The sequence below is a fragment of the Nicotiana attenuata genome, chromosome 8 (assembly GCF_001879085.1).
Source record: "Nicotiana attenuata strain UT chromosome 8, NIATTr2, whole genome shotgun sequence".
Taxonomy (NCBI): Eukaryota; Viridiplantae; Streptophyta; class Magnoliopsida; order Solanales; family Solanaceae; genus Nicotiana; species Nicotiana attenuata.
Window position 1 is genome coordinate 15,101,815 of NC_031996.1, and position 144,179 is coordinate 15,245,993.

Here is a 144,179-nt window from a genome sequence, read left to right on the forward strand (position 1 = left end):
AACTGTTTATGACATGCTGAGTAATCTAGACTGAGACTCATGGGCATCAAACCCAAGTCTATATTGATTATTCAGTGATTTCACAACGTTTAGAATGAAAGTCATTAATGAGTTACGAAGCTAGAGAATAGAAGTTCTACATATTCGTGGAACTAAGACATAATTACTTTCTGAGGAAACTAGTAATAGTCATAATGAATGGGACGTAGGGAGAATCATAGACATTCCCAAACGTAAAGAGAGTTAGCCTCACATACCTCAATTTCGCCCCTTAGTGATACGACAATGATCCACGACACTAAGCACCTTCGATCTACAATAGCAATATCCAATGGAACCAATATTAGTAACAAATTCCATAACTTAAGTCATTTAGGCATATTATCAAACACCTTGTAGGCATAAATTTCTACATCTCATCACCATATAATTAGTTCATCCAACTACCACCATTCATCTACAATTTATCCCACCATCATGATTAACCAATTTATAACCTTCAACATCACATATATGACCATCCACCCACACCCAACCAACAAAATTCCATCTATTAATCATCTTTCAATCTATACAATAGTTATGTAATTAAATAGGAAACTTATGCCTTCCAATCACCATACCAAGAGTTCCAATACTTAATCATACTCATATTCCCTTAATAAATTCATACATGTAAGTCTAAGGGTGTAGGATTACCTTTTTTAGAAGAAATCTTGCAAAACCCTCCTTTGAGTTCTTCAAGAAATCTCTTGAAGATCTAAGTATTTTATGTGTAGATTTCATCAATATTAGTGTAGAAATTATGGAATTTCACACCAAGATAATGGGGATTGCTTACCTTCAAGATGGGAGGGGTTGGAGGTCTTGTGAGAGTGGAGGAAAACCCTAAAAGTCGTCCAAAAGAAATGGGGGAAGATGGACCCCGAAATTGTGTTTATAGGCCCAAATTTCGGATGCGGCCTCGGATACTTCGCATCCCCACTTCACTCCTCTCAGGAGCTCGGATGCTGACCTAGATTCTATGGCAGCACTTCAGTGCCAGCCCCTCTTTTCGGACGTGGCCTTGGATGCTTCGCATCCGCACATTCCTCTGCCAGCCTTTGGTAATTTGATCATAAATTCTTGTAGGAATGTCCAAATGAGGAATGGTTTGAAGAGTTAGAAACTAGACTTGAAGATCATTCATTTGATAGGTTGTGCATCACATAAAACCTTATATATCTGTAGGTATGATCGTCCAAAGTATGATCTTGTGGGTACTCATTTGAAATTTTAGTCTATCATGTAATTTTCCAACTTGGCATAGAGTTAGGTCTCTCCTTGGAAACCAAATAACTTATGCCGCATACACTTACTATCATAACCAATTGATAACCATATTATTAATACTTATTTAATCCATCCACAACTGATTCAAATTTATGGGGTGTTACATAAGGAACATGTTGCGTGTTACGATTTTCTCTTGGATTGGGTCACAAATTCTAGACAGCATGGACGATTCATAAGTTTAGAATAATGATAGAATAATTTGGAACCACCTGAGAAGGGTGCGCACTCCAGACGCTGCACTATGCTTTGATTAGCGGATGCTTGACTAGTATTACGGTAATTGCCTGATTGATCGAAATTTGCTATACTGCACAAAGGAATTATGGAAGTATTTATCATGGGATGATCGTGTCTGAGGAAGGTGTCAATCATTTGGGTAGTGTAGTTGGGATTTATGGATATTCTGGCATTCTAGGGATCAGAAGACTACGAAGTTTCTCAGAGGCTACTTATTCCATGGTTGCAGACGGTAAAGGTATGCTAAGAGGTTGGCGACTGATGATATGTGCTATAGATATGCTATTGTGGGCTTTTTGGAGGCTATCCACCTACTTCGAAAGGATCAGAATTGATTTGGAGGCCGCTGGTAGGCCTAATGAGAATGTATATTCTACACTGGGACAGACTCGTTTACTCAGCATAGTTATTGTAGTGGGTGGTGTCGTCAGTTAGAGTTGACCTTATTCGTGTTCTGATGTGTTTTATGTGATACTCTTCTATGCCACGACGGGTTGTGAGACTGTTGACTATTTACGTACGGTACGGTTATGTTTGGGCTTTGTAGCGAAATTCGAGCGAGATTGCTCTTGGTGTGTTGAATGGTTGATTGTGCCTTGGTTATGGTATTCTTGTTTCTGGTATGTCGTGATATCCATATCTGCATGGTTATCACACACTTCGTATGTTTATTGTTGATATTCTTATGGTTGTTGATTGTGATTATCATGGCTCGACGTATTCCAGGTGGATCAGTGTCAGATTGGGTCATGCATCGCAGCGGCGTTATGTTATGATATGATCCTTTTGTCACGACCCCAAAACCTAAACCCTCGTGATGGCACCTATCGTGATACTAGGCAAGCTGACATTCTTAAAATAATTTCAACATTTGATAGAAATGAGTTAAAACAATTAAATTAACTAAAGTTTACATAACCACGGGGTAAACCCAAAACATAAGTGCGGAATACTAGCCCGACATCGGGGTGTCGCTAAGTCATGAGCAACTAACAACCAGTCTAGAAATAGAGTCTACGACAGTCTGTGCCAAATGCCAATACAAGAGAGAAAAGATAATAAGAAGGGAGAGACAAGGACTGGGAACGCCGGCAGCTACCTCATAAATTTCCGGTACTCGACCAAGCACGAGCTCAACAACCTCCGTAACCGGACACACCTAGATTTGCACATTAAGTGCAGGGTGTAGCGTGACTACAACCAACTCAATAAGTAATAGAAAAAAATAAAGGACTGCGAAGCAGTGACGAGCTATACAATTAAAGTTCATTTCAATAATTTCAATAAAGAATAGACATGCTTTCAAATCCGGCAATTTAAGTCAAAACACTTCTATACAATTTCAAGTTCAAGTAAACCGGATATAAAATCTTCCAAAAATTTCACCACAATGGAAAATATCAACTAAGTGCAACAACTCATGAAAGCAAGTACAGCCTCTTAGGGCAACAGTCACTCAACTTATCTCAACAGCTCCATCACTCGGCTTTCAGCCCTGAGTACTCACACTCAATAGCTACCTGCGCTCACCAGGGGTGTGCAGACTCCGGAGGGGCTCCTACACCCCAAGTGCTATGATCCGCACGGCACGTGCTGCACGGACAACTCACGTGCTATAATATCATTTCAAGATCTGCACGGACTACTCACGTACTAAAATATCGAATCAGGATTCGCACGGACAACTCCCTTCCTATAATATCAATACCTCACTCTCAGGCCCTCGGCCTCACTCAGTCATCAACCTCCATAGTCTCTCGGGCTCTCAGTAATCATATAAATCAGCCCAAATAGAGATAACAACATGTGTCAACAAGTAACAAGAAGAGATGGAGGTATGATAAGCAATTAAAGTCATGACTCAGTACAAGACAAGAAATAGTAGCTAAATGAACTAGTGGCCTTGGCCTTGAGGTCTATTGTTCCTTCACTCGCCCTGATAACTTTGATTTCCACTTGAAGACCCTGCTTGTCGCTGTTCAACCACCTTTTGTCGATCTTCCCACAGAAAATATCTCTGATCCGTTCACCAAGCACCTTCCACCTTGTTGCATTGTTCATGAATTGATATGTACCAAACCTTTGTATTTCACAAGGATCCCCAAGCATGTTGATTGTTGTTAGCTCAATGCGCTTGTTGTTTTTTCCTGACTTATGACATTTTGATGTGTTAGCCAGACCCCGTTTTGTGCAATTGGAAAGCTGGTGGCAAATTTTGAAGTCATTTCTTACTTGTTCTGACCAGACATACTCAAGAAGAGGAAGTAAACAAAACAAAACGAACAGAGTAGAGGACAATGGGAAGAGATGATTCCTAACAAGAAAACTACAAAGTAGAAACCTATAGGATGTGGGTACCGACTCTAATGACCTTGCCATGCACCTGTGGCCTATCCTGTTAGGCAAATCTGATGTTCAGCCCCTATTATACCCCCAAACTATGAAACTGGGCTTCGATGCTCCGCTTATCCAATTTGAATCACAATCCTTATTCGACTTGTAGTGCCCGAAGGGTTTTCACCATCAAGCCTCTCTCATTTTGGTCTTTTCTCTCACCTCACCATCGCCTTATGGTGCCCGTGAAGGTTTTCACCAATAAGACTCTCTCATTTTTGATTTCTCTCAGCTTTCGTCGCCTTGGGATACCCGTGAGGGTTATCATCAACAAGACACTCTCATTCTTCATTTCCTTCGTTTGGACCGGAGTGTTGCCCCTGATATGATTCACCTCTACTCGCTTGACTTGGCATCTCTCGAAGACTGATCAGAAGGTCTTCCTTTGGACCGTAATGTGGGCTTTTGGATAGGGTTAGAAAGAATGGGTATCAAAGGCTCAAAACAATTCAACATGGGTTCAAAATTACAACTTTCGGAATCAGATTTCCCACAATAGCCACAACTTCTGCCCCAGTTTCTTCCTTGGGGACTTTGGACTTTTATTTCGGTGTGACTGAACCTCAGAGAGAGGCTGCCTATGTACCCTTTCGGGATCAAGTCAAACGTAGTTCAGGAGACTACTTTTGTTGTTGCTCCTTTTCTTTTTCTTTTCTCTTTTTGTTTTTTTTCCTTTCTTTTCCCTTCTGTTGTTTTGTTGTTTTGTTGTTTTCTTTTTTTTTCTCTTTTTCTTTTTCTTCTCTTTTTTTTCTCTCTTTTCTCTTTTTTCTTTTCCTTCTCTTTTCATTCTTTTCTTTCTCCTTTCTCTTGTTCCTTTACTTATCCTTTGCGCTTGCGTTTCTGAACTTCGCTACTGATTCCAAAAGAGGGGTATGAAAGAAAATAAATAAGGCTCAAAGGGGTAACAAAGGATAAAGTGTTTAGATAGCAGAACAAAATTTCTTCGTCATTTCAATCTTCAAAACATGCCAAGTACAAACAACACAATTAAACAAACCAAGGAAAACATTTGTAACGTCTTGATTGTATCAGACTTGATAACCATATCCGCACATTTGCCTCCTACATCTGTTGAATACAAAGCACCATTGGACAACACTCTCACTTTCCTTACCATGAACGGCCCCTGACAATTGGGCAAACTTGCCTTTGGCTTCAACCTGATGCGGCGTGATGCATTTCAATAGGGTTTCTCTATGTTCTATCTACCCCAGTTTCACATGTTTCGAGCTTCAAATGATCTCAAAATGTCCAAATTTGTTCTTATTTCCCTCAAGTGTCCCTATCATCTTCAAAATTGTTTCAATGCTTCATGACTAAACTAACTTTCGAGCTCAGGCTGAGAATTATGCATGCATGTCATGTCACTAGAACCAGCAGGAAAAGAACTGTGGAAAGAAAAGAGAACTAAGCTAAAGAAAATGACTAGAAATAACAGAAAACAGGAAATTGTATTAGACAGACGGTGAAACGGTTCGAACAACAAGACAAGCAAACTAGACTGGGGTTACAACCGTGGAACAAACCTAGACAGCACTAAACGAGCTACTACGACTAAACAAACCAAGCAAAATGAAAGGATAGAAGAGTTTGAGTCACAAGACAATATCCGGATTACAACCCTGAAATAACCCGGACAACAGAAATGACAACAAAATAAACCACCAAAATTCCACTCTGGCTGACCAAGAAATGGAGCGTCTTCCCAATTACCAAGCACGGCATCTTAGCCACTGAGTTTCGCATCAATACTGCCAAGACCATTATCAACTTTAATCAACAAGTTCCCAAGAGGATTCGCATGCTCCCTGTCACTGTCATTGACCACAACTACCCCTTCTTGAATCATTCTTTTTATTTCCCTTTTCAAAGAGCGACAATCTTCAATGCTATGCCCCCGGACTTTAGAATGGTACATGCATCGAACAGCATGATCAAAGCCTTTCGCATATGGGTCTGAAAAATTGCTTTTAGGCACCTGTATCAACCAACTCAGCTCTGTTGTTGTCTGCCATTGCCTTTTGACTTTATGTTGTAGAGAAGAGTTACTACTTCAAAAACCACAAACCAACCACCCTTCTGGTATGAGTATAACAAAATGAAGCCATCACGTTAGCGTTAGGGCCTTTAACATAAGAGAATCTCACTTTACGTGCAATGCACCTAGCCACAGTTATCGGTTCTAAAATGACTTCGAGGGTACAAAGGTCATTTGGCATCATCCTAATTTGTTCATTTCAACCTCTCTTTTCTTTGCTTTTCTAGCACTTGCTTGCTCATTTTTCCTTCCTCTTTTCCTTCTAATTATCACTTTTTCTTTTCCCCTCATTTCTCACATCACATGATTTCACCTCTTTTTCTTTTCCTTTTGTTTTTTTGATTTTCCTTTTTTCCTTTTTCTTTTAATAATAAAAAAAATGATCCGATCGAACCCTACGTAGGTTGCCCGCCTGAATCAGATCATTGCGTAGTTCTGGAAAAACGGGAATAAAGTAAACAAACCGACATTCTCTCTTTTTTTTCTTTTCCTCTTTTTTTTCTTCTTTTTGCCTTAATGACTACTCTGATGAGAAAAGAGAAATGAAAGAAGCAAATCCTCTTTTTTTTTTTATCTTCTAGACTTACTGTTCTATGACCTATTCTAAACTCAAGCTTAACGAGCATATATTTTTTTTCTCTTTTTGAAACAAACACTCTATGGAAAATTATTAAGGAAAAATCCTACAAGAAGAAAATATTTTTTGATTCTTTTTTCTGAAATGAAGTATGAACAATAAACTAAAGAAAAGCATTTCTAATTTTCATTTGATATTCTGACGCAAGATTTCGAAACAAGCAATGAAAAAGATAATACAAAATGCTTCTTTTTTTTTTTTTATTTTGATTGCCTAAAGCAGGAATTCTAATGATAAACAAAAGATAAAGTATTTTTATTTTCTATGTACAATATCCTAAAGTTCTAATGAAAATAAAAAGAATTTTTTTTTTTCACTAATTTTCCAAAGAAACACCTCAAAAGAAAATCTTTTTGGATTTTGAAATTAACACCTTAAGGAAAGCTTTTAAAGAAGTACTAAAAGAAAATTCTCTTTTTTTTTTTTTTGAATTTTGGTCCTAATATACTAAAGGAAACATAAAAATAATTCATTTTAAGTCCTAGATATTAATTACCTAAAGGAGAAACAACCTCAATTTTAAGAAAACTTATAACGGAAATATAAAATGCAACATCTTTTTTTTTTTTTTTTTGGATTTTTGTGTTACACCATGCCTTTACAAAATAACAAAAAACTTGACATTATTGTACAAAACTAGAAAGTAAAAGACGACATAAAAAAAAATATACTCAAAATAACTTAAAATAAAAATAAATCTCCTTAAGCAACTCCTGAATGCAGCGGTCCTGGGGTATCTGTCCTGCTCAAACTCCGGTTAGTAAATTCACGCATGTATGAGAAAACTTAAACCAATATTATGTGAGACAACAACATTCTCTATTAGACACATGCAAGACATAGTTGCGATTATTTTTGCAAAATGACTTATTTAGCCAAAAGGTGGCTAGAAGTGTAAAATTTGGCTAAGACTCCGCAAAGCCAAGAACCTAAGATTTACTAGGAAGACCGGACCCTATGTGGGTTGCCTACGTATCACGCCCCGAAGGACGAGAATCAGGTATGCGTAGTTTGGGCAGATTGGATACGGGCGAAAAATTAAACAAAACAACTAACTTAGAGAAAACATATTTTTGTCTTTTCCTTGCAAATGATGAAACATGCAAACTCTTTTTTGGATTTTCTTTTTCCTCTCTTTTTTTTGATTTTTTGATTTTTTGAAAAATGATAAAAGTGCAAAATCTTTTTGAAATTTCCAAGCTCTCTCTTTTCTTAAATAAAAAAGGTAACAAAAACACAACTAGGCTCCACTTGCTTTATTTCCACATTTCATCCTCCTTTTTTTTCCCTTTTTTTTTTCTTTCCCTCTTTTTTTCCATTTTTCAATTTTTTCTTTTTTTTCATTTACCCTCAACTATCATTGGTCCGCCAAATGACCATTTTCCCCTTGAATAAATGCAACATGTAGCACATAGGATGCATCAAGATGGTCTATTATTTTGGGTATACCTGTCCTAGACGGACCCAACCCATGTGTTGAGTTCCCTAAGTCAAAATGCACATGATGCAGATAAGCGCTCCTACTAGGGATCCGGCATGAAGTCAAGTTATTCTAGGTTCAAATCCTGGGTATGGGTTCTAGACTGTGTACCCGAGCGGACAACTCGAGTCGAGAAGGGGGCTACGTACCGGGGACCCGCGAGATCGTCCGGCTTAGTAACTTGTCCGGCCTCTTTCTTATTTCAAGGAATAACACTAACAGAATAGGGAGTCTCAACCAGTAAGCACATCCGCGGAGGTGAGAAGAGAAGGGTTTCGGCATAGTTTATATACAGTTCAGATAATATCAAAGCGGTAAAGCATTTAGCACATAAGGCATGGAAACATGTAGGAAAATCAGATAAAGTCAAACATAACAATAATTCTAAGCTCGAATTCTTAAACCCTGAACCGAAGTTCTGGGTTTGTATCCCCAGCAAAGTCGCCAGAGCTGTCACACCTCCTTTTTTTCTACTACACCCTCGGAAGGGGTATAATAAAAGGAGTTTTTCCAATTAAAGGACAATCGAAACGGGATTATTGTTTAAATATTCAGAGTCGCCACTTGGGAGATTTATAGTGTCCCAAGTCACCGGTTGAATCCCGAATCGAGGAAACGATTGACTCTGTTTAACAGTCCGCGAACCAGAAATCCAAGTAAGGAATTCTGTTAACCCGGGAGAAGGTGTTAGGCATTCCCGAGTTTCGTGGTTCTAGCACGGTCGCTCAACTGTTATATTCGGCTCGATTATCTGATTTTAAACAATTATGGATCTATGTGCAAATTTTGACTTTTTAAACGCTTTTATTTAATTAATTAAAGGAAAATTGCAACGCTGTTAAAACACGTCTTGAACCACGTCACATAAATGCACCCGCGGTCTTCGACATATTTTAACATTGTTGAGATTTGGATTTTGGTCACATAAATGTGCACCCGAGTTTAGGCAAGTAGATTATTAAAATACGCGCCAAAAGTAACTATGCGTAATTAACTTTGCGAGGGCCATGGAAATTTGCTAAATGGCACGCCTCGAATTCTAGGGGTAAACAATTAAGTGAGGGCCACGCGTTTGAGGTTTTATTTGGCGCGACGCACCTCGATTTCTAAAGGATTAAGAATGTTTTAAAGATTTCAAGCAGTACTACTTTTCGATAAGGAACCACTTTAAGAAGATCAATCCATTTATAAGCCATGAAAGTCATTGGAAAACTTATGAGCATCACAAGGGAATTCTCACAAGACAAATCCTAGTGACAAAGAAACACAATATTCCTAATCTGTTTAAATCCATAGCCAACTGGGATTTCACAAAATGCACATATATCCCTTTGAATCTCAACTAAGCTAAAAATTCTTCCGAAAAAAAAAATTCCATCACCACAACTTATCCCCTTTTTAACATACTAGCATGAGAAGGATCTCAAATTTAATACCCATATACTCTAGAATGAGAACAAAAATCCGAAGAGACCCATTAATATAGTCAGACCATAAATGGTAATAGAATTCCAAGTTTAATCAATCAAATAAAAAATTAACAAATTTAAACAAGACTAATGAGATATAACAAGTAACAGAAGGCATCGTTACAATCACAATGAAGCTAATAGCAAAAATAAAAAAATAAAACTCATATGTTCATAAATCAGATCTTAACAGAGAAGTAGAGTGCGAAATGAACCTTCGCAATTCTGTTTCGAAGCTTGAGTAACAGACAATGACTCGAACAAAACGCGACGCAACTGGAACCTTGCCGGCAACTCGAACGGAACTAACAACCAACGAACAAAACTCCAGCTGATGAAAGATGGCGACGAGGTTTAGGATGATGGGGTCTCGTGGTGTAGGTGAACATGAGGCTCAACGACGAGGTTCAGGGATCGCGCCGCTGATGACGGGGAAAGGCTGCTGTGTGTGTGTGGCCGCCGGTGGAGTGGTAGCGACGGAGATCCTAGATTCTAAAGTCCTCTTATGGCTGCTTAGATGTAAGGAAGATGAAGCTGGGGTTTCGTTTTTGCTCTCTACCGCTGTCTCTCTATATCCTAGGGTTAGCTACTTGTATCCATGAAGAAGATGATAGGGTTCCTCTTGGTGATGAATAATGAAGAAGATGAAGCAACGTATATGGGGTCTCCTGTATTGCGGCTGCTGCCCCCTCTTTTCCTAGGGGTCTAGGTCTCTCCTATTTTCAGCTCTTTTGGGATTAATTTATATGAAGAGTCTAGGTTTAGGTGTATTTTTGTATTTTGCCAATTAGTCCCTAGGTCTTTTTCGTTAAGTCCTTAGAGTCTTTTTTATTTTTATTTTTATCTCAAAGAAGAGTCTAGAAGGGTCCCTAGACTACACAATGACTCTTTTTTTTTTTTTTTGTATTTTTAAAAATAAGATAGAAATACTAGACAATGCCAAAGCTAATCCTATTTAATTGAACTAGACATGAAACTATATTTTTTTTTTTATTTTCGAAATTATATAAAGATAAAAATAAGGTACTATTTATGTGTTGTTTTTTTGAATTTATGAAAAATACATAAACTAAAATATTTTTTTGTAATTTTCATTTTTCTTGTACTAAAATAAAGTAAAAGCGTCAAAATTAATTGAAATAGCGCTATTAGGCCTAAATTAAATATTTACATGCTAAAATATGAAAAATCTTGGGGAGGGTCAAAAATTACATGTCTACACCCGTATCATGCCATACTTGCAAATGCTTACGTTCTTGCTTGCTACTGAGATCACTTAGGACATGCTAGAAATTGTAAATAAATATAAACGGATGTACGCACTTACTTGAGAACTTGTATGAATTTATTTGACTATAAATGAGCAATGTGTGCTGACTTGATAATAAATTGCTATTTGTGGATCGGGCCGATCGCCTCGGTAGAAAATAGATGCATCTATGGTTCGCGCCATTCGACCCTCTGGCAGTGCATGGTTTATCATTATGTCGGACCGGGCCGTACGACATCGGCATAATGTGCGCATGTTATTTATGTGGAATTCATCCATGATTTACTCTGTTTAAATGCTTTGAAATGTAACCTATTACATGAAATGACTGCAATTGATATATTGTTAAGAAATAATATCTTGTTTCTCCTTGTTCTGGGACTGTCATTATATTCATGCTATCCCTGCTTAGCGTAACCTTTAAATGTTATTATTGTTGACCTTAGTAAGTGTCAAGTCGACCCCCCGTCACTACTTCTTCGAGGTTAGACTGGATACTTGCTGGGTACATATTGTTTATGTACTCATACTACGCTTCTGTACTTAACTGTACAGGAACTGAGGCAGGTGCATCTAGTTACCCGTCCGGCGCGCATTCCTGATTCCTGATCGAGATCTCACGATGAGCTGCTCCGTCTGAGCCGTTCAGCAGACGGGTTAGTCGTATTTTTGTACATTCTACTAGTTGCCCTAGTACTAGTGACACTTGTTCTGGGCACACACTGTGTAGACTATTATTTTGGGTTGTATTTCTATTATTATGAATTTGTTATCGCTTGTTTTAAACTTAAGACATGGTAAATGACGGGGTTGGTTGGTAAAATAAATGAAAACTCACTAGTTGATTAGAGTTGGCTTGCCTAACGACGGTGTTGGGCGCCATCACGACCTATGATGGAATTTGGGTCGTGAAAACATGGTATCGGAGTTCTAGGTTCACGTAGGTCTCACAAGTCATGGGCAAACCTAATAGAGTCTTGTGGATCGGTACGGAGACATCTGTACTTATCTTCGAGAGGCTATAGGGTGTTAGGAAACTACTCTTTATTCATCTTTTATTGTGCAGTTGATGGTATACTAAATTTCCTTCTTCTATTCTCTCACAGATGGTGAGGACGCGCACGGCAGATGTTCTAGACCCGGGAGGAGCTGCTCCCCTCGTTGCTAGAGGCCGAGGCAGAGGCCGGGGAGGGCACTAGCCCGAGTTCGGGGACGAGGGCATCCCAGAGCTGCCCCAGTTGCACCACCGGCGGATCCTGCGGGGGATCCTATCATTGAGGAGCAGGGCGAGGTTCCCGCACCTGAGCCTACCCCGGCGGTCTTTATGACAACACCGGGTTTCCAGGAGGTCATGGGCCGTATGTTGTGGTTCATGGATTCCATGACTCTGGCTGGTTTATTTCCAGCAGACCCAGCCTGATGTTCTAAACGTCAATACCACACAAGAGGGGGGGTGATTTGTGTGGTACCCAATTTTCGCTCTAGAAGAACCTGGTTCTTCTAGGTGTTCTAACTATTGCAGTTTGCGGAATAATAAATGCATAAACTAAAGAACACAGAGATTTTTACGTGGAAAACACCTGGCTCAAAAGGTGAAAAAACCACGACCTACTCAGTAGGATTTTCCCAAACTTCCACTAAAATCACTGAGCCAAAACAGCATTTACAAAAACTCTTTGTAAACCTAAGGATTAACTCTAATCCCAGTGTGGCACACAGCCTCAACTGTTGCGACACTTTCAAGTTAACTCTAACTTGAATACTCAATGCACCTAATACAATTGCTTCTTCTAAATAAGCTGAAAGGTACAAACAGAAATTCCTACTACAATTGAACTAGAATAAGAATAAACACAATGGAACTGGTTCTTCTCTCTCGTTCAAGTAGCTTCAGGAGTGCACACTTATATCTCACATATATTGCTTTCAAAACAGACTTGCTCTTTTGCTCTCAATTATGTTTTACTTCGGCGTATGTGCAATGCCTGTAAAAGAGAACAAACTCGATTATTTATTGAGTTAGTAATTAGAGTTTGATTGAGACTCTATTGCTTATCCTTAGACGATTTCGAGTCCTTGACCAATACAAACTCCAACCCTTATCCTAGATTAGGATTGTGTTCTCTCCTCATAAGGAGACTGTTCTCCTTATCCCAACTGCAATCTTTTCGATTTAGTTCAGAAGATATTGTTGCTTGATCTCTACGGTATATCTTCCTCACGGGCATCGCATATGCAATGGTTGATAAACACTGTGTTTCACCAGATGGACCAGGTCCATTACTGAGTTCATTTGTCAATCTTCAAAACTTCAACTGAACTTGGGCCAACAAATTCCCCCTTTTTGATGATGGCAAACTCTGTGCTTTTACTAATCAGAGAACCTGCGGAACTCAGCTGAAATATCAACACTTAAAATTTTAACTTATCATTAAGGGCCAGATTTAATTAGGTCATAAACATCACTGTTCAGATAATAGAGTTTAAGCACAATATCTTCCCCCTTTTGGCATCATCGAAAAGTTGCATAAATAATGTGAATCCCAGAATATTAATTAGTACTCATGGCCACTGGGGCAACTGCAAGTGAAAGCATGCTTTAATTAATCAAAAATCATCTTGACAAAAAATAACTATAAAGATCAGAATTAACATAAAGCAAGAGAAATGCACATTGTCATTGATAAGCAGTGCTTCTACATAACAGTCCACAAAAAGAAAGAACAAAAAATACCAGCCATGAGCAAAAATAAAAGAAAGTCTGAATCTGGGTCACTGGGGGGTTTTCTAGACTGGTTTAGAACAGGACAAGGAAACCTAAGTCTTTGAGGAGCTAGAGGACTGGGTTTGTAGCAGATTAAGCATGGTTTGGAGCATTCCTTCACTCTTTTCTTTTTCCTTTGCAAGTTCAGCTCTTAACCATTCCTCTCTTCTTCCAGTTCAACAACTCGAGCTTGAAGCCTTGCAATCTCGACATCCTTTGTCCCTACCTCCTAAACCAAAGCTCTGACCTTGCTATTTACTGGAGTCTTCACTGATGAACCAGGTTTAACAGGGCCTACACTGAGGATATAATCACAGGCCTGAAGAGTCTTGATGCCAAAATGCTCTTTGCTGGAAGCCATCTCCCATTTCTTCAAGAGAACGTTCAGCTTGTCCAGCAAAGCTGTCAGAATAAACCCATAAGGATGGCATGAGCCTTTGAACCATTGAGAACCCTGTCTAGCAGCTTAACAATGAAAGCATGCCAGTTGATCTGCTTTCCTTCCACCAAGCACTGCATGAGGACCAGGTCCATGTAGTTTGCTGTGTGCCTCCTTTCCTGTCTAGGTAGCAGGCATTTGTTTACAAATTCAAAGAGCACTTTATGCTCTGGCCTCATCTCACTCTTTTGAACAGCCCTTGCTTTAGGAACCTCCTCAGCATCTGTAGTGTCACAGAAGTTCCTAGTGATTAGAAGTTCAGTAGGCAGACCATCTAGGTAAGGCCACTTTTGCCTTGTGTAATCATCATAGCTCTCACTTGGAATGTTCAGGATTCTACCCAACTTAGGTGCATCAAATTTCACCTTCACCCCCTTCACTATACTGGTTACCAGCCCATTCTGCACAGTCCCATTAGCCATGAATTCAACAAGTTCTTTTCTGGCCAATCTTCCATCCATCTGAAGGACCATGTCCTTCCATCCTTGTGCCTCCAGTGAAGTCAACAATCTTACCATGCCTGGCTCCTCCAGGTCTTTGAGCAATCTACCTTTCAGAATTTTTCGTTTGTCAAAATTGATAAACCTATCTTGTTCCTGTTCTGACTCTTCTTCTCCTTCTTCTTCACTCCACTCTTCATCCTCTTCTTCCTCAACTTGCACTTGTTTTCCCTTTGCAGCTGACCTGGTTCTTTTAGCTAGAGAGGATTCAGCAGGTACAGACTTAGAGGGCTTCTTTGCAGAAGACCTGGTTTTCTTTGATTTGGCAGTGGGAACTTCTACAGTCGTACTTCTCTCTTGATGAACCAATTCCATCTCTTCCTCTTCCTCTTCCTCTTCCTCTTCCTCTTCTACAGCAGCCTCAGAACTTTCAACCATTTTTGCTTTTCCCTTTTCTTTCTTCTTTTTCTTACTCTCCTCTAGTGCCTTTTGCAGTTCTGCTTCACTTTGCCTCACCCTACTTCTTGTGGCTCTACCCCTAGGTGCAGCAGACTTAGGTGATGAGACTTTGCTCTTCTTAGTTGGTTTAGACGCAACAGGGGTCCTTTGTGAGGAGGCCTTGCGTTTCTTTGGATCATAACTGGCTTCAAATTTCTTTAGCATATCTGCCAAAGTCTCCTCCACAGATGAACCAGGTTCATCTGGTTGTTCACTCAAATTTATCAGACCCTCAGCAGCTTCACCTGACCCATTTCCCCCTGACTTCATGCCTCCTCTTCTCCACTACCACATATAGCTAAAACTTTCCCTTTCTTTTCTTTCTTATTTTACTAGATTCAGCCCCTTCAACATTTTTAGCAGTCCCTACCAGAACAAACCTATTATCCTCCCTTTCTAATACATCAGAAAATAATAAGCAAGTGTTTACCTCTCCTGGGGTTTCTTGACTCTTGTCAGTGTCAAAAGACCCAGGTTCTTCTCCTTCACTGGCAGAGATAAATTTCTCAGATTCAGAGCTTGAGTCGCTTTCCTTGGTTGTAACTTCCTTCCTTTGACTAGCCTGTAGTTTTTCGTTCAAGACTTTCCTCAAAGAACCAGATGCAACTGTTTTTCTAGCTAACATTTTCTGGACTAGGAGGAGTTGAAAATGAGGTGTTGGGGGAGACTGGTGGGGGAGTTCCGGGGTTGTCTTGGGGATTAGTCAAGGCGGAGAATTTCTGGGGATTTTTGGGGATTTTTTGGAGAAGAAGGCAGATGATCAGAAATTTTAGAATTAGAGTGACGGTTATGAGTGATTTGGTGGGTTTTAAAAGAGAGGTCATGATTAGGGCAGTAATGGCAGCCTTTTCAGAGGTCAAGTAGGAGTCTAATCAAGTTAGAGTTCCGGTCTCCTAAGTGATTAATGAAAATCGCTAGATTTTAGGGAAGAGACCCGTTATACTTAGACTCCTAGTTTAATGAAACTGGTTCAATTGCTCAACGGATAAAATTTTCTGGACGTTTGGTGTAACAAGGACTTCTGCTCATGATTGATAATTTCATCTTTCTAATTGTGCTAAGTATAGAAACATACCTGAACTTTCTCATGAGCATATATTGATGAACCAGGTTCTTCAAGTAGAACTTCTCTTGATTATGCCTCAAATGCCAGAATAGAAAACTTTGTAAGAGATCAGTGAGTCATATAAATACATGTCACATGAGTATGCTAATTAAAGTATGAGACTGAGTAAGAATTAGTCTAGATATTTACATGAATTAAGAACTCCTAACCAAAAACTTTTTTTATTTTTTTTTATTTTTTTTTCATTGTGCATTCTGGACTGGACCTTTTAGGTGATCTTAGTCATCCCTAATTCCAACCTGTTCCTTTCAAAGCTTTCTCTACTTAATTCCTTAGTGAAGATGTCAGCTATTTGCTTATCAGTAGCACAAAATTCTATGGAGATTAACCTTTTCTCATAGTTATCTCTTAAGAAGTGGTGCCTAACATCTATGTGCTTAGTCCTTTTATGATGAACAAGATTCTTTGTCATACTTATAGCACTAGTGTTATCACAGAATATTGGTATGCACCCCACTTCAATTCCAAAATCTACCAGTTGTTGCTTAATCCATAGCAATTGAGCACAACATGAAGCAGCAGCAACATATTCAGCTTCAGCAGTAGAGAGAGCTACTGAATTCTGCTTTTTGGTAGCCCATGATACAAGACAAGAACCCAGGAAGTGTGCCATACCTGAAGTGCTCTTCCTATCCACTNGTTTCTCCCTCCTTCATAGTAAAATTCTCATATTGAGAATATAGCAGTGTTCCTCTTGACCTCTTCACTTGAGGTGTTCCTTCATGGGCCACTTGTAAGGTGTCCTAAATTTCCTTGGCAGTGGTACAACTTTGGATCCTGCTGTACTCATCTGGACCAAGTCCACATACTAGCCACTTCTTGGCCATAGCATTCTTTTCCCACTTCTTTAAGTCTTCAGCAGTGCAATCAGCTCTTGTTTTTGGAACATCCAATCCTTCAACAGTTTTCTTTGTTGTGGCTAGAGGACCATCAGTGATGATGTCCCAAAGCTCATAGTCTTCTTCCATGATGTGGTCTCTCATTCTATTCTTCCACCAGGAGTAGTAGAGACCATTGAAAAGTGGAGGCCTAGCAGTGGATTGCCCTTCCCAGTTTCCAGGTGGTGCACTCATGTTGATCTTTCCTAAGGTGTTAACCTCTTCAAGGATAACCCGCTCTGATACCAATTGAAGTTCTAAACGTCAATACCACACAAGAGGGGGGGTGATTTGTGTGCTACCCAATTTTCGCTCTAGAAGAACCTGGTTCTTCTAGGTGTTCTAACTATTGCAGTTTGCGGAATAATAAATGCATAAACTAAAGAACACAGAGGTTTTTACGTGGAAAACACCTGGCTCAAAAGGTGAAAAAACCACGACCTACTACTCAGTAGGATTTTCCCAAACTTCCACTAAAATCATTGAGCCAAAACAGCATTTACAAAAACTCTTTGTAAACCTAAGGATTAACTCTAATCCTAGTGTGACACACAGCCTCAACTGTTGCGACACTTTCAAGTTAACTCTAACTTGAATACTCAAAGTACCTAATACAATTGCTTCTTCTAAATAAGCTGAAAGGTACAAACAGAAATTCCTACTACAATTGAACTAGAATAAGAATAAACACAATAGAACTGGTTCTTCTCTCTCGCTCAAGTAGCTTCAGGAGTGCACACTTATATCTCACATATATTGCTTTCAAAATAGACTTGCTCTTTTTCTCTCAATTATGTTTTACTTCTGCGTATGTACAATGCCTGTAAAAGAGAACAAACTCAGTTATTTATTGAGTTAGTAATTAGAGTTTGATTGAGACTCTATTGCTTATCCTTAGACAATTTTGAGTCCTTGACCAATACAAACTCCAACCCTTATCCTAGATTAGGATTGTGTTCTCTCCTCATAAGGAGACTGTTCTCCTTATCCCAACTGCAATCTTTTTGATTTAGTTCAGAAGATATTGTTGCTTGATCTCTACGGTATATCTTCCTCACGTGCATCTCATATGCAATGGTTAATAAACACTGTGTTTCACCAGATGGACCAGGTCCATTACTGAGTTCATTTGTCAATCTTCAAAACTTCAACTGAACTTGGGCCAACACAGCCACATCTCAGGCAGGAGGGGGAGCACAGACCTCTACTGCTCAGGCTCTTGGTTATCCAGCTGCAGTGTATTAGACCCCGGGTGCACTACCACTACCCACGGTTGGGGCTCAGCCAATTGCCGCAGTGGTACCGGCTGCGGATGGCGATCCGCAGAAGTTATTAGACAGATGGACTAGGCTACACCCTCCTATCTTCGGAGGTGAGCGTCATCAGGATGCCCGAGATTTCATTGATAGGTGCAGGGACAGACTGCACAACATGAGGATATTGGAGTCTCATGGGGTGGAATTCACTACACTCCAGCTGGAGGGCAGGCCCCGTAGATGGTGGCAGGCTTATGTTCTTGGCAGGCCAGCGGGTTCTCCTCCCATTACTTGGAGTCAGTTCACACAGCTTTTCCTAGATAGGTATATTCCACCCTCTGAGAGGGAAGAGCTGCGGTATCAGTTTGAGCAGCTTGAGCAGGGTCAGGTGTCGGTGACCGACTATGAGGCGAGGTTTTCTGAATTGTCCCGCCATGCACTGATGATACTTTCTACTAATGCAGAGAGGGAACGGAGGTTTGTTGCAGGGTTGCATTCTGGTATTAGAAAACCAACATGACCCGAGAGGTGGAGATGGGGACTTCTTATCAGCTGGTAGTGGAGATTTCTCGGAGGATTGAGGGCTATCGTCTAAGAGGTAGAGAGCAGATGCAGCAGGACAAAAGGGCTTGATTCTCTAGAGAGTTTAGAGGTGCCCCGGCTAAGGGCAGAGGTCAGTTTGGGAGGGGTCAGCCCAGCAGGCCCCCATATTCAGCACCACCACCTCCTCAGGGTGCTCCGGCGCGCCCCTATTTCAGTGCCATACTAGAGAGTTCTTACCGCTCGCCAGCTATCCAGGGTTCTTCCAGTGGGTATTCAGGTCCCCAGGGTTCTTCTGGCTCCTACTTTAGTGCTATACCGGAGAGTTCATATCGCCCACCAGCTATTCAGGCTTCTTCCAGTGGGTCTACAGGCCATCAGAATCATACATCAGGGCAGCAGGTCAGCATACCGAGGGGTTGTTTCGAGTGCGAAGACCTGGGTCATATGAGGAGATACTGCCCCAGACTTCGGGGCAAGGCAGTGCAGTAGGGTCAGCATCCCATGATTACAACACCGGTTGTCCAGCCGGCCAGAGGCGGAGGGCAGACTGGTAGGGTCCATCCTAGAGGTGGAGGCCAGGCAAGGAGAGGTCAGCCAGCTACTGCTCAGTCAGGTAGAGGCCAGCCAGCCGGTGCTCCAACCAGATTCTATGTTTTTCCGTCCAGACTAGATGCATTAGCCTCAGATGACGTTATCATAGGTATTATTTCCGTCTGCGGTAGGGATGCTTTAGTGCTATTTGATCCAGGGTCTACCTATTCATATTTATCGTCTCTGTTTGCTCATTTTCTAGATATTCCTCGTGAGTCCTTGAGTACTCCTGTTCATGTGTCCACTCTTGTTGGCGATTCTGTAGTTGTAGATCGGATCTACCAGTCCTATGTGGTCATATTTTGTGGTTTTGAGACTAGAGCAGATCTCTTATTTCTTGATATGACCAACTTTGAGGTCACCCTAGGCATGGACTGGTTATCCCCATTTGACGCCGTCCTAGATTGCCATGCCAAGACTGTTACTTTAGCGATGCCAGAGTTGCCGAGGTTGGAGTGGAAGGGTTGCTCAGTTAGTACATCTAGTCGGTTTATTTCTTTTCTGAAGGCTCGGCATATGGTCGAGAAAGGTTGTTTGGCTTATCTAGCTTATGTTCGGGACATCACCACAGAGTCTCTGACGATTGATTCAGTTCCAGTGGTCCGGGAGTTCATCCGATGTGTTCCCTTCTGATCTTCCAGGCATGCCGCCAAATCGTGATATTGATTTCAGTATTGATTTGGCTCCAGGTACCCAGCCTATATCTATCCCACTGTACCGTATGGATCCGAAAAAGTTGAAGGAGTTGAAGGAGCAGCTGGAGGAGTTGTTAGCAAAGGTGTTTGTGAGACCGAGTGTGTCACCTTGGGGTGCACCAGTGTTGTTTGTGAAGAACAAGGATGGGACTATGCGGATGTGCATTGATTACCGCCAGTTGAACAAGGCTACCATCAAGAACAAGTACCCATTGTCGCGCATTGATGATTTGTTTGACCAGTTACAGGGTGCTAGGGTGTTCTCTAAGATCGACTTGAGATCAGGGTATCATCAGCTGAAGATTCGGGACTCAGATGTCCCGAAGACTGCTTTCCGTACTAGATATGGCCATTATGAGTTTTTGGTGATGTCTTTTGGCTTGACTAATGCCCCAGCGGTGTTTATGAACTTGATGAACAGGGTGTTCAGGCCTTATATTGATTCCTTTGTTATTGTCTTCACTGATGACATCTTGATATACTCACGTAGCCTGGGGGAGCACGAGCAGCATTTGAGAGTAGTGCTTCAGACTTTGCGAGAGTAGAAGCTATATGCTAAGTTCTCCAAGTGTGAGTATTGGCTAGAGTCAGTAGCATTCTTGGGGCATATTGTATCAGGAGAGGGTATTAAGGTGGATCCCAAAAAAGATTGAGGCAGTTGGAGAGTTGGCCACGTCCTACTTCAGTGACTAAGATCAGGAGTTTCCTGGCACGTAGCCTGGGGGAGCACGAGCAGCATTTGAGAGTAGTGCTTCAGACTTTGCGAGAGTAGAAGCTATATGCTAAGTTCTCCAAGTGTGAGTATTGGCTAGAGTCAGTAGCATTCTTGGGGCATATTGTATCAGGAGAGGGTATTAAGGTGGATCCCAAAAAAGATTGAGGCGGTTGGAGAGTTGGCCACGTCCTACTTCAGTGACTAAGATCAGGAGTTTCCTGGGGTTAGCAGGTTATTACCGCCGATTTGTGCAGGGATTTTCATCCATTGCATCACCTTTGACTAGATTGACCCAGAAGGGTGCTCTTTTTTGTTGGTCCGATGATTTGAGGCGAGCTTTTAGAAGCTCAAGACAGCCTTGACTACAGCACCGGTTCTAGTATTGCCTTCCGGTTCAGGGATGTATACGGTATATTGCGATGTTTCACGCGTTGGCTTGGATGTGTGTTGATGCAGAAGGGGCGAGTTATTGCATATGCTTCACGTCAGCTGAAGATTCATGAGAAGGATTACCCTGTGCACGACCTAGAGTTAGCAGCGATTGTTCATGTTCTTAAAATATGGAGGCATTATTTGTATGGGGCGTCATGTGAGGTTTATACTGATCATCGCAGCTTACAGCATTTGTTCAAGCAGAGGGATCTCAATTTGAGGCAGCGTAGATGGCTAGAGTTACTGAAGGATTATGACATCACCATTCTTTATCATCCGGGCAAGGCAAAGGTGGTCGCAAATGCCTTAAGCAGGAAGGCAAAGAGTATGGGTAGCTTGGCATACATTTCAGCGGAGGAGAGACCACTAGCTTTGGACGTTCAGTCCTTGGCTAACAGACTTGTGAGGTTGGACATTCCAGAGCCCAGTCGAGTCCTTGCGTGCGTTGTTGCTCAGTCTTCATTATTGGCCAGATCAAGGCGCGGCAGTTCGATGATCCGCATTTGGAAGTCCTCAGAGAGACGGTGCTACAGGGTAGTGCCAAGGAGGTTTCTATTGGCGAGGATGGTGTTCTGCGACTCCAGGGTCGCCTATGTGTTCCTAATGTCGATGGCTTGAGGGAGAGAATTCTAGAGGAGGCACACAGTTCACGGTATTCCATTCATCCAGGTGCTACGAAGATGTATCGTGACCTGAGGCAGTATTATTGGTGGCGGCGATGAAGAAAGACATAGTTGAGTATATGGCTAGGTGTTTGAATTGGCAGCAGGTTAAGTATAAGCACCAGAGGCCAGGTGGCCTACTTCAGCAGATGCCTATACCTGAGTGGAAGTGGGAGCGCATTACTATGGACTTTGTAGTTGGGTTGCCGCGGACATTGTGGAAGTTTGATGCCGTTTGGGTCATTGTCGACAGGTTGACCAAGTCGGCACACTTCATACCGGTAGTGACTACTTATACTTCAGAGAGGTTGGCTCAGATCTACATTCGGGAGATAGTTCGGTTGCATGGTGTGCCTGTTTCCATCATATCAGATAGAGGCCCTCAATTCACTTCTCATTGTTGGAGAGCCGTACAGAGTGAGTTGGCGACCCGTGTAGAGCTCAGCACAACATTCCACCCGCAGACTGACGGGCAGTCAGAGCGGACAGTTCAGATTTTGGAGGACATGCGTAGAGCATGTGTGATTGACTTTGGAGGGCAGTGGGATCAGTTCTTGCCTTAGGCCGAGTTTGCTTACAACAACAGTTATCAGTCCAGCATCGAGATGGCTCCATTTAAGGCTTTATATGGTCGGCGATGTCGTGTTTCTATCGGGTGGTTTGAGCCTGGTGAGGCTAAGTTGTATGGTACAGATTTGGTGAAAGATGCCTTGGAAAAGGTAAAGTTGATTCAGGAAAGACTTCGCACAGCTCAGTCCAGACAGAAGAGTTATACAGATCAGAAGGCGCCGGATGTATCATTCATGGTCGGCGAGAAGGTTCTCTTGAAAGTCTAGCCGATGAAGGGTATTATGAGATTCGAAAAGAAGGGCAAGTTGAGTCCCAGGTTTATAGGCCCATTTGAGGTGTTGAGGCGAGTTAAGGAGGTTGCCTACGAGCTTGCTTTACCCCCCCCCCCCAGCTTATCGGGAGTTCATCCAATTTTTCACGTATTTATGTTTTGGAGGTATCACGCCGACTTGTCTCATGTGTTAGACTTCAGTACTATTCAGCTAAACGAGAGCTTGGGTTATAAGGAGGAGCCAATTGCCACTGTTGATAGACATGATCGCCAGTTGAGATCCAAGAGGATTTCTGCGGTAAAGATCCAGGGGAGGGGCCAACCAGTCGAGGAGGCAACCTGGGAGTCTGAGGAGGACATGCGGAGCAGATATCCAAGCTTATTTAGCACTTCAGGTATGAATCTAAACCCGTTCGAGGACGAATATTTGTTTAAGAGGTGGAGAATGTAATGACCCGACTGGTCGTTTTGCTTCTAGGACCCTGTTTCCCTAAATAAGACTTCTCGTACTTGCTTTTACATATTTATGACTTGCGGGGATGGTTGGTTCGGGATTTGGAAGAGGTTGGGTTGAAATCGGAAAACTTGGTTCCTTAAGGTTGGCTTAAAAGGCCAAGTTTGACTTCGGTCAATGTTTTGAGTAAACGACCTCGGAATCGGGATTTGAAGGTTCCAACAGGTTTGTATGATGATTTCGGACTTGGGCGAATGTCCGAATTAGGTTTTGGATGACCCGGGAGCGTTTTGGTGCTTAATAGTGAAAGTTGATTCCTTAAGGATTTTGAAGTTCATTAAATTTGGTTTGGAGCGGGTTTTTATGACATCAAGGTTCGAACGAAATTCCGAGACCGAGAATAGTTCCGTATTGTCATTTAAGACTTGCACGCAAAATTTGGTGTCAATCCGAGTAGTATAAGTGTGTTTCGTTACATTGGATGTGAATTGAAGAACTTGAAGTTCATAAGTTTGATTCAATTGGTTTTAGGGGGTGATTCTTAGATTTAGCGTTGTTTTGGGCGTTCCTAGGTTCGAGAGAGTCCGTTTTATGATTTCAAACTTGTCAGTATGTTAGGCGGGGGCCCCCGCGTCAATCGGACGAGGAGTTAAGTTAGAAAAATTTAGAAGGAGTTGAAGCTCCAATTCTGTCATAACCGCACCAGCGGTTGGTCAGCCGCAGGTGCGAGACCGCAGAAGCGTCCCACCAATCGCAGATGCGGCCCAAGGGGAGGAGCCCAGGAACCGCAGATGCAGCTTCTCTTCCGCAGAAGCGGCCCCCATATCGCAGATGTGGCCCCAGCTGGCCCGGCCAAATTCCGCAGATGCGGACGTTCCCTCGCAGAAGCGAGACCGCAGATGCGGTCCCTTAATCGCAGGTGCGAAAATCGCAGAAGGCATTAGATACGGGAATGTGTCATTTTTGACACATTTCATTCATTCCTTGGGCGATTTGGGAGCATGCAAAGGGGGGATTTCGGCCTAGCATCTTGAGGCAAGTTATTCCTACTTAATGTGAGTTTAATACATATTTTACGGGTAGATTACACCATGTAAATTAGTGAAAATTGTGGGCTTAGAGTAAAACCTAGGGTTTTGATAAAAACAAGATTTAACCACAAAATTCATTAGGAAATGAAGTAAAAATCATATATTCTTGATCCTTAGGTTATGGGTAACAACTTCCCTCGAAACTTTCCGGAATCCGGGCACGTGGGCACGGAGATGAATTTTAGAAAACTTGTATTTAGGGTTTAGAAATTACTTTAATAGTTAGAATATGAACTCTTGAGCTTGTATTGACTAGTTCTTACCCCATTTGAATAGTTTTGGATCATTCCGCTCCGAATTGAGGATTTGAGCGCGTTCTTGAAATTGAAAGTAAGCTTTGGAGCAAGGTGAGTCTCCTTTCTAACCTCTTAAGAGGGAAATAATCCCCTAGATGAATTAAATAAATGTATGTGACTATCTGTGGGGGCTGCGTACGTACGTGGTGATGAGAGTCCGTGCGTAGCTACTATTATGCTAATTGTCCGTGTAGTTTAGGATCTGTATCATGCCATACTTGCAAATGGTTACGTTCTTGCTTGCTACTCATGAGATCACTTAGGACATGCTAGAAATTGTAAATAATTATAAACGGATGTACACACTTACTTGAGAACTTGTATGAATTTATTTGACTATAAATGAGCAATGTGTGCTGACTTGATAATAAATTGCTATTTGTGGATCGGGCCGATCACCTCGGTAGAAAATAGATGCATCTATGGTTCGCGCCATTCGACCCTCTGGCAGTGCACAATTTATCATTATGTCGGACCGGGCCGTACGACGTCGGCATAATGTGCGCATGTTATTTATGTGGAATTCATCCATGATTTACTCTGTTTAAATGCTTTGAAATGTAACCTATTACATGAAATGACTGCAATTGATATATTGTTAAGAAATAATATCTTGTTTTTCCTTGTTCTGAGACTGTCATTATATTCATGCTATCCCTGCTTAGCGTAACCTTTAAATTTTATTATTGTTGACCTTAGTAAGTGTCAAGTCGACCCCCCGTCACTACTTCTTCGAGGTTAGACTGGATACTTGCTGGGTACATGTTGTTTATGTACTGATACTACGCTTCTGTACTTAACTGTACAGGGTCTGAGGCGGGGGTCAACCTAGTTACCCGTCCGGTGCGCGTTCCTGATTCCTGATCGAGATCTCACGGTGAGATGCCCCTTCTGAGCCGTTCAGCAGCATACCGGAGTTCTCTTCATTTGTTCTTGTTATGTACTATCTATTCTGTTTCAGGCAGTAGGATAGTGGCATTTTTGTACATTCTACTAGTTGCCTTAGTACTTGTGACACTAGTTCTTGGCACACACTGTGTAGACTATTATTTTGGGTTGTATTTCTATTATTATGAATTTGTTAATTACCGCTTGTTTTAAACTTAAGACTTGGTAAATGACGGGGTTGGTTGGTAAAATAAATGAAAACTCACTAGTTGATTAGAATTGGCTTGCCTAACGACGGTGTTGGGCGCCGTCACAACCTATGATGGAATTTGGGTCGTGACACCAAATAAATCAAAAAAAAATTCAAGTTCTATACATGCTACCTGTTATACCCCATTTTAACCCGGTTAAACTAAGGTACAACATATAGGCAATTCTGAATTTGATTAAACTTAAAGAGTCGCCACCTAATTATTTCTAAGGTGAATTAGGACACCTAAATTGATTAAAGTAATTTAATAAAGTATAACTCTATTAATGGTCCATTTCACCTAAAGATTTTGGGTAAGGGTTCAATTAATCTAAAAGGAAGGTTTTTAAGGCACCCTTTAAGATCCATTTTAAAATGGTTAACCTAGCGGACTTAATATAATTAAGGCTAAGTGTAATGTATTGAGACATAAAATATTTTGAACATTTTTATGTATCTAAAAGTTACTAAGTAAGAAAGTATTTCTGAACTTCAAAGTATCAAGGGAACTGCCAAGATGTATTATATGTTTATTAACTAAACTGGTTGTAACAAGATGTTGTCGAGGAAGTCAACATAAAGTAGTCGAGGTTCATAATCTATTTCAAACAATTTCCGCTTCAAAAATTATTTCCAAATAAGTCATGACCAATGAGTTTTAGATTTAGCAAATTAAGGAAGTAGTCAATTAATGACTAAAAGTGTAGCTTTTAAACCTTCTCATATAAAACGTCCGCTACTGTCCCAAAATTAAGTATTTGTCCATTATTCTAACTTTGTAAAATGGTAAGAGTTGTTAGGCAAATAATTTTAGAGCTGGTATATCCAGGTGTTATGTACTATATGAGAAATAAGTACTTTTACGCATAGCAAAAACAACTTTAAACGAAATTTAGGTAAAATAAAAATAACACACATAATTGGAGGCAGACCTCATTCATTCGGTAAGAAAGCATGTTGTTAGTGTAAAGATCCAGATAAGAACTAGTAAACTAAAATTCAGATAAAATAACGAGTAGTCCCCGTCAACACTCCAAAAGGAATGATTTCTTTTTGGTTTTCGCTCTGAGTTTCAACATTAGAATGCAACATGTAATGCTGTCTCCATGTGGTGCCAAGGAGTCGTCAAGTCTTAAAGTGGGACTCTTTGGCTCCGGTGTATCATGCAAAACAAAAAAGAAGAAGAAGGCGTACAGGGTTAAAAAGGAATCTAATTCAAACAAACATGAGGAAAAATAGCTGAAGTAATAACATCATGTAATTTTTTAAATTACACTAGACTAGATAGTTCAACATGTCTTGTTAGCTAGAAAACGCAGAGGACCTAACAGATTCTTAGAAATTCATAATAAATTGAGAAAGGAAGGGATCATATTGTCATGTAATTTCTAATATTTTTAAACTACACCAACGAATACATATTACCAGGTTAACACTTTTGTATTTACAACCAAGCACAAGATTCCAATTAGTATACGTATAGTTAGAGGTAATCAAACAGAGGAACAGTTCTCTTAAAAAATTTAAAAGTTGGTGCACTCCTAGCATCTCTTGAATAAAGAACTAACAATGATATGAGTTAATAGTTATATTGCTCATATCTCAATAGAATACATAGCCTCCCTTATTGATCAAAAGTTATGTATTTGTGAAAGTAATTCTTTAAACAAAGTTCTGACTTAAAGTTCCAACTTGAAAAAAAGTTATAAAGACTTTGGATGAAATGGTTTCCGAACTATTCATTTCAAATTTGAATAAACTCGATCATTACCTAAAGAGTCTACCTTAAGGTTCGACAAATTTTATTAGAGCTTTCAATGTATTTCTTTAACTGTAAGAGTAACCTCATGACTACATGAGCATAAAGTAAAAGGTCTTCTAAAACAATGATTTCTATGACATTCTTTAGCACAGATAGGAGAAAAAGTGCATCAACAAGTCATAAAAAAATCAGCCTCTCGTGTTATTTCGCAACACGAATCAGTGAACAAGCAAATGATTAGAAAGTTAAGAATTTGTTTAAGGTCTTTAGAGTGTCGAGCGGCAGAACTCGTTCGTGTGTGTAGTGTTGAATGATTAGAAAGTTAAGAATTTGTTTAAGGTCTTTCTCCTACTGTCCAACCTCTCCCCTTGGCTGAGAGTAAAAGATAATATTTATAGAGGAAGGTTAGGGTTCCTCCAGAGGTGGTTTTAAGCGGGATCTTTAGAATTGAGATTTTGAATGGAATTAGAGTGCCGTTTGAAATCAAACGGTAAGAAAATCTTCAAGGACGATTCTATAGCAGATTTGGGCAGAAGAGAAGAAAGAGAGGGAGTAGAGAGAGGTCTTCTTGAGCCGAAAATAGCAAAGAAAAGAAAGAGAGGCAGAACCTGTATTTTACCTCATACATTTGCAGCTTTGATTTCAAAATCTTGGTCAAAATTATCAGCTTTTGCATCAGAAATTGCATGAAATGGGACTGAATTTTGTCCCAAAAATAGAGAAGAGGACAAAGGTGCTCTGCCATGGAGGAAAGAGGAGAGTGAGATGCCAAAGAGTGGGAACTTTTACGTGTGCGCGCCTGTGCTACTTGGGCCAGGTCTTGAATTGAGTTGGCCTGATGGGTTTAGGTTTTTTTTTTTTTTGGGCTCAATGGAGTTAGGATATTAGGACAAGTTGGTGCATGTGAAACTTGTTTGAATGGACCATTAGGAGAAATAGCACGATTGTGCTTGTAATAGGCCTAAATTGATTGGGCTTTCATTGTTATAATTAATTCTTTTGAGCTTCTAATTAATTTTTTTAACCATAATATAATATAGTTAATTAGATAATAATAATAATAACAATAGTTATAATAATAATAATAATAGTAAAACTAGTACTAGTAACTAAAGTATTGGAAAATAAAGTATTTGATGTATTAATAACTTATCAGCTCAAAGAAATTAATTGGAAGAAAGGAGGGACAAAATTGGATGTCAACAACTGCCCCTCTTTGACCGTAGACGATGTAAGAGTTTTCGAGCAAAGAAATTGACATAGTAGCCAATTTTGTTCTCACCATGAGGTACAGTTTTATTGAACTGACATGGATGTTGGAAAGATACGTGTAGAAGGATGTTATGGAAAAATTATTATCGCACCCGGGTTTCGAGTTGCCTACATATATCGGGCTTCACGAGAATCAGGCCATATGTAGTTCGAGAGTTATATTAGGAAAGGATTCTTATGGATTTGGAAACAGGTCACGAGGATGTTTGAGAGTGAAAATGATACCTGTAGCCTCCTAAGTCTAAAATGTGGTTTACAACATATCAATAAGTCGGACGTTACTAGACACGATTTTGTGACACCCTATGATTGAATGAACTCACTGATTTTCAAAATCTGCCCCAGTGTTGAGTTATGATAACATTGGGTTATTGAAGAGTTGTGAGAAAGCGATTGATTGAGAATATATAGTGGTGGATACAATGAAAAATTTAGAATTATTTAGATCACCTACATATCATGTGTTTATAGGATGTAGGCGGAGTAAAGTGAGAGAGTATATCCTTGACCTTGCTTTTGAGTTTGATATTCCTCTCTAGCAAATTTGCCCCAGTTCACTGCTAAGAGATAGTTTTACGTTGCGTTGTGCATCTCCTGTTATTGTAGCCAGCATATTCCAATTGTATTTTCTGTCAAATCTAAAGTAAAGTAGTTAGCAATTAAAGTGGGATAAAGCAATAAACAAATAAATTGGGATAAAGTGATAAGCAAATAGAGTATAAAATGAAATAAGAGCGATGTCGTTTGGCTATATGAATGAAAGTGATGTCGTGACGAGTTGAAATTTACATCTCCAACTTCAAACAGGAATGTTGTTTTGCTCAAGAAATTATGTCTTGTAGAGTTTCGGGCAAAATATCACCTGAAAGTTCATAGTAAAATCATTAGTAAAGTTTGGAATAAGGTTATTGGTGCAAAATGATAATGAAGATGATTATCAGAATGAGGATGAGGCCACAAAGGCCGTAATGACGCCTCTGATTGTTAAACAGTGGCCTTGATATGATGTTTATAAACTCTTGTATGAAGTTGCTTGTCGAGTCTTAGATAAAGTTGATGGATATTGATGCTTGTAAATTCTTGAATAAATTAACCTATAAAGTTCAGGGTAAAGTCATTTGTAAAGTCTTAAAGTTATAAAATCATGATAAAGTAGAGGATAAAGTCAATGATAAAGTAGGAATGAAGCCATGTGGCTTATGATGATGGAGCAGTGTGGCTGAATGATGTCTCCGGTTGTGTTCGGGGACTTGATAATAAATGATGTTTGTAAAGTCTTGGATAAAGTTTCCTGTAAAGTTCAGGGTAAAGTTATTTGTAAAGTTGTAAAGTATTAAAGTCGTAGTAAAGTAGAGGGTAAAGTCAATGCTTAAAGTAGAAATAAAGTCGTGTGGCTTATGAAAAATGAGGTTGTATAGCCAAAGATATCTCCGGTTGTCTTCATGGACTTGATGAATGAGGCCTCCGTTTGTCTTTGGAGACTTGAGTATGCTTGTAAAATCTTGGGTAAAGTTGCCCGATATGTCTCATTGGAGGGTAGACGGCCCAATATGTCCTATTCGAGGGTGGACTAGCCCGGTATGTCCTATTTGAGGGCGGACGAACCCGATATGTCCTATTTGAGGGAGGACGAACCCAAATATCCTATTGAAGGCGTATAAGCCCAAGTGTCCTATTGAAGGCAGACAAGCCTAAAAGTCCTATTGAAGGTGGACGAGCCTAAATGTCCTATTGAAGGCGGACGAGCCTAAATGTCCTATTCGAGGGTGGACTAGCCCAGTATATCCTATTTGAAGGTGGATAAACCTGATACGTCCCATTTGAGGGAAGACGAACCCAAATATCCTATTGAAGGCAGATAAACCTAAATGTCCTATTGAACGCGGACGAGCCTAAATGTCCTATTTGAGGGCGGACAAACCCAAATGTCTTATTTGAAGGCAGACGAGCCTAAGTGTCCAATTGAAGGCGGACGAGCCTAAATGTCCTACTGAAGACGGACGAGCCTAACGATCCCTCCAATTGTAGTTGGTGGGTTTAGTGACAATAATGCCTCTAGTTGTTTTATAGAGACTTAATGATGAATGATGTTTGTAAAGTCATGGGTAAAGTTGCCTGTAAAATTAAGGATAATGTCATAAAGTCATAAATTATGATAAAGTAAGGTAAAGTCAATGATAAAGTATGAATAAAGCCGTTTGGCTTATGAAGATGAGGCTGTCCAGATGATATCTCTGGTTGTCTTCGAAGATTTGATGTTGAATAACGCCTCCATTTGTCTCTGGAGACTTGATGATTATTCCTGTACAGTTCAGGATAAATTCGCAAAGTTAAAAGTACATAATAAAGTAGGGGGTAAAGTCAATGATTTGGTATGAATGAGGTTTTTTGTCTTATTATGTCATGTTGATGCTTGTGAAGTCTTGAATAAATTTTCATGTAAAGATCACAGTAAAATCATTTAGTCATAAAGTTGATATAAAGTAAATGATAAAGTATAGAGTAAGGAAGGAAAATTGTTGTTTAGCTTATGATGTTGAGGCTTCGATGGACCATATGACGCATACAATAGATAAAGTGAATGATAAAGTAATGGGTAGAGTAGAGAGTAAAGTAAGAGAAAAATCATTTGGCTTGTTATGTGAGGCAGTGTCGGGCTAAATGACGCCTCCGATCTTGAATGATAGACTTAATATTTGTTCCTGCAAAATTCAGGCTAAAGTTATTAATTGAGTCATGAAGTTTGGATAAATATAAAGTGTGAAGTGAAGGTAAAGTGAGATATAAAGCCATTTGGCTTATGATGATTAGGCCAAGGGAGCCGAATGGTGCTTCTTGGTCAGTAGACTTGATTGCTAACTCCTGTAATATTTTAGCAAAATGTCACCTGCCAATAATAATGTAAAGATGTTAATAAAGATATCATGATAAAGTAAAAGGATTAAAGTCAAGAATAAAGGGAGAGATTAAGCCGTCTGGCTTATTAAGGCGAGGTCGTGGCGGGCTTAATGACGCTTTCGGTCATGATTAGTAGATTTGAAGTTTGATTCAACATCATCATCTCGTGACTTTTGTTGTTCCTGCATCCAAAGAAAAATTCTGTAGCTAACTAGCAAAATTTAGCTTTGAGCAATTTAGTTACAGATTACTAACGAAGTTCGTAGGTAATTTCTATATATGCAGATATTACCCTCGAAATGAGAAGTATAATTAGGGGTGTACAAAGAAAACCGATAAACCGCAGCAAACCGATAATCCGAGTCAAATCGAGAATAAAACTCGATTGTGGTTGGTTTGAGTTGGTTTGGTATTGGTAAACAAAACCCAACCATAATTGGTTTGGTTTGGTTTTTTGTATTTTATCTCTTTTAGCCTAATTTCTAACATAAATGGCAACTTACAAAAACCCGTTTGATTAAATAAAACAAGGGCCTCTTTAGATGTAATTAACCGTAAGAACAAACAAAAAGAAAAATAGGAAGAATTATGATTAACCTAATGTAATTAATTAATCCAAAATTATGCAATTGAACTGATAGATAAATCATGCAAACACATAACCAAAACAAAACCGATGCCTAATTCAATCAAATAAACCATTTCAACTGTCCAAACTAATCTAAGGTCGATTAACCCGATGTTATGTATTTAAACTAAATTACTGTAATTAGACCTCTTCATTATAATAAAACTGAAATTAAACCAAAAGTCCTAATTAGGACAAAACATCTGGAGAAGAATTGAAAAAGCAGAAGATTCATTTGGATGAAGATAGAAGAAGAAGAATAAAAGAAATAAGGGAGAGGAATTACCCACTAATATCAGACAAAGAAAATTCCGAGGAATGACGATCTTGACCAACTCTGATGTTCTTTGAAACAATCCGAACTCAACATCATTCGATTGTTCTCGTTGAGAACAATCGACCAATATATATTTTGGGCCGAATTATTCTTGGGAATCTTTGAAAAATCGAGCAAGGGGGATTAGGGTTTCTGGCCATCTCTAAGATCTGAAATAGGCGTTTGGGTGATTATTTGGGGAAATTGGTAAGGGATTTGGGGTTAGGAAGATGTGGGGGTTATAGGGTGAAGATTTCGGGTTGTTTGAAGTGTGGCCGTCGCCGGCAGGGTGTAGGAGATTTGGGGCGGCTATGGTTAGGATTAGAGAGGAGGGCGATGAGAGAATGGGAGTGTCTTGAGGGTTTGTGGGGGTGGGGGGGGAGGATTTTAGGACAGATATAAAGGAGTGGGGGGATCAGTTCCCAGCGGTTAGATTAGAGAGTTTGAACGGCTCAGATCAAATGTTAACAAAATAGGGTCATTTTGGTTTTGAAGGGGGTGGATCGGATTTAAAAGGGTCTGGTCTGGAATGGATGTGGGTTGGAGCGGATTTGGAGTAAATGGGCTACTGATAAACCCTTGGCCCAATTTTACTAAGACCAAACAAACTCTTCATTTCCTTTCTTTGTTTTTCTTGATTTAAATCCTAACAAAATTAATTAAAAACTTAAATTAAGTCCTAAATTAATCTAATTTATAGAATTAAACTTAATTATCTATTTTTACCATTTAAATAATTAATTAACTTAAAATTAATGAAAGAAAACTACTAATTTAACACTAAAAGCTAAAGATGTAAAATGACCATTATTTTTGTGATTTTTATTTAATAATACAATTAACTCGTGTAATTAAATCTTAAATGCAATTAAGATCTAAAATGCTATGCAATGAATATTTTAGACATTTTTTGGTATTTTTTATGATTTTAAAATATTAAATGCGCAGCTAAATGCAAGCAATTAATTAACAGGAAATTCTTAAAAATTTTATAAAAAAATAAAAAAAATAGAAAATATCTATTTTTATGGATTTTGTAGGAGTATTTCCTCTTTTCTTTATTAAATTTTATTGCTTTCAGTTCTCTTGATTTAAAAGACCAATAGTTGTTGGCAGAGGCGGATACAAGATTTTTAGATGATGAATGCACCTCGACGTATATATCGATGACATGAGAGGGGAAGTTATATGAATTGGATATTGACTTGCGATTAAGGGATGCCAAGCTAAGGTTTTAGATGAAGTTAGACGAGAGCGGGAAGATGAAACAATAACAAAAAAATTTCTGAAAAGACAATTTCATACGTCAAACATGTAAAGATTTTATTTTATCAAGTTATTTAAAAGTAAAATAAAGAACGAAAAGATAAAGAAAAGGAAACATCATATTTTATTGTAAAAGAAAACGAAAGAGGGAAACAAAAGGAAATTAAAGAATAGGAAAATAAAAATAGATGAGAAAATGAATCATCTAAAAAGAAAGACCAGAAATGTTATATCATTATTTAGTTAAACAGTACCTTCCAACAGATACTTTATTTGAATACTAAAGCATAACATAAAAGTTAAAATCATGAGCTCTCTTCTTCGCAATGCTTTCGGCGCACGTTAGTTAAACGTACGCCGCTTGTGTAGCCATGGCAAAAGGGAGAGGCAGAGGACGGGGTCGACCTCGTAAGTACCCATTAACAACTCTTGTAAGCTCGACGATAACTGGAAATCAGCCATTGATGGAGAAAGCAGCACCAGAAGCTACTCCACCATTATCAACTCAAAATGCGGATCCACTAAGGAAGGTGTTGCATGTGAATTTGGTTCTACTTCAAGCCATCCTAACATCTCTAAGAGACTAGATCTAACTTCACCAGTGTCAGTTAGTCCTGTAGCAGCTACTTTGACAGTACCAGCCAATGGAACAGTAAATATGCTCAAGCCAGCTCAAAATCAAGTAAATTCATCGGAGAAATCAGCAGAGGCAGAGGTGGTAAGAACAAGTGAAGCTGAAGCTGAACCTAAAGCTCCATGGGCAACTTTGTTCCAGAAGAATCGATTTGCTACAAATGGCATGTTATTTTCCTATATCCCACCGCAAATTGTAGATGGTCAGCTTATGGTTCAATTAGACAAATCAGAGGTAGAAGCGGAAGAGAACAAATGGAGGTGTGCATTGATTGCATATATTTTAGGAGATGGGCTAGGGTATTATGCGATGAAGAGATACATTAATTTACACTGGTCACATATTGCTGAGCCTGATCTGTTCTACCATGATGAAGGATATTACATAATTAGATTCCAAACTATTGAAGATGCTCGTGAAATACTATGTGCTGGCCCTTATTCAATAGCCAACAAGCCTATCATTTTAAAACCATGGACCCCTGACTTTGATTTCACTGAAGAATTTCCTACTGTTATTCCATTGTGGGTCAAATTTCCTAAGTTGCCTATGTCTTGTTGGGGAGTTGGCTCACTCAGTAGAATTGCTAGTGTGATTGGGAAGCCTATATTTGCTGATGAGTGCACCACTAAGCAGACGGGTATCCTTTGCTCGAATTCTTATTGAGGTTAATGTTACTACAGAGCTGTCAACTGAAGTTATGGTTATAGATCCAACTGGAAAGAAGTTTTTGCAAGCTGTTACCTATGACTAGAAACCTGCCTATTGTGACAAATGCTTAGTTGTGGGACACAAGTGTTCCAATCAAGCAAGACCTATGATGCAACAGCCAATCCAGCCTAAGAAAGTCAGGAGTAATAAGGTAATCACACAGGAATGGAGAACTAAAGGTCCTATACCTAATGCATCTGAGCCACTAAATACATCCTCTTCTGAGACTCAACAACAAGTTGTCACCAATCTGGAAGCTGAAGTTCATAGAAGAGCAATACAAACACCTAAACCTAAGGAGAGCAATACTCATCAAAACTTGGAGCCTGTAGCTGAGAAACAGGACGATAAAGGCAAGCAGTACAAAGTACTGAAATTAACCCCATCAACTTCCCTCCTTTGTCTCCCATCCCAGTGAGAAATAGGTTTGAGGCAGTACCTATAGGTAGATATGAAGTACATATTCCACCTGGTGATAGAGGTGGAAGTAGCAATAAATAGTAATGAATTGGTTGTTCTGGAATATAAGGGGTGTAAATAAAAGGTATAAACAGAAGGAGGTTAGGGAGTATATTAGGAGCAACAAAATAAAGTTAGTAGGTCTTGTAGAAACTAAAGTGAAGGAAGGGAATGCTCAAAGGATTTCAAAAGCTATTGTTCCTGGACGGAATATTTTGACAAATGATAAGGATGCTAGGAATGGAAGGATTTGGTTGTTATGGGATACTTATCATCTCTTTGTCACTCATATTAAAGATGATGCTCAAATGATACATTTTCAGGTGAAAAGTAGAAAGGGAGATATAGATTTCTTACTCACTGTAGTTTATGGTTATAATGGGATAGAACAAAGAAGAGCTCTATGGGGTAACCTACAACTACTATCAGTAAGTATAACAGTTCCATGGCTAATAGCAGGAGATTTTAATACAGTACTATATCTAAATGACAGACTATCATGTAACCCAGTAAACTATTCAGAGATTTAAGATTGTGCTACTTGCCTTCAACAAACAACATTGACAGAACTACCTTGGAAGGGTGACTATTATACATGGACAAATAAACAACCTGGTGTAGATAGAGCCAACAGTAGACTGGATAGAGTCTTTGGTAACTATGAATGGATGATGTCCTGGGGCCATGTGGAAACTAACTATGGTTTGCCTCAAATATCAGATTATGCTCCTATGTTGTTAACACTGTCATCTTCAACATGGACTGGTAGAGTACCCTTCAGTTTTTTCAACATATGGGCAGCACATGGAGACTTTTCTCAAATAGTGGCAAACATATGGAATTCTCACAATACTTGTGGAACTTTGAAATCAGTATGGACAAAGTTGAAAGTCTTGAAACCTGCTCTGAAACCTTTGAATTCTAGGGAATTCAGTGGCATCACTCAAAGAATTGAAAAGGCTAGACTAGAGTTGAAGACCATTCAAGAACAGATATCAATAACTTGTACTGATGCTTTGTTAGATATGGAGAAGGAAATACTACTCAATCTTGAGAAGTGGTCTTTAATTGAGGAGAGTGACCTACAACAAAAGGCTAGAACAAGATGGATACAGCTTGGAGATTCCAACTCAAAATACTTCACAGCAGTAATGAAGGATAGAACTCAAAGGAAGCAGAATACAGAAATCACAACATTACTAGGAGACAAGTTGACTGACCCAGCAACTATGGAAAAGGAGATCATAGATTTATATAAGAGTTTAATGGGATCAGTTGCCAATTCCTTACCTGCAATAAACAGATTATACATGAAGAATGGTCCTACATTATCTCATCAGCAAAGGATGGATTTGTGTGCAGAGGTAACTGACTAAGAGATTGTTGAGAGTCTTAAAGCTATTAGTGATGATAAAGCACCAGGTATTAATGGATTTAATGCAGTTTTCTTCAAAAAAAGCTTGGGGCATTATCAACAATCGGATTACAGAGGCTATAAAGGAGTTCTTCTCAACTGGAAAGATCTATAAGGCAATAAATTGTTCCACTATCACATTAGTTCCTAAAGTGACCAAACCTGCCATAGTCAAAGAGTATAGACCAATAGCCTGTTGTTCAGCTCTATACAAGATGATCTCTAAAATCTTGGCTTCTAGACTGCAGAAAGTCATGCCAACTATAATTTTTGAAGCTTAAGCTGGTTTCATCCCTGGTAGAAAGATTGCAGACAATGTAATTCTAGCTCATGAGCTAGTTAAATCCTATACTAGAGCTTAGATATCCCCTAGGTGTATGATAAAGATTGACCTTCAAAAAGCATATGATTCATTAGAATGGATCTTTTTACAACAAGTGATGGAGGAGATAGGTTTTCCTGACAGATTTATCAAATGGATAATGGAATGCGTCAAGACAGTAAACTACACTGTCCTTGTGAATGGAGAAACTACTGAGCATTTCAATGCTACTAAAGGTCTTCGACAAGGAGATCATATTTTTCTCTTTCTATTTGCAAATGTGATGGAGTACTTGAGTAGATCCCTCAATGAACTTAAGAAGGAGCCTACATTTCAATACCACCCCAGATGCAGGAAATTAGACATAACTCATATGAGTTTTTCTGATGATCTATTGCTGTTTGCCAAGGGTAACCTATCCTCAGTGACTACATTATACAAATACTTCTCTCAGTTCTCTGACGCATCAGGTTTGAACAAGGTACCTTGTCTTTCAAGTACCTAGGTATCCCCCTTTCTACTAAGAAAATAGCACTCATTCAATGGCAACCTTTGATTGAAAAGATCATAGCCAAGATCTCCTCATGGACTGCTAAAAAGCTATCCTATGATGGTCGTGTGCAGCTGGTGCAATCTGTTATATTTGGTATCCAAGCCTACTGGGCTCAACTATTCATCTTACCTGCTAAGGTTTTGAAAATGATTGGCATTCTGCAGAAGCTATATTTGGTCAGGAACAAACACAATAACTAAGAAGGCATTAGCGGCATAGGAGAAGATGTGTACTCCTAAATCAGCTGGTGGTCTAAACCTTATAAATCTCCCTCTGTGGAACAAAGCTGCAATTGCTAAAACATGCTGGGATTTAGCTCACAAATAGGACAAGTTATGGATACGGTAGATTAATGCCTATTACATCAAACAGCAACAACTCCAGCACATGCCAATCCCACAACAAGCTAGTTGGATGGTGAGAAGAATAATTGGATCAAGAGGTACCATGTTGCAGGCTCAGAATTCCAGTGATCATAATACTAGTAGTATCAGGCAAATATACTTACAGTTGCTAGGAGAATTACCAAGAGTAAGCTGGAAATGTCTAGTTTTTCAGAATTCTGCTAGACCAAAAGCAGTATTCACTATGTGGCTGCTATTGCACGGAAGGTTTCCTACTAAAGACAGACTAACTAACTGGGGATTAAATGTCACTCCTCACTGTGTTATGTGCCAGGGTCAGAGTGAAACAATGGAGCATCTGTTAGTGCAATGTTCATATGCAATAGTGCTACTGAAGAAAATTATGAAATGGGTTCAAGGAGGCCAAATGATTACATCTTGTTGGGACCAACACCTTCAGTGGATCATCAAGCAAGGTAAAGGAAAGTCCAACAAGGCTAGCATATTCAGAATGATCTATGCTGAAACCTCATATGCACTATGGATTGAAAGGAACACACGTACATTTCAGCAAAGATATCGTGACAGTGCTGTTTGGGAAAGAGAAATAGCATATATTTGCAATATTAGAGTAGCGGCTCGAGCTAAGAGTCATATACAACAATTTCTTATAGAGGAGTAGATCAGTAGTAATATGTAATTAGGTTTGTGTTAGTGTTTACTTCTTTTTGAGATAACCAGCTGAGTTTGGCTTGACTATAGAATTGTAAAGTATCATCTTTGGTGATTACAAATGAAAGTTAATTACCAAAAAAAAAAACATAAAAGTTTTATTTGGAAAACTGTTTAGAAAAATGGAAATCAAGTCAAAAGGTTTCAATCCCTTTACACATATGCATGTAACTCATTAGTTCCTTTAGCACCACAAACTTTGTTCTGTGCACCTCTCTTTGTTTTATTGGGTGTATACGGATAATATTGGTATAATCTATGAGAATTGTGTGTAACACAATACAGGTTTTTGGAGTGAGCATGAGTTCCTATGACCCCAAGCATAAACGTGGATCCGCCCCTATTTTAAATAGACATAACTAGCGAATAACAATAGATCTACTAAACCTCCATCGCTCCTCACCGCACACCCGTATATGTCTAAACACACACCGCCCCTATTGCCATCCCTAAATGGAACAGTTGGCATATGGCAAAATTTTGAATTGTAGAGAATAACCAAGAGAGAATTAGTGTTATCTGAAATTTGGGGCGTATAATAAAATAGGGAAAGGGATGTTAGTTTTGGTCCTACGCATTTGCTTATTAATTCAAAAATGAATGACTAGATTTCGGTTATGCAAGTGAGAAATTCAAGTTGAAAATGAGTCCCTTGTGAACAAGAAATAGAAAAAATATTTGCAGAGTTGGTTATTGGTATCTCAATAGGTATTTTGTTTCTTCAAGGAAATTATTTTGGATCAGTGTTAAGTATAAATATTTTAAGTTCAATATGTATAATGATTTCTTAATAAGCACACAAGGTGTAACATCCAATGATTCGAGGCACAAAAAGAAAATATCAAGATTCTTAAGCATGTAAAATTGACATGTAACAGACACTGAACAATAGGCTGTAAACATAGTTCAGTACCAACACCAAATTTAAACCGAAACATGTGCTCTAAACAGAACAAAGAAAACACTATAGAATGCAAATGGTGAAACTGTAGTAATAGAGATCATGTTTAAGCAGAGGCTTTGAGCTTCTTAGCGATGGTGGCAATGTGTTTCCCCTGATGAAAACCTTGTTCCAATTCAAGCTCTGTTGGCTGTCTTGAACCATCCCCAGCAAACGTTCCAGCACCATACGGACTTCCACCTTTGATTTTCTCCATCACGAACATGCCTCCTCCAAATGTATAGCCAATTGGAACGAAGATCATTCCGTGGTGAACAAGCTGCGTTATGGCTGTCAACCTGCAAACATACATCACATTTAATGAAATCTCGTTGAGGAGAGTTACAGTAATGTACTTGAATCGTGTTTTATTAATATGATTCAAATAGAATTTTTCTTAATATGATGTAACTACATTAATTCTTCAAATTTTCACGAGAGGAAAAGGGACTTACGCGGTAGTCTCTTGACCACCTCCTTGAGAACCAGTGCTATAGAAAATGCCAGCAGGTTTGCCAGCTAGTTGTTGAGTTTTCCAAAGACCACCAGTTGCATCAAGAAAAGCCTTAAATTGAGCGGGCATCATTCCAAATCTAGTTGGGAACCCAAATATAAAGCCATCTGCCTCAGCAAGTTCATCTGGTGTTATGACTGGTGCATCACCTTTCAGAGGTGCACTCATCTTTGCAAGCACATCTTCAGATAGAGTTTCTGGTACCTGTTTCATTCATATATTAACCGGCACATAAGATTATATATAGAGTAATATAGACAGATTTAAGTTATATGTACTGACAGTATAAATGATCTGCTAGTTACAAGTCAGTTTAATCTGATAGTATACAAATCTATGTATTGTTAGTGCACATAAAGAGTACAGAAAATAAGAGGCGGATCCAGGATTTAAACTCTATGGGTTCAACTTTTAAGGTTCTTACTACTGAACTCATTATATCTTTGCAGTTATGGGTTCATATCTATAATTTACTGTGATTTTAGTAATTTTTGCATATAAATTTGTACTAACGCATAAAAAATTATGGGTCCAATTGAACCCGGTGTTATACGGCTACATATGCCCATACAGAAAATGCTGTGACATGCATTCAGAAAAAAGGAAAAAATTCAAGTTATAAGTGATTTGTCATGCGATCAACCTGTTATTAACAGTGAACTTGATATACAGGCTATTACTCTATTTTTCAAGTTACCTTATAAGGCTTATTATGAAAAATGATCTGTTGTTATAGGTCAATTTAATCTGATTTATACAAAATCTATGTATTGTTAGTGCATATAACTTAAAACAATACAAAATGCTGTGACAGGCATTTAGTAATAATGGAAAAGTTTCCAAATCATGAGTGATTTGTCATTCATTAACAGACCTGCCATAGCTTAGCTTCAACACCTTCAACTGATGCAGCACCTTTCTTAATCTCTTGTGCCAGCTTCTCAACATGCCCATACATTGAATAGTACCTGCCAAAATTTAAATAAACATGTTCATTAGTTTTTAAATTCAAGATTAAAAATTAAATGAAGAAATAACCTCGACCAATTCAAGCATAATTTTTAGAAGTCTATTGTACAATCAGGCACCATAACTTTGACTTTAAATCCAGTAAAAATCAAAAACAAATTTGATAGAAGAAATGGATATGCAGAAAACAGAGAGAACAAAAAGTAACACACACACACACACATACATACACATACAAATAAATATATGAAGAAACTGAAACAGAAAAAGAGGAAAACATACACAATGTAGACTTTGGTTGCCATTGCAGAATCTGGTATTCTTTTGCGTTCTATGTATGCTTTATACAGAGAGGGGGATAGAGAATTGGAGAGTTGGCTAAGGCCGCTCTGCTTATATAGTGAGGATTCATGGAAATGTAGTTGACCATCTCATTCTTCTTTGTCAGAGACTAACCAAAAAAAAAAAAAACAATTATAAAAAAAATCTCTGATTCATGGAAAGAAAATAGAAATAAATTAAAGTGACTTCTCAGATTCGTCTAGATTTAATTAAGGATAATTACGTCACCTGAATGGCCATTTTTTTTAATTATTTATCCTAAATTGGTTGCTGATGTCATGCTGAAATCATCTTTAACGTAATAATTCTTTTTAAATTATTGGTGGAAAAAGAAAAAGAAGTGTAAGGGGGTAAATTATTAACAAAGTAAAATTGTATGTACAGCTGGTGTTGATGCATTTTGGATCTTCTTAAACTGGTAAAAAACTAAAAATAATAAGAATATGCTATAATGTTTTTCTCTTTCCAATTTAGTGAAGGTTCATTCCTATTTAAAGTTTCTGCTAATTTGTTAACGCAAAAAAGTAATTGTTATACTATATTAGGTTAACAAATAAGTTGTCATTTGGTTGGAAAATAAGTTGTTTTAGGATAATTATTCCGAGATTAGTTTCGGGATTGTTATTTCATCTTCCCATAGGGATAAAATAAATACTGCACTCCCAGAATAATTAATTATGGGATTAGTTATTCCGCGATTTTATCTCAATCAAATTTGGAATAAACTCATCTTAAATTTTATCTCGAGATTAATTATCTCTTATCCCTCGTATCAAACGAACCTTAGACTATATCACGAGGAATCAAATTGTAACATATATTTCTTACCTTATAGTGTCTTTTGCATATATTTCTCCTTTATGTGTGTACTAAATATAACTATAGATTGCAAAATTACTAAACTTACCTATTTTTTATTGCCCTTTTTTAACTTCAACATAAATAGTCTTTCTTCTCATACTTCAATCAAATCATGTTCATATGCCTAGGTAACAAGCTGTATTGGATATGAATTGCACTTAGACGAAAAAAAGTTGAAGTTTGTGAGTGAAACATATGAAATACTTCTAAAATTTGTTTTCTAAAAACTTCAAATCCTCTATATTAATTAAACTCACGGTCACGATTACTTTTTTCATTATATATTGATCCTTCCGAACCTGTTCCCAAGTCACTTTAGGATTCGATTTTCGATCCGTCCCTTGCTTCAAGGACTATCGCACTTTCAGTGGTACTGAGACTGTCTATAATATCTCGGGAGCTAATAAAACTATTTTAATAAAATTTAATTCTCTCAATTCCCGGGTGATTGCACCAAAAATTCTAGTTCCTCCAGGCTGTCGAGGACACGTCTGAAGATGAGGCGGGCACCCTCTAAGTTGACCACCCTTGCTCTTTGAGTGTTTGCTCGTCGTTTAGGCTCGTGAGTGAGATTTCTGCACATTACAGTCACCTTCGGGGTTCTTCGCACCGGGATAGTTGTAACGTTCACTTCACGATCTTCAAGGCTAGCTCTGCCCCTGTTGCTATGTTGGCTTTGAGAAGATTATGACACCACCCCTGTTGCCCCTGTTGAAAATTTACGAAGTTAGTGACTTTTGGCACATAATTATTTTGGACCTTTTTTTCTATTTCTTTTTCAGATATTCGAGGATTTGAAAGATACTATTATAGTATTTGAATTTAAATATTATTCTCATCATGTAAACAACTATGCAAATTAATCTGATAGTCATGGAGCGCTCAAACATAATTTTGCCTATGGATACTTAGGATTTAAATTGGTGGATGTCGAATACCATTTCACTCATTATATATATTTTTTTATGACACTAAGTATAGACTTAGTTTAAATATACGTCGTTTTTTCAAGTTATATACATGCTACCTCCGGTACATATTATATTCTTTTAAGATTATTTATACACTTCTTAAGAAAAACAATTAATAATCCTTAATAATAAGAGTATTTGTCTAAAATACCATTTATCTATCTCTTAAATGTCTCACTCAATTACAGTAGTGCACTAAAGGCAGCAGTGCAAAATTGAATTTGAAAAGAAAAAAAGAAGTAATGAATGCCTTTTTTTTTTGAAACGTAAATATATATATATATATATATATATATTATATATATATAATATATTATATATATATATATATATATATATATATATATATATATATATATATATATATGGGATAATGCATAAATCCTCCCCGACCTATGATCATATTAGCAACTACACACCTTTTCTTTTCGGGGGTCCTATTACCCCCCGAACAATTTTAAAGTAAAATAATAAGCTACAACCAGATGCATGCAAAGCGGTGAAATACACGCACCTAAAATGTGTATTTCTTACTTAAAAACTTTTTTTCATCGTTTTCTCCTTCTTCCTTATTTTCCTATTTGCAGACATTCATTACCATATCCGGCCAAAAGGCAAAAGCCTCGTCTAAGCTCCGCTATTAAACTTCTTAAAGCATTCTTTTTTTCTCATTCCTAATTTCTCAATCATTTTTCATTTCAATGGCTAGAACTTGTTAGACGCTATATGTCCCTTCCGATCTCTATTTTTATAATGACTTTCCGTATATGACGAGATTTTTATTCTCCGATGAACTGAGTTTTTGATGGGTTTTATATAATATTTTTTTGATATTGTCAGATTTGGCCGGAGAACGAAACTCCGACGAAGACCCTTGCTCCAGCGAAACTCCATTGTTGTTAACCGTTTTGACTGTTCGTTGATTCTTACTGAATCATGCTCGTTGCTCCCTCTAGTTATAGCTCAGTTTCTGTTATTAAACATATTTGCTTTTGATTTCTGGGTTGATTTTGCGTTGTATTGGATTTTCGCTCCGGCATTTCGCCGTTGAAACAATGTCCTCCTTGTTCGTGCGAGAAGAGGTTAAGAAGACGAAGGAGTTTAATTAATTAGATGTAATGTCCAATCAAAAGATGACACTTGTACCTGTTAATTAATTTTAAAATTATTTTTGTAACTTCCACTTGCACTTAAGAGAGTGTGCACACTTTCTATGCCATGTCAGCACTTAGGGTGGTGTTTATTACACTTTAAACAAGTTCAGGGAGGTAATAGGATCCCTGAAAAGAAAAGGTCTGTAGTTGGTAATATGGTCATAGGTAGGGAAGGATTTTATGCAGAATCCCAATATATATAATAGCTAATACACTACTAAAAATAGAAATTAGTGACAAACAAATTATGTAGCTAACTAGCAAAATTCATTGTTAATAGCAACAGATTAACAATAGATTATCATAAAATTCTGCTAGCTATGAGCATTAATTTAGCAACAGATTAGTAATGAATTTTGTAGTTAATTTCTATACATGCAAATATTACCCTTGAAATGAGAAGTACAACATTCATATCTAAACATTCTTTACTTTACATTTATCGAAATTAATATTGATGTAAAAAGCTGTAGGTGGCACGATTATTAAGACACTTCTTCTTCAGTTTTCATTTTTATCATGTAAAATAAACACAAGGGGTTGGTTAAGTTGGTTGGATGAGTGGTTTAAAGCATGGGAGATTTGGGATCGATTTCCCTCACCATCAACCTCCTTAGTCAGAGAGTGTGAACCCAAGTGTAATGATTGCGGGTTTCCCTATGATTTTCAAAAAAATAAAATAAATAAATAAACGCAAGGATGACGAAAATATTACTCATATCCTTTATCCAGGGGAATTGACAAAGAAGTAGAGGGATTAAAAAACTGGATGTATTTGAAATTAAAGAGCCATTTATTGTGGTTGGTGAGGCAGTGTGAATAGAATAAATGAATAACTAACAAAATTAATGAAAAAGTCTTAATTAATTATCCACGAAGAGGAGAGACGTAACACACATGCATGTATACAAATATGGCTGCTCCTCCACTGCTTTGAAGATGACTTCTCAAATCTAAGTTCCTCATGTTACAATATTTACGTACTTCATGCATCATCATGACGCCTATTTTGTGTACGTTATTTGTTTAATTAAAAAATAGCTTTTGTGGTCAAAGCAAATAAAAAAATAATTGAAATTTTAAATAATCAATTTTAATTCACTTTTTAAATATAAAAGAATAAAAAAATAAAACTGAGAGAATAAATAGAAAACTTATTGATGATTGTTGCTTTCTTCCAATAGGAAAGAACAAGATATTTCAATGGCAGAGAATAACAAAAATATTGACAACTCATAGTTTAATTTTATAGTTTTCTCGATGGGAATACAAGATATGGCAAGGGAATTTATATAATGGTACAATTTATAACCGCTTGCGCTATTAGTTCCTACCCGTTACTGGTATTTATTATATTAATTTCCCATTACGTGGGTGATTTGTAGCAGTTGAAGTAATAACATCTAATTGCGCAAAATCTGGGATTCGGCTGATTTATTTTCATAATCGTGACTATTAATAATCTTTCCATCTTTGTGGCTTCCAATGACTTTAATTATCAGCCCGTACCTATTTAGCTAACAGGCATGGTATCTTCATAAACGATCCCGTGAGAATTGCTCATATCTTTTTGCACGTCATTCTTCTTTATCGCTTCGACTTTCATGCCATCTATCATTATAATATTGGTCCACATGGCGAGTTTGTTTTTCACCAATGCATTATTCTCTCACCACAAGACAATCTAATTTTATAGGCTAACTTCACTAAATTTGACGACTTTTATTTAGTGCATATTTGCACTTTAAGTTGACTTAATTACACCCTGAATAAGACGTTATTCTCGTAGAAAATTGCACCGACTGTTCCTCTAAGGGACATGTTTTAAATATTATTTTTATTTTTTACTTTGTTATGATAATATGCTTCTTTTTCACCAAAAACAATATAGTTCTTATATTGGAAGCTTGAAATTCTTATTTGGAGTAAAAACTGAAATTTAATGATTGATTATTGTCAAAATTGATTGAATGTTGATAATTTGTGCTTAAATTTTAAGTTCAAATACTGATTTAGTGATTTGCTTTAACTTCTTTTTTTGTCCTTAGAAAATGTTGAAGAAGACAAAGTGAGTCTTCTTGATTTTGTGTTGTTTAACTAAGTTGATTGACAATCATCTGTGTTGGTATTTGGAGGGCTTGTTTAAATTTGAGATCATTTGAAACGGATACTGAGTGGTTTGATCAAAATGAAAATTGCAATTTCAAAGAACGCTTTATTGAACAATGCGGACGAATTATGCCAATTAAGTAGACTTTTATGAATAATCTAACAAAATCATGCCAAATGTTTAATGAAATCACTATTTCTTAAACATTCTATCGCGTTGTTTTTACAAGCTTTTCATGATGTTTTAACTCTTAGTTACTGTTAACGGGTGAATCATTATATACAGGGCCTGACAAATATCTATCTCTCTCTATATATATACTAGATGAGGAAACGCCTGTATACGGGCCCAACATTGTAATCTTAAAATTATTGTTTGTCGGTACTCAATTAATTTTTTGATAAATAAATCGATCATTGTTATATCCATTTAATAACTGATAGAGAATGATATTGGGGATCACAATTTACAATTAATTTATTTTAATAATTTACAAAAAATTAAACTATAAATTATAACCTGCTTAAGTTGCTCCAATTATTAACATAAAAAGACTATGTGCTATAATACTCATTTTAACATCAATGTCAAATATAAACATCAAATTGTAAAATTGATTGAATGGTATTATTCCCCCACTATATTTGAATTTTTAATTATAGGGTTTTAATTTTTTCTTAATTAAGGATATAAGAGAAATATTTTTATTTTTTTCTATAGTTTTATCATATGTTAATTTTTATAATGAAATAATATAAAATATTTTAAGACAATTTATAGATTGTTGAAAACTTATCATGGAAGAATGGAGTTCAAACCATATAAACACATCAATTAAGTACATAAGAGATAACCTCCTAGAATAGATGAACAAATATCATCACTTAAATTAACTTTTACTAAGGTTTAACAAACTATAGTTTTTAAAATTACTTTTGAATATAAAACTTTTACGTTTGAAACCGCCTTCAAATAGTGTGAATACATGAAAACCTTTAATTTTATTTTTTAAATTTTGTTAAAATAGTATGGGTAAATATGAAAATCTTGTAAATATTTATCTATATTTTTTTTTGTTGCTTTATTATTTAAAAATTAAATTTAATTTTTCCGTAAAAACTTTTAGTTGACTGAAACAAAAATTAATAATTTTATCAAATGAGAAAAAACATTCAAAATGAGTATTTGCATGGAGTAACTTTATGCAAAAGTAGTCTTATCGACACTACATTTAAACTTTTAAAGGAGTGTTGTGGTCAAGGGAATGTGGGGTCCACGTATATCAAGAAGGACACAATTTGCATTTAAGAAATACAAACAATATAATAATTTTTTTCGAAATGACATATATGCCCTTGGTTGACCATCTTTCCTTTTTTATATAATAGAAAAATATATAAAAGAGGTAATAGAAAAAATGACTTGGCGCCTCTTTTTGGCCAAGGATCTTTTTTATCTATCTCTTATTTCAATTATAAAAAGACTCATTTACTACCTAGGAATTAAAATGAACTAATAAGGAAAAGAAATAAGGTTTACAGATAAAATTTTCAGTTATGGAATACACAAGAAATGTAATTACTACCAACATTTTAACTTATTAATGGAGAAGAAAAGTCTTGCTATAAAAATTTTGTAACGGAAATCAAACGATAAGTACGAACTGTGTATATCAAAAACTTTACAACTATTAAGTTGTTATAAACAGAATTGTATTTATGGTGAATGCCTATATTTAGAGAGATTCTAGGGTTTATTACTTGATGGCTAAGTCACTCTCTTCCTATAAATAGAGGGTTCTATTCCATTGTAATTCATCCCAAAAATTCAATAAGAATTCTCTCTCTCTCTTTCTCTGTAATACTCCTCTTTTTCTTTTATTATTTTATAACACGTTATCAGCACGACACTCTAACCAATTGAGTAGAAGCTTTGGGATTGAGCATAATGATTGTTAATTATTCCATGAACTTCCTTCATGATTAAATTCTGGATTTAAGGTAAGTATTTTACCGTATTTTTCTCTTTTATTCTATACTTTGATTTTAAATACAAGCAAAGACAACAAAGTTTGATTATAACTCTAATGGAGTTTGTAAGAAATTATAACCACCTGAAGTGGTAAAAGTTTCTATGTCTTGCCATGATCAAATTCATGTATGATTATGGGCACAAAAAGTAGAAACACGTCCCATTGAATTTGCTCCATTCTCATTCCCTTAAGAGAATGTGATAGCAGTATCTGATAAGTCTGAAAGAAGACAAAATTATCACTATGAATGTATCAATGGATGTGGACGTGGCAATAGACGAAATTATAATCATCATCATTGTGATAATGAGAATAATAAGGATTCTCAAAATAATCCCCCACTTGTGAAAATATTTGTCATCGATTTGACATGAGATTTTGTAAAGCACATATAGATGATTATGGTCTATTCATGATGTGAATGTGACAACATCTGATTTAAGAATACATATTCATTTTTGGAAGAATATGAGCGTGCTAGTGATATATACCACACTCACCTTTAGAAGGAGGTTTGAGATGATATAAGAAAATAATATCATTATTATGGCATGAATGTCCATTGGTCACGTACCTATTGTACGCCAAAATATTTTGGCATTGTGATTACTAAAAGACAACGGTAATGCAAGAAACAGATCTTGCATATAATTTTGACCATAACCATAATGGTATAACTTTCTCTTTAAAAGAAATATTCACCATATGGGTGTTGATGAATATGTAGTACTACAAAATTAATTGAGAACTCTGCAAGAGCCAATTATACTATTTTGGAGAAACACAATTAATTACCAATAAGGTATTGTGTTGTAGTAAGTCTCAAAGAAACTTATTCAGTTTCCAAAGTATACGCGAAAGCGGTTGAGACTATAAATAAAGGAAAGATTTAATATCTTCTATTACTACATCTTGTAGCGGGGTAATATGTATGTGAAAAGCTACCCGCTTTATTCTCCAATTTGTACTACATAAACAAAAGAATACCACAATGAAGTGGATATTTATTGATATAAAAACCCTTATCATAATAAACTTGGAGTTTATTCATAATTGCACACATCATGGTGTAAACCTGAAGTTTATCAATATTGATAATTTATCCAGTTGGCATACTTGGTTTAGTCATGTTAATTCATGTATGATGTGCAAAAATAATAGAGAATTCACATGGGTAAATATTAAAGAACTAGAAAGTTCTTTACGAATTCTCTTATGTTGCCTGTTCTCATTAATTAATAGATCAACTAAAATTGGGATTGAATCCCATGAATGCTGGAAATATCAAAGGTGAATATGGGCCCATTCACCTGCCATGTATACCACATAAGATGCATCTATGAGATGGTTACATGTGCGATTATTATTAACCCGCAACATGGTGTTTGCGAGGTAACTTGCTCAATAATTTAATTTAGAGCATATTCCAGATTTTCTATTCAAGAAGTTCATCTTGATAAGTTGGTCTACATCACAGCTGGTTTAGCAAAATGATTTATTGAGTGCCTCCACTTAATAGCTAAACAATTGCTTATGAGAACAAAGTTTTATATATCAGTTTGATATACGTTATATACAAAAGTATATTAATTTCTCCCCTCACAAGTGGTTCATGGTCAGGAACCAAATAATTCCATCTTATTATTATTGATGTGCGGTGTATATTTTGATTATCACCATAACGCACAAAGATGGGTTCTCAAAGTTGAGAAAACAAGTTAGTTTTTCTAACATGAGGGGGAGACATGATAAACAGTTGAGAAAAGGTTACGTGGAATGAATTATCACTTGTACATCTAGATCCTCGAATAAGATAATATGAACTTGAAGTTCATAAAAGGATAATTCAGTTGCAATATATTGCAAAGCATGCCAGACGCATTTGCTGACCCAAAGAAAGTAACTATATTCTCATTGCAAATGCTCCTATTAAGTCCTAGAAGGACAAAGTCTATGGTACGCTTGAAGCGTATAGACAAGTCAGTTTCAAAAATTCAATAAGAATTCCCTCTCTCTCTTTCTCTGTAATACTCCTCTTTTTCTTTTATTATTTTATAAGATAAGTATTATTTTACCCCTTCAACTCCACATCAGTTATAATTTAATAATTTTAATTGTTATATACCCATAAATAACCACGTTCAAATCTTTTTCTTCACCATTGCCTCTTCTTTCATATCCACACCTCATAAATCCAAATCCTTAGAAGTTTTAAATTTTATTTGAAAAATATTAATGAATGCGTGATAGTGAAAGAAAAAGAGAAAAAGAAGTAGCCCATTTAAGAAAAGTCATCAGTCACGTGCTGGACATTTATGCACATGACAGAGTTAGGAAACATATTACAGCAACGTAATGGTTTGGCAAAAGATACCATTATTAATCCTTTTTAAATTTATGTTAAAGTTAAACTGATTAATGTAATCATACAAATGCTTGTATCTTCAAAGTTCAAAATATAGCTTTCTTTTATCATATGGAATTTCTACGCAGGATAAAAAGATTATAGATCATGCGTCTCAAATTCCTATGAATATTTGTCATGTTTATACTATATTTGGCACTTTTGTTACGTTGTTGTTCTTTACTTTAACATTACATTTATCTTTTGTTACATATGCATATATGATGTTTTCAGAGATGTGAAGTATACAAAAATCTCACGAATGCGTATTGAGTATTTAAAAAATGAGCAAGTACAATGGAGAAAGGTCTGCGGATATATTTGTGTATGTACAAGTTATATGGTATTGCATTTGCGGATTTTGAATTATATTGTTTCAAATAAATAGTTTTAAATGCCATTGATTTTTACATGTCACCGTTAACATATAACTTAAAAGGTGCAAATTTATTTGTTTTGCATTTTATTTTTCTTTTTTTATTTCGCATATCTTCTTTGTTTTTGAAATTCTTAAATAAACATATAAAATTATAAATGTAATCTTTTGATCGCATAATAGAGAAGATAAAATCATCAAAGAGCAACGTCTAATTCTTTAATTATATTTTAAAACTATTTAATCATATTTTAATTTTTATTAGCGACCGCGCGTAGCGCATGCAAATTAACTAGTTCAAAAATAAAATAGTCTTACTCCTTGTAACGTTTCGTCAGCCAAAATAATTTTTTCCATGCTTCTAAAAACATCTTAAGTAACAATTACGGTTAACAACAAAATATCGTTAGTTTAATGAGGTCGGAAGATCCGTAGCAAATAAGGGTGTGTTTGGTATAAAGATGTTTTCACGAAATTCCTACAAAATAAGTGATTTCTTATATATTTTCGGAGTTCAGCTGTAAGTAGAAAATATTATCCCGAGAGCATTTTTATATATAATCAAGAAAATACTATGGGAGACGGGATGAGTGGGGGCTGGGTGGTAGGGCTATAGGGAGTTCGTCATGGTTAGGGTTGGGATAGAGGGTCAGGATTAAGGTCGACAGTCGGGGTCATGGTCGTGAGTGTGGGGGGGGGGGGGGTTCAATGGTGGGGTCTTAGGTTGATGGTTGGGGCAGGGTTTGAGGGTCGAGGTTAGCGGTCGGAGAGTCGGGGTGAGGGGTCGAGGGACGTGGTTAGGTTCGGAGGTCATGGCCGGGGTCGAGATCGTGGTAATAGGTCATGGTCGGGTTTGGGATAGTGGGTCGAGATAGGGTTCGGGGTCGAGGTTCAAATGTCAGGATCGAGGTCGGCGTAAAGGTTAGTGATCAGGGTCGAGGTCAGGGGTTCGGTGTCGAGGTCGAGGGTATTGGGTTGAGTAGGGTAGGGGTGATAGGAGTTGATGGGCGAGGGTAGGACTGTGATGGCGACGGACTTGGGGGGAATGGGTAATGGGCCAGGTGTTAGGACCGAAAAAGTAGGTATCATGCGGAAGCTAGTAACACAAATCTTGAACGACGATAAATCAAACAACAAACGAGAAATATACCCAAAGAGACACAAACATATAACGTAGTTCGGTCAACATACCTACGTCCACAACGGAGATGAGCAATCCACTATAATAAAAAGAGAGTACAAAATATCGAGAGAACAACCTCACAAAGAGGCAAACACAAGTGACTCACTAACATTTGTCCCGTAAAGTTCATCCCCTAAACATGACTCTTAAACCCCATATGGCTATATTGTGGATGCTAATGAATGAGAGGGAAAGATCCTCAATTTATAGAAGTCCAAACCTTTTCCTACAAGAAAAAGGACTAGCCAACATGGAAGAATATAATTTCCTTCTACAAAAAGAAAAACCCAATTATGGTTAGAAAATCTGGACAAACACCTAACAATTCGGGGGATTTGCATCTATACCCGCTTTTTGTGTCACGTTTTAACTTGTGCCCGCTTTGCAAAAAAAATTGCAAGCGTACCCGCTTTTTCGCATAACTTCAGCATACGGGGCTGAAGTAGCAAAGACAATCGCGCAAAACTTCAGCATTCTAGTAGCCGGGCCTGAAGTTCAGCTCTAGAGCTGAAGTTTTTGGTTTGTAACTGTCGAACTTTAGCTCTAGAGCTTGAAGTTCTGTTGTAACTGGCGAAGTTTTTCTTTGTAAGCTTCAGCTCTAGAGCTGAAGTTTTTATTTTTTAACTACCGAACTTCAGCTCTAGAGCTGAAGTTTTTGTTTGTAAGCTTTAGCTCTAGAGCTGAAGTTTTTGTTTTTAACTATCGAACTTCAGCTCTAGAGCTGAAGTTTTTGTGTTGTAACTGGAAAACTTCAGCTCTAGAGCTGAAGTTTTTGTATTGTAACTGAGAAACTTCAGCTCTAGAGCTGAAGTTGTCTTAAAAGAGATCCTTTTTTTCCTTTTGAATGTATGCTTTCACTGCACCTATTGTATCCTCTGGTTCAACCATTAAAGAGAACTCATCCTGAAGTACCGGCAAGTTGAGGGAATGAGTACGTAAATTGGAAGTTAGAATCAATATCATCGTCTGTAGTGTTTATAGAGATTAAGCACATCGTCTGTAGTGTTTATAGAGCTGAAGTTTTCCAGTTACAACACAAAAACTTCAGCTCTAGAGCTGAAGTTTCCCAGTTACAACACAAAAACTTCAGCTCTGAAGTTTCCCAGTTACAACACAAATACTTCAGCTCTAGAGCTGAAGTTTCCAGTTACAACACAAAGACTTCAGCTCTAGAGCTGAAGTTCGCTAGTTACAAAACAAAAACTTCAGCTCTAGAGCTGAACTTCAGGCCCGACTACTAGAATGCTGAAGTTTTGCGTGATTGCCTTTGCTACTTCAGCCGCGTGTGCTGAAGTTATGCGAAAAAGTGGGTACGCTTGCAATTCTGCGGGCACAAGTTAAAATGTGACACAAAAAGCGGGTATAGATGCAAATGCCCCTTCCTTTTCTTTTGTAGATTGTGGATGATTTTTTAGATGATTTTATATACAATCACGAGCATGATATTCTTGAATACTATAGGCATGCCAAATTATGCGATTTGCTTGACTATTTTGGTCAATTGGATTATTTCTGAAATTATATTTTGTTAGATTTGCCTTTTCCTATTTTTCCAAATGACAAGATATTTAAATTACTTTAATCACAACCTAACATTTTATGTATATTATAAACTTGTATTTATTCCTATATTTCAAAACATAAAATGATTGTTCAAACAAGACCAAACAGCTGCATATAAACTAAGATTAATTTAGGAGGATGAAATATCTTTAAAGTCGCCCACGAGCAATTAATGTAAAATTTGATCATTGGTGAATAAATTCATTGGATGAAATGGAAGAAAATTTATCAAAAGAAGGATTTACTTTTCTCATTGGAGTTAGTTGTAAATAGGGGAAACATTTACTNCGCAAGGTACAACTCGATGAAGCCTGGGCAGATTGTTTTAAACACGAGTTTTAGCCCATTTCTTTCATTCCTTTCATTTGGCTTGGACGATTTTGGAGAGCTCAAGGAGGGATTTTCACCAAGAAACACTAGGTAAGTGATTTCTTCCTATTTTTTTTGTTAAATATGTGATCTTACATGGATTTAGACATGAAAATTAGTAGAAAAAGGTGAAGTTAAGGCTTGAGATTATGAGATCTTCTAGGGATGATTTAAGGGGGCCAACGAACTCCAATTTTCGAGTTCTTTATATGTACGGACTCGTGAGATGATGAAGAACATTTTGGTATAAAGTTTGTCCAGTTCCGGTATGCGGGCCCGGGGCTCGGGTTTTGGTAATTTCGGGATTTGTGCCCGTTACTGATTGTTTTTGCTTGGGCTTTGTTCCCTAAGCATATTGTGATGTATTCGCTCTGATTATGGATAGATTCGACGGGCGTGGAGGCCGATTTGAGGGGCAAAGGCGTCGCGAGCTAGAGATTTCGCTGGTTCGAGGTGAGTAATGATTGTAAATGATATTCTGAGGGTTTGAAACCCCGGATTTGCACATCGTAGTGCTATATTGAGGTGACTTGCATGCCGGATAGCGAGTGTGGGGTAGAGCACCGTTGGGGATTGTGACTTGGTCCGTCCCGATTGATGAATTTACTGCGTATTTGACTGAAATTTACTTGTTATCATCATAATTTGGGCTGATTGCCATATTTGGGCTTCGTGCCAGCTATTTGAACTCTTCAGGGATTGTTGTTGATATTTCCTCACTGTTTTGAGTTTATACTTGAACTCGGTCATGTATTTTCCACTATTTTTAAGACTCAGCCAAGTTTATTTTGCTTTAACACTTGAATGATATTTCCAATAATATTTTGGGCTGAGCATCATGTTTTACTGTTGCCCGAGTGGCTTGTGTGATCTTTGACTGGGTAAGGCCGAGGGCCTGTATTATGAGGATACTTTTGGATCGGGCTGCATGCCGCAGCAGTGTTATACTGATATTGATATGAGGCCGAGGGCCTAGATTGATGCCACGAGATGGCTTGTTATTGCGCTTGGGCCTTAAGGGGCCCCTCCCGGAGTCTGTACACCCCCAGTGAGCGCCGTCACGATAAATATGCACGCCGCAGCGGTACTGGTACTGTTCTATGTGTTTACTTTATTTCATTTGTCTGCCATTATCTGTTGTTTGTGCTACTTCATGTGATATCTACCGGATTTCCTGACATCATCTGTTAATCGAGTGTGGTGCCCGAGGGGTGGACTTCTATGCTTATCTGCACTATTTGTTTTGCAATCATTTGCATGACTATTGAAAAAGTCATTTTCAAAAGAGGTTTTAAACTGAGCTAAGATATTTTCTAAAGATTTTACAGCTTCACTGCTTCTCTCAAAGGTTTTTACACTGCTTCTATACAGCATGATGGTTTGCTTTACGTGATTTTTTACTACTCAGTTATTATTTACCCTTATTACTCACTGAGTTGGAGTACTCACTTTACTCCCTGCACCTCGTGTGCAGATGCAGGTATTTGTTCACCCGGTAGCGGGTTTTGGGCTGGTCGAAGGCTAAGTTATCGAAGTTTGGTAAGGTGACTGCCAGCATTCGCAGCACCGCATTTCTCCCTTTTGTTTATTAGTCTTATTTGAAATGTTTTTCAGGCCTTGTAGTTGTAGTTATACTCTAATAGATGCTCGTGACTTGTGACACCCCGGTTTGGGCTGTGTTTGGGTTGTATTCCGCACTTAATAAAGAAATATCTGTTTAGACTGTGGTTATTTAATTATGTTAAAACTGTGCACCAATATTTAAATATTCTGAAAAGGCGAAATGGGATGGTTGGCTAGCCTTGTTTTCACGAGAGGCGCCATGACGACCGTATCGGGGTTTGGGTCATGACATTTTTACTAACAATTCTCCCCCTTGGCCTGAATTTTCTGACAAAATAAACTTGATCCACCTTCTTCACATAATCTTCAACAAGCCGCATCTCCAAATCTCCACCAAAGATTGTCTCAACGTGCGTAGCACACTGGTCAAATTTCTCAGACAAAAGTCACGATTATCGTCAAATATGTTGCGGCTAGAACTGAACCCGCCAAGATGAACCTGTTTTGAACCTCGCTCTGATACCACTTGTTAGGATTGGAAAAGCAGGTGTCATGCGGAAGCTAGTAACACAATTCTTGAACGACGATAAATCAAACAACAAACGAGAAATATACCAAAAGAGACACAAACATTTCACATGGTTCGGTCAACAGATCTACGTCCATAGCGAAGATGAACAATTCACTATAATAAAAAGAGAGTACAAAATATCGAGAGAACAACCTCACGAAGAGGAAAACACAAGTGACTCACTAACACTTGTCCCGTAAAGTTCTCCCCCTAAACATGACTCTCAAACCCCATATGGCTACATTGTGGATGCTAATGAATGAGAAGGAAGGATCCTCAATTTATTGAAGTCCAAAACTTTTCCTACAAGAAAAAGGACTAGCCAACATGGAAGAATTATAATTTTTCTTCTACAAAAAGGAAGACCCAATTATGGTAAATATGTTGTCATTTCCTTCATGAAATAGGAAAACCAATTATGGTAAGAAAATCTGGACAAACACCTAACACCAGGGTAGGGGGTGGGCTAGTATGTCGGGGTGGGAGGTGGGCGGGGTGATGTCGAGATCGGGGGTGCCAAGGACACTGGGAGGTTTGCACTGAGGGTGGGGCTGGGGATGCCTAGGAATGGGGGTGGGCGGGGATAGGTTATGGACGGCTAGGTCAGGGAGGTGGGATGATGGGACTGGATTGGAGGGGGAAGTAAGGATAGCGATGGTCTAAAATGAGTTTTGAAAAATATTTTTCTTGCTCATTATAGAAAAGTTAATTTTTTTGAATCGAAGAAAAATGAGTTCACAAGAAAAATATTTTGCTAAACATGGAAAAATTCAAAACATTTTCTGGACACGTGCCCTAAATCCAATTATGCTAGTATATTGTACTTATGTTTGTTACGAGAGTATACTATTTGTCAATGATACTTTTCCCTTTTCATATTTATAGTGAGCAAAGTTTGTGTATTTTAGATTTCGATCTAGAATAGTGATATCGAGATATAGCCATTTTTTTTTTCAATATCCCTCCCAATACTTAGTTCCTTCAAGAATTGCTACCTGCGAATACAAGAAGTTAAATTAAAATTCAACACATTAAAGATGAATACTTCCATTTTCAGGCATGTAATTTCCTGAGGTTTCTAGGACATTATCCAACTACGCAGGTTACCTTCAACAGAGGTTACTAAAAGTTTCTTGAAGTGTTGTGTAAATTAAACTCAGCAAGATAGCAGAAAAAGGTCTAAAAATGTCAATCATGCAATTAATTAGGAGACTAAACAATATAATGCTGACAACTTTGTATGGGTCAAAATCTGATCCCACGATAATTAACGAGGCTAATCCCGTTTTAAGTTAATTCATGATTAATTAACGGCACGAACACTCAGGATTGACAACGTTCAACCCGCCTCTAGCTCGGTCGACAAGGCCCTGGCCTACGCGCCAATACAAAAGGCGAGATCTCAACGTGGTTACGGCCACTTATCGCCAGCTCACGAAGCTCACAGCTATAAATACCAAGAGAGGAAACCCCAGAAAAGGGGGCTGCTTCTCGACCACTAGTGAGAGGAGAGAGAAACGAGAAAAGATACCCCTCTTATGGGAAGAGAAAACACCATTGTAAGGCTCTGAACCTCTCCATGGAGAGGCAGACCAAACAAATATTATCAATAAAGGTTTCTAATGCTTCTCCCCCTAATCGTGAGTTCTTATTTTCATGTCTTTCAATTGGTCCAACGGATTATTACGATTTGCTATGATTATCCCGGGATTTATTTATATTGTTTTGTACTCGTAAGATGTGTAACATTTTTTGAGCGAACAATTTGGCGCCGTCTGTGGGGATTTCATAGCAAAATCGCGTAGTTCTTCCCTGGACCAAAAGAAAAGAAGCGCCAAACTCGAAAGGGAGCTCGAAGATCCCAAATCAAGATCTAAGTCCTCACTCTCTCTCCAACCTCAGATAGTGCAAGCAAGAAGAAGCAGTCCCCTCCTCTCCTAAGGGGAGGTCTCTGTAAGGCATGCGAGCTCCGGTCGGAAACCGGCACGGAGATATCTCGAGCCGAGATTCGCCTCAAGACAGCCTATATACCCTGGTTGGGAAGACAATGGATAAGCCGCTCAAAGTATCGAATCCAAAACGAGTTCCAATACTCGATACCTACCATATGAGACTCGGGCTCTCTGCCTTCGTCATCAAGACCGACAAAATTCAACAGCAGTTGAACCGGGACTCAGGCTAAACGCCTTCACCAATGAGTTCAACTACGGTTGAACCGGGACTCAGGCTATGTGCCTTCGCCAAAAAGTTCAACTACGGTTGAACCAAGACAGGCTATGCGCCTTCATTAGCAAATTCAACTACGGTTGAACCAAGACAGGCTATGCGCCTTCATTAGCAAATTCAACTACGGTTGAACCAAGACTCAGGCTAGGTGCCCTCGCCATTAAATCCAACGAGCTCGACCTCGCTCGAACTACCAGGATGGACGCCTTCGTCCTCAACTTTAGCAAGTTCAACCACAGTTGAACCGAAACTCAGGCCAAACGCCTTCATCCGTGAAAGCAAAGCCCGACCTCCAACAAATCGAGGCGCAGGGTAGGCACCCTCGCCATTCAAGTAAGTTCTCCCAACTCGAATTAAGACTCGGGCCGCGTAAAGTTCGGCCCCGGTCAAACTACGAGGCCGCATTTTTTACTGTCACGACCGGTAGTTCGATCGCGTCCGAACTGGGACTAAGGCTAAACGCCGCTATTGCCCAAATAACGGCCAAGACTCGCCCGCACCGAGTTGAAAAAGTAAGGCCATCAATTATATCATGGCTAAGGCCATCGTCGCCAACAGTCGACCTAGATTCGACTAAGGTGAATAAACGACTCGACGATAGTCGAAGTCACCTACATGGCTAAGGCCGTCAATTATATTATGGCTAAGGCCATCGTCGCCAACAGTCGACCTAGATTCGACTAAGGTGAATAAACGACTCGACGACAGTCGAAGTCGCCTACATGGCTAAGGCCGTCAATTATATCATGGCTAAGGCCATCGTCGCCAACAGTCGACCTAGATTCGACTAAGGTGAATAAACGACTCGACGACAGTCGAAGTCACCTACATGGCTAAGGCCGTCAATTATATTATGGCTAAGGCCATCGTCGCCAACAGTCGACCTAGATTCGACTAAGGTGAATAAATGACTCGACGACAGTCGAAGTCGCCTACATGGCTAAGGCCGTCAATTATATCATGGCTAAGGCCATCGTCGCCAACAGTCGACCTAGATTCGACTACGGCGGATAAACGACCCGCCGACGGTCGAAGTTGCCTTTGTGGCTAAGGCCGTCGAGTCTATCACGACTAAAGTCGTCTGTTTGAATTCGACTAGGGCTGCCAACACCAACGTTCAACAAAAAGCACAACAAAAACTCTAAAGAACGAAAGAAAAACAGCGACACAAAACAAGCACAAGACAGGCAATAGACAAGAAAACTTATATATTTACAAAGTCAAATTGCAGGTCATCCCCGCTTACACCGGGCCAAGGCCGATCAATACAAGAAATAAAAAGAAAAACTACAAGAAACACCTAAACGCCAAACGGCGAACAAGACGAGAAAAAATGCATCATCATCTTTTTTACTCGGTGTCGTCTGCACCACCGTCTGCACCAGCGTCAGCCTTGGGCGTCGCCACATCAAAACCACAGTCAGCACGGGCCTCACGAGCCTTCTAACGCGCCCCCTCGAAAGTAGCTTTGGTCACGACGCCAGCCTCCCACAAGCTCTTATATATATCACGTTGGGCCTCGGCAAAGACCCAAAGTTCTCGAGCCTGGCTGGAAGAAGCGGCTTAATCCCGTAGCTGCTGATTCTCTTCTTCCAAGGCCGTGATTCGGTCCGCCATGACCTGGGCGTCCTGCTCGAAGACACCAATCTGCTCCTCGAGACTTGCTTCTCTAAGGGTCGCGGCATCCCTTTCCAACATCCGCTGGGATTCATGCACGCGGATAGCTTCCCTCAACACCTCGGCCCTCGACGAGGCGTCCCTCACTTGAAGCTTCAACAACGCGACTTCATCCTCCAGCGCGGTCACCTTCCCGCTCCATGCCGCAGTGACTTCCGCCGCCTTCGCCTGGCCCCGGAGCTCGCCCTCAGCTACAACCCTCTTTACCGCCTCGAGCTCCTCATCCTTTCGGCGAAGCTGCTCATCCCGCCTCGCCAGCTCTTCGACCAAGGCCCGACTACGAGGATCATCCCTCAAGCGCTCTTGCAATTCTCGACACTGATCTCGGTAGCGGCGATACTTCTCCAGCGCCCGCAAAAATATCCCCGAGCGGACTTTGGCTCGACGGATGCTCTCCACCTCCAACAGATAAGACTGCAAAGCAAAGACAACGATCAAGATAAAAGAACAAACTTGAGGCAAAGAAGAAACGATCCAATGCAATGGTACGTACCCTCAGGCCCATCACGGCTACTTCATTCATCAGCCCGACATCCGTAATGCCCCTCAGCGATGCATTCTCGGCCTCCGAGCATAGCGGCTCGAACTGCGGTACCAAGTTTTCCCCTTGGAGCAATAGGTTCAATTCCGTGGGAACTTCGATAAGGCGAGATCGCCCCTCTGTGCGCACCGCTGAGTTGGTAGAGCCTTCCTGAAACATACGGACGTCGTCGGGATCCAAGTCGGATTCGGACTCATCCTCACCCACTTTAGCAGCCGCTGAGGAACTGCCTCCCGTCTCAACGACTGGAACCACCAATTGAGCCGCCGAAGCGACGGTATCATCACGGCCTAAGCCAACCGGGGCAACCCCCATTGTTTGTTCGCCCTCAGGGGCAGGCGCCGCAGCAGCACTCATCTCCACGTCTGCCGGTGGAGAATCCAAATTAATCACCAAAGGAGGAGCCGGCGCGAATGCGACCCTACGCCTCATCGACGGCCTCTCCTCCTCCCCCTCTAACGATGATCCCGCTCTAGGGCGCACAACTCCCGAAGGCTCCTCATCCCGAAGCCGGGTCCGTGACGGAGAAGAAACTGCTGAAGATTCAACTGAGGCCGCCCTCGGTATTGAGCGCGACACCGACGCTGCAGTAAGCCGAGCGACTGCGCCAGGCCGACGGAAGGCCAACTGAGGGGCCTTGACGCGGCGTGCCCTCCCTAATCACGAAAAACAAGGTTAGTAAATAAAGCTGAAACAAAGCAGAACAGAAGGAAAGATCGATTTTTTACCTGCTACGGGCCTACGGCCATGCCTCTCCCAGAAAGACGCCCACGTACGTATCCCCCTCGTATGGGGGAGCACGGCATCGACCCATTCACGTATCCAAGACAATGGGGGCGGCGGCGACCTGTCGGCTACAAAAAAAGGGCGAGAGTTAACGCTCATAAGCGCAAATCATAAAGGAGAAAAGAAAAGAGGATTCAACCGATAAAAAAAAAACTTACGTGCATGGTTCCAAGCCTCTGGGACCCAGTAGCATCCACCACCAGGTGCTTGGTCCTGATATAAGAGAAATGCTCGAAAGGGCGGGGCTCGACCTCGTCATCTAATCTCATGACTAGGCCCTTCGACCCACGTGGGCACGCCGGAATCATGGTACCACGGACTCTCTGAGGAGCGTAGAGACTTATTAATGAAGTAGTAGCTATATATATAGAGCAAAATTACAACAATAAATCTTCTGGAAGATACAGATACATACAACCTAACAAACTCCTAAAGAAAAGGCTAACGAAAAGATACAGATAAGGGCTATGTTAATGGATAAGATTGAATCAGTTAAGATTCCTTTACACTATTGTGTTATTGTATGCTTGCTACCTCCGCAAAGAAGTCATGAATAGTAGTTTCCTTGCCACGTACTTGGAGTTACTCTTTGAATAATTTTAGATTTGGATAACATCGTACCATGTTTGGAGATCGTGCCCAGCTCACTCTTACTTTTTATTTGATAATGATATTTTAATACTAGTGCATAATAGCCATAAGCGGAATCTTAAGAAATAAAAAAAAAAAAATTGGATAGAAGTAAGAAGCTCATTGTAATAATGTTTTAATTCCAACCATTCAAATTCGATAGCACTTGAATGGTTTCGCGACGTTCTTGAAACTAAGAACATTCATGCACTTCTTGTAATAGGCATTAGTGGACATGATTGTTGGGTTTTGAGTAACGTTGTGAATTGGGAAATAGAGGGAAAAGTAAAGGAGGAAAATAAAATTTTAATTGGTTCATCTTACAAAGGAATTTCTTCTCTCATTGGATAAGAAGAGAAAAATTGGTATGCTTATATACAGAAGCACTTCTTCTAGCTCTTAATGAGTTAAAAAGAGAGCAAGTCTTGCAACGTCGTTCAGCTTTCGATTTGGCCAAGTAGAGGCCCATTTACTTATGATTTCTCATATGAATCTTTTGTCTCCGGCTATTGGGTATCCCACTTTCGTGCTAACGCAGGATATGCTTATTGAGCTCTATGTATTAATGAGCGGAAATCATTGAGGTATCTTGGATCAAATTTATTTTCCTTTTGCACTATTTATTTATTTTTTCCTGATTATATTTTGTGCTAAATTTTATATTAAAATTAAATTCGCGATACCAACGGTCAAATTCACGACCAAACAGTACACTTAACAGAAATTTAAATAATCTATACCGAATATACACCTTGTCAAACGAACAAGCATCTTTGCACATGTTAGAACTCAATCTCGTTCACTATAAATTAAGAAGCTTGGCCTCATTTTTCACCACAAAAAATCTGCAAACTTTTCACTCTCTTCTCTGCATTTCTGCATAATTTTTAAAGCAAATCACTACCAGAAAAATGCTACTCCCTCTGTTCCAGTTTATGTGAACCTATTTTCTTTTTGGTCCGTCCAAAAAAGAATGACCCCTTTCTAAATTTGGTAATAATTAAGCTTAAACTTACAATTCTACCCTTAATGAGAAATTTTTATAACCACACAAATACTCTAGGCCCCTTTTTAACTTGTTTAGGACCACAAATTCCAAAAGTCTTTATTTTATCTTAAACTCCGTGCCCAGTCAAACAAGTTCACATAAATTGGAACGGAGGGAGTATAATTTTCCGACTACACTAGTCGTAAAATTATAATTAATTTTTTTAATTTGTAGGCGACTGCCATTTCGACTGTAATAGTCATAGCGCAAAATACCGCGAATTAATTTTTCCGACCACTGTGTGATTTGATCCGACATTTGAGTTCGCCGGCGGTGTGTGATTTGAATTATCGCTATCACATGATAGTTGTTCGTTCTATCTTGGGAGGAATTAATCTATAAAGCCTTGGGCAAGGAATTAAATTACTTAAGGACACACAAGCAAATTGTGGACTCGAATATGTTTCTGTTTTTGACTAACAATATTTACTGTTTTATTTTTAGTTTGTTGTTATTTTGCTTTACTGATTTTTGAACACATAATAAGAACAATGATTTGCTTACAAATTATGGTAAATGTAATGACTCATTTGTAATAGTCAAACTCAACTTCTGGAAAGAATGTTACAATAAGTATATAATTTGATCCCATATTTCTGCAAAATAGCAGATGTCATCTACCGACTATAACACTAATCGTGACATCGTTTGAGGAAAAATCCTGTTTCTCATTCCATATATCTGCATCTTCATATTTTCTCATTGAAGTATAAGTAGGTTGCCTAGGCAAGGGCAACCTTATATTGTCTGTCTCTAACATTAAAACAACAGAAGACATATCCGGTCTGTTAACTGCCATGTCTTGCACACAAAGTAGCGCTAAGTGTATGCATCTCAATACTTCTTCATATTGACACTCGTCCCAAATAGAACGATCCACTAGATCCATCAGTCTACCTTCGTCCCACTTTTCCCATGCCTGAAACATTTCCATACGAAAAAAGGAAAAAAAGTAAGAAAGCGAAAACCATCATAGTTTATAACTGTAGTATTTTTACAAGACATAAAGCCTTTAGCTTCACAATGAATGTTGAAAAGTAGTTCATGAGAAAATTGAATAGACGTACATAACCAATAATGCTCGAGTGCTGATCAGAACGAAAGCTTGTGTTCCTCCAGCCACAGATGATCTCTAGCAATAGTACGCCAAAGCTGTAAACATCTGATTTTCCAGAGAACAACCCTTCCATTGCATACTCGGGAGCCATATATCCGCTGGTTTAAGTAAAAATACATATGAGATGAAGTTAGCTCTTTGATCAAGTTAATGGATAATTTGTACTGTCAAAGGTAAAACACCAATTGATACTCACTATGTGCCGACTACCCTGTTTGTATTTGCTTCATTCTCATTTCCTACAAATATCCTAGCCATACCAAAATCTGAAATTTTCGGGTTCATCTCTTCATCCAGCAAAATGTTACTAGCCTTTAAATCCCTATGGATTATTCTGAGTCGCGAATCTCTATGGAGATATAGTAGTCCCCGTGCAATCCCTTCAATTATGTTGAAGCGCGTCCTCCAATTTAATTGGGCTTGCTTAGCAGGATCTGCCAAAATAATTGTAAGCGATAAATATTCATCCAAGGGAAAACTATATAACAAAATTTAACATTCCAGAACTAACCAAATAGAAATGAATCTAAACTTCTGTTAGGCATGTACTCATATAGTAGAATCTTTTCTTCTCCCTCAATACAGCAGCCCAAAAGTCTAACAAGATTTCTATGTTGTAATTTGGCAATTAGCATTATCTCATTCTTGAACTCCTCTACACCTTGTCCTGACTTTCTTGAAAGCCTCTTCACTGCAATTTCTTCGCCACTTTGTAGCTTTCCCTAAGATAAAATAATTAGCATCGACGTTAATCTAGGACAATGAGGCCATATTTCCCTAGAAAAAAATACACTTATCAAAATAAGATAGAAATCAACCTTGTAGACGGGGCCAAATCCCCCTTGTCCGAGCTTGTTTTCATTAGAAAAGTTGCGCGTAGCTGCTGCTATACTGCTGAAACTGAAGAATTTTAGTTCTGAACCACTTCCTTGATGCCCTTCAACACTTAGGTCTCCCGGTCCTGATAAGTCCATTGGGAGTTCTCCGCTCCTAATTGGATCACGTATGGGCATTTCATTGATCCTGATAGACCCTTAAAATGGGGAATTGAGGATATAAATACACTATGTTATGTGAAATAAATGTTACAAGCCAAGTTGAAAACACCAGCTATTTTGAAATTTTACCTCGTCTTTTGGCTTTGTACTTGCATAGTAGACAAATCGCCATACAAATAACAAAAGCTACAGCTACCAGAATGGATATTAGCACAATTTTGATTGTCCTGCTCTTTTTACCTGTTTAAAGAAAGTTTGAAATGGGAACATCCAAAAATCAGTAAGGATTGTATAAATACCAAATGAATTAGTAAACATTTTACTAATTCAGCAGATTGTAATGCTTACCAAATTCAGAATGAGCGAGGCGAACATATAGAGTGTTCCCGCCTTCGTTGAACTGCTGTAGATCAACTAAATCTCCACTCCAAATCATGCAGTAAATTCCAGTAACAAAAGCATAAGCAGTACATGAACAATTTTCCAGGCACTTGCTTTTACACTCGTCGATGTTTTCTGCAGCTGCTGTATCCGCGAAATCTGGCAACTTGATTCCCTTGATCTCAAGGAATCCATCCCCATTTCCACTATCACTCCTCAAGACACTGCTATTTCTCCCACATTCCAATCGCGTCCTCCTAACGCACCCTCCTGACCAGTTCCTCACATTCCACTGCTCCCAATCTTTTGGAACAAATCCATATAGACAAGTACATTTTAGTGAATTTGAGATATCACATTTTGCGAAATTCCCACATGAGTTATATATGTCGCAATCGCCCAATGGATGAGATTGTATCATGCTCCATTGTCTCTTATCTATATCCCACTTTTGCTGCTGCTCATATCCACTAGGACTAATATGAAACCTCACCAAATTAGAAGTGTTTGCTGCAGTGTAAGTGAAGTATAGCCTATTCCCATCATTGTAAAGCTTGAAACCATTAAAATACACAGCCTTCATATCTGGTACACCTGTGAATATGAGTCCATCCCAATATCCACTTCGCCAACGTCTATTTGATCCATCCCATATCACGATCTGTGGTGATCCTCGAGGATCAACACCCAAGGAGTACCTGTTGAAGATATAATTAAGTAATAAACATGTGCTCGCCCTAATAGTTAGAGCTTTTAAATGAGATGATTAGACAACGCAACCAGTGGCGGAGCCAGGAATCCTGATAAAAGATTCTAAGAGTATGCAAGAGTGTGAACCTACGACCTAAAGCAATTCTCGAGCCACATTTGCCATTACAGTTAAATCTTTCCTTATATCAAGAGGATTCAAAAAATATATCTATATCAATTTTTTTTTTTTTTAATTTTTACCCTATTTGCACGGACGAATGAGATTCAATTGAACTTCATTCATCAAAATTAGTTCCACCAATGAATGCAACATGGTACCAGCCAGCGGCGGATGTAGTGTTAAAGTGACGGGTTCAATTGAACCCATAACTTTCGACCCGAAGTATAATTTTAAGTGAAAATAATTGAATTTGCAAGAAATAGTAGATATGAATCCATAACTTTAAAAATGTAATGGTTTGAATGCCAAAAATCTTTAATATTGAACTCATAAAGTTTAAATACTGGATCCGCCTCTAGTACCAGAGTGGACAGAGTTCTTGACTTATAAACGAGGATGAGGCTCGCACGTGAGATAACAAGTTGAAGATATAATTAAGTAAATAAAAAGTATGTTATCTCTAACAGTTTAAACTTCTAGATGAGATCGTCACCAATGCAACATTACCTTCCGGGTGAAGGGTCATTTTCACTTGTCCACGACCTCAAAACTCCATCCATATAAACTCTCATTTCTGGTAAAAATGTATCTGTAGGATGCTGAAAACTCTGCCACAAGGCCTTATTATTATCGTTCAAAATAACAAGATTGCCAGTATCCAAAAGGGACACTGTAGAATTTGTAGTCTCAATAACAGAAACATTCGTCGACCATAGTAAGTCGCCACGACCATCTTTAACGACCAAATTCCCATTTTTCTCAATTGTAAACATACCATTTTGATCAGAAACTGGTTTATCTCTGTTTGCAACCCAAACAACTGATAAAACTTGAACATCAGCGTACCATATACCAAGAAACCTTTGTTTAGAACCATTTGGACTAAAGAATCCTAAGTTAAATTTCCCTTTTGGAGAAATTATGATATCACCATCTTTTAGAATCTCTCCTTGTCTAATTTTATTGGATGCAGAACATAGTAAAGAGAAATAACAAACAATGAGCAAAAAAAGAAACCAATGGAAATTAATGACACCATTGGCCATTAAAGAATTGGAATTTTTTTAAAACAGAGATTTGAACGAGCAATCTGAAGAAGAAGAAGAATGGGATAGAGTTGAGCATAAAGTATAATGACTAGAGAAAGAAGAAATTTTTGATGGCTATTTCTGGTTGGCTGAGTACTAATTTAATGTGATGCCGAGATAGATTGACTTGAAAAACTTTGATTTTATAGATTCTTGGCTGACCAAATTCCCTCTGCCCCCACCACTGCACTTTTGTATTTTAATTGAAAAGTTTTTTTAGGTATTAACCATTTGGTATTCAATAGGCATTGGTCCGATTAGTTCAGATTCACAGTGTCCACTAATTCATAGTCACGCTGAATATAACCTATTAAAGTGAAAATCGCTCCTTTCGTTTCAGAATTCGAAACCTCTAACTAAGGAGGGAGAGATCTCATCTACCTCATCACATCCTTTGCTAGTATTTTCTTAAATTTTTAATTTATTAACAAAGTCAATATAAATAATTTTTTTAATCATACTTCATTTGTTAATAAATTATTTAGTATCTTATTTTGTAAGTTACAATTTTATCTTACTTATGAAAATTGTTTGTAATTGTCTTTTAGGCATTTTGATAATATAATTATTAATTTTTACGTTATCAATGTAGAAGATAAGTTGTTTCTTAATTAAAACATGAGTCACATCAACAAAAAGAGGGATAGAGATGTTCTGTATTTTGACAACGTGCAAGCAGAAAAACGTATAGCCGAAATGAAACTATGTTTCACATAAATGAAAAATACAAGTCACCTACTTGCTTTTTTTCTCCTTCCGTCTTTCTACTTTAAATAAAAAGTATAGTTGCTTAAAAATAAAACTTTGTATCTATTTACTCGAAATTCTCCATAATTAATTAATACGTATTTTTGTCTTAATTTATTTAATCATGATTTATTAACACATTTTGGTGCATGTATATGTTTTCCATATAGTATCTATCACCTATTTTTATATTTTCTCAAACTATTGCCACATAGATTAATAAAATATGGACAATTATGTACATAATATGCATAGATTTGACTATCCCTTTAATTATTATATGATTTACTCCGGTTATAGAATAACAAATTCAGATAATTAGATTATGTGAAAGAGTACTATATTGATGTTGCTTGTTTTGCTAATTATTAACTGCAGAATTGTCTAACTTGATATTATAATCAGTGGAAACGCCGTTAACTTGAGTCTTAATCGTTCTTTCTTTTTCTTTTTCCTCATAATTATTCTTGCAAAATAATACTTATAATAGTACTGCTAATCATTGTCTTTTTTTTTTCCTTCTACACATTTGGCAGCAACAAACACTAGAGTTCACATTGACCAAAATATGACTTAGCTGTAATTAGGTCGCAGAAATATACTCTGAAAATGACATTTCTTGTCCTTCATTTTATTCACTCCAATTTGATTGGGAGTTGGCGCGCATGAATTTTGTAAGCACTGTTAAAATTTATAGAAGAACAGGAATAAATAATTTATAATATTTTTAGTAAAGAAATAGCCATAGTCCATTAGTTTGTGGAGTCTTTAAGTCAAAAAAGGTCTTTGTTCAATACTACTTAATTACAATTTTTAACCATAAAGACTCTATGTCAAGTGATGCCATTTTTTCTTACTTATCCGTTTCCTACTAGTATTAATACATATATTTAGTAAAATTTCTCGACGATACAATGCCGTGTGACACCGCTTCGTTGAACGTGCGTCCACCCCCTCTCAACAGGGGCGGGTCAACAATATCAGTTATGCGTTTATGTGAACCAAGTAAGTTTTGTGTCTTTCAACCAAAAAAAAAAAAGTTTTGTGTCTAAATTATATATATATATATATATATATATATATATATATATATATATATATATATATATATATATATATATATATATATATATATATAATTGGCCGAAGGTGTTATTATATATGAACTTCTATCTTACGTTATTTTGTGTTTACATTCAGCTTTTATGCTACTCTAAGTGTTCAGCGTCTTAAAGTATGATCTGATCTGTAAGCAGTTGTATTTGTACTTAAGTCTTCAAATCTCAATATATGATTTATATGTGGTTGTATTAAAATAAATATGGTATTAAGAACCAAAAGGAAGAGACTTTAACTGAAAATACACTCATGAGTTGTTTGGTTGATAGACTAGTTACGTAAGGATTATAATGCATAAATCATTAATGTGATGAATAATAATATACAAAGTGTTATACAGTAAATACTTATGTAGGAATTGTTATGTGCGGATTGTTTATGTTAAGAGGTTTTTGGGTCTTTAATTTAGTTTCAAGGTCGCAGAATGGTACATGAATATGAGAGATGAACTTATCTATAATTGCCTTAATCTTGTTATATTAAAACTTAGGGCAGCCCGGTGCACTAAGCTCCCGCTATGTGCGAACTCGGAAAAGGACCGAATCACAAAAGTTTATTTTATGCAGTTTTGCCCTGCATTTCTACGAGAGGCTGTTTCCACGGTTATGTTAAAACTTTGAAATTGTTAATTCAGGTTTAAGTGGGAAATTTTGGGAAATTTTTCGAGGCTTATGAGTTGTGAGAAACGTGTGAATATATTGGTACAGTGATTGTGATTATGGTGACAAAACAGTGAAGCAACACGTGCTGTACAATGTCAATTGCCTTCTAAGGTAAGGGCTAACTTCTTCTTCTTCTTCTTTTTTTCTTTTTTTTTTTTTAAGGGCTGATTGCGGTTTTGGGTTCCGGGCATATACATTATATGCAGCGATCTTAAAAATGAATGGTCTTGATTTTTAACCCTTGCTTGTTTCATGCGCAAATTTTTAAAATCAAAAGAGGTGTCAGATACAAGCGAGGGACAACATTTATTAAATTTAAAATTGCTTATTGGACACTGGATTAAAAATTTAATAGAGGCACCGAAATGTCATATTTGTGCCTATCACTATCAGCCCCTATACACGGTTAAAATATCATGGTATAGCCAGTTTTCACACTGGTTAATGAAAAATAGCCAGCGTTTATCAAGTCAATGAAAAATAGTCACTATTTTGCTGCAATAGGGACCGGTCCAGTATAATATACGGGAGTTCTGGTGCATTTGTGTACGAACTCCAGCATATTATGCTGGACTGGTATACTTTGCTAACTCCTGTAAAATTTGCGGGAGACTGGAGCACCAGTGCTCCAAACTCCAGTATATTATACTGGACAATTATACTTGCTGGAACTCCCGTAAAATTTGCGGGAGTTCCAGCATAGTTATCCTGGAACTCCCGTAAAATTTGCGGGCGTATTTTTCCGGATTTTGAACAGTGTTTTCGCTCAGATTTAAAGTGGCTAAATTTCGATGACTTTTGAAACTTGGCTATTTTTCAACGACCAGTGGTAAATCTGGCTATTTTTGAATTTCTCCCCTATACACGTGATTCTTGGGCCGACTCGAAATTTTCAAAGAACCTTCCTCGAAATATCAGAAATGTTACGAGAATAGGAAGAGAAATGTAAAAGTTTTATTGGGTGTCCACTTTCCACCACACTATTTTGCTATACTTTGAGTCTAAATATATCTCTGTTATTATACTACTGGTTTAAATATACTCATTTTTTGTTAATTTGTCTAAAGTGGACATTCAATCCTATGTGACACTAATATTTGATAAGGTGGATGCCACATGGCTTGCCACCTTAGCACCCCTAACTCATTTTACCCCTCCCTTCTATTTGTTTTCACCACTAAAAATTTGTTCCCCTCCACCACTATTGTCACCATCAACGCTTCCATGAAAAATATTGTATTTCAAATTTTAGTCTTTTATATAAGGAGTATATCGCTTTTGCTTTGCATCTTTCTTCTGGATTTCATATTGTTCCTATTTTTCCTATGATTTACGTGGTGATACTAATATTGTCTCCTTTTGTCCTTTTGTTAAGCCGAGGGTCTTTCAGAAACAGTCTCTCTACCCTCCCCAGACCCCATTAGTGGGGTTTTACTGGGTTGTTGTTGTTGTTATTGTTGTTGTTGTATGGTTTCGGGCATTGAGGTGGCATGCCATGTGGCATCCACCTCATTAAATGTCAGTGCCACATAGGATTGGATGTCTACATTGGACAAGCTTAACAGAAGATCGGGCATATTTAAATCAATAGTATTACGACAGAGACATATTTAGACCCAAAGTATGACGTGTTAGGACCGAAAAAATCAGGTGTCATGCGAAATCTAGCAAGCAAACCTTGAACAACGATAAATCCAACAACAAAAGAGAAATACCAAAAGAGACACAAACATATAACGTGGTTCGGTCAACTAACCTACGTCCACGGCGGAGATGAGCAATCCACTATATAAAAAAGAGTACAAAATATCGAGAGAACAACCTCACGAAGAGGCAAACACAAGTGACACACTAACACTTGTCCCGTAAAGTTCCCCCCCTAAACAAGACTCCCAAGCCCCCTATGGCTATATTGTGGATGCTACTAAATGAGAAGGAAGGATCATCAATTTATATAAGTCCAAACCTTTTCCTATGAGAAAAAGGACTAGCCAAATATTGGAGATTTACAATTTTCTTTTACAAAAAGGAAAACCCAGTTAAGGTAATTATATTGCCCTTTTCCTTCAAGAGATAAGAAAAACAAATATGGTAAGAAAATTATGGCAAACACCTAACAATTCTCCCCCTTGGCCTGAATTTTCTGATAAAATAAACTTGATCCACCTTCTTCACATAGCCTTCAACAGGTCGCATCTCCAGATCTCCGCCACAAAGTTTGTCTCAACGCGCGTAGCACACCGGTCAAATTTCTCAGACAAAAATTACGATTATCGTCAAATATGTCATGGCTAGAACTGAACCCGCCATGTCACGACCCCAATCCCGGTCGTGATGGCACCCAACACTAATGCTAGGCAAGCCCGACCAATTAAATACTCTCAACCCAAATTCGCAATCCGTTAACAAATAAAACGATTAAAATAGCAAATATCAAGGTTCCAATCCGAAACTAAATAAAATAGTACGAAAAATAATAACGAATATCCAAACATTTCCCCAATAGATCTGGAGTCACGAGTCTAGAGCCTCTAGGTGTAACAGAGTAATATATCCATAGTAATAAAGAAGTCTAGGATATGGAAAGATAAATAAAATAAAGGGGAGGAGTTGGGTCCTGCGGACGTCAGGCAGCTACCTCAACAACTCTTGAAAATAAACTTCACGAAAACAGCAAACAGCTCCACTAAGTCTCCGGAGCACCTGAATCTGCACGCAAGGTGCAGGGAGTAAAGTGAGTACTTCCAATTCAGTGAGTAATAAACATATATAATGGCTGAAAGTAAGAAATTCCGAAATATCACAATATAAAGCTATAATCAGCGATTCAGCACATAAAACGGTGGAACAATTACAATACCAGGACAAGTAAGACAAACAGGTATAAATGCATGAATATAATGCAATGCACATGACCGCTACGGTGCGCAGCCCGATCCATTTGGGTACCCGCGCTCACTGTGGGGGTTCAGACTCCGGAGGGGCTCCTACAGCCCAAGCGCAACATCATCGTAGCATTCGCTGCAGCGTGCAGCCCGATCCCCACTCAGTCCAGAGATATATATATANCAACAGGTCGCATCTCCAAATCTCAGCCACAAAGTTTGTCTCAACGTGTGTAGCACTCCGGTCAAGTTTCTCAGACAAAAAATCACGATTGTCGTCAAATATGTTGCAGCTAGAACTGAAAACGCCAAGATGAACCTGTCTTGATCCTCGCTCTGATACCACTTGTTAGGACCGAAAAAATCAGGTGTCATGCGAAAGCTAGCAAGCAAACCTTGAACGACGATAAATCCATCAACGAAAGAGAAATACCAAAAGAGACACAAACATATAACGTGGTTCGGTCAACTGACCTACGTCCACGGCGGAGATAAGCAATCCACTATATAAAAAAGAGTACAAAATATCGAGAGAACAACCTCACAAAGAGGCACTCACAAGTGGCACACTAACACTTGTCCCGTAAAGTTCTCCCCCTAAACAAGACTCCCAAGCCCCCTATGGCTACATTGTGGATGCTACTGAATGAGAGGAAGAGTCTCATTATAGAAGTCCAAATATTTTCCTACAAGAAAAAGGACTAGCCAAATATTGGAGATTTATAATTTCCTTTTACAAAAAGGAAAACCCAATTAAGGTAATTATATTGCCATTTTTCTTCAAGAGATAGAAAAACTAAATATAATAAGAAAATTATGGCAAACACCTAACATAACGAAGGATATATATGAACTTTTCTTATTGTACAAGAATATATTTGGCCATTTGTCGTTTTCAAAATATTTAATTATAGTCAGTATAGGCAAACTTATTAAACAACTCGTCCTCCGCTTTTTCTTTTTCTTATTTTGTCTCCTTTACCACAAATGCTGTACTAATAGCCCCAAATATATATATACAGACAAAATCAATATACAAACACCATTCAAGAATTAAATAACGAATTGGCTTCATTTTCACTATATCGCTACAGTAGTTGTTTGCTTCTTGATTCGGCAGTTTTTTTGTCATTTGGGTGTAATGTAATTCGTTCACTTCTAAACAATGATAAGTTGGTCGAATTTAGACAGATTACTGTAGCAAAGAAACTTAAAGTACCATTTAAAAATTACCATTGTTGCAAGCTTAAAGAAGCGGGTCTTAAAAATAAAATAAAAAATGAAAAATTAAAGAAGCGGGTCTTAAATGTCGAATTTAAAAAGTGAGTTTAAACTAAGTGGATGTTATTGGAAAAGCTTTGAAACATTAGCAGTGATGAAGAATGGTAGTTCAAAGCTCTGTTTTAAAAGGCAGGATTGGGACTCGCCCCGGGGCGGAGCACTCGTAAAACGCCCCTGGGCTTATGTGTGGGGCTTAGTTCCGTAAGACTTACGCCTCGGCCATCAATGCGTACGCCCCGGACACACCAACGCCCAGCGTTCTAGGCTCGTCTAATAGAACTTTATGCAATTGTATATAACTAACCTTGTAAATCCTTAAATTTTCTTAATAAATCATTGACTATTCAAGATTACTTTTTTCTTAATCATAAATTATTAAGTTGAGAGTATTTTATGTCATAATTAAAATAAAAATTATTGCATGTTATCCATTAAGATTGCTATGATAGTTAATTTTAAATAAATCTTTCATTTAAAAAGTATTTATTTATTAACTTTTGTTATGTCTTTACTATATAATAGTAGTCCATAAATATAGTAATTATTTTTCTAAATATTTTTTTTAACGTTTACGAGATACAATACTTATTAATTTAATAGCTCAGTATTAGCTAGTAACTATTTACGAATAATTAGTTATCATGGTATTGTATGCTGAATTATGTGTCACTTTATTAACTTGTTGAAATAAAAATAAATGATGCTAGAGAATCATATTTAAATTGTGAATTATGTTTTTATATAAATTCTCTTTCAAATAGAAAGCATGTTAAATAAAACGAGTATTTTAAGAAAAATATTAAATTATAATATCGAAATTCTTTCAAGATTCATTACTCCTTCAGAGATACAATAAGATTTCGTATCGGATACATTACAATATATGTTATACTTTTCGTATTATTCATAGTTGAATTATAATTTGTAAATATTTTAAATAGATTATTTATTATAATTTTATGATTTTAATATAATTTTTGTAATTATTTTTTATTTTATACTATCTTAAAATATTTGAAATTAGTAAAATTTAAATATCCGTGGGACTTACGCCCCATGTCTCAGGGCTTACGCTTCGCCTCGTCAGAGGTAAAACGCCCCGTCTCACGCCCTCGCCTTTTAAAACATCTGTTCAAACTTCAAATAAACTACTCTCAGTTTGGAATATATATGTTTGAAACTTCAGATATTGGTAATTCAAACATCAAACATACATGTATGAAGTGTGAGACTTTCAATCCAAAACTTTAGTCGCATACGTTTGAATTTTAGATTAAATGTCTAACTTTAGTTGCTATGTTTGAATTTATGTTATAAAAAGTTGTTAAAATTAAAAAATTTATACACTTCGGCTATACCTGAAATGACGCCCCAAAATCTGCTATCTGTGCAATCCCCACCCCCCCCCCCCCACCCCCACCCCCTCCCCAAAGAAAAACGAAAAGAGAAATCCAAGAATGTTGCAAAATCACCAACAACTACCTGTCTCAATTATAGGGATCTTGATTTTGGGAACAACCAAGAGGACTATAGCTATTCAAAGGTTAAAATCTGGGGTAAAAACTATTTCAATGCCAACTTTCAGATGTTAGACAGAGTGAGAGTATGGTATCCAATCATTCTTTTCAAATATGAACAAAGTATTCCACCTTTTTGCTACGCTAGGCCTGAGTGAGATTTAGTGAAGAAGCATAACATTAATGCTTATCTATGTATGGGCCAAATATCATATTTGATATAAGTGAGGCACGTCAGTATCAAGAGAGCCTTCAATGAGTGCCACCTGTTATCAGTACGACTTCAATAAAGACCTGCCCAAAGTCGAAGTGGCCCCTTAAGAGATGAGGGGTGCGGTCAAAGAGTCAGTGAAGACCAAGGTCGAGGTTGAGCATCTTAGACAAAGTTATAACGGCTAGTTTTAGGATAAGACACAAAAGAAAATATTCTAGTGGATATGCTCTGTACCTGTACTATTAGGGGGTTTAACGTATGTGTTCCATATAAATAGAAAGAGACACAATGATAGGGGACATAAGATATTCACTTGTAAGAAAACACATTGACTTGATAGAAAGAATCTGGCCTTATTGCAAGCACACGAAAAATACCATTTTACTAAGATTGTTGCCTAACTTTTTCCCTTGATCCAAGAACAACCTGAATGTTCGAAGGCTCATCAATCATTCACTATTGTCAGAAGGAATATCCACAGATCTCACCCCTTTTCAGGTGACTCATATGCTCTTAATTACTTAAATGTCATTCATTGCTATTTATTGTTTGTTAACACTATCCTCCTCCTTTTGAGTCATTAAATATTATTAGCATTGTTCACATTTATTGCCATTCGGTCGAACACACATATTATTTTATTACAAAATCAGTTAATACATATTAATATTGGCTAAGAGTGACTATATTTTATTTAAATCTAATTGGTTGAACCCCGATCTAAATTTTGGGTCAAACAGTTTGGCGTCGACTGTGGGGACTTCTTAATCTTTTGGTTTCCTTCAGATCTACAACTCACCTGAGTTGCTAACCTAACAAACCTCAAGGTTTTTCTAGTTCTCTGCACGTACGAAAATTTACATGGCAGGTAATCAAGGAGACAAGACTAAAGTGACAGGTGACATCCCAGGAAACCTCATGAACACCATCAACGAGAGTTATGAAACGCTGGACGATGATGCGATGCCAACTGCCTCTCCTAGGCGCGAGAGGTCGCCACCCCCCCAATTGTAGCACAACAAGACCAAATGGAAAAAGGGCTTCCACGTCCACAGGAGAAGGGATGCCACCGACCATGAAAAAGCTCCTCGAAGCGTGGTTGACCGATACATTAGTGAGCATGCTCAACAAACAAGCTCCATGCACGACCATGGAGACCGCAGGAGCTCACACGGTACAACAAGCAAATGAATAGGGCGACTAACCGGACCTTCCAAGGTCAGGTATAACTCAGAATGTTACTTACAGTGCAGATGACAACATCCTCGCCGTTGTTCTGAAGAGAATAGAAGAAATGGAGAATAAAAACAAAGCTCTCAGAGACCAAATGAAAGATTACCAAGGACAGGTCGAAATGATATCGGGTGCCCCCAAACTACTGCCAAAGAGGGACGCCAACAGGTTCGTCGAGCAACCGTACAGTGAGGGAGCAATGCCACACTCCATACCAAAAACCTTGAAAATGCCACTGTATCTCAGGATATACAACGGAACAACCGAACTCGAATATCACGTGACTCATTACTTCACCTCCGTAAAGGGCAATGATCTCACCAAGGAACAAGTGTCCTCTATTTTGTTGGAAATTTTTGGCGAAACCCTCATTGGAGGGGCGTTAATATGGCATTCACAACTACTAGCCCGCTCCATAGAAACCTTCGAAGAAATGGCCGACAAGTTTGTGACGGCACATGTCAGGGCCAAGAAAGCCGAAACAACAATAAACGACATCTTCGTTGTTAGGCAATCCCTAGGAGAGGGATTAAGAGACTTCCTCGCCCGATTCTACCGGGTAAGGATGACCTTACCAAATATGTCTGAAGGGATGACAGTCGCAGCCTTTTAGAATGGGTTGAGTAGAGAGGGTTCAAGAGCGACCAAAAAGCTGCTGAGGCAACTGATGAAGTACCCCCAACCACTTGGAACGAAATCCATAATGCTTACTGCGCCGAAGTTTGAGCAGATGATGACGACCTTAACAGACCAACTCGGTGGCTCATCTCAGTACACGCCAAGCCCAGAAAAGAATGAAGAGATAACATAAGTAGGGATCACCCAGTCTCACAGCCAAATAGGGAACGACATCAGCCATACGTCAGGGCCCGAACCCCGTCTTCCTTGCGCTATGATGATGGCCTATCTAGGCCGAGGATGGGGACTTACCGGAATGAGAGAGGTATGCCCACTTGTTGTCTGCTCGCAATTTTTGTGTGTCACCTACAGAAATAGTCTATGCCTTGGAGAAACTCGGAACGAAAAGTGAAGTGGCCGCCAAAAATGAGGTCCGACCCGAGCACCAGAAAATCCGACACCCTTTGCGATTTCCACCAGGAACACTGACACAAGACAGAAGACTGCATCTCCCTCAGGCAAGAGGTTGTGAACATGTTGCAACACGGACACCTCAAAGAGTTTTTAAGCAATAAGGGGAGGAACAACTTCGCCAAAGGTCGTGAACATCAAGGCCCACCGAAGCCACCATCACCGGCTCGTAAAATCAATGTGATCATTGGCGGTAGCGATGATGCCTCTATCAAAGGTGTTAGAGTCAGTGCCACTCACAAGCTCAAAAGATCTATCACCCACGAACGGTATGATATACTCGAAGAAAGAATCATCTTCGATGAGTCAGATGCCGACGGTTTGACTTTCCCTCACAATGATGCTCTCGTTATTACTTTACAAATTTTAGATACTGATGTCAACCGTATCATGGTAGACGATGGGAGTGGATGTACATTATCCATCCCCGAATCCTCGCCCAGATGAGACTCGAGGACAAGATAGTGCCACATTACATCACACTAAACGATTTTAATAATGCAGCTGAATGGACATCGGGTGAAATCACACTCCCTGTCTTGGCCGGCGGTATAACTCTGGAGATAACAATCCACACCATGGACCAGACCACTGCATACAATGCCAAAGTAGGACGACCATGGATCATCCCATGAGCGTCGTCCCCTCCAGCCTATACCAAGTGATCAAGTTCCCAACACCTTGGGGGATATTTAACATACAGGGAGAACAGTGCACGTCCCGCTAATGCTACCGTATCGCCTTGGATAGCACGACAACCCAATAAAAAGAAAACGAAAAAGAGGCATAGCATCAACACGGTCGAGGTCGATGCAAGAAGAAACCAGGGACGTCATCATGGACCCGAAATGGTCGAAGCCGCCAACTCGACCATAGAGGACCTCAACCCCGTTCAATTAGATCCCAACAACTCCAGCAAAAAGACCTACATCGGCTGCAAACTCTGAGAATCAGGTAAATTTAGCTAATTTTTAATAACTTACGCATATTTATTTGCCTTTTGCCATGCAGATATGCCAGGCATCCCCAAGGAGATCGCCACACACAAATTGAACGTCGATCCATTCTATCTCCCGATAAGGCAGGTTAGACGAAAATTCAACCTCGACATCAATGATGCTATCCACGAGGAAGTGGAGAAGCTATTAACAAATGGCTCCATCGGGGAGTCAAAATACCCTATGTGGATCGCCAACATAGTAATGGTGAAAGAAAAATAGGAAATGGAGGATGTGTGTAGACTTCACAGACTTAAACAAAGCGTGCCCGAAGGATTCATTCCTGCTTCCACATATTGACCAACTCATCGACGCAACAGTCGGACATGATCTGCTGAGTTTCCTAGACGTGTACTCGGGCTATAACCGGATACTTATAGAGGAAGAGGACCAGGAGAAAACCACGTTCATCACCCACCAAGGAACATATTTTTACAAGGTCGTGCCATTTGGGTTGAAGAACGCAGGATCCACCTATCAAAGATTGGTCACAGAAGTGTTCAAAGATCAGCTTGACAAGACCATGGAGGTATATATTAATGAAATGCTGGTCAAATCCGTAAGGGTGGAGGTCCATATCGACCATTCGAAGGAAGCTTTCGACCTACTGAGACAGTACAGAATGAAACTAAACCTAGAGAAATGCGCATTTGGCATAGACTCTAGGAAGTTTTTGGGTTTCTTAGTGTCACAACGAGGGATTGAAGTCAATCCGGACCAATTCAAAGCTATCGAAGGGATACCAGAGCAAATGACTACTAAGAAGCAAGTCCAAAGGTTGACTGGTTGAATCGCCGCCCTATCAAGATTTATCTCGCGGTCATCTGATAGATGTAACAAATTTTTTGGCGTGCTCCAAAAAGATAACGACCTTGAGTGGACGCCCGATTGCATACAAGCTCTACGAGAACTAAAGGCGTATCTACCGCCACCACCTCTGCTCTCGAAGCCCGAACCCAGGGAACACCTTCTTGTCTACCTCGCTGTCTTTGAAGTGGCAGTAAGTGCAGTCTTGATCCGAGAAAGTAAAGGTACGCAATCTCCCATTTATTACATTAGCAAAACACTCGTCGACATCGAGACGAGGTACTAGCCCTGACACTAGTCATAGCTTCACGAAAGCTTAGACCCTATTTTCAGTGCCACCCTATCTCGGTCATTACGACCTTTCCTCTAAAGAGCATTTTACATAGACCCAAATTGTCGGGGAGGATGGCCAAGTGGGCCATCGAATAAGCGAGCACGATATCATATATCAGACACGAACAACGATAATGTCGCAAGTGCTTGCTGATTTCATCGCAGACTTCAGCGTAAAGATAATGCCTGAGGTCGAAAAGGAAGACATCCAAGCTTATCTCCAAACACAAGACCTCTTGGTCCTATACACTGATGGCGCATCCAATGCTTCTGGATCCGGACTAGGACTCACACTCGAGGTCCCTTCTGGTAAAATAATTTTCCAGTCCATAAGATGCCCAGATATGACTAACAACGAGGCTGAGTATGAGGCCGTTATTACAAGATTGAGACTAGCACTCAAGTACAGGGCGAAGCGGTTAAAGCTCCGTTGTGATTCACAGCTCGTAGTCAACCAATTCACAAGGACTTTTCGAATCAAAGAACAAAGATTGCAAAAATATCAGACTGAGATCCGTAAGCTGCAGCCCAAGTTAGACGAATGCCAGCTAGACTAGATCCCGCATGCCTAGAATGTTGAAACGGACGGCCTCGCTAAATTGACCGCAGCCACCAAATGCATCACAACCGGGGATAAAAGTGTAGTCTACCTCCTCAACTCGTCGTTGGACAAAATTAAGGTAAGATCTATAAATTTAACTTGGGAATGGCACAATTGTATTATCACCTACTTGCAAGATGGCACACTCCCAAACAACAAAAAGAAAGCCATAAAACTAAGAATGCAGGCAGCTAGATACAACCTCCTCCATAACGACTTTTACAAGAGGATATACGGCGGCCCTCTAGCAAAGTGTTTAGGTCCAAACAAAACCCAGCGTCCTTGAAGAAGTTCATAAAGGCCATTGCAGCGCTCATTTCGATGATCAAGCGCTCGTTAGGTGTCTTATACGGGCAGGATGCTATTGGTCTACCATGAAAAAATATACCTCAAAATTTGTGAAGAAATACAAACAATGTTGGAAATACGCCCCAATAATTCACCAAGCAGGCAGACATCTCCACTCAGTCACCTCTCCGTGACTGTTCATCAAGTGGGGAATGGACATTGCGGGCCCCCTCCAAGCAGGGTGAGGTAATGTACGATTTCTTTTAGATTTAACTAACTATTTCTCTAAATGGGTGAAAGCAGGAGCGTTCGCCCAAATATGCGAACAAAAGGTAATCTCCTTCATTTGGAAAAACATCATCTGCCGATTCGGCCTACCCAAAGAGATCAACTGCAACAACAGACCCTATTTCACGAGAAAGAAAACCGTCGAATTCCTTGAGAAATGGCGTATCAAGAGGATACTTTCAAACCCTTATCATCGAGCGGGTAACAGGCAGGAAAAATCCTCCAACAAGTCCATATTAAACATCATGAAGAAAAAACTCGAAGACGCCTAGGGACTATGGCCGAAAATACTTCCAGAAGTATTGTGGGCGTATAGAACCACCCCGAAGACAAGCACAGGAGAAACGCCCTATTATCTGGTCTACGGAACCGAAGTAGTTATACAAGTCAAGGTCGAAGAGCCTAACCTATGTACTCCCATTAAAGTGGCACTAGCAATGATGAAGGCAAGAGCTCGATGTTTTGGACAAACAAAGAGATATGGTGTACATAAGGATGGTCGGCCAAAAGTAGCAAGCGGAACATTACTATAACAAGAAGGCAAAGGTTTGGACGCTCAAAGTCAGAGACTACGTACTCAAGGACAAAAGCCAAGCAAGTGGAGATCCACAAAAAGGCAGGGAACGAAATGGGATGGTCCATACAAAATTATACCCAAATCAAACAAGGGATCATTCTAACTACAACCAATGGAAGGAAAAAAATTATCGAACAAATGGAACATCATCCACCTCAAAAACTTCAACTTCTTAAATGAAGAAGTGCCCCCAAGTTGTACTCTTTTTCCCTCACTTGAGTTTTGTCCCATTAGGGTTTTCTCAAGGAGGTTTTTAATGAGGCGACGAAAGGGGCATTTCGTGTCAAAGTATGCAAAGAAGGGAGCGGTTTCTCTTTCATTGCCTGAATCCTCAATACTCTCCATGTCGAATAATAAAGGGACTAGATACACCAGGATTAGGACTGGGATGCCAGCCAATGCCAAATGTTTGTAACTTTCTTCAATTATGTAATCAGAGCAACAACGTCAAAAGTAAGAAACTTACATTTATCAAAACTGCCTTAGAAAAAGTTTAAGTTCGACCAAGTTTGAACAACACCTATCGGCCCACGACCAGACCTTAACGAAAGGTTAAGTTCGACCCAGCTCAAACAACACCTATCAGCCATCGGTTGCACCTTAACGAAAGGTTAAGTTTGACCCAGCTCGAACAACACCTATCGGCCCTCAGCCATACCTTAACTGTTAGTTATAAGTTTCAATGATGAAAAATAATATATTACATTTGATGTAGGATCACAAGGAATAAATTAAAGGGATTAAAGAAGTAGCACTGGTGAGGAATAGATCAAGGAACATAATCAATGATCAACGATAAAAAAGGAAGAAGCACTGAATATCCGGCAAGAATAAATCAATCAAAGATTGACGGAAGCTAACAAGGAAAAGAATCTATGATCAACAAGGAAAAAGTAGCGGAAATCTGGCAAGAGAAATCAATCATAGATTGACGGAAGCTATTACTGGAAGGTCCCAAATCAAAGGGAATCGAGATCGCTGAAAATCAATGAAGCCGGAAATCAAAGGATCTAGCGGATATGCCTAGTGGATGGAAAGCTTGTCAAAACCATTAATCAAGGAAGATCAACTTGAACTTGACCTTATTCTTGGAAAGAATCAATTTATGATTCCTTTCAAGGATCAACTCCCTTGGGTTTGCAATCTCTCAAGATTCTTCAAGGCCTCATGAAAAGTATATATACAGATGCTCCTGACATGACAACACATACTTTGATCGAATCATCTACCCTTTTTTTATTCTACTCCAAGCAAGCATTGTAGTTCCTTTAGATCTGCTGTGTAATTAGTGAGAGAAGAAAAAGAGATAAATACTGGTGAGGCATTGCATCAAGAAAGGAAAAAAGACATAAAGACTAAGCTGTTGGTGCAAAGCTACACCATTCATTCTGTACTCAAGAAACATCGACCACTAAAAGAGAACACCCTTGCAACCCAAGGGGACTGGACTAGGATTCACATTGAATCCGAACCAATATAAAAATTCGGGTGTCTCTATTTTCTGCATTTTATTTCCGTATTTATTTTTATCATGTTCTTATTTCAAGTCGACTAATTGGTAAACTAGTCAACTACTTATAAAAGTTTTTAAAAATAAGCAATTCACCCTCCCCCCTGTACTTTCAATTGGTATTGGAGCTAGTCTCACACTTTTTGCTTAACAACTTGTGAGAAAAGATCATGGCAAATCAAGTTATTGTTGGAGCATTCTTTCAAGAAGGAACATCGCAAGTCAGGCCACCGTATTTCAATAGAAAACACTTTTCTCACTGGAAAGTGTGTATGGAAATATATGCAAAGTCCTATGACGTCAAAGTTTGGCGAGTTATCAAAAAGGGGAACTATCCACTACCAATAACTGCTCAACCACCTGCTGATCCATAAGATATAGATGAATACACAAATGAACAAATGGCAGTTGTTCAAGTCAATGCTAAAACAAGAAACTTACTATATAATGCTATAAGTGGAGAGGAATATGAGAAAATCTCTAGTTGTGATACACCGAAAGAAATGTGGGATAAATTGGAAGTTACTTATGAAGGAACCAGTAAAGTGAAGGAGACCCACATCAACATGTTGGTTCATGACTACGAACTTTTTCAAATAAAAGAAGGAGAATCCATTGAAGAAATGTTTGTGAAGTTCAGCAAAATTGTTAGCGATCTAAAAGCTTTTGGTAGACCATATTCAAGTGGTGATCAAGTTCAGAAAATTCTGAGAAGTCTACCTACCACTTGGCAGACAAAGGTAGTTGCACTTGAATCACAAGATCCGAATAAACTTTCTTACGATGAGCTTCGAGGAGACATTATAGCATTCAAGAAAACTCACCTCAAGAAAACAAGCCTGGAAGAAAAGAAGAAAACAGTCGCCTAGAAAGCTACAACTAAAAGGACAGACAATGATATTGATGACGACCCTGAAGCTCTTAAAGAAGAGCTTGCCATGGTACATGGATGGTCAAATGAGGAGATACAGAAACACAAGAAGAGGTTGGATAACACCCAGACAAACCAGGCAATATAATGAACAAGATAAAAATGACAGAAAATGCTATGAGTGTGGAAGATATGGGCATATTCAAGCTGAATGCCCAGATCTTAAAAGAAAGGTTTCCAGAGGATTTAACAAGAACAAATCATTTGGAAACTGGAGTGATGAAGACAGTTCAGAACATGAAGAGATAGCAAATCTATGCTTCATGGCAATCCTGGAAAACGACATGAACAAACTCTCAGGGTGCTGGACAGATGAAGATGCATCAGAAAATGAATGCAAAGACAATAATGAGAACTATTTCATGGCACGAGGTGAAACAAGCGAGGTAAGATCTTACAATTGTGAAAGATGTAATGAATTGCAAGAAATTCTTGACCTTACTCTAAAAGAGTCTCAAAAAATGATGAATGAACTAAAGAGAATTAACAGAGAAAAGAAAGACCGGGAACTTAACCTTGAAGTATGCGAAATTGAAAAAGAGGTACTTCAAGATGAGTTTCAGGAATTGCAAATGCAACTCAATAGTTCCACTAGTATTAACACAAATGGAAGATCCAAGAATGGATCAGGACCTATGTGTCACTTCTGTAATAAAAGTGGACATAAATATTCCTTTTGTCGATTTCGTAAATCTAATATTTCGGGGTGGATTTGTAAACCCCAAAACAACCTTGATCTTAGTAATACTAACCAAAAAGGACCCAAGCAAGCTTCAGTACCTAAAAGGAAGTGATAATTATGTTTTGCAAGAACACCACTAAAAGAGCCGCAAAGGAAAATGGTACTTAGATAGGCGTGTTCCAGTCACATGACAGGTGAAAAAAACCTGTTCAAAGAAGTCACAAAGATAGACGGAGAAAATGTTAAATTTGGTGATGACTCAAAAGGAAAATAAGTCGGCATTGGCACAGTTCCATTCAATAACAACAGTAATATTACTGTAGTTTATCTTGTAGATGGACTCAACTACAATCTTCTGAGTATAAGTCAGCTATGCGACTCAGGGTATGAAGTAAAGTTCAAGAAAACAGGATGTGCTATAAGATGAAATAGGTAAAACAATCCTCCAGGAAACAGATATAGAAATGTTTATATTCTTGATGGTTTTGAAAATCTAGATGGTCATATTTGTTTAACATCCATATCTGATGATCCATGGTTATGGCATAAGAAACTTGGTCATGCAAGCATGCATCTTTTAGAGAAACTCTCCAAGCATGATATAGTTATTGGTCTCCCTAAACTCAATTTTTCTAGAAATCATATATGTGATGCATGTCAAATTCGTAAACAAACCAGAAACTCTTTCAAAAACAAAGACATTGTGTCTACATCAAAGCCTTTGCAATATCTTCATATGGACTTGTTTGGACCCACTAGAACTGCTAGCATAGGAGGAAAATGATATGCTTTTGTTATTTTTGATGACTACTCACGATTTACATGGGTGATTTTTCTATCTTACAAAGATGAAGCTTTGAAAAACTTTGAGATCTTCTGTAAAAGAGTTGAAAGAGAAAAAGGGTATCTTATTACAACCATTCAAAGCGATCATGGAAGAGAATTTGAAAGAAGAGCATTCGAAGACTTCTGCAATGATCAAGGATACACCCACAATTTCTCAGCTCCAAGATCACCTCAACAGAATGGAGTAGTTGAGCAGAAAAATAGAACTCTGTAAGATATGGCGAGAACTATGATACTAGAATATTCCTTGCCAAATCATTTTTAGGCAGAAGGAGTAAGCACAGCTTGTCACATTCCCAACAGATGTCTAATAAGACCTATCCTGAAGAAAACTCCATATGAACTATGGAAAGGTAAACGATCCAATATAAGTTATTTCCACCCGTTCGGGAGCAAGTGTTTCGTCCATAATAATGGTAAGGACAATCTTGTAAAATTTGATCCAAGAAGTGATGAAGGTATTTTCTAGGTTATTCCGTAAATAGTAGATCTTTTAAGGTTTATAATAAATGCACTCTATCTGTAGAAGAATCAGTACATGTTATATTTGATGAAAATAACACTATGGCCGACAAAGGAATTATTGCTGGTGATGAAGATCAAATTCAAGAAACTCCCAAGTCAAGCAAATCTCAAGAGTCGACTAACAGGCCTGATGGTGTCACAGAGTCAACTAATGAGATTAGCAACAGTCAATCAGAATCACAGAAGGAGTCAATTACTCACAAGTGGAAAACGTCCAAATGAATGGAGAAGTGAACCAGAATATCCTCAAAAGTTTATTATAGGAGACCCAAGCGAAGGAATGAAAACCAGGGGAGCTCTCAAGAAGAAGGCAAATATAGCACTGATTTCTCAGATTGAACCAAAGAAAATAGAGGAAGCTCTAAAAGACTCAATCTGGGTACAAGCAATGCAGGAAGAACTGGATCAATTTGACAAAAATCAAGTGTAGAAACTACTGCCCAAGCCTGCAGACGCTAATGTAATTTGAACAAAATGGGTTTTCAGAAATAAGCTTAATGAGGATGGAAAGGTTGTGAGAAACAAAGCCAGATTAGTAGCTCAAGGGTACACACAACAGGAAAGAGTCGACTACGATGAAACCTTTGCTCCAGTAGCTCGACTGGAGTCAATACGAATTCTTCTTGCATACGTATCTTTCAAAAGATTTAGGCTTTTCCATATGGATGTCAAAAGTGCTTTCTTAAATGGTTTCATTGAGGAGGAGGTATATATAAAACAACCTCCTGGATTTGAAGACTCAAAGTTCCCCTATTATGTGTATAAGTTGACCAAAGCATTGTATGGAATTAAACAAGCTCCACGAGCATGGTACGAAAGACTTAGCTTATTCCTACTTGATTACGGGTTCAATCAGCTCCAAAGGAGTCACATCTGACTGTCGTAAAGAGAATAATTCGTTATCTCATTGGAACTACTTCTTACGGAGTATGGTACCACGCTCTAAAAATTTTAAACTAGAAGGTTTTTCAAATGCTGATCTTGCAGGTGATAAGGAAGACAGAAAAAGCACCGACGGAACATGTCAATTACTTGGAGAAGAACTAATATCTTGGAACAGTAAGAAACAAGGATCAGTTGCACTATACACAACGGAGGCTGAATATATCGCCATTGGACAATGTTGTGCACAGTTATTATGGATGTCTCATCAATTGGGTGACTATGAACTATTCTTTAAACCTATTCAAATATTTTATGATAACTCTAGTGCTATATGTCTTTCAAAGAATCCTATGCATCACTCTAGGGCTAAGCATATAGACATTAAACATCTTTTCATTAGAGATCATGTCCTTAAGGGAGATATAGAATTATCATTTGTTGGCACTACTGATCAATTAGCAGATATTTTCACTAAGCCTTTACTTGAAGATAGATTTTGTTCTCTAAGAGAACTACTTGAAATTATTTCTCTTGATCATAAATATTAGGACCTATGTGATATTTTTAATTCTTGTATGCCTAATGTCTTAATTTTGCCTGTTTATACTCATTAATGTAGCGCTTCTGATTTCCATCGCTTGTCCCATCAGTTTCAGCTTTCAAGAAAGGAAAACCAATCATCATGACTTTTCACTGACACCCTTTCCTTTCTTGTACTCAACCGTCAGAATTCCCTTTTTAATCTCCGAACCACTTCTTTCAGTCTCCATCATTTCTATCGCTCATAAACCCTCTTCAGGAATCCTTCAACCTCTCTCTCCAAATAGTTTCTTCCATGGCTAAACACTATAAAAATACTTCTGCCTCCACCAGTAAAAGTACTCGTTCCGGAGGAAAACCATTTTCTTAGCCTCCAGAACAAGTAGACCTAGGGTCCGACCACTCAGAAGGATTCGCCTCTTCTCAGGAAGAACTTTCAAATCACTCTCATCACTTAGGAGAAAAAGCCCTAGTAAAAAGGCCATTGGAAGATCCCCATGAATCCTTTACCCCAAAAAAATCCAAAATAGACCTTTCAAGTTCTCTAGAGTCAGACCTCAATTTTTGGGATACCCCAAACAGGGATTTCTTCGTTGCTCTGAAAGACCAGCCGATTGCTCATGGCAGAGTAGTCGACCTTGACGACATGGAAGCCCTAAATTATAAGGTAAAGAATCTTTTTGTTTTTCCAAGATGGTCAAAATTCCTCTCTATCCCCCCTCCTAAAGACTATGAACCCTTAGTGAGAATGTTTTATTCAAAACTTCGCTCTAGCAAGTCTGACAAGTTGGAATCCCTAGTCTTAGGTAAACGCATTGTTCTTGATTGTGCCATGTTCGACTCAATTTTTCAATGTAAGTGCTCTGGTTTTCCATGCTTTTCAAAAATTCTTGGCCTGATGACTTTGAAATTTCTTTTGATCAAGCAAAACGTTGTATTGCTGAGTGTCCATCTAACTTCCTCCTTAACTAGTTAAGTCCCACTGATGTTAGCTTTGAAACCCGAGTTCTAGCCCACATTGTTACAACCACTCTTCTTCCTCGTACTGGATCATTCTCCACCTTCTCTCAACGAGATACCTTTATTGTTTACGGTCTTGTGACCAAAATCAAGATTAAATTATCCTCTTGGTCATAAATTTCATGATAGAAAGTGCTGATGATCCCACCAGTTTGACTTATGGTATGGCTATCATTCACATCTTGGAAGCTCACAACATCTCTATCTCAGAGTACCCTTTTGTCTCTATTTCAAAATCCTAGAATTCTAGAGCGTCTGCTAGTATGGGATATGTGTGTTTGAAGGGCTCCTGGGTTAAGAAACATGAAGGTGAAGTCAAGCATGTTCAATCTGATCCCAAGACCAAAGACTCTGTTTCCCATCACAGCGTAAGTGATCCTGATCTTGCTGTGAAACTGACTGCCATTGACAACAAGCTGACCATCATCAAGGTTCTCCTTGCTGCCACTTAGTCCATTGTTGGGGATATCCATGCAATCTCTAAGGAGACAGGATTTGATGTCTCAAAGATAAGGGTTACAATTCTCAAACTTAGAGAAAATGTAGTCAAAGCATTCAAGGAAGTATACGGCAGGATTGATGGGGTGACGGTTTCAGCCAATGCCGGCTTTGAGCGACTGAAGGAGGCGATTTGCAACACTCTTACTTACTTCTTGCGTCGTTAGTTGTGTAAGTTTCAAATAATCTTTTTGTGTTTTGGTTTTTTGGAATGGATATAATGCCTATAAATACTGCTTTAGTATAAATACTGCTTTAGTATCTAGGATGTGCTTTTTTTGCATTGATTGTTTTAGAATCTATATATCCCCTCTTTGCTAATGTCAAGGGGAGAAGGACTGTACATACATTGCAGGTACAGGTTGGAGTCGAAAGTCAACTAAACTATGCCTCACTCAATGAGGGGGAGTCGACTGCAGATCATAGAGGAGGAGTCGACTGAATTATGCTGTACTCATTGAGGGGAAGTCGACTACAGGAACTACAGGGAAGTCAACTATTATTTTTACATATATTATTTTTGTCATCATCAGAAAGGGGGAGATTGTTAGTTATAAGTTTCAATGATGAAAAATAATATATTACATTTGATGTATGATCACAAGGAATAAATTAAAGGGATTAAAGAAGCAGTACTGGTCCGGAACAGATCAAGGAACATAATCAATATTCAGCGATAAAAAAGGAAGAAGCAATGAAGATCCGACAAGAATAAATCAATCAAAGATTGACGGAAGCTAACAAGGAAAAGAATCAATGATCAGCAAGGAAGAAATAGCGGATATCTGGCAAGAGAAATCAATCACGGATTGACAGAAGCTATTACTGGAAGGCCCCAAATCAAAGGGAATCGAGATCACTGAAAATCAATGAATTCGTAAATCAAGGGATCCAGTGGATATGCCTAGCGGATGGAAAGCTCATCAAAACAAGTAATCAAGGAAGATCAACGTGAACTTGACCTTATTCTTAGAAAGAATCAATTTATGATTCCTTTCAAGGATCAACTCCCTTGGGTTTGCAATCTCTCAAGATTCTTGAAGGCCTCATGGAAAGTATATATACAGATGCTCCTGACGTGACAACACGTACTTTGATCAAACCATCGACCCACTTTTTGTTGTACTCCAAACAAGCATTGTAGTTCTTTAGATCTGCTGTGTAATTAGTGAGAGAAGAAAAAGAGATAAACACTACTGAGGCATTGTATCAAGAAAAGAAAAAAGACATAGAGACTAAGCTGTTGGTGTAAAGCTAAACCATTCATTCTATACTCAAGAAACATCGATCACCGAAAGAGAACACCCTTGCAACCCAAAGGGACTGGACTAGGATTCACATTGAATCCGAACCAGTATAAAAATTCTAGCGTCTTTATTTCCTGCATTTTATTTCTGCATTTATTATTATACTGTTCTTATTTTAAGTCGACTAATTGGTAAACTAGTCAACTACTTATAAAAGTTTTTAAAAATAAGCAATTCACCCCCCCTCCCCTCTTGTACTTTCATTAACAAAAGGTTAAGTTTGACCCAGCTCGAACAACACCTATCGGCCCTCGGCCCCACCTTAACAAAAGGATAAGTTCGACCCAGCTCGAATAACACCTATCGGCCCTCGCGCGCACCTTAACAAAAGGTTAAGTTTGGCGCAGCTAGAAGAAACACCTATCGGCCCTCGCCCGCACCCTAACAAAAGGTTAAGTTCGACCCAGCTTGAACAAATGCCTATCGGCCCTCGGCCATGCCTTATTAAAAGGTTAAGTTTGACCAAGTTCGAACAACGTATTGGCCCTCAGCCCACAATTTAAATAAAGGTTAAGTTCGACCCAGTTCGAACAAACACCTACCGGTCCTTGGCCACAACTTGGCGAAAGATCAAAGTCAACCAAGTTCAAACAACACCTATCAGCCAAATCTAAACGAATAGACATACTCGACCTATGTAAACAAAGCGCAGATATGGCCCTTAAATATCCGTCCCCAAGGCTACGACCAGCTAGAAGACGACGACAATAAAAAGAGCAAACAAAGTGCAGAAACAAATCACAGGAATGGAATAAGGTGCGAAAAACAACTTTAAAATTCCATATATAAATAAAAATTTCTTTACAAAGGCTCTTGAAGACGCCAGCAAAAATACGCAAAAAAGTCTAAAACAAAAACTACTGGCCATCGCCATCACGACCCCATGCACCCTCATCAGCTCGATTTCCAACAGCGTCATCTCCCCGACCATCGATGCCCTCATCATCTCGTTTCCCAGCATCCTAACCACACTCGCCCTGAGGATAAACAATATCGTACCAGGCGTCCTCCTCAAGCAGGTCTATGCCATCTTCCCCATCCTCCTCGTCAGGTCGAGGCATGGCAGGATCTTACCCACAAGAGACCCGAGCTTCTCGAGCCTTAACCGGGACATCCTCAAAAGCCACCTCTGTCACACCTCCTTTTTCTACCCTGAAAGGGTATAAGGGAGTTTTTCCAATTAAAGTGACAATAATCTAAATGGGATTATTTATTCAGATTCAGAGTCGCCACTAGGGATAATTTATGGTGTCCCAAGTCACCGGTTTAAAATCCCGAATCGAGGAAGTTTGACTCTGTTTTACAGTCCGCGAAACACTGAAATCCAGGTAAGGAATTCTGTTAATCCGGGAGAACGTGTTAGGCATTCCCGTGTTCCGTGGTTTTGGCACGGTTGCTTTGATCACACTTGGCTTAATCAAATTGCTTAATTACTTATTTTAGAAACTATGTGCATTCACCTCTTTTAATTAAGAAATTATCTTAAAACAGGTCATGTGCACGTGTACCCATTTGTTTGGCGCGTCATGAATCATGTCACACGAACGTGTCCACAATTAATAACGCTTTATTATTAAGAAAGTTTAGTCGAAGTTTCGCGAACACATACTCCGATTTTGTTTTTAAAATCGTAATTATGTAACGCGAACGTATATGTAATCACGATGACGATGTAAGAGAACAGAAAATGTCAACAAATTGTGGAATACGTATGCGAAAACTGTTCTAGCATCTAGAGTTTTCATTTCATCATTTTATAGGAAAGCATAGAAGAGGCTTAAGAAGAAGAGGTATAACCATTACAAGTAATTCAAAATGAACCTGGATATCTTTCGATAAATAGAACAAACATCAAGCACCCAATTCCAATTTAATATCCTAGGCAAGTCCCAACTCTTGAAAAGAACTTTTAAAATACAATTCTAGTGGACTATCGGACCCTGAGTACCACTTTCACCTGGAATACTCATGTAAACAACAACTTTGAATTGCCTAGGATATACAAAATATACAAAGAAGATATGCCGATTGAGGCAATTTCTAGCTACGATTAATTAAAACTCAAAGAGTTAACACAAGAAGCATAGACGAACAAAACCAACAATCAACTGGCCGAGCAGATGAATCAGCAATTTAGAACATCTTTCACCAAACAAATAGGGCACTCAGTCACATTGAACTTCAATATCAAAGCAAGTAAAAAGGAAAAAGAAAAACAGACCTGAAATTAAAACTTCAATTAACGGAAATTTTCAGCAATTACACAAGCAACGTAAGGCAACTACTAACGCCAAAATTGGAGACGGACGGAACTTGAACAAAACGACTTCGAACAACACCCCAATCGATCAACCTTGGATCTTCAATAAACTCGGTTCAACAATGGCAACGAAAAGAAAACCCGCTGGATTTTTAAAAGAAGACAGAAGACGATGGAGATGAAGACCAGATCTGAAGGTTTCAAAAGAAACGCCGGATCTGAAGGTTTCACCACTGTTAATCCCCATTTCAGGCGAGACTTACCATTTCCGGCGTGATTCTATTATCCTATCTACAAATCTTGACCGGAATCGACTTTGGCTGACTCAAAAAGCTCATTGCAAAACTCTGGTTCGCCGGATTTTGTGCAGGTCTGAGGTTGTTCCGGCGATTTTGTGTGTCGATGGATGTGTCCAAAATGGTCTGTTGTGGTTGATTTTGGTTCTCTTAGTCTAGGGTGTGTGGAAGGGAAAGAAGATGAGGATAGGGGCCTTCGATGGGTGTCTCCTGAAGAAGATGGTACAGGTTTTTGTGTTCTGAAGATGAAGGAGAAGAGCCTCAAGGTTGGGAGCTTTTGGTGTTCTGAAGAAGATCAAGGAAACGGCGGGAGGGGTCTGTCTCTTTGTCTGCGGCTGATTTCCCTTAGCTTTTTTCTAGGGTTGTCGTTTTTTTTAAGAAGAAGAAAGGTTAGGATTTTAGGGTATTGGGTTTAATGGGTATTGGGCTTGGATGGTTTTTGGGTTGGGTCTATGTGTTATTGGATTAAAATTGAGCTAAAACTTAAAATTCATAAACTATGGATCCAAATCCAATTCTTCTTGTACAATAGTATAAAGCACCTATGAATATGTAAAATCACTCCTAATTAATTAAAATAAACTATTAAAGATCAACCTAAAATGAAACTGTTTTTTGGTATTTTTTTCAAGATTATGTAAAAATAAAAACTCTAGTAAAATAGTATGACTAAAAAATATTAATGAAACTATTTTTTTGTAATTTTCATTTTTATGATAAAATAAAGTAAAAGAGTCAAAACTAGTTAAAATAACGATATTAGACCTAAACTAACTATTTTACGCTAAAATGTGTAAAATCTTGGGGAGGGTCAAAAATTACATGTCTACAGCTGCCCCTCTTTGACTGGAATCGCAAAGAGTTTTCAGACAAAGAACGACGAGACAGGTTTTTTGACCCGACCCTTATTTAGAGAGACCAAAACTAAAAGAAAAAAAAAGAATGTGACCGAGCCCTGGTATCTGAGTTGCCTACATATCCTTGGCTATAAAGGAATCAGGCCACGTGTAGTGTACCGAGGTGGAGAGCCGATTGAGGTGCCGTTCCGTCGAGGTTCCGGTCCGCAGTCCTGTTATTACATCAAAATCAAAAATATGAATAAGACTAACTAAGCCTGTCAACTATGAGCTACAAGATTCCTATCTGTAAGTCTACTGAAGCTTGATCTTGAGTCTTGAATGGTTCTTCAGGTAAGCTTTTGATTTGAACCTTGATGCTTGCTAGCTGCAGGTGCTGATTCATTCTTCCACGGCTTCTTCGGATCAAGACCGGACACACCATACTTGTGACTTCAGTCATGTCTTGAGCAATTCACCTCTTGTCTCAGCTTCTGCATTTTGGATTCACTTCCCTTTTCTTTTTACTTTTTCTTTTTTTTGTTTTTCTTTTTTATTTTGGATTGAGATTGCTTCTGTTGATCATCTCAGACTGTTGACTTGCATTCTTGCCGCGAGCTTCTGCTGCTTCTAACTTGAATTGAATTCTGAAATGACTTCCCTTGTTCTCCAGGTGGGCGCCTGCTACTGACTTGAAACTTGAAATAATTCCGAAGCGAATTCCCTTGTTCTTCAGGTGGGTGGCTGCAATCAAAACAACAAAACAAACAAAAGTTTCTGCCCCAGTTTGCACTCGGAGATTTGTGAGTTGTTAGCAAAACTGTAAACCACTTATGCTATCGATGCAATGATGAGAGTAAACTAAAGACTCGACTAGGATGTGCGTCTCCTATGAGTTAAACCAAGAAACTTTGATTAGCAAATGTGTCTGCTAAAAATAAAACCTGAATGACCCAGATTAGGAAGTGCGTCTCCTACGGGTGAAACTTGAATGAACCAAACTAGGAAGTGCATCTCCTAAGGCTGAAACTTGAATGAACCAAACTAGAAAGAGACGTGCGTCTCCTAGGGGTAAAACTTGTATGACTCACACTAGGAAGTGCGTCTCCTAGGGGTAAAATCTCAATTTAGGAAGTGCGTCTCCTAAAAGTATATCCTGAAAAACCCAGACTAGGAAGTGCGTCTCCTAGGGGTGAAACTTCAATGACTCAAATTAGGAAGTGCGTCTCCTAGGAATGAACTTAAATGAACCAAACTAGGAAGTGCATCTCCTAGGGGTTAAATCTCAATTTAGGAAGTGCGTCTCCTAAAACAAAATATAACCTGAAAGACCCAAACTAGGAAGTGCGTCTCCTAGGGGTGAAACTTGGATGAACCAAACTAGGAAGTGCGTCTCCTAGGGCTGAACTTAAATGAACTAAACTAGGAAGTGCATCTCCTAGGGGTGAAATCTCAATTTAGGAAGTGCGTCTCCTAAAACAAAATATAACCTAAAAGACCCAGACTAGGAAGTGCGTCTCCTAGGGGTGAAACTTCAATGACTCAAACTAGGAAGTGCATCTCCTAGATGAAACTTAAATGACACAATCTAGGAAGTGCATCTCCTAGGGATGAACTCTTAATTTAGGAAGTGCATCTCCTAAAAGTGTATCCTGAAGAACCCAGACTGGGAAGTGCATCTCCTAGGCTGAAATCTCAATTTAGGAAGTGCGTCTCCTGAAAGTATATCCTGAAAAACCCAGACTAGGAAGTGCGTATCCTAGGGGTGAAACTTCAATGACTCAAACTAGGAAGTGCGTCTCCTAGATGAAACTTAAATGACCAAAAACTAGGAAGTTTATCTCCTAGGGATAAAATCTCAATTTAGGAAGTGCGTCTCCTGAAAGTGTATCCTGAAAGACCCAGACTAGGAAGTCCATCTCCTAGGGGTGAAACTCAAAGGAAGTGCGTCTCCTAAAACAAAATATAACCTGAACAACCCAGACTAGGAAGTGCATCTCCTAGGGGTGAAACTTCAATGAATCAAACTAGGAAGTGCGTCTCCTAGGAATAAATTTAAATGACCAAAGCTAGGAAGTGTGTCTCCTAACAAGTATAATTTGAAAGACCCCTACTAGGAAGTGCGTCTCCTAACGGGTAAGACTTCAATGACTTCAACTAGGATGTGCATCTCCTAGGGATGAATTTTAAATGACCAAGACTAGGAAGTGCGTCTCCTAGGGGTGGAATCTCGATTTAGGAAGTGCGTCTCCTAGAGCAAATATAACTTGAAAGACTTAGACTAGGAAGTGCATCTCCTAAGGGTAAAATCTCAATTTAGGAAGTGCGTCTCCTACAACAAAATATAACTTGAAAACCCAGACTAGGAAGTGTTTCTCCTAGGGGTGATATGTGATCTTCTCAATAGCCTTTGCGTAAGCAGAATTGGGGCATTACACCTGAAAAATTCAAGCTTCCAAGCTTTGATATGAACATAGCTTTCGTCCCTGTTTCAAACAAAAAAAAAACTTGTGAGTTTAAACTCGGTAGTTGGTTTGTGGCCTTGACTTTGAGGGTGATTGCTCCTTCACTTGCCATGACAACTTTGATTTCACCTTGAAAGACATTTCTTGCTTATTGACTGACCACTTTCTCTGTCACCCTTATCGTAGAAAATACCTCTGATTCATTCAAAATCAATACCCTCTATTCGTTGCATTTTGCTCATGAATTGACATTTACCGAACCTTTGTATTTCACATGAATCCCAAAGCACATTGATTGTTACCGACTCAGTGCGCATATTGTTCTTTCCTGACCTATGCCACTTTGATGTGCAAGCCAGATTTCGTTTTGTGCAATTGGAAAGTTGGTAGCAAATTTTGTAGTCATTTCTCACTTATTCTGACCAAACAGACTCAAGAAGAGGAAGTAGACAAAACAAAAGGAACAGAGTAAGGGATGGAAAGAGATGATACCTAAAAAGAAAATTACAAAGTAGAAACTTATCAGATGTGGATACCAACTCTAATGACGACATGCACTTTTGGATTAAGTGGCCTAATCTGTCAATCAAGTCTAATGTTCAACTCTTGTTGTGCCTTTTCGCCGTGAAACTAGGCTTATGCTCCGATTATCCTATCTGATTCACGATCCTTATTCGACTTGTAGTGCCCGAAGGGTTTTCACCATCAAGCCTCTCTCATTTTGTTCTTTCTCTTAACTTACCGTCGCCTTATGGTGCCTGTGAAGGTTTTCACCTATAAGACTCTCTCATTTTGTTCTTTTTCTTTTTATTTCCTCTGATCTGTAGATGACAAGGCATTAACCATAGTAAAAACATCATATGCTCCTGGCATGGCTAACTCAGCACTCTCAAAGATTATCTGGGAGGTCTTTTTGGACTGTAATGTGGCTTTTGGATAGGGTTAGAAAGAAAGGATATCACAAAGGCTAAAAAAACAACTAAGATAACAGGGTTAATTTATTTACCACTTTTGGAATCCATTTTAAAAAACTTTGCCCCAATTTCTGAAACAAGGGAATTTGATTCTTTTTTTTCCTTTTTCTTTTTGAGATGGAATTTCTAAGAAAGACTGCCCCACTCTCGACTTCGTGGGATTATGAAATATTTTATTTGGTATGACCGAATCCTAAGGCTACCTACATATCTTGTGGTGACAAGAATCAGGTCAAATGTAGTTCACAAGAATACTTTTTGTTTTGTTTTTTGTTGCTCTTTTTCTTTTCTTTCTTTCTTTTTTTTCCTTTCTTCTCTCTTTGTTTTCCTTTTCTCTTTTTTTTCTCTTTTTTTCTTTTCGATTTTTTGATTTTTTTTTGGAATGATCTTTCTAAAACAAACCTTATAGGGGCATAATTTTTTTTGATCTATTTTTTGTTTGACTCCAACTTGATTCCAAAACAGGTGAGGTCAAAGAAATCAACACAGGCTCAAAGGGGTGTCAAAGGGTATAAAGTGTTTGGGTAGCTGAAAGAAGGCCTCCCAATCTCTGGAAAGGCCAAGTACAATACCTACAACTTGAGGATGAAAATTGAAGATCATGCACAATATTTCTTTTCCCTTCGACATTAATATCACTGATATATCTTCCACTTCTCTTAGTGCTTTGTCAAGTACAGAACCCTCATCGGGTGATCCCCTCTTCACAATGGATGTCCTCCGTCAATTCGGAGAAAACTTTCTTGACTTTATCTTGTAAATTGAGATGCACTCGAACTCAAAGTCGCTTGCTTCAAATTATCTGGGACGCACTTTCTTGAAACAAATTTTCTCGTCCTCTTAACTTCCTAAACCATCTGCCCCAGTTTCATACAATTCGGGCTTTAAATGATCTCAAAATATCCAAATCTTTACTTATTTCCCTCAAATGTCCCTGTCATCTTCAAAACTTGTTTCATTGTTTCATGATTAGACTAATTTTTAAGACCAGGCTCAGAATTCCACATGCATGTCATGCCACTAGAGTCACCATGAAATGAACTATAAAAGAAAAAGAGAACTAAACAAATACAGACGAGAAATAACAAAAAAATAGGAGATTGCATTAAACAGACGGTGAAAGGGTTCGAACAACAAAACAAGCAAACTAAACTGGGGTTACAACCCTGGAACAAACCTAGATAACACTAAACGAGGTAACAAGACTAATTGAGCTAGGAAAAATAAAAGGATAGAAGGGTTTGAGTCACAAGACAATATCCGAATTACAAGCCTAAAATAACCCGGACAACAGAAATGACAACAAAATAAACCACCAAGACTCCTCCCCGGCTAGCCAATAAATGAGCATCTTTCCAATCACCAAGCTCAACATATTAGCCACTGAGTTCCGCATCATCAGTACTAGGACCTTCACAAGTCTCCATCACATTGACCTTAGAAAATTGCGTTTGGGTCCCTTTTGCCAGCTCGTTCTTAAGATCAACTTCCGGAACCGAGACTGATAGCGCTGAAAGCTTTGCGGCAAGTGGCCCTCCGAGGATCTCAGAAGAGTTCTCATATTCCTTTTCAACACAAATTACCCACCATATGCATCTCATTATGAACAGGCAATGGACTTTGGCTAGTGTCTACTGCATCTGGATTTTGCACGACAATGTCACCTGCATCAATAAGCTTCTAAAATGCTCTTTTCAGATGCCAACACTTTTCTATGCTGTGACCCGGGGCATTAGAGCAATATGCGCACCTCTGAGAATAATCAAAATTCTTTGGAAGAGGGTTCGGCATTTTTATCTGAATCGGCTTTAACATGTCCAATTGCCTCAATCTTTGGAACAAATTGGCATATGATTCTCCAATGGGAGTGAAAGTCTTTTCCTTTTGCTGTTGCCTTTTCATTTTGTACTCTGGCCTTGGTTGGAACCTTTTGCGGGTAAGTGGTTGATATGCTTGAGGAGGCGGGTAAGATATTTGCGGAAATGGTGTACGCCATCGCGGGTCCTGTGGATGTGGAGCATATGGTGGTGCATTGTGGATGGAGTACTGGGAAGGTGGGGTATGACTTTGGGGGTTTTGTGGAGAGAAGTAGCAGTGGGGGGGATTATCTGGAGTATGAGGATATTCATAGGGCCGATGTCGAGGCTGAAAGCGTTGAGCAGGAACGTCCACTGGATCTTGTCATTGGCGGGGCTTAACAACATCTTTTCTATTTCTCTTTCTTCCACCCAAACTTACTGAGATGTTCTAAATGTCTTCTGTAGTATCTTTCACTGCAAAATAGCTCTTGATTTTGCTTGACTTGATTTCTTCTTCTACCATCTCCCCCATTTTTACCACATCATTGAAAGGTTTACCCAAGGCCGGGATCAACTGACTGAAGTAGGTGGGCCCCTGGGCTTGTAGGAAAAGCTCAACCATTTCTTCTTCACCAATCAGGGGACTGACCCGAGCAGCTTGTTCCCTCTATCTGAGCCCAAACTCCTTAAAACCTTCCTCGGGTTTCTTTTCCATCTTAGATAGGGAGGAGCGGTCTGGGATAATGTCTAGATTGTACTGAAAGTGTCGAACAAAATCTTGAGCCGTGTCATCCCATGCATGCCACTTCTTGATATCTTGACGAGTATACTATTCCAAGGCTACCCCAGTCAGGTTCTCACTGAAATACGCCATCAATAAATCATCTTTCCCGCCAACATTTCTCATTTTACTGCAATAACCCCTCATGTGGGCTACTGGATCTTCAGGCCCATCATACATGTTAAACTTTGGCATTTTACACCCCGCGGGCGGATGAACATCAGGGAACATACATAAGTCATTGTAAGACATGTTAATCTGATTTCCCATCCCTTGCATGCTCCTTAAGGACTATTCTATACCTTTCAACTTCCTGGATATCTCATCTCGCCCTTATTTTCCTGTGAACTTTTCATTGTCAACATGAGGCTCATTCCGAGGGCTATGATTGTGTGAGTCCGGGACCTGGTGGGCCAACTCTGGGGGGTAGTATTGGGCATCATGAATTTTCAGTGGGTGTTCATTGTTGGATCTATGAAGGAAAGATTGTTGAGAAGTTGTGATCGTGGGGATAGTGGACATGACAGGAGGGCAATTTTTGGGAAAGGTAGTTGGAGGACGAGTGATGGAGCTACTAGGGAGGTTGGGAAAGCTGTGATAAGCGGGAGAATCTGGAGAGTATGATGGATCATCTGGCACTATGACCGGAGTTTGGGTAAGGGTAGCATCAAGGAAGCTAGGTGGTGGCGGGGGTGGTGCCTTCCCAATCATCCAATCCCGATACATGTCCGCCATGTGTTGTCTTAACATCCTTACCTCTTCAACCAACCCAGTGTCCTGTTCAACCAATTGCTTTCGGGCACCGGTATCAACTAACTCAATTCTATTGTCATCTGCCATTGCCTTTCCACTTTATGTTGTAGAGAAGAGTTACCACTTTAAGAACCACAAACCAACCACCCTTCTGCTATAATGAAGATAACAAAGAGGAACAAAATGAAGTCATCGTGTTAGCATTAGGGCATTTAACATAAGATAATCTCACTTATGTGCAATGCACCTAGTCACAGTTATCGGTTCTAAAATGACTTCGAGGGTACGAAGGTCATATGATATCATCCCAATTTCACTCTCCTTGCCCATTTTCCTCTTCATTTTTTCTCTTTAGCACCGCTTGGTTTTTCATTTCATTCCCCCCCCCCCCCCTTTTCTTTTTGATTAACTCTCTTTTATTTCCTCTCATTTCTCAACATCCCATAACTTCATTCTATTTTTTTTGCTTTTTTTTAATGATGATTCTACGTATCATGTCCCTCATGAATCAGATCAAGCGTAGTTCTGGAAAATCGAGAATAGACCAAACAAACAAACGTTCTCTTTTTTTTTCTTTTTTTTTACCTTAATGACTATTCTGATGAGAAAAGAGAAATAAAAGAAGCAAATCTTTTTTTGAATTTTCTAGACTTAATGTTCTATAACATATTCTAAACTCAAGCTTAAACGAGCATATATCTTTTCTTTTTGAAACCGATACTCTATGAGAAATTATTAAGGGAAAAAAACATAGAAGAGAAAAATATTTTTTGATTCTTTTTTTAGGAAGGAAATCTAAAGAATAAGCCAAAGAAAAATATTTTGAATTTTCATTTGATATCCTCGAGACAGATTTAGAAACGAGAAATGAAAAAGATAAAAAAAATATTTTTGGATTTCAGTTTTTGATTACCTAAGGGAGAAATTCTAAAGATAAACAAAACATAAAGTATGTTTTTCTTTTTCTTCTATATAAAATGTCCTAAAGTTCTAGTGAAAATAAAAAGAATATTTTTTTTGTTTTTTATATATTTCCCAAAGAAGAATCTCAAAAGAAAATCTTTTTGGATTTTTGGAATTAATATCTTAAAGAAAACTTCTAAAGAGGTATCAAAAGAAAATTCTCTTTTTTTTTTTGAATTTTTAGTCTTAATATACTAAAGGAAATATAAAAATAATTTTTTTTGAGTTTTAGATATTAATTTCCTAAAGGAAAACCACCTCAAAAGACGCGAAAATCTCTTTTTTTTTGAATTTTTAATTTATAACACATTTTTTCAAATACAGAATAGGAATTACAATAACAAAATACTCGAAAAACTTAACTAGACTATGAAAGACTCTAATTACTGTACAAAACTAGAAGGTGAAAGACGACATAAAAAGAAAAACAGACTCAAAACATAAAAAAAATAAAATTAAAATCTCCTTAAGCAACTCTGAATGAGCGATCCTGACTGGATGGTCCTGGGGCATCTGACATGCTCAAACTCCGATAAGTAGATCCACACCTGTATGAGAGAATTAAGACCACATAAAGTTAAAGACTTAAAACACTATGTAAGACAATAAAACTTCCTGTCGGACACATGCAAGATATGATTGAGGCTATTTTTGCAAAATGGCTTATGTGGACAAAAGGTGGCTAGAAGTGCAAGATTTGGCTAAGACCCCGCAAAGCCAAGAACCTAAGACTCACTAGGAAGACCGGACCCTATGTGGGCTACCTACGTATCCCACCCCGAAAGACGAGAATCAGGTATGCGTAGTTCAGACAGATTGGATACGGGCGAGAATAAAAAAACAACTAATTTGGAGAAAACATTTTTTTTTTGAAAAATAAAGGGAAAGTGCAAAATCTTTTTGGATTTTTCAATTTTTTTTGTCTTTTTCTTAAAAAAAATATGAAAGAAAAATATAACTGGGCCCTACTTGCTTTATTTTCACACTTCACCCTCTTTTCTTTCTCATTTACCCTCAACCATCATTGGTCCGCCAAATGACCTTTTTACCCTTGAAGAATGCAACATGTAGCACATAGGATGCATCATGATGGTCTTTTATTTTTGGGTACACCTGTCCTAGACGGAACCAACCCCTGTGTTGAGTCCCCTAAGTCAAATGCACATGATGCAAACAAACGTGCCTACTAGGGATCCGTTATGAGGTTATGTTATTCTAGGCTTAAACCTAGGGTTGTGTTCTAGACTTGGCTTACCCGAGCGGACAGCTCGAGCCGAGGGTGGGGCAACGTACCAGGAGCACGAAAGTCTACCCGGCCTTGTTACTGACCCAAGCCTCGTTCTAATTGGTATGACTTCTAACAGAAAGTGGGCCACGCGTACGTGTGCACCATATTTTAGAAGACACAGAAGGGTGGCGTAAGAAGGCATTTTAATACAATTCAAATAATATCAAAATGGTAAATAAATAGCAATTAGCACAATCATATTAAAAGCTCGAATTCTTGAACCCTGAACCAGAGATTTCGGGTTCTTGTCCCCAGCAGAGTCGCCAGAGCTGTCACACCTGCTTTTTCTACCCCGAAAAGGTATAAGGGAGTTTTTTCAATTAAAGTGACAATAATCGAAACAAGATTATTTATTCAGATTCAGAGTCGCCACTTGGGATAATTTATGGTGTCCCAAGTCACCGGTTTAAAATCCCGAATTGAGGAAGTTTGACACGGTTTTACAGTCTGCGAAACACAGAAATCCGGGTAAGGAATTTTGTTAACCCGGGAGAAGGTGTTAGGCATTCCCGAGTTCCGTGGTTTTAGCACGATCGCTTTGATCACACTTGGCTTAATCAAATTGCTTAATTACTTATTTTAGAACCTATGTGCATTCACCTCTTTTAATTAAGAAGTTATCTTAAAACAGGTCACGCGCACGTGTACCCATTTGTTTGGCGCGTCAAGAATCATATCACGCGAACATGTCCACAATTAATAACGCTTTATTATTAAGAAAGTTTAGTCGAAGTTGCGCGAACGCATACTCCGATTTTGTTTTTAAAATCATAATTATGTCACGCAAACTTGTACGCAACCACGATGGCGTTGTAAGAGAACAGAAAATGTCAACAAATTGTGGAATACGTGATGCGAAAACTGTTCTAGCATCTAGAGTTTTCATTTCATCATTTTATAGGAAAGCATAGAAGAGGCTTAACAAGAAGATGTATAACCATTACAAGTAATTCAAAATGAACCTGGATATCTTTCGATAAATAGAACAAACATCAAGTACCCAATTCCAATTTAATATCCTAGGCAAGTCCTAACTCTTGAAAAGAACTTTATGAAATACAGTTCTTGTGGACTATCGGATCCTGAGTACCACTTTCACCTGGAATACTCATGTAAATAGCACCTTTGAATTGCCTAGGATATACAAAATATACAAAGAAGACATGCCGATTGAGGAAATTTCCAGCTACGATTAATTCAAACTCAAAGAGTTAACACAAGAAGCATAGACGAACAGAACCAACAATCAACTGGCCGAGCAAATGAATCAACAATTTAGAACATCTTTCACCAAACAAATTGTGACGACCCGACCCGTCGTCTCATGGGTGGGGTTACCGCTCCGTTTCCCCCATTTCCTGCTTTGTTATGCTTCATTATCAGTGTCTTGTGTGAACGAGTTGAATTGGGTTGATTTTTGGAAGGAAATGAGACACTTAGTCTCTTTAAGGAAGGCTTGTTTTGGAAAAGTCAACCGGATGTTGACCTATGAGTTAGAGGGCTCGGATGTGGATTCCGACGATTCGTTTAGCTTCGGGGGATGATTTGTGACTTAGGAGTGTGATCAGAAGTGATTTCGGAGGTCCGGTGTAGAATTTGGCTTGAATTGGCGAAGTTAGTATTTTGGCGAATTCCGGTTGATAGGTGAGATTTTGATCCAAGGGTCGGAATTGAATTCCGAGAGTTGCTGTAGCTTTGTTATGTGATTTGGGATATGTGCGTAAAATTTCAGGTCATTCGGACGTCGTTTGGTTGGGTTTTTGATCAAATGCGTGTTTCGGAAGTTTTTGGGAAACTTAGGCTTGAATTCGATGTGAATTGAGGTGTTTTGGTGATTGTAACAAGTTTGAATGAGGCTTTAGGATGTGTTGGTGCTTTTGGTTGAGGTCCCGGGGGCCTCAGGGTGATTTCGGATGGCCATCGGGATGGATTTTGGATTTTGAGATAGCTGGTTTGCTGATATCTGGTATCCCCGCATCTGCGGAAAAAGAGCCGCAGAAGCGACTCCGCAGATGCGGTGAGGGAGTCGCAGGTGCGAATTCTTGGTCTTGGGAGGACTTCCGTAGAAGCGGATGGTGGTCCGAATTTGCAGCGTCCGCAGAAGCGGATATGGACCGCAGAAGCAGACCTGAGCGCAGCAGTGTAATTCCGCAGAAGCGGGAGAAGTACCGCAGAAGCGGTGACCGCAGAAGCGGTAAAAGTATCGCAGAAGCGGAAATGAGGTCTGGGCAGAAGGGTTTAAAATAACATTTCATCCGCGAACCCAAACCCATTTTTCCACCATTTTTGAGTATTTGGGAGCTACTTGGGAGCTATGTTGAGGTGACTTGCACGCCGGATAGCGAGCATGGGGTAGAGCACCGTTGGGGATTGTGACTTAGTCCATCCTGATTAATGATTTTACCACGTATTTGATTGAAATTAGTTTGCTATCATCATTATTTGGGCTGAATGCCATATTTGGGCTCCGTGCCAACTATTTGAACCCTTCGGGGATTGTTGTTGATGTTTCCTCAATGAATTGACTTTATACTTGAACTCAGTCATGTTATTTCCACTGTTTTCAAAACTCAGCCACGTTTACTCTGTTTTAATACTCAAATGATATTTAAACGATGTTTTGGGCTGAGAGATACTGTTTTACTGTTGCCCGAGAGGCTATGTGATTTTTGTTTGAGCAAGGCCGAGGGCCTGTGTTGTTAGGATACTTTTGGATCGGGTTGCACGCCGCAGCAGTGTGATACTGATATTGATATGAGGTCGAGGGCCTAGTTTGATGCTACAAGATGGCTTGATATTGCGCTTGGTCTGTAAGGGGCCCCTCCCGGAGTCTGCACACCCCTAGTGAGCGTCGTCGACGATAAATGCATCGGGCTGCACGCCGCAGCGATATGTGGAGCGGGCTGCACGCCGCAGCAGTACCGGTACTGTTTGATGTGTTTACCTTATTTCATTGTCTGCCATTATATGCTGTTTGTGCTACTTCTTGCAATATTTACCTGTTGCTCTGGTATTAACTGGTAACCGAGTATGGTGCCCGAGAGGCGGACTTCTGTGCTTACCTGCACTATTTGTTTTGTATTCAATTGCATAATTGTTGAAAAAGTCATTTTCAAAAGAGGCTTTAAACTGAGCTAAGATATTTCTAAAGGTTTTACAGCTTCACTGCTTTCTCTCAAAGGGTTTTTCACTGTCCCTATATAGCATGATGGTTTGTTTTACGTGACTTCTTACTGCTCAGTTGTTATTTGCCCTTATTACTCACTCAGTTGGAGTACTCACTTTACTCCCTGCACCCCATGTGCAAATGCAGGTATTTATTCACCCGGTAGCGGGTTTGGCTGATCAGAGTCAGAGATATAGGAGTTTAACGAGGTGACTGCCAGCGTTCGCAGCATCGTTCTTCTCACTTTGTTCATTATTCTTGACTAGTGTATTTTAGACCTTGAGGTTGTACTTACATTCTAATAGATGCTCGTGACTTGTGACACCCCGATTAGGACTGTGTGGGGTTGTAATTCCTCTAATTAATATTTTTAAGTCATATTTTCGCTGTTTATTCATGATTTAATTATTTGTGAAAAAAAGATGAGTTGGGTTAGTTGGCTGGCCTCGTCTTCACGAGAGGCGCCATCACGACCAGTGCGGGGTTTGGGTCGTGACAAGTTGGTATCAGAGCCTAGGTTACTAGGTCTCACGAGTCATGAGCAGGTTTAGTAGAGTCTCGCGCGATCGGTACGGAGACGTCTGTATTTATCCTCGAGAGGCTGTAGAACCTTTATGAGAACTTCACTTTCTTGAATTCTTGTCGTGCGTCCTTCATTCAGCTTGAAAAGAAACTCTTGAAATTCCTTCCACGTGTTCGTACGCCGCATGAGCACTCAGTATCAGATGTGCCTTGATGGCTTGTGATTCCCCGATCAAGGGGCGAGATGTAATCTCTCTGAGTTTATATTGGGCCATCCTGAAGGACTTGAGGCCGGATCTTTGCCTATGGCTTGAGCACTTAGGTGCTGATCGTGTGAGTAAGTGTTTTGAAGTTATATGTTCGGCAGTGTCCCTATTGGTGGAAGTGACGGTTGAATAGTCATGTGATGAGTATGTTAGTACTGCGGGATGTATCTAAGTAACTTGGAAGTGACGAGGAAGGCCTGCGGGATGATAGATGAACTATTAAGCGTATGATTTCCATTGTGATTGGATGTGTAGCCCCGAGTTATGGGCGTGTGAGGAATCTTTTCGTGTCTCCTAGTTGGGGGTGAAGTAAATTTCATGTTGCGGTATGAGTTCAGACCTTGGAAGACTAAGTGGCTGTGTAATGTGTATGACGGTGGAAGGTGTACGGAAATGTTATAGTGAGGCGAAGCAGGTGGGTTATCTCCTGCGGAGTGTTCTTAAGTAGTATGATCCTTATGTGTATGTTACAAGATCTCATGTGTAATTGAAGGGTACGTGTTGAAATTTGAAATTTTGGGTCGCTTAAGAGAGTGGACGCAACGTGATGACGGGATGAATGCGAGATTTGCAGAAGATTACAGCACTGGATGACCTGTGTTTTCACAAACTTATAAATGATTTGAGTTTAATCTNCTTTGGTTCCAGACATCAAATTGTGCGTGGCTGTCGATTTTGAGCATAGTGACTTGAGGTGTTTCATGTGTAACAGTGTTTGGATAGGATTGCGACTTGTAGCGAGGCCACGTGGAGATATGACCTTTCGGGGTAGATTCAGGTGTTCTATTTCTAGAATGTGAGACGGGGTCTCAGCCTTGTGTTGTGATGGTACTGATGAGCTTGAGGTACAGCTCTTTCGTTTGAGTTATTTTTCATGATTTGAGTATGTTCAGACCGTTTCTTATTGGTGCGCGTATTATGCAAGTTGTGGCTTAGGCTTGTATTAAGGTGTCATATCACCAGAGTGGTGTGTTGGATTCGAGGTGATCGTTGGGGTCACTAATGAATACGAACGGATTTGATTTCAGCTTGTTGGAAGGATAATATTGAGGTTCGGCTCGAAATCTGCTGTGGTATTAGTCAAAAGGGAAGTGGCTTCATGAATGGTTGATCTGAGAAATGGTTACGGTTTATTGCGTGTTTCATTTATCGTTGGCAGTATATGAAAGTGTTGAAATAAGACCTTAGTTGATAAGAGGTTTTCTACCGGTATTCGGGTGTTGTGCAACTACTGTTAATAGAAGTTATCGTTTCGAGTGTTTGGGTTATGTAGTATATCATATGAGTGCACCTGAGGTTGCAGGTATGGGTTATTACACTTGGTTCGGGCTTATTCTGAGTATTGATGTGAGGTTCTGATCGTGTGTATGATTTCGAAAAGCGCAATGTGGTTCTATGGTTTATGGACTAGATGGATTGTGAAATTTTAGCTATGTTGTGTTATCGGACCTATGCGAGATAGGGTGACGTGGATCACCCCGGGTATATGCTTGGTAAGGTCATTCAGCTATTGGTTGGCTTCTAGGACAACTCTGGGTACGCTCGAGGGCGAGCGTTTGTTTAAGTTGGGGAGGATGTGACGACCCGACCCGTCGTCTCATGAGAACCGCTCCGTTTCCCCTATTTCCTGCTTCGTTATGCTTCATTATCAGTGTCTTGTATGAATGAGTTGAATTGGGTTGATTTTTGGAAGGAAATGAGACACTTAGTCTCTTTAAGGAAGGCTTGTTTTGGAAAAGTCAACCGGATGTTGACCTATGAGTTAGAGGGCTCGGATGTGGATTCCGACGATTCGTTTAGCTTCGGGGGATGATTTGTGACTTGGGAGTGTGATCGGAAGTGATTTTGGAGGTCCGGTGTAGAATTAGGCTTGAATTGGCGAAGTTAGTATTTTGGCGAATTCCGGTTGATAGGTGAGATTTTGATCCGAGCGTCGGAATGGAATTCCGAGAGTTGCTGTAGCTTCGTTAGGTGATTTGGGATGTGTGTGCAAAATTTCAGGTTATTCAGAGGTGATTTGGCTGGATTTTTGATCAAATGCGTGTTTCAGAAGTTTTAGAAGAACTTAGGCTTGAATCCGATGTAAATTTGGTGTTTTGATGTTAGTTTTGGTGTTTTGAGAGTGCAACTAAGTTTGAATGATCATATGTGACGTGTTAGTATGTTCGTATGCGGGTCCCGAGGAGCTCGGGTGAGTTTCGGATAGGTTTGGGCTGCGTTGTGCTCGTTTTTCTTATGTTTCGACGTCATTTTTTCAAGCATAAATGATATCATATTGAACAAATGAGCTCCGATTACTGTTTTGAATGAAGCATTAGATCCTTATCGTAATTACGGACCTGTAGCAAAAAAATCGTCGAATTTGGACATCGTATGAGGATTTTATGGCCATTTTACCAAGGTTGCCCAGATTTTCAGGTTAATGACAAAATTGCCCCTAACGGCGTATTAAAAACCTGCACTATTTGCAAATCTTAAAACCTACATATCACCTTCATTATAAGGTCAAATTGAGTGATTCAAAAGCCTAAATTCATTAGAATTTCACAAGAAATCGATTGGGAGCGGTAAAATGCGTGAACAGTATACCTATAATGAGCAGGTCGAGTTTTCCTCCAATTTTTGAAGGGGAAGAAGCTTCTGAGGCGATTTTTAAGAGAGAAAATCAGTGGGTATCACAGAGGTAAGTGAATTGATTATTAAAACTCCTTTATGGGTGATTATAGACCATAATCCCAGCCATTAATTCATGAAAAACAGTAGAAAAATAGGATTTTGGGGCCTGAGATTATGAGACCTTTAGGGGTCGATTTGAGGGGTCAAACGGACTCCGATTTTGGTGTTCTTTATATGTACGAAATCGGGAGAAGATGAAGAACACTTTTCTGTAAAAATTTCTGAGTTTCGAGAAGTGGGCCCGGGGCTCGGGTTTTGTCAATTTCGGGATTATTGATGTTTTTTGATTATTTTCGATTGGGTATTGATCCTATAGCATAATGTGACGTATTCGTTGNTGGTATTAGTCAAAAGGGACGTGGCTTCATGAATGGTTGATCTGAGAAATGGTTACGGTTTATTGCGTGTTTCATTTATCGTTGGCAGTATATGAAAGTGTTGGAATAAGACCTTAGTTGATAAGAGGTTTTCTACCGGTATTCGGGTGTTGTGGGCAACTGCTGTGAATAGAAGTTATCGTTTCGAGTGTTCGGGTTATGTAGTATATCATATGATTGCACCTGAGGTTGCAGGTATGGGTTATTACAGCTGGTTCGGGCTTATTCTGAGTATAGATGTAAGGTTCTGATCTTGTGTATGATTTCGGAAAGTGCAATGTGGTTCTATGGTTCATGGACTAGATGGATTGTGAAATTTCAGCTATGTTGTGTTATCGGACCTATGCAAGATAGGGTGACGTGGGATCACCCCCGGGTATGTGCTTGGTAAGGTCATTCAGCTATTGGTTGGCTTCTGGGACAACTCTGGGTATGCTTGAGGACGAGCGTTTGTTTAAGTTGGGGAGGATGTGACGACCCGACCCGTTGTCTCATGGGTTACCGCTCCGTTTCCCCCATTTCCTGCTTCGTTATGCTTCATTATTAGTGTCTTGTGTGAAAGAGTTGAATTGGGTTGATTTTTGGAAGGAAATGAGACACTTAGTCTCTTTAAGGAAGGCTTGTTTTGGAAAAGTCAACCGGATGTTGACCTATGAGTTAGAGGGCTCGGATGTGGATTCCGACGATTCGGTTAGCTTCGGGGGATGATTTGTGACTTAGGAGTGTGATCGGAAGTGATTTCAGAGGTCCGGTGTAGAATTTGTCTTGAATTGGCGAAGTTAGTATTTTGGCGAATTCCGGTTGATAGGTGAGATTTTGATCCAAGGGTCGGAATTGAATTCCGAGAGTTGCTGTAGCTTCGTTATGTGATTTAGGATATGTGCGTAAAATTTCAGGTCATTCGGACGTCGTTTGGTTGGGTTTTTGATCAAATGCGTGTTTCGGAAGTTTTTGGGAAACTTAGGCTTGAATTCGATGTGAATTGAGGTGTTTTGGTGATTGGAACAAGTTTGAATGAGGTTTTAGGATGTGTTGGTGCTTTTGGTTGAGGTCCCGAGGGCCTCAGGGTGATTTCGGATGGCCATCGGGATGGATTTTGGATTTTGAGATAGCTGGTTTGCTGATATCTGGTATCTCCGCATCTGCGGAAAAAGAGCCGCAGAAGCGACTCCGCAGATGCGGTGAGGGAGTCGCAGGTGCGAATTCTTGGTCTTGGGAGGACTTCCGTAGAAGCGGATGGTGGTCCGCATTTGCGGCGTCCGCAGAAGCGGATATGGACCGCAGAAGCAGACCTGAGCGCAGCAGTGTAATTCCGCAGAAGCGGGAGAAGTACCGCAGAAGCGGTGACCACAGAAGCGGTAAAAGTATCGCAGAAGCGGAAATGAGGTCTGGGCAGAAGGGTTTAAAATAACATTTCATCCGCGAACCCAAACCCATTTTTCCACCATTTTTGAGTATTTGGGAGCTACTTGGGAGCTTTTGAAGGGGAATTCGACGGAGATTGACTGGAGGTAAGTTTTATGAGTTAAAAACACGATTATATTGTGGAATTACCCTTTAAATTCTTGAGAATTAGCTAAATTGGAAGAGACTAGGGCTAGGGATTTTAATATTTTAAATTGGAATTTGAGGGGCCATTTGTGGTCCGAATTGAGAGTTTTTGGTATGTATAGACTCGTGGCGAGATAAGGAATCCGATGATGTTAATTTTCTGATTTCTCGAGAAGTGGGCCGGGGGCTCGGGTTTTGCAAATTTCGTAAATTTTGATATTTTTCGAGTCTTTTCGATTGGGGTATGTTCCCTTAGCCTATTGTAACGTATTCGTTGTGGTTTTGATCAGATTCGACGCGCGAGGAGGTTGATTTGCGAGGCAAGGGCACAGCGAGCTAGGATTTTGGCTGGCTTGAGGTGAGTAATGATTGTAAATGATATTCTGAGGGTTTGAAACCCCGGATTGCACATCATAGTGCTATGTTGAGGTGACTTTCCCGCCGGATAGCGAGCGTGGGGTAGAGCACCGTTGGGGATTGTGACTTAGTCCATCCCGATTAATGATTTTACCACGTATTTGATTGAAATCAGTTTGCTATCATCATTATTTGGGCTGAATGCCATATTTGGGCCCCGTGCCAACTATTTGAACCCTTCGGGGATTGTTGTTGATGTTTCCTCACTGTATTGACTTTATACTTGAACTCAGTCATGTTATTTCCACTGTTTTCAAAACTCAGCCACGTTTACTCTGTTCTAATACTCAAATGATATTTAAACGATGTTTTGGGCTGAGAGATACTGTTTTACTGTTGCCCGAGAGGCTATGTGATTTTTGACTGAGCAAGGCCGAGGGCCTGTGTTGTGAGGATACTTTTGGATCGGGCTGCACGCCGCAGCAGTGTGATACTGATATTGATATGAGGCCGAGGGCCTAGTTTGATGCCACAAGATGGCTTGATATTGCGCTTGGGCCGTAAGGGGCCCCTCTCGGAGTCTGCACACCCCCAGTGAGCGCCGTCGACGATAAATGGACCGGGCTGCACGCCGCAGCGATATGTGGAGCGGGCTGCACGCCGCAGCGGTACCGGTACTGTTTGATGTGTTTACCTTATTTCATTGTCTGCTATTATATGCTGTTTGTGCTACTTCTTGCAATATTTTCTTGTTGCTCTGGTATTAACTGGTAACCGAGTGTGGTGCCCGAGAGGCGGACTTTTGTGCTTACCTGTACTATTTGTTTTGTATTCAATTGCATAATTGTTGAAAAAGTCATTTTCAAAAGAGGCTTTAAACTGAGCTAAGATATTTCTAAAGGTTTTACAGCTTCACTGCTTTCTCTCAAAGGGTTTTTCACTGTCCCTATATAGCATGATGGTTTGTTTTACGTGACTTCTTACTGCTCAGTTGTTATTTACCCTTATTACTCACTAAGTTGGAGTACTCACTTTACTCCCTGCACCCCGTGTGCAGATGCAGGTATTTATTCACCCGGTAGCGGGTTTGGCTGATTAGAGTCAGAGATATAGGAGTTTAACGAGGTGACTGCCAGCGTTCACATCATCGTTCTTCTCACTTTGTTCATTATTCTTGACTAGTGTATTTTAGACCTTGAGGTTGTACTTACATTCTAATAGATGCTCGTGACTTGACACCCCGATTAGGACTGTGTGGGGTTGTAATTCCTCTAATTAATATTTTAAGTCATCTTTTCGCTGTTTATTCATGATTTAATTATTTGTGAAAAAAAGATGAGTTGGGCTAGTTGGCTGGCCTTGTCTTCACGAGAGGCGCCATCACGACCAGTGCGGGGTTTGGATCGTGACACAAATAGGGCACTCAGTCACATTGAACTTCGATATCAAAGCAAGTAAAAAGGAAAAAGAAAAACATACCTGAAATTAAAACTTCAATTAACGGAAATTTTCAGCAATTACACAAGCAACGTAAGCAACCTACTAACGCCGAAATTTGAGACGGACAGAACTTGAACAAAACGACTTCGAACAGCACCCCAATCGATCAACCTCGGATCTTCAATAAACTCGGTTCAACACGAAAAGAAAACCCGCTGGATTTTTAAAAGAAGACAGAAGACGATGGAGATGAAGACTAGATCTGAAGATTTCAAAAGAGACGCCGGATCTGAAGGTTTCGCCACTGTTAGTCCCCATTTCAGGCGAGACTTACCATTTCCGGCGTGATTCGATTATCCTATCTACAAATCTTGACCGGAATCGACTTCGGCTGACTCAAAAAGCTCATTGCAGAACACTGGTTCGCCGGATTTTGTGCAGGTCTGAGGCTGTTCCGGCGATTTTGTGTGTCGATGGCTGTGTCCAAAATGGTCTGTTGCGGCTGATTTTGGTTCTCTTAGTCTAGGGTGTGTGTGGAAGGGGAAGAAGATGAGGATAGGGGCCTTCGATGGGTGTCTCTTGAAGAAGATGGTACAGGTTTTTTGTGTTCTGAAGATGAAGGAGAAGAGCTCAAGGTCGGGAATCTTGGCGTTCTGAAGAAGATCAAGGAAACGGCAAGGGGGGGGGGGTCTGTCTCTTGGTCTGCGACTGATTTCCCTTAGCTTTTTTCTAGGGTTGTCCTTTTTTCTCTAAGAAGAAGAAAGGTTAGGATTTTAGGGTATTGGGTTTAATGGGTATTGGGCTTGGATGGCTTTTGGGTTGGGTCTATGTGTTATTGGATTAAAATTGAGCTAAAACTTAAAATTCATAAAATATGGATCCAAATCCAATTCTTCTTGTACAATAGTATAAAGCACCTATGAATATGTAAAATCACTCCTAATTAATTAAAATAAACTATTAAAGATCAACCTAAAATGAAACTGTTTTTTGATATTTTTTCAAGATTATGTAAAAATAAAAATTCTAGTAAAATAGTATGACTAAAAAATATTAATGAAACTATTTTTTTGTAATTTTCATTTGTATGATAAAATAAAGTGAAAGAGTCAAAACTAGTTAAAATAGCGATATTAGACCTAAACTAACTATTTTACGCTAAAATGTGTAAAATCTTGGGGAGGGTCAAAAATTACATGTCTACAACCTCAAAAATAGAGCCCGCTGCATGCAAATCCCGAAACACATCTAGTCAGGCCTCAGCGTGGATCCCCTCTTCGTACAACTCCCGAGGGACACTAGAGAAATCAGAAGCATTGGAAGAAGGTGGCCACGCAAGTAGTTGAGCTCTCTCAGCCTCCAAGATGGTAACTCGGTCATGAAGGTCAGATCTCTCCTTTTCCAGTTCCCCGATCCTTTCCTCGAGCCGGCCCTCCTTAGCTCTCGCCATTGGTTGATCATTTTCCCACTCAGCCAAAGAGTCTTATTTGCCAACTCGAGGATTTCTTCCTTCCTCCGAGCGTCTAACCGGGAGGAATTTGCCTTCTCAAGCTCTTCTTGTTTCTCGACAATCTTGCCGCTGAGGGCCTCCGCCTTGAACTGGCACTCCTTCAGTTGTCCACGTAAATGGATCATTTGGGCTTGAAGGTTAGTACATTGAGCCTCTACGCCCCTACTAACTTCAAGCTCCTCCTCTTTACTCCTTAACGTCCCTTCAAGGACCCGTACATCACCGCCCTCGTGAAGTCGCTTAAGAGATCTCGGTATTTACTGCGATACTTAGTGTATTTCCCTTTCAGCTTCACAAAGATCTCTTTGTGCCTTTTCTCCTTCCGGCGCTCTCAATTTCCAGAATCACCGTCTGCAAATCAAAGGAAAAAAGTTAGAACTTTGAATGTTCTAAAGAAATAGAAAAGGGGTCGTACAACAGTACTTACCCTAAGAGTGAGGCCGACAATGCTCTTCGACATGGCACTGTCATCTATCTCCTTAAGGGTCTTACCCACAACATTCAGAACAGAGAGGGCTGAGGGCAGGGACTACCTCCTCGGTGTTCACTAACAAGTCACGATCCAGTGGGATAGTGATGGTCCTCGAACCCCCCTTCAACCTTATCTCAAGCTGGGGAGCCCCTCGTTGATCATTCTCAAGTCGTCCAAGTAGACATCAGAACCTGACTCGTCGCCACCTTTAGCAACATTCTTCCCCCTATCATCAGTAGGCGAAGAAGCGTCCACGGTTGTTCGGGAGGTTGAAGCCTCCTCTTATCGTGAAAATGCATGGTCGCCGCCAAAAGAAACCTCCTCATCTCTCTCCCCTTGGAATGGAGGGACACTCTTACATTAACTTCAACTAGCCTCGGGGCCTCAATACTCGGTTCAATATCATTATTTACAAAGATCATCGTTGTCTCATGTAACATGAAACCCCCTTCTTCAATGTCAACGGCTGAAGCGACTCTGTCACTCACGTCCACGGACCTCCTTTTTCGAGGTTAAAGATCCCCATAGATGGGCGAGTCTTCATCATCCTCGTCAATAAGTGAAAATAGGGGAGGAGCGAAAGTCACAACGGCCGGAACAGGGATGGGGGCAGAAGCAGCGACAGCCGGAATTGAGACGAAGGCAGGAGTGGCAATGGCTGAGATAAGGGCAGATATTTAAGGCGTAGTGTCCCTTCTCTTCCGGAATGAGGGTACGGGGGCCCTCGACCTCCTCACAGCCCCTCTGAGCGAACCTAGCAAAAATTGTAAAGGAAGGAATCAGCATAAGGGACATGTATAGAGGGGAGAACCACACCATCGACGATAGGGAAGAGATTACCTGCCGAGGGAGGGGACGACGTGAATTTCTGAGAGAAACTCGACCAGTCATGTATCCCCGCCGTATGAGGAAAGATTTGTTTGACCTAATCGGCAATACGGGTCAACAACTAGAGAGGTCGAATAGTAGCTGCAGAAAAGGAAGAGCTGATTAACCAACCCACAACAAGAAAAATGTTAAAGAGAAAAGACAAACAAATGCAAGCACTTACGAGTGGGGTTCCAGGCCTCAGGGAAGCCAGCAGCGGCGAATACTATGGCCTCGGTCCAAAACATAAATAATCAAGCCAGAAGTGCCGACTAGCCTTGTCGTCCATCCTCACCACCAAGAATTTCCCCCCACGATCGTGAAGATTTAGCAACGTCCCTCAATCGAAATGGGGAGCGAAGAGGTGAATTAGATGGTGTATCGTAATCTCGACGTCGGCCACATTCTGACCACCTTACAGATTTAAGGGGAGAGCTATGCTGGGCGCACATGATAATAGCGGCATGGTTCTTCTATCAAAGACAGCAAAGAGAACGAATAGCCGATTATGAACGGATATGTGTAAAGGGCGCAAAATTCGAGACGATAGACCCGCACTTCGTCATCACCCGCGGGGACCAACTCCACATGATTATGAAGGTTGATCCAAGCCTTAAATCTGGCTAAATGCTCAACCGTCATTGTATATTCGAACCTCTAAGTCACCACTTTTGATGCATTGTTGAAATCAGGTTTAGCATCAGGGTACCGAGGTACAATCTCCTCTACAGTAGGGAGGGTTTCCTCCTCAACAGCAATTCCGATATCTTCCCCCTGATCAAGGAGAGCGACATCTAGAGGGATAGAATGATCTTCCATGCGGATATATGATAAGAGGTTCGACATTGTTGTAGAGGGAGACAAAGAAGCAGGGAAAGAAACATAGAAGCATTAAAGTTCTACGAAGGAGAGGAAGGATTTCTGCTTAAGAAATAGAACGAGTGTGGAAAAACTTCAAAATCAATGAATCCTCCCCTATTTATAAGGTTTGGGGGCACCAAAACCGAAACGGCTGGTCATGATTAGTAAAGAGATCGAAACGACATGCCCGACAAAGGGTCACTTGAGAATCGATGCACGTGTCGGGAAATGGCGTCATCATGACACATGACGTCATGACATCACTCCTTCTCTTGGACCAGATGGCTCCAACAAATTACTCGAGAAATTCAAGAAATTTGAAATACGCGGCCCACAGAGAGCCACGTTGCCTGATCGCCACAATGACCACGATCCATATAATCTGCTCGATAAACTCGGCCACAAACGACATTATCCGCTCATCGAATTCAACCGCGAGGATGACCTCAACAAGCGGAGGGACTAATTGTATGGGCGAAAAATCATCTTTGATATAAGTGAGCCACGTTAGCATCAAGAGTGCCTTCATTGGCAACCGCCTGTTATCAGTACGACTTCAATAAAGACCTGCCCGAGGTCGAAGTGGTCCCTTAAGAGATGAGGGGTGCGGTCAAAGAGTCAGTGAAGACCAAGTCAAGAAGTCATCATAGATTAAGGTCGAGGCCGAACATCTTAGACAGAGTTACAATGACTAGTTTTAGGATAAGACATAAAAGAGAGTATTCTAGTGGATATTCTTTGTACCTATACTATTAGCATTTTTAGGTATGTGTTCCTTATAAATAAAACGAGACACAATGATAGGGGACATAAGTTATTCATTTGTAAGAAAATAAATTGGCTTCATAGAGAGAATCTAGTCTTATTGCAAGCATACGAAAATATCTTTTTACTAAGATTCTTGCCTAACTTTTCCCCCTGGTCCAAGAACAACCTTAATGTTCGAAGGCTCATCAATCATTCACTATTGTCAGAAGGAATATCCACAGATCTCACCCTTTTCGGGGTGACTCATATACTCTTAACTACTTAAATGCCATTTATTGCTATTTATTGTTAGTTAATGTTATCCTCCTCCTTTTGAGTCATTAAATATTGTTAGCGTTGTTCACATTTAATTCCATTCAATCAAACACACATATTATATTATTACAAAATCAGTTAATATATCTTTTGGATATTAGTATTGGCTAAGAGTGATTCTATTTTATTTAAATCTAATTGGTTAAGGCCGGATCTAAATTTTGGGTCAAACAATCTCCAATCATGTTCTCTACATTTATTTTGACATGAACATTTTGCTATGACTAATATATTCACAAATATTGGAGTGCATAAATTTGTGTTCTTATTTTACACAGATGGTAATCAAAGTGCAGAGCTTGTGTCATTCAATCATGCTGCAAATATCTTCTGCCCAAGACTTGCAAGTCTAGTGATGTATACTTTGATGGCTATATGAATCCATTAGTTTCAGACTTTGGACTTTCCAGAAAGGTCCAAAGTGAAACAAGATCTAACAAATACAGAGAGGATTGCTGGAACATTACACATGATGAATGGTTATATAGATAGATATATATTGGAGGAGGAAAAGATTTTTGATGGGTATATATACAATTGTATTTCTTCTAGCTCTTAAAGAGTTGAGAAGAAGGCAAGTTTCGCGCTATCGTCACTCACTCTACTTCGGATTTGGATTTGGTCAAATGATCTGATTGATTGATTAATTTTTTGGATAAAATTTATTTTTTATTAAGATTAAAATAATATTATTTTAATCCAAATCAACTGTTTCTGTAATGGTAAATTGATTTTTCTCCGTTTTAATTCTTCCGTTACAATTTAAATTTGGCGGTGTGCATAAATGGCTATTTTATACATAGCTTGAGTTATAGCCTTAAAATGAAAAGTTACAACTTTTCGGTATTATCCAACTTTTTGGCTCTAAATACATGATCTTTCCCACAGATTTTCCTTACGAAAATTCTGATTTCTCCTTATTCCTTATGCATTATTTTAATAGAAAGAAAATAACAGTAAGCGTGATTTGCTACTGATCTCTGAGATCGTCAGTCACCAGGTTTGAAGTACCGCTACACTAGCGAGGGTAATCTATTCTATCCTACGAGGAAATAATTCTAAACTTCGGGTACTAGGAGAGGATTAAGTTCCTTAAGAAAACATTGTGAATTTACTGGGTTTGGATTAATTTTCTTCTTCTTTTACATTTATGGTTTTACTTTGTTTCTATTTTTTTAAATATATTTTCGAATACAAATTTCTAACAAGCTTAAGGAACTTAAATTTTTTAAATTTTGTATTTTTTGTGTATATGTTTGTGGGATACTAAATCCTAGTGATTTCTACTCCCATTTTGGAGATTAAAATCTTCGAATTTTCTATTCCTTGGTTGAGATTAAAGTCTTGGTGACTTTCTACTCAATTACGAGATTAAAATCTTTGATTTTATTCTCATTGGTATTAGGTTTGAAGTTATAAGATCTTCACTGTGTTATTCAATATGTGTCTGTCAAAGTTTATTCGGTTCGAAGATTTTAATAACTTTATCGTTAATTAATTTCTTGTTGCTATTTTGTGACTAACAGATATGACAGAAACAGTAACCCCCGTGGTTGGCTCTACCAGCAACATTAGTTCTTCCGGTCGTTCTGTGCCAGCACCGGCTCCGGCAGAAAAGCCCGAAAAAGGTTTCGAGATTGATTTCAAACATTGGCAACAAAATATTTTCTTTTATTTGACCACTTTGAGTCTACAGAAGTTCATCAAGGAGGACAATTTGGTATTGTCGGAATCAACTCCTGAGAATGAATGTTTTATTGTGACTGAAGCATGGACGCACTCAGATATCTTATGCAAGAAATATATTCTTAGCGGACTGAAGGATGATCTTTACAATGTCTATAGAAATGTGAAAACTTCTAAAGAACTATGGGATGCGTTGGAAAAGATATTAAAGGTTATGTAAAGATATTTCTGAAGATGACCTTTGGCAAGGTGGTGACTCGGAACAATATTTGCCATGAACCTGAAATAAGGAAAAACTTAATTTCTACTGCACTTCTCGTCAAAAATGGGTTTAGGTGCATTTTTTTCCCAGACAAAGTTGTAATAAGTAAGAACGAGATGTACCTAGTAAAAGGTTACCTTACTGAGGGCCTTTTCAAATTGAATGTAATTATTGTTAAAAATAATAAAATTGCAGCTTCTTCTTACTTACTTGAGTCAAATAATTTATGGCGTATACGTTTGGGACATGTCAATTATATAACCTTGCAAAAAATAATTAATTTTGGAAGTACTGCCTGAGTTTGAATGCGACAAATCAATATATCAAATATGTGTAGAATCTAAGTATGTTAAACATCCTTATAAGTCAGTTGAAAGGAATTCAAATCCTTTAGACTTAATTCACACAGATATTTGTGACATTAGGTCAATACCATCTCGCGCAAGAAGTATTTCATAACTTTTATTGACGACTCGATATTGCTATGTTAACTTACTTAACAGTAAAGATGAAGCAGTAGGTGCATTCAAGCAATAAAAAAATGATGTTGAAACGTAACTTAACAAGAAATTCAAAATGATACGAAGTGATAAGGGTAGTGAATACGAATCTCCTTTTGAATAAATATATTTAGGATATGGCGCCCTTACATACCACAATCCAATGGGATTGCGGAAAGAAAGAATTGATTATTAAAGGAGATGATGAATGACTCATTAATAAGTATTGACTTACCACAAAACTTGTGGGGGGAAGCCATTCTTACGGCTAACCGAATACTTAGCTGAGTACCCTATAGCAAAAAATAATACAATCCATATGAAAAATAGAAAAGAAGGAAGCCCAACTTGAATTATTTTAAAGTATGGGGTGCTTGGAAAAAGTGCAAGTTCGTAAACCCAAAAGGGTAAAGACAAGACCGAAAACCGTTGATTGTATTTTGGTAGTATATACAACCAATAGTAAATCTATCGATTTATGGTTCATAAATCAAAAAATTCCGACATTCACAATAATACGGTTATAGAGTCAAATAATATTGAATTCTTTGAAAATATATATTTGTATAAGAAGGAATGTAAGTCGATTGGTGAAGGGTCCAAACAATCTCGGGAAGGAACAAAAGAAAGTACATTTAATGAGAAGGATCCAAGACGTAGTAAACGAAAAAGAACATCTACTTTATTTGGACCAGATTCTGTGATTTTCTTATTGAAAAATGAGCCTCGAACATTTAAAGAAGCTATGTCTTCTTCTAAATTGTTATTTTGGAAAGAGGCGGTCAATAGTGAAATATAAAGCATATTGAACAATTATACTTGAAAATTGGTTGATCTTCCTCCTAGTAACAAACTGTTAGGTTCTAAATGGATTTTTAAAAGGAAAATGATACATGCTGACACTATTGAGAAGTATAAGGCAAGACTTGTTGTCAAAGGGTATAGACAATGAGAATCCCTTGACTATTTTGACACATACTCACCAGTTACAAGAATTACGTCCATACAGACATTAGTAACATTAGATGTGGTGTATGGTCATGAAATCCATCGAATGGACATTAAGACGACCTTCTGAAATAGAGACTTGGAGGAAGAAATTTACATGGAACAACCTGAAGGATTTGTGGTTTCAGGCAAAGAAAGAAGGTGTATAGGCTTCTCAAGTCTCTTTACGGACTAAAACAAGCATCCAAACAATGACATACAAAATCTGACCAAACAATATTGTCAAATGGTTTTCAGATGAATGAATGTGATAAATGTGTCATGAAAAATATTCCAAATCACATAGTCATTGTTTGCCTGTATGTGTATGATATGCTAATAATGAGTAATGACATTGCCAACATAAATGCGACTAAGCGTATACTAACTAGCAAGTTTGATATGAAAGACTTGGGAGTTATCAATTTAATTTTGGGTATTAAGATCATAACACTCCTCAAGGTTTCGCATTGTTTCAATATCATTACATTAAAATAGTAATTGAAAAGTTCAAGAACATATATTTTAAGTTGCAAAGACTCCAATTGATGTGAATCTTGCATTTGCAAAGAACAAAGGCCAAAGCATATAGCAATTCGATTATGCTCGTGTCTTGGGATGTTTAATGTAATGACCCGACCGGTCATTTTGCTTTTTCAAATCCCGTTCCCCTAAATAATACTTCCTGTAGGTGATTTTACTATTTTATGACTTGTAGGGATGGTTAGTTCGAGATCTGAAAGAGTCCGGGTTGAAATCGGAACACTTGGTTCCTTAAGGTTGGATAAAAAGACCAAGATTGACTTCAGTCAACATTTTGAGCAAAAGACCTCGGAATCGGGCTTTAATGGTTCCAATATGTTCGTATGATGATTTCTGACTTGGGCGTACGTTCTGATCGAGTTTTGGATAATCCGGGACCGTTTTGGCGCCTAATAGTGAAAGTTGGTTCTTTGAAGGTTTTTGAAGTTCTTTAAATTTGTTTTGGAGTAGGTTTTGGTTTTATCGAAGTCCAAATGAGATTTCGAGACCGAGAATAGTTCCGTAATGTCATTTAGGACTTGCACTCAAAATTTGGTGTCATTCCAAGTAGTCTAAGTACGTTTCACGTATTGGGAGTAAATTGAAGAACTTGAAGTTCATACTTTTGATTCAATTGGGTTGGGGTGTGATTATTAGTTTTGATGTTGTTTTAAGCATTCCGAGAGTTCGAGCAAGTTGGTTTTATAATTTCAAACTTGATGATATGTTCGGACGGGGCCTCCGGGGCCCCAAGTGTTAATCGGATGAGGCTCAGACCAAGTTGGACTTGGGAAGCATCAGCTGAAGCACCAGACTTCTGGTGTAATTACACCTGCGAGGCTATGCCCGCAGGTGCGAGCTCGCAGAAATGAGTTGGAGATCGCAGAAGCGGCCTGAGGGTAGCCAGGCCTAGATAGCAGATGCGGCGAAGCTTCCGCAGAAGCGGGTCCGCAGATACGGTGCCCGTCCGCAGAAGCGGGTTCGCAGGTGCAAGACGTGGCCGCAGGTGTGTTGGGACCAAATGCACACGCAAGTATACGCGGTCGTCAAGTAATAAAGTGACTCGAAAGTAGGATGTCGAACCCACAGAGACTTAGATTAACCGTTAACTAAGCAAACTAAAATCAATTTAATGTCCAAGATAATCGAGAATGGTGTTTTTCTATTACAACTACTATTGCGAAGTTTAAACACATAATCAAGGGAGATCTAGATTCCACGGTTGTGGTTGGTTTATCAATCCTATTGAGTTCGTAATTACAACTGTTAATCCAAATTATCTATGATTGCTAGTTGACCGGATCGTTTATATAAATAGCATGTTCCCACAATACTATTAAATGTCTATCCATAATATATCAATCCTATATTCCTATGGTCTTGAATCTATCATGAACGAATATAATACGGTATTCAACTAAGCAAGACTGTTAGGTATATTCCTATCCTAACCGCAAAATCTTTCCCCGAGCCATGGGTTCAGAAACAAGCTCTCTCTAATTCTACTCTAATCTAGACACGGCTTTCCCAAGCATAGCATAGATAGTAAATAGAACTCAACTGTTGGCCAAACAATTAAGCAATTATGCACAGAATTAGAGAAACAACCAAAGATGATAACTCGAATTAACGTAGATGTAGTCAATAAACTTCAATATTCATGACAACCACAACACTAGAAAGTTAAGCTTAGCTCCACATTGACATGGTAGCAAAACAACAAATCATCAAGAAAAAGTAAAGATCACTAAGTTTGATGGAAGAAAGATGGAATTTGATGAAGTCCGGCCTCCACGGATGCTTCGTGGTCTCCCTAGGTATAAAGTCCCTCTAAAAATGGTGTTAAATGACTATTTACTTGTGTAGGGAAAAGGCCTAAATAAAATAACCAAGTCCAAAACCAAAACGGAAACAAAATAGGCTTTAAAACCCGAAACACGCGAACTCCTCGCTACAAACCGTGCAGCGCAATCTCAAAAGCGCGATCCATCTCGCTTCAGGCCTCGCGGCACGAGCTCTAACGCGAGCAAACTCCCTCGCTTCGCCTGCTGCTTTGCCTCTTCACGTTACTTGCTGCCTAACTTTCCAATTTCACGTTTTTGTTTTCCTTTCCTTAACTTTTCAATTCTTTGCATTTATTTCTTTTCCACATTGAATGATTTTGGACTTCAATCATAAAGACTCTATTTAATATTAATTCACCATATACTCCAAATTTGTCATTTTGTTCAAAATTCATCTCCAAAATATCTACACATAAAATAAACTCAATTAAGCACACATATAATACAATTTAGCATTAAAGCACCTAAATGTAAGGTAAGTAATGCACTAAAAATATATGATTATAGCCAAAAATCAAGGTGCGATGGGCCAGTGGCCTGGCGTGTTTCGCAGAAGCAGACTTTTGACTGCAGAAGCGGTTCCGTAGAAGCGGAAGTCCCTCCGCAGGTGCGAAAATCGCAGAAGGCAAAACCTTCATTTAATGCGGGACTTAGTTATTTTTGGCTCATTTATTCCAATGTTGGGTGATTCCTGAAGCTCTTAGATAGGGGATTTCATCTAACACTTTGAGATAAGTAATTTTTACGAATTGTGAGTTAAATACATAGTTTATGGGTGGATACTAACATGTAAATTATGAAAATCATGGGTTTAGGTGAAAACCTAGGGTTTTGATAAAAATAGGATTTAACCACGAAATTTGTCATGGAACTTAGTAAAAATCATATATTTGAGTTCATAAGGTTATGGGTAACAACTTTCTTTGAATATTTCCAGAATCCGTGCACGTGGGCCCGGGGGTGAATTTTAGGGATTCTTCAAATAGGATTGGGAAATCACTTTGATAGTTAGAATATGAACTTTTGACCATGTATTGACTATTTTATATAACATTTGACTAGTTTCGAGTCGTTTGGCACCGAATTGAGGGTTTGAGCACAATCTTGGACCAGAAAGTGGGCTTTGAGACGAGGTAAGTCTCTTTTCTAACCTTATAAGAGGGAATTAACCCCATAGGTGAACTTAATAAATATGTGCTCCAAATTGTGGGGACTACGTACGCGCGAGATGACGAGATTCCGTACGTAGCTACTATTTATGCTTATGTCCGGGTAGTTTTAGGTTTTACGCCATGCCTTGTTGACACTGTTATTTGATTATGTTTATTAATTGCCTTGAATAGAGCTGAGGGTGAGGATTTTAAGATTTTAAAAGTTCCTAGTTGAATTTCTTGCTTTGAAAAGAATTGAGGGATATTATTATAGCTTGAGAAAATCTATGTTCAACCGCGTCGCAAGTATATTTCGCGAGCGGGATAAATTTCGACTCTCATGACAGCGGGTCATTTGCCTCGGCAGGTTAATAGATGCATCTAAGGTTCGTGTCGTTCGACCCTCGGCATTGACAAAGTATATTTATATGTATATTTGGATCGAGCCGTAAGTCCTCGACATAAATCGTGCGTAATAATACTGGAAGCCCTATTACATCTGATATTGTTTCATTGGCTTGGGAGGTTAAATGGTTAAATGAGGTAAATTATTTAGTACTTACTAATGGTGAAAGGATTGTTTATTTATTTCTTGCTCCGAGTTCTATTGTCATTTATATATAGCATGTTTAATTAGAATTTCATATATTATATTGTTGGCCAATGGTAAGTGTCGAAGTCGACCACTCGTCACTACTTCTTCGAGGTTAGACTAGATACGTATTGAGTACATGTTATTTATGTACTCACGGTACACTTCTGCACTAAATGTGCAGGATCTGAGGCAGGTGCATCTGGATATCAGTCCGACGCGTATCCTTGACTACTCCGAGACTTTGCGGTGAGCTGGCTTCTGAGCCCGTTCTGCAGCAGCCGAAGTCTTTCTTTTGCTTGTATTTTCTCTCTATTTTATTTCAGGCAGTAGTGTAGTATTCTTTTGTATATTCTACTAGTAGCTCATACACTTGTGACACCAGGTCTTGGCACACACTAGTAGACTTGTGATTTTGGTCTATTTCTATGGTTATGATTGCACTCAGTTGCTTTTATTTTATTTATATTAAATCTCTTATTTCTTAAATCTTTTAAATTAAGGAAAGATTTAATTACTTGGAAATCTATTAAAAGGGGAAATTACGAGGTTAGTTCACTGTTGGCTTGCCTAGCGACGGCGCTGGGTGCCATCACGGCCTATAATAGAATTGGGTCATGACATTTAATGTATATCATGAATTGTACACGACCAGATATAGATTGTACGATAAGTAAATTGAGTCGATACACGGTAATCCTGGTCAATCTCATTGGATGGCAATGAAAGGCGTTTTGGGATATTTAAAACATACCTAAAACTTTTCTTTGCACTGTAGTAAATATCCTATGGTGATTGAGAGATATTGTGATATAAATTGGATCATCGGTTCAACTTACTCTAAGTCCATAAGTGGATATGTATTCATTATCGGTGGAGGAGCGGTATCTTGGAAATCGTCCAAACGAACTTGTATTGCCAGCTCTACAATGGAGGCTGAGTTCATAGGCTTAGATAAAGCCGGTGAAGAAGCTGAATGGCTCCAAATTTTCTTGAAAGTATTTCCATTTTGGTCCAAACTGTTGGCACCAACATGCATACATTGTAATAGTCAAGCAACAATTGGAAGGCTGGGAGCGTTATATATAACGAAAAATCTTGTCATATACGACGATGACATAAAATCGTTAGACAACTATCTCTAGGGGGATTGTAATAATTGACTACAAGAAGTCAAGCGATGATGCGTCTGATCAACTTACGAAAGGCCTAACTATAGAGGTAGTGTCACGACCCGAATTTCCCACCGTCGGGACCGTGATGGCGCCTAACCTTGAACACGCTGGGCAAGCCAACGTTACTGATTATTTTACCTTTTTCCTTTATCTTTACAATTTACCAGATGATATAAGAAAATCAGCGGAAATCAAAATGCAGAAGAACAGAATTTAATAATTTAAGTTAATACTAATACGAAATCCATAATAAGACTCCACCCAGAACTGGTGCCACAATTTCACGGATTGTCTACGAATACTACAAGTAGTGGTCTGAACAAAAGAGTACAAATCTGTCTCAAAAATAGATAAAATAGAAAAGGAGCAAGATAGGAAGGGACGCCAAGGCCTGTGGATGCCTGCAGGACTACCTTGGGTCTCCACTGGACTGAAGGCAGCAACCTCGACATGGTCCGTATGGTCCAGTACCGGGATCTGCACAAAAAGTGCAGAGTGTAGCATCAGTACAACCGACCCCATATACTGGTAAGTGCCGAGCCTAACCTCAGCGAAGTAGTGACGAGGCTAGGACACGACCAAACATCATAACCTGTGCAGTTAAACAATATCTATCAGAATACAATTAATAGATGCTATCGGCAATTTACGTGAAGGGGCAACATGCTATGGGGGATACTAGAATAAGGAAACACAGAAATAACAGAAATGAAACAATTAAGGCACTTGAACCAATAACAGCAAATAATCACGGCAACAGAAAACAAATGCACGGCATCACCCTTCATGCTTTTACTCTCAATCCTCACCCTCCAATCAATAATGGAAATGTGCACGGCGTCACCCTTCGTGCTTTATCACTCTTCCTCACCGTATGAATAATATAAATTTGCACGACATCACCCTTCGTGCTTTATCTCTCTTCCTCACCATATGCATCAATATAAATATAAGTATGCACGGCATCACCCTTCGTGCTTTATCACTCTTCCTCACCATATGCATAAGTATGAATGTGCACGGCATCACCCTTCGTGCTTTATCACTCTTTCCTCACCCAAACAGTAGAAACAATAACATCCCGGCAAGGGAATCAACAATAGAAACCATAACATCCCGGCAAGGGAATCAATGATAGAAACCATAACATCCCGGCAAGGGAATCAACAATAGAAACCATAACATACTAGCAAGGGAGACAGCTATAACCAGATCTCGTTTCAACAACTAACTTCACAAAATAAATCTCAACGTGAGCCAACGCTCAACAATGGTCAATTACCAGGAAAATACCATAAGTCTTGTTCAACATGGATAATTATCAGTTTATGCATGAATAGCACATAATAGGAATCACAACGATCACAGTATAAGACTCACGGGCATGCTCGACACCAACGTATAGATACTCGTCACCATACCTATACATCATACACAACACTAACATGTAGCAAATAAGACGCAACACCTATTCCCTCAAGCTAAGGTTAGGCCAAACACTACCTCGAATTCCACGCCCAAACTCAAGCCTCAAATACCGCTTTCCCCTTAGATTTTGTCTCCAATTCACTTGTATCTAGCCATATTAGCCTAACAACATCAATAAATGCTAAAGAATTCAACTCCAATGCTTAATTATAGGTTTTCTATCTTTTCCCCAAAAAGTCAAAAATCGACCCTGGGCCCGCTTGGTCAAAACCCGAAGTTCCGACCAAAACCCGATTACCCATTCACCCCCGAGCCCGGATATGCAATTGGTTTTGGAATCTGACCTCAATTGAGGTCTAAATCCCCAAATTTCGAAATTCCCAATTTTCACCCAAAAACACCAAATTTTCCCATGAAAATCCCTAGATTTTGTGATGAAATCTTGTAAAAAGATGAAGTAGATTGAAAGAAATGAGTTAAAAGTTGTTTCCCTATGATTTGGGGAAGAACTTTTCTTTGAGAAATCGCCTATGGGAGCTTAGGGCTTGAAAAATTAAAAGAATGAGTTGAAATCCCATCTAAGTTATAATTTACACAGTCGCAGTTATCACATTTGCGATAACAGGTTCGCAAATGCGAACTCGCAAATGCGGTCAAAGCATCACAAATGCGAAGTTTGGCCTGTGCTGCTAACTTCGCAAATGCGAACTATTGTTCGCATATGCGGTGACTGCTGTGGTCGCAATTGCGACATTGAACTCCGCAAATGCGAAGGGCCCCCTCCCTGCCCTCTGATCGCAATTGCGATGGATCTTCGCAAATGCGAAGTCTGCAGATCTGCAACACAACAGGTATTTCCTTTAAGTCTCAAAACACTCTGTTGCCTATCCAAAACTCACCCGAGCCCTCGGGGCTCCAAACCAAACATGCACGCAAGTCCAAAAATATCATACGGACTTGCTCGTGCGATCAAATCATCAAAATAACATTAACAATTACGAATTTAGCATCAAGATCAATGAGATTCTCAAGAACACCTAAAGTTACTATTTTCACAACCGAGGATCCGATTTATATCAAATCAACTCCGTTCCTCACCAAATTTCACAGATCCGACTTAAACATTATTCTAAACCTGTAACAGGATCCGGAATTAAAATACGGGCCCGATGCCATCAAGAACACACACCATTTCATTTCCAAAAGTCTTCATATTTTCCAGCAAACAATTTTCTTTAAAAATTCTTTTCTCGGGCTAGGGACCTCGGAATTCAATTTCGGACATACGCCCAAGTCCCATATTTTTTCACGAACCTTCCGGGACTGCCAAATCACGGGTCCGCGTATGTTTACCCAAAATGTTGACCGAAGTCAATTTAAATTAATTTTAATGGCAAAATAAGCATTTTTCTCAAGTTTTCACATAATGGCTTTCCAGATATATGCCCCAACTGCGCACGCAAATCGAGGTGAGACAAAAGGAGGTTTTTAAAGCCTCGGAACACAGATTTGACTGTTAAAACAAGAGATGACCATTTGGGTCATCACATTCTCCACCTCTAAAACAACCGTTCGTCTTCGAACGGACATAGAAAAGTACCTGAGTCGGTGAAAACATGGGGATATCGGCTCCGCATATCGGACTCAGACTCCCAGGTAACTGTCTCAACAGGCTGACCTCTCCACTGAACACGAACCGATGGATAACTCTTTGATCTCAACTGACGAACCTGCCGGTCTAGAATAGCCACCGGCTCCTCCTCATAGGTCAAGTCCTTGTCCAACTGGACAGTGCTGAAGTCTAACACGTGGGTTGGATCGCCGTGATACTTCCGAAGCATGGACACATGAAACACTGGATGCACAGCTGATAAAATAGGCGGCAATGCAAGTCTGTAAGCCACCTCTACCACTCGATCAAGGATCTCAATAGGCCCGATGAACCTAGGGCTTATATTGCCCTTCTTTCCAAATCTCATCACGCCCTTCATAGGCGACACCCGAAGCAACACTCGCACTCCGACCATAAATGCCACGTCACAAACCTTACGGTCGGCATAACTCTTCTGCCTGGACTGAGCTGTACGGAGCCTATCCTGAATGATCTTCACCTTGTCCAAGGCATCCTGTACCAAATCTGTACCCAACAACCGACCCTCTCCCAGCTCAAACCACCCAGCTGGCAATCGACATCGTCTACCATATAATGCCTCATAAGGAGCCATCTGGATGCTCGACTGATATCTCTTGTTGTAGGCAAACTCCGCTAATGGCAAGAACTGATCCCACGAACCTCCAAAGTCAATAACACATGCTCGGAGCATATCCTCCAAAATCTGAATAGTACGCTCGGACTGTCCGTCCGTCTGAGGATGAAATGCTGTGCTCAACTCGACTCGTGTACCCAACTCACGCTGAACTGCCCTCCAAAAAAGCGAGGTGAACTGCGTACCTCGGTCAGAAATAATAGACACGGGCACACCATGAAGACGAACAATCTCCCGGACATGTTACAATAAATTAAAATGATAAATTTCACTTGTATTGAGAGGCCAAACATTCCTATTGACCTTTCTTGGAGCCATTTAAGTTCGTGGAAATAACCTCTTGCAGAATTATGGCAAGTGAAAGCTAAACAAGCCTCATGGTTAGTGCAAAACATTCTGGGAGCTGGTAAATACCTAACTGAGGTCAACATAGCAATTGAAGAAGTGTTGAGCATGAAGGAATACTCCATCAGATTGATATATAACAAGTTGAGAGGTGATCTACCTAAAGTGGAGTGGAGGAGATTATTGTGTAACAACTGGAGCAGTCCTAAATGGAGATTCATTTTGTACTTAGCAATTCTGGAAAGGTTGTATACGAGAGACAGATTACTAGGATGAAGCGTAGCAATAAGTTCGGCATGCTCATTATGTGAAAGGGTAGCAGAAAGCCATGAACACTTATTTTTTCAATGCAACTACTCAGCAAGTATATGGAGTAAGTTGCTACAATGGATGAGGATACAAAGGAATGTATAAGGTTGGGATGCTGAAAAACAGTGGGCAATAAGGCATGCATCAGGAAAGAAGCAAATGTGTGCAACATACAGAATGTTACTCGCCTGTGTTGTTTATTATATTTGGCCGCAAATCCTGATACATCTTAGCGGCGCCCGGATGAATAGAATACCGGGAACTGTGGGCCTCCTCTAGAATCAACTCATGAAGTCCATCCACATTTGGCACACAAACTCGGCCCTGCATCCTAAAAACTCCATCATCTCCAACTGTAACCTGCTTGGCACCATCGTACCGCACTGTGTCCCTAAGGACTAGCAAATGAGGATCATCATACTGTCGATCCCTGATACGCTCAAAAAATAAAGACCGAATGACTGTACAAGCTAGAACACGGGTGGGCTCAGAAACATCCAACCTCACGAACTGATTGGCTAACACCTGAACATCCAAAGCAAGCGGCCTCTCACCGACCGGAATATATGCAAGGCTGCCCATACTGGCTGACTTCCTACTCAAAGCATCGGCCACCACATTGTCCTTCCCCGGATGATACAAGATGGTGATATCATAGTCTTTCAATAGCTCCAACCACCTCCTCTGCCTCAAATTTAGCTCCTTTTGCTTGAACAAATACTGCAAACTATTGTGATCTGTGAACACCTCACACAACACGCCATAAATAATGCCTCCAAATCTTCAGCGCGTGAACAATGGCTGCTAGCTCCAAATCATGAACTGGATAATTCTTCTCGTGAATCTTCAACTACCACGAAGGATATGCAATAACCTTGCCATTCTGCATCAACACCGCACCAAGTCCAATACGAGATACGTCACAATATACTGTAAATGGCCCTGAACCTGTGGGCAAAACCAACACCGGTGCCGTAGTCAAAGCTGTCTTGAGCTTCTAAAAGCTCGCCTCACACTCGTCCGACCACCTGAACTGGGCACCCTTCTGGGTCAACCTGGTCATCGGGGCTGCAATAGATGAAAACCCCTCTACAAACCGACGGCAATAGCTCGCCAAACCCAAGAAACTCCGGATCTCTGTAGCTGATGTGGGTCTAGGCCAGTCCTTGACTGCCTCAGTCTTCTTAGGATCCACCTGAATACCCTCTGCTGATACAATGTGACCCAAGAATGCTACTCAACTCAACCAAAACTCACATTTTGAAAACTTGGCATACAACTGACTGTCCCTCAGAGTCTGAAGAAGGACTCGAAGGTGTTGCTCATGCTCCTCTCGGTTGCGGGAGTAGATCAAAATATCATCAATGAAGACAATCATGAAGGAATCAAAATACGACCTGAAATCTCGATTCATCAAATCCATGAGTGCTGCTAGGGAATTTGTCAACCCAAATGACATCACCAGAAACTCGTAATGCCCGTACTGAGTGCGAAAAGCTGTCTTAGGGACATCAGGTGCCCTAATCCTCAACTGATGGTAGCGAGATCTCAGATCAATCTTCGAAAATACCTTGTCACCCTGAAGCTGATCAAACAAATCATCAATCCTCGGCAATGGATACTTGTTCTTGATGGTGACTTTGTTCAAATGTCGATAATCTATGCACATCCTCATCGATCCATCCTTCTTCTTTACAAACAACACCGGCGCACCCCAAGGCGAGACACTAGGACTAATAAAGCCTTTATCAAGCAAGTCTTGCAACTATTCTTTCAATTCCTTCAACTCTGGCGGGGCCACGCGATATGGCAGAATAGAAATGGGCCGAGTGCCCAAAGCCAAATCAATGCAAAAGTCAATATCCCTGTCGGGTGGCATACCCGGCAGGTCTGCAGGAAATACCTCTGGAAACTCACGAACAACGGGCACAGAATCCATAGAAGGAACCTCAGCACTAGAACCACGGACATACGCCAAATAGGCCAAACATCCCTTATTAACCATGCGCCGAGCCTTCATATATGAGATAACCATGCTGGTAGAATGACCAAGAGTCCCTCACCACTCCAAACGAGGTAACCCCGGCAATGCCAAGGTCATGGTCTTGGCATGACCATCCAATATAGAATGATAAGGGGATAACCAATCCATCCCCAAAATGACATCGAAATCCACCATATCGAGAAGTAGGAGATCTATGCTAGTCTCAAGACCCTCAATAACAACCACACACGAACGATAGACATGATCTACCACAATAGAATCACCCACCGGTGTAGACACATATACCGGAGCACTCAACGAATCACGAGGCACAACCAAATACGTAGCAAATAAGATGACACATAGGAGTATGTAGACCCTGGATCAAATAGGACAGATGCATCTCTACTGCAAACTGAAACCGTACCTGTGATAACGGAATCGGATGCCTCAGCCTCAGGTCTAGCTGGGTAAGCATAACATCGGGGATGGGCCCCACCACTCTGAACCACATCCCTAGGACGGTCTCCTACTGGCTGGCCTCTACCTCTAGCAGCCTGACCTCCACCTCTAACGGCCTGACCTCCACCTCTAACACCTTGACCCCTACCTCTAGCTGGCTGAGCGGGCGGTGGAACACCCAGTGCTGGAACCATGGCACGAGAACCCTAGTGCTGAGAACTGCTCGAGGCTCGAGGACAAAATCTAGCAATGTGCCTCGAATCACCACAAGTATAACAAGACTTCGGCTGCTGAGACTGCTAACCCTAAAACTGACCCTGACGGCCTGAATAACCACCCTGAAAACTCTGGAGCGGAGGTGCACTGATAGGAGCTGGTGGTGCACTGTAGGGCAACTGATCAGAATACTACATATGATAACCACGGCCACCGGAGCACCGTGTGAAACCTGAAGTGCTGAATGGAACGGCCTGGGAGGATGGCCTCTGCCAAAAGAATCCCTACCTCCAGATGAGGCACCGCTGAATCTTCCAGAATGACGAGGCCTCTTGTCAGACCCCTGACCACTCCCCTGAGCTAGAACCATCTCAACCCGCTTGTCCACATTGGCCGCATCCTGAAAAGAAATCTCGCTCCCGGTCTCCTTAGCCATCTGCAATCTAATAGGCTGAGCGAGTAACTCAATAAACCTCCTCACCCTCTCTCTATCGGTGGGGAGTATCAGAAGAGCATGACGAGCCAAATCAATAAACCTCATCTCATACTAGGTAACAGTCATAGAACCCTGCTGAAGATGCTCGAACCGCCTGCGATATTCCTCTCTTTGAGTGACAGGAAGGAACTTCTCGAGAAATAGCTGCGAGAACTGGTCCCAAGTGAGAGCTGGTGATCCATCTGGCCTGGCCAAACAATAATCTCTCCACCATTTCTTGGCGGAACCTGATAGACGGAAGGCAGCAAAGTCGACCCCATTGGTCTCCACTATCCCCATGTTCCGAAGAACCTCGTGATAGCTTTCCAAATAGTTCTAGGGATCCTCTGAAGATGTACCGCCATAGGTAGTAGTGAAGAGCTTGGTGAACCTATCCAATCTCCACAAGGCATCTGAAAACATAGCCGATCCATCACCGGTCTGAGCTACAAAACCCAGTGGAACTACCCCAACTGGCTGAGCTGCTGGAGTCTGATACTGGGGAGCCATCTGCTTTGAAGTGCGAGTAGCAGGAGTCTGTGCTCCTCCCCCATCCTGAGAGACGGCTGGTGCTACAGGAAGTATGCCTGCTTGGGTGACACTCTCCATAAGGCCCACTAGACGGACCAGAGCATCCTGGAGTACCGGGGTTGCGATGAACCCCTTTGGGACCTGAGCTGGGCCCGCTAGAACTGTCCGGGTCGGAACCTCATCATCAAACTCTACCTAAGGCTCCGCCGCTGGTGCTGCTGCTCTGGGCTGAGCTCTACCCCTGCCTCGGCCTCTAGCTCGGCCTCGGCCTCATCCTCTGCCCCTCGTAGGAGCTGCCGCTGGGGGCTTGGGCTACTGATCAACTGACGAAGCGGTACATGTTCTCACCATCTGCGAAAGAACAGAGTAGAAGTTCAATTAGCATTGAGAAATCAAACCGCACGACAGAGATGAAAAAGAAGTGAAATTGTTCCTAACTCTGTAGCCTCTGGGGATAAGCACAGACGTCTCTGTACCGATCCCTCAGACTCTACTAAGCTTGCCCGTGAATTGTAAGACCTAAGCAACCTAGAGCTCTGATACAAACTTGTCACGACCCGAATTTCCCACCGTCGGGACCGTGATGGCGCCTAACCTTAAACCCCCTAGGCAAGCCAACATTACTAATTATTTTACCTTTTTCCTTTATCTTTAACAATTTACCAGATGATATAAGAAAATCAGCGGAAACCAAAATGCGGAAGAATAGAATATAACAGTTTAACTTAATACTAATACGAAATCCATAATAAGACTCCTCCCAGAACTGGTGTCACAATTTCACGAACTGTCTACGAATACTACAAATAGTGGTCTGAACAAAAGAGTACAAATCTGTCTCAGAAATAGATATAACAGAAAAGGAGCAAGATAGAAGAGGATGCCAAGGCCTTTGAATGCTTGCAGGACTACCTCGAGTCTCCACTGGACTGAAGGCAGCAACCTCGACCTACGGTCTGTATGGTCCAGTACCGGGATCTGCACAAAAAGTGCAGAGTGTAGCATCAGTACAACCGACCACATGTACTGGTAAGTGCCGAGCCTAACCTCGGCGAAGTAGTGACGAGGCTAGGACACGACCAAACATCATAACCTGTGCAGCTAAATAGTATCTAACAAAATACAATTAATAGAAGCTATCGACAATTTACGGGAAGGGGCAACATGCTATGGGGGATACCAGAATAAGGAAACACAGAAATAACAGAAACGAAACAATTACGGCACTTGAATCGATAACAGCAAATAATCACGGCAACAGAAAACAAATGCACGGCATCACCCTTCGTGCTTTATCACTCTTCCTCACCATATGCGTAAGTATGAATGTGCACGGCATCACCCTTCGTACTTTATCACTCTTTCCTCACCCAAACACTATAAACAATGACATCCCGGCAAGGGAATCAACAATAGAAACCATAACATCCCGGCAAGGGAATCAACAATAGAAACCATAACATCCCGGCAAGGGAGACAGCTGTAACCAAATATCGTTTCAACAACTTTCTTCACAAAATAAATCTCAACTTGAGCCAATGCTCAACAATGGTCAATTACCAGGAAAATACCATAAGTCTTGTTCAACATGGATAATTATCAGTTTAGGCATGAATAGAACATAATAGGAATCAAAACGATCACAGTATAAGACTCACGGGCATGCTCGACACCAACGTATAGATACTCGTCACCACACCTATACGTCGTACACAACACTAACACGTAGCAAATAAGACACAACACGTATTCCCTCAAGCTAAGGTTATGCCAAACACTTACCTCGAATTCCACGCCCAAACTCAAGCTTCAAATACCGCTTTCCCCTTAGATTCCATCTCCAAGTCACTTGTATCTAGCCATAATTAACTTAACAACATCAGTAAATGCTAAAGAATTCAACTCCAATGCTTAATTATAGGTTTTCTATCATTTTCCCCAAAAAGTCAAAAATTGACCCCGGGCCCGCTTGGCCAAAACCCGAAGTTCGGGCCAAACCCCGATTACCCATTCACCCCCGAGCCCAGATATGCAATTGGTTTTGGAATCCGACCTCAATTGAGGTCTAAATCCCCAAATTTCGAAATTCCCAATTTTCACCCAAAAACACCAAATTTTCCCATGAAAATCCCTAGATTTTGTGATGAAATCTTGTAAAAAGATGAAGTAGATTGAAAGAAATGAATTAAAAGTTGTTTACCTATGATTTGGGGAAGAACTTTTCTTTGAGAGATCGCCTATGCGAGCTTAGGGCTTGAAAATTTGAAAGAATGAGTTGAAATCCCGTCTAAGTTATAATTTACAGAGTCGCAGTTATCGCATTTGCGATAATAGGTTCGCAAATGAAAACTCGCAAATGCGGCCAAAGCATCACAAATGCAAAGCTTGGCCTGTGCTGCTAACTTCGCAAATGTGAACTATTGTTTCCAAATGCGGTGACTGCTGGGGTCGCAACTGCGACATTGAACTTCGCAAATGCGAAGGTCCCCCTCCCTGCCCTCTGATAGCAATTGCGATGGATCTTTGCAAATGGGATGCTCGCATTTGCGAGCCAATGCGAAGTCTGCAGATCTGCAACGCAACAGCTATTTCCTTTAAGTCTCAAAACACTCTGTTGCCTATCCAAAACTCACTCGAGCCCTCGGGGCTCCAAACCAAACATGCACGCAAGTCCAAAAACATCATACGGACTTGCTCGTGCGATCAAATCATCAAAATAACATCAACAACTACGAATTTAGCATCAAGATCAATGATATTCTCAAGAACACCTAAAAATACTATTTTCATAACCGAGGGTCCGATTTATATCAAATCAACTCCGATCCTCACCAAATTTCACCGATCCGACTTAAACATTATTTTAAACTTGTATCGGGCTCCGGAACCATAATACGGGCCCGATGCCATCAAGAACACACACCATTTCATTTCCAAAAGTCTTCATATTTTCCAGTAAACAATTTTCTTTAAAAATTCTTTTCTCGGGCTAGGGACCTCGGAATTCAATTCCCAGCATACGCCCAAGTCCCATATTTTTCCACGGACCCTCCGGGACCGTCAAATCACGGGTTCAGGTCCGTTTACCCAAAATGTTGACCGAAGTCAACTTATATTAAATTTTTAAGGCAAAATTAGCATTTTTCTCAAGTTTTCACATAATGGCTTTCCGGATACACGGCCGGACTACGCACGCAAATCGAGGTGAGGCAAAAGGAGGATTTTAAAGCCTCGGAACACAGATTTGACTGTTAAAACAAAAGATGACCTTTTGGGTCATCATATTCTCCACCTCTAAAACAACCGTTCGTCCTCGAACGGACATAGAAAAGTACCTGAGTCGGTGAAAAGATGGGGATATCGGCTCCGCATATCGGACTCGGACTCCCAGGTAGCTGCCTCAATAAGCTGACCTCTCCACTGAATACGAACCGACGGATAACTCTTTGATCTCAACTGACGAACCTGCCGGTCTACAATAGCCACCGGCTCCTCCTCATAGGTCAAGTCCTTGTCCAACTGGATAGTGCTGAAGTCTAACACGTGGGTTGGATCGCCGTGATACTTCTGAAGCATGGGCACATGAAACACTGGATGCATAGCTGATAAACTCAGCAGCAACGCAAGTCTGTAAGCCACCTCTCCCACTCGATCAAGGATCTCAAAAGGCCCGATGAACCTAGGGCTTAGCTTGCCCTTCTTTCCAAATCTCATCACGCCCTTCATGGGCGACACCCGAAGCAACACTCGCTCTTCGACCATGAATGCCACGTCACGAACCTTACGGTCGGCATAACTCTTCTGCCTGGACTGAGCTGTATGGAGCATATCCTGAATGATCTTAACCTTGTCCAAGGCATCCTGTACCAAATCTGTACCCAACAACCGAGCCTCTCCCGGCTCAAACTACCCAACTGGCGATCGACACCGTCTACCATATAATGCCTCATAAGGAGCCATCTGGATGCTCGACTGATAGCTATTGTTGTAGGCAAACTCCGCTAATAGCAAGAACTGATCCCACGAACCTCCAAAGTCAATAACACATGCTCGGAGCATATCCTCCAAAATCTGAATAGTACGCTCGGACTGTCCGTCCGTCTGAGGATGAAATAATGTGCTCAACTCGACCCGTGTACCCAACTCACGCTGAACTGCCCTCCAGAAATGCGAGGTAAACTGCGTACCTCGGTGAGAAATATTTTGATGGGTATATATACAATTGCACTTCTTCTACATTGTTTTAATAGAAAGAAAATAGCAGTAAGTGTGATTTGCTACCGATCTTTGACTTCATCGGTCAGTGGGTTTGAAGTGCCACTACACCAGTGAGGGTAATCCATTCTACTCTGAGAGAAAATAATCTTAAGTCTCGGGTACTAGGAGGGGATTAAGTTACTTAAGGAAACACTATGAATTCCGTAGGATCAGATTAGTTTTCTGCTTCTTCTACATTTCTGGTTTTACTTTGTTTCTGTTTTTTAAATATATTTTCGAATATAGATTACTAACAATCTTGACTTGTTGCAAATCTAAGCAAAAGCTCTATCTACACAAAAATTCTGAACATCTTGGGATTCAGTAAGGGGGAACATCCATTTAGATATTTGAGGATCCCTCTAAATACTAAGAAAGTTTCAGTTATCCAATGTCAGCCTCAATCAAGTCGTGGACTGCAAATTTTTTGTCTTATGCATGGAGAATTCAACTGATAAAGTCAGTACTTTTCCCAATACAAGTATTCTGGACTCAGATTTTTTTCCTACCTAAGAAAGTTATTAAAATCATTGAAGCTACTTGTAGAAACTTTCTTTGGTCTGGAGGGGTAGAATTATCAAAGAAGGCCTTGCAGGACCATTTAATATTTTGCATATTACAACTTGGAACAAAGCTGCAATAAGCAAGCTATTATGGAATTTTTGTAAGAAGGCAGATAAATTGTGAGTGAGGTGCATTCACTGTTATTATGTGAAGACATGAACATCTTTGAAGATGTTCCTAAGCAGGCTTCTTTGGTTGTTTAGAATATACTGAAGGCCACCAAATACTTGGATGAGGCAGGTTACACGATGACAGATGTGCAGAACATTTCTTTACTAAGCATTTTTACATAAAACTAAGTGTTGAGTTCTAGAAATGACACGGAGGAAACTAGTCCGTAACAACATAGGTCTACCTAAATGGATCTTTACTCTAAAAATGGCTGCACATGAGAGGCTCTATACTAGAGATAGGTTGTTCAAGTGGGGGGTGACTACAAACCAAGTATGTCCTCTGTGTGATCAAGATGATGAGTGCATATCACATTTGTTTTTCATATGTGAGGTGTCTGCAACAATATGGAAGAAGTTGCTCATATGATTAGGAATCAAAAGATCTCCAATGGAGTGGGAGGATGAGCTACAAATAGGCTACACTATATGCCAGCGTAGGAGTACTAAAGCTGAAGTTTCCATAATGATGCTTGCTGCTGCGGTATACCATGTGTGGAGGGAAAGGAATTATAGAGTTTTTCAGGGCACAAAGCAAAATACTGAAATTCTAATTAGACATAGTATCCAGGAGAGCCGTTACAGAGGTGCCATGAAAATACAAATTGCAAAGTCGCTTGAGGGGTTTAAGAGTTGCCCACAGTAGTTTGGTTTTTGAGTAGCTTTTGTTTGTTTGGCATGTTATTTTCTTGAGCTATGACTAACTGTTGGGACATGATATCCAACAAGCAGTTTTTTGTGTACTGTACATATATTTCAATTTGGTAATAAAGTTAATTAATTACTACCTATTTTTTATTTATTTATCATAGATTGATTTTTGAACCCAGAAATTATTAAGAACCTAATATTGAACACATCAAGATTAAATTTCGAAAATGAGTTGGATTTATTTTTCCTATCTTGTTTGCTTGTAAGGCATAACTCCCAGACAGGTCTTCAGTAATTTCTGTGGATCAGCAACATACCAATAGTTTGAACTGGATTAACCAAAAAGATTTTCTATCTTCCAAATTTTCCCCTAACGTCAACCTCCACAAGGATAGAAATAAGGTTTGCGTACACACTATTATTTCTAGACCCCACTATGTAGGATTATATTGGTATGTTGTTAAATCTTTCCTAAAAATCCCGAATTCGCTTAATGGTGTATCATCCTTAGTGCTGAAAATACAAGACGGGCCAGGTTCTTCTAGGCGTGCAACATTAAGTAAGCCAACTGAATTAATATTACTGATTAAATGGTAGTAATCATGTTTCTTGGAGGTACTAAACATAACTCTGCCAATAAGCAAAATGAAAGTTGCAATAATGATAAAGATCGTTGACGAAACCACCAAAAATGAAGGTTGCAGTATTTTACGTATGGAATTAACTATAACAGGGTTAGCTAACTGTAACATCAAAATGCTTTCCCCTACTTAAAAAGTATCAAACACTTGCATTTAGTTATTAGGGATTTCCCTTTCACGAATATAAAAGTAGACAATAAAACATAAAACACATGGATTTAATTCATAAACCACGTAATTACAAAATTGAAGTTCCTACCTTTTTGGTGATCAGATTCAAATTATTCAAACCGCCTGCATTTGAATATGCTAATTGCTTCCGATTTCCATAAGAATTGCCAAGGCCGAAGATGTAAGATCGAGCAAGTGCGTTCTGCATATTTACTTTGAAGACCTATATGCAGTATAATGGTATAAAGAAATTTTTATAGGTCCAGGTCAGCCAATTATATTTATATGTAACTTTTCATAAAATGTAAAAATTTTAATGTGAAAAACTAGGCAAGTTACATGTTACAATAAATTAAAATGATAAATTTCACTTGTATTGAGAGGCCAAACATTCCTATTGACCTTTCTTGGAGCCATTTAAGTTCGTGGAAATAACCTCTTGCAGAATTATGGCAAGTGAAAGCTAAACAAGCCTCATGGTTAGTGCAAAAAATTCTGGGAGCTGGTAAATACCTAATTGAGGTCAACATAGCAATTGAAGAAGTGTTGAGCATGAAGGAATACTCCATCAGATTGATATATAACAAGTTGAGAGGTGATCTACCTAAAGTGGAGTGGAGGAGATTATTGTGTAACAACTGGAGCAGTCCTAAATGGAGATTCATTTTGTACTTAGCAATTCTGGAAAGGTTGTATACGAGAGACAGATTACTAGGATGGGGCATAGCAATAAGTTCGGCATGCTCATTATGTGAAAGGGTAGCAGAAAGCCATGAACACTTATTTTTTCAATGCAACTACTGTTATTACACTGTATTTGTAAAATAAATTCTGGAAATATAAATGAATATAAACAGTAATGAATATAAACAGAAATGACATAAACCAATTCGAGCCCACTGAATTCACAGTGTTTCCTTAAGGAATTTAATCCCCTCCTAGTACCCAAGGTTATGGATTATTTCCTCCCAGGATAGAACGAATTACACACTGGTGTAGTGGTACTTCAAACCCCAGTGTTTCAGCGAACACAAAGTTCGGTAGCAAATCACACTTACTTTTTGCTTTGTTTTGATGCTAAAAGTATGCAGAAGAAGGAGAGGAAACTCAGAAAATTGTAGTTAAAATTCTGAGCAGAATAGTGTTGTATTTATAGCCAAAGTTGGGTCTCTTCAGAATGGCTGTTTATGCAAAACGCCCACAACATAAATGCCATTACATAAATGGCCATTTACTCAATAATAAAGAGGGAAAATAAAGAGGGAAAATTGAAGAGGGTAGTTACTTTTCTGTTACCAAAACAGAAAAACGGATTGGATTTAATATTAATATTCTGTTAATATTTTACTATTAACAAATAAATTTGGTCCAAAAAGTTAATCAATCAATCGATCATTTGACCAAATCCGAATCCAAATCCGAATCAGAATCCGAATCCGAATCCGAATCCGAATCCGAATCCGAATCCGAAGCCGAAGCCGAAGCCGAAGCCGTAGCCGTAGCCGAAGCCGAAGCCGAGCCGAGCGAGCGACGACGACGACGGCGCGAGGCTTGCCTTCTTCTCAACTCTTTAAGAGCTAGAAGAAGAGCAATTGCTTATATACCCATAAAAAACCTCTTCCTCTTCCAATATGGGACAATGCCCATTTGCCAAGGGAGGGGGAACTTAAAATTTCACTCAAAAATTTCATTTTCCTCCATTTCCCATTCACCCTCTTTTAAGTATTT

At 39.4% G+C, this 144,179-nt stretch overlaps 6 protein-coding genes across 6 annotated transcripts; 4 read left to right on the plus strand and 2 right to left on the minus strand.

Moving 5' to 3' along the window:
* LOC109231512 lies at positions 35,316-37,360 on the plus strand. Its single transcript, XM_019397173.1, has 4 exons — positions 35,316-35,573; positions 35,989-36,073; positions 36,233-37,029; positions 37,109-37,360. Exons 1-4 carry the CDS (start codon positions 35,316-35,318, stop codon positions 37,358-37,360), a joined length of 1,392 nt encoding a protein of 463 aa, XP_019252718.1.
* LOC109231513 lies at positions 37,520-38,980 on the plus strand. Its single transcript, XM_019397174.1, has 3 exons — positions 37,520-37,882; positions 37,966-38,130; positions 38,327-38,980. Exons 1-3 carry the CDS (start codon positions 37,520-37,522, stop codon positions 38,978-38,980), a joined length of 1,182 nt encoding a protein of 393 aa, XP_019252719.1.
* Positions 39,850-41,843, minus strand: LOC109230970 (probable NAD(P)H dehydrogenase (quinone) FQR1-like 1). The gene is made up of 4 exons (XM_019396477.1): positions 41,736-41,843; positions 41,359-41,452; positions 40,426-40,688; positions 39,850-40,269 (listed from the first exon to the last, which is right to left on the minus strand). The coding sequence occupies exons 1-4, from the start codon at positions 41,756-41,758 to the stop codon at positions 40,038-40,040; spliced, it is 612 nt and encodes a 203-aa protein (XP_019252022.1). The 5' UTR covers positions 41,759-41,843; the 3' UTR covers positions 39,850-40,037.
* LOC109230971 (G-type lectin S-receptor-like serine/threonine-protein kinase B120) lies at positions 64,374-68,393 on the minus strand. The gene is made up of 8 exons (XM_019396478.1): positions 67,735-68,393; positions 66,324-67,054; positions 66,105-66,215; positions 65,796-66,010; positions 65,489-65,699; positions 65,174-65,411; positions 64,928-65,075; positions 64,374-64,779 (listed from the first exon to the last, which is right to left on the minus strand). Exons 1-8 carry the CDS (start codon positions 68,271-68,273, stop codon positions 64,474-64,476), a joined length of 2,499 nt encoding a protein of 832 aa, XP_019252023.1. The 5' UTR covers positions 68,274-68,393; the 3' UTR covers positions 64,374-64,473.
* LOC109231514 lies at positions 79,126-79,697 on the plus strand. Its single transcript, XM_019397175.1, has 2 exons — positions 79,126-79,474; positions 79,567-79,697. Exons 1-2 carry the CDS (start codon positions 79,126-79,128, stop codon positions 79,695-79,697), a joined length of 480 nt encoding a protein of 159 aa, XP_019252720.1.
* On the plus strand, positions 84,866-85,333 carry LOC109231515. The gene has a single exon (XM_019397176.1). It carries the CDS (start codon positions 84,866-84,868, stop codon positions 85,331-85,333), a length of 468 nt encoding a protein of 155 aa, XP_019252721.1.

Excerpts from the sequence above, each read along its gene's own strand:
- LOC109231512 (XM_019397173.1), top strand. The coding sequence starts at position 35,316 with ATGCAACAGCCAATCCAGCCTAAGAAAGTCAGGAGTAATAAGGTAATC. Across the intron at positions 36,074-36,232 it reads ACAAAGAAGAGCTCTATGGG|AACTACCTTGGAAGGGTGAC; the intron begins GTAACCTACAAC and ends CAACATTGACAG. Across the intron at positions 37,030-37,108 it reads GGATGGATTTGTGTGCAGAG|TTTTCTTCAAAAAAAGCTTG; the intron begins GTAACTGACTAA and ends GATTTAATGCAG.
- LOC109231513 (XM_019397174.1), top strand. The coding sequence starts at position 37,520 with ATGGAGGAGATAGGTTTTCCTGACAGATTTATCAAATGGATAATGGAA. Across the intron at positions 37,883-37,965 it reads ACGCATCAGGTTTGAACAAG|ATCATAGCCAAGATCTCCTC; the intron begins GTACCTTGTCTT and ends TTGATTGAAAAG. Across the intron at positions 38,131-38,326 it reads TTCTGCAGAAGCTATATTTG|CAACAACTCCAGCACATGCC; the intron begins GTCAGGAACAAA and ends TACATCAAACAG.
- LOC109230970 (XM_019396477.1), bottom strand. The coding sequence starts at position 41,758 with ATGGCAACCAAAGTCTACATTGT. Across the intron at positions 41,453-41,735 it reads GCAACCAAAGTCTACATTGT|GTACTATTCAATGTATGGGC; the intron begins GTATGTTTTCCT and ends AAATTTTGGCAG. Across the intron at positions 40,689-41,358 it reads TTGAAGCTAAGCTATGGCAG|GTACCAGAAACTCTATCTGA; the intron begins GTCTGTTAATGA and ends TGAATGAAACAG.
- LOC109231515 (XM_019397176.1), top strand. The coding sequence starts at position 84,866 with ATGGCAGTTGTTCAAGTCAATGCTAAAACAAGAAACTTACTATATAAT.
- LOC109231514 (XM_019397175.1), top strand. The coding sequence starts at position 79,126 with ATGTTGCAACACGGACACCTCAAAGAGTTTTTAAGCAATAAGGGGAGG. Across the intron at positions 79,475-79,566 it reads GGTAGACGATGGGAGTGGAT|CTGAATGGACATCGGGTGAA; the intron begins GTACATTATCCA and ends TTAATAATGCAG.
- LOC109230971 (XM_019396478.1), bottom strand. The coding sequence starts at position 68,273 with ATGGCCAATGGTGTCATTAATTTCCATTGGTTTCTTTTTTTGCTCATT. Across the intron at positions 66,011-66,104 it reads GTACAAAGCCAAAAGACGAG|GGTCTATCAGGATCAATGAA; the intron begins GTAAAATTTCAA and ends CCCCATTTTAAG. Across the intron at positions 65,076-65,173 it reads AACAGGGTAGTCGGCACATA|CGGATATATGGCTCCCGAGT; the intron begins GTGAGTATCAAT and ends TACTTAAACCAG.